We start from the raw sequence: 144,179 nt of genomic DNA on the forward strand, positions 1-144,179 counted from the left end.
ACCAAACTGGTAGCTTATCATAGTTTATTAGCAGTTTTGCACCATGCACTTTTATTGAATCTCCTCGGTGTGAGTAAAACTGTTCCACAAAAGAGTCATGCTTTTAGACAGTAATGAGACAGGAGTCGATGGTACAAATAAGATAACAAGTAAGCTATTAGGCTGATGATTTTGTTAGCAAACACAATAACACATTAGCACTTTGCACTTTAGTGTGAAAAGGAGAAGAAAATGTCAGGGAGAAGTAAACAAAGCAGTAGAGACAAAATAGACAGAAGCTCTGGAAACTACTGTGACTGAATAGTTCAGCATGGCAGCTAAAGCCAGCTAGCAAGTTAGTGTTTAGCTCGCCAGCTGCAGGAGTTCACCAACGATTCCTGGGATTAAACATTATAACACTATATCCATTCAATCTGGGATTAATTACTTTTAATGTTGGTATTTGGTTGATGTGAAATATCTAAATTTGTTTGTTTTTCAGAAATATCTGAGTGTCTAACTTGTAATTACGACTTGGATGTTGCATGACCACTAATTACAAATTAGAAACTCATAATTAAGATTACCCCAATATGATATGAGTTATATTTAAGCGTGTTTAATGGGTGAGGGCAGGGTTACAGAAGTTTAAAGGTCCTGTACATCCACACAGGTGTTGTTAGTACTTGCTGATGAGATGTTTTTTAGGCTGAGATAAACAGAGCTATACAGAGAAGACTACTCATAATGTCCTACAGACACATTTTAATTCTTAAATTATGTCCATAAAAACTTCACCTGGTTAAAATTCTCAAAAAGACTTCTACTCATTTTCCTTTGTTGAATAAAAAACCCAAACTATGAATATTTAAATATGTTTGGTTTCAAAGGTTTCAACTACTGTCTCCTGCTTCACTAAAAACTAAAAACTCTCAAGTTTCCACATCACACCAAACTAATGGCGCTTTTCCACTACACAGTTCCAGCCGAGCCGATACTAAATCTGACGTCAACAGACTGCCGGCCACTGATTGGTCAGAAGAGTTGTCGCTGGAAGAGTCATGAGCCGTCCCACATAAGAATCAAACCCAGCATTTTTAAATACCGGCAACAGCGTTACAACCATAGTTACAGCCATACGGCTCAATTTTCTTGCTTTGTGTGAGACAAAAAGCCACAAACAGCAGCAAGTACACCACTGCCTCCACGTCCTCCATTGTTTATGTGTTTTGTGTCGCGTATAAAACAAAGTCACAGCAGTTTCGCTGAGCCGTGCTATGACGACCCCGCCCACGTTGAGTAGGTACTTTTTTGTAATGGAAACGGTCTGTTCTGGAACCGTGCCGAACTGAGTAGTGGAAAAGCGCCATAATAGTGATGTCACAAGTCCTGCTCATAGGTACCAGTTTTTATTTCAAGTGAGCACAGAGAAACTTTGATCGTTCAGCAGATGAAGCTGAAAACAAACTCTGCACATTTATTATTATGAACATTGAGAACAACATCCAAGTGCAATGAATACGTCAAACACATTTGATAAAAATAAAAACTGTCCCGCACCGACATATGTAATAAAACGGATTGTCATTATGAGAGGTCTAATCAGGCTAAATACATGACATCTGTGCTTTATTATCATGGGTGTGTAGCAGCTTATAAATTTAGTATACATATATGTTTGGTTGCAACTTTTTTTAATGTATTCACCCTGGGAACCTCAACCGAACTTGTTTTTCAGCAACACCCTTTTTCACACTTACACTGTTCCATACAGCAACACTATCATCTGAGGTCAAGGCTGATACCCCGCCTAAATCTATTTGTTAAGTGTCTTCCTCAAAAACATGTCAAACCAAACTGCCACCAAGTTTAATGCTGTAATGATGCCAGCGATCCCTTTTCGAATTCATTAACAGTCAAATCTTTGCCACTCAGATGAATTCAAGCCTGCCACACAAAGGAAACTACAAACATTTAACAGCTACTAATACTTAAAAGATACATTTTTAGGGTCATGTATCGCTTTGTTTCATGCTCAAAGACATTTTAACTTTGTTTATTGGGAGAAAAAGGGAGGATTTCAGCTAGTCTTTAGATTTGAACTGACAGCCAGAGGACATGTTTTAACTCCTTTCTTTCCTATTTATTTCCCAGTTTAACAGGATATGAGGATAAACAGGATATAGCCTAGGGCAGTGTTATTTGAAGGCCAATCATGGCAGCTGGTCCATGTGACATTTCCCTCCATATTTTAAGTTTTCATTTCACAGTTAAGTGAAAATCTCGCTTTTAGTCGTGACATTCAGATGTGGCCGACTGTGTCATACAGTAAAGAAATGAAAGCTACACCTCAGACTTATAGTTACCTTAACTGTTATAGAAACTGGCTATTCAGAACGATGACACAGAGGTGTGTGTGTCTCAGTAATAGAGATTTCTCCCATTTCATTAAAATTGAAACTTTCTCACCTCCTACTCTTGATCTTTTTGTCTATTGTCTCCATCTCCATATTACACCTCCCATCTATAATATGAAGTGTCAGGTGAAACCACATAATAACCTCTAAACCCTCAGCGTTGAATTAGAGTGACTATTAAAATCCATAATATCGACTTTTTAAATAACTTTTAATTAAATTCACATTTTTCTCTTGTGTTTGATTGTTAACTGTGTAACAGTGGAGATAATGATTTTAATGGCTTGAAGGGAAGGTCTCTATCTGTCTCAATTCCTACCTTTCTCTGTCTCTCTCTCTCTACCTCGCGTTTATATTCTCATACTAACATACATTTACTGCCGGTCCATGAATTATGGTTGCCTAGCAACCGTGCCTGGCTCAGCCTAATCGGGGTGGGTGGGGGTCCAGAAAGACTCAAGTCGATGTGCATGTGTGTTTTATTCCTAGAGGAGCCGAGACTCCTCTGTTGCAGATAATATAGAGGTTTGTTCTTTTTAAATGTTTTGCTGCTGTCTGATTGGAAGTTGACTAGAATTATAAGGTTAAAGAACTTTAGTTGTTTCCTCCTGGTGATTTGGTTTGACTTGGTTTACACTCATTTATCATAGCATAATGTAACTGTCACAGATTATGGCAGCAACAGTGTTTTTTTCAAAACAAACTGATGAACTAGTAGATTGTGTGAGCAGTGAACAAAGAAAAGAGAAGCAGTCCACAGAAATACAAAATATATCAAGAGAAAATGCAAAGACAAATACATTACATTGGTAAACTAATATACTGCAAATAATAATTAAATGATATTACATTTACCAGACTTTTGTACTAATGTGATGAAGTACCTTGGCTTTAAGAGGTCTCAGATATTTGGTTTAAGTGTACTACATGATAATAGCAATTATGATCATGACCAGTATTGTGATGTAGAATTATATAATACCGTGATAAAAAATGTTCTCTGCTTTAGAGAGCATAACAGGAAACTTTAAATACAAATATGATATTACTTACTGCTAATGTCCTGATATTAAGTATTTTGAATGTGAATATATGTTTTACTTTTTCAAAATATATTTTCAGTGCTAATAAAATTCAATAATGCTTTTAATGTCAGACAAAATACATGAAGAGAAAAGCACATGACAAAACATATCAAGATATATTTAGTTTAGTTAAAGATAATTAAAAAAAGGAAATACATTCAAAATACAAAACATGTTTCAATGTAAATATTTCAGGTATATTTAAAATGTAGTTGTCACTATTGATTTGAATGACGAGGTGTAAGTATTCTGATTTACATATCACTGATTCTTACTACTCTTTTGACTGTTCTAACCAAATATTCAGTATGGAGTCATTTAACCTGTCTTTTGTAATTAATGGGCAAAGATTTGTCATTTAGGTTTGTCATTAAGTGCTGATTTTCCAGACTAAAGGCATAGACAGATTTGATGTGTGTTTTCATACTGAATTCCAATCATTAACCACACCTATGTGAAGATGTCTTAAGAACCTGCTGTGATGAGGTTCACATCATTACTCTTTTCCTTCTCGTGACATGAGTCAGTCATGAGTCAGCCTGCTTTCATCAGGGGTTCCCCCTCTGTTATTGTCTCAGGACATCATCAGACATTATTTTTCAGACCCTATTAAGGAAAATCTGAAATAAATGTCTTTCCATAGATAAAGTGTCTAGTTTGTTCTTGTAATATTGTTTCGTTAGAAGTTGTTTTTGTGACCTTGTGACCTCCTTTTCCTGTCAACAGACACGCACCCAAACCACTGAAATCTACAGCTTTCCTTTACTTAATTTAAAGTGCTTACTTCACATTTTCCTTTATAGTATTTGTGTATACGTGTTTGTGTTTTTTCATAAATTCATGTCATCATCATGGTCATGTCTAAGATGGCGGTTATATTCAGTAATATATAATAATGTATAATAATTATTATTATTCATCAAAGAAGAAAACGTTTTGATTTGCATATTTAAATCTATATATTTATGGCTGAGTAGCAGCTATTTGAAAACTCTGTCAGCTCATCATCTTCATCATCTCTAAGATGGCAGTTATACAATTTATAATTATGTACAATATATAATATCATATATATGTATAGTAAAACATTTTAATCATTAAGGAAGAAAAAGTTTTGATTTGCACATTTAAATATATATATATATTTTTAGTTGTGTGTTTTGTTTTTTAATACATTTTTGAAAGCTGTCATCTCATCATCATGGTCACATCTAAGATAGCAGTTATATACAGTAATGTATAATATAATGGTGTGTGTGTATATATATAATTTATATATATATATATATATATACATAAATAAACTATTTAACTTTAGCCCAGCTTGGCCCTCAGGTCTTTAAGCAGCTGTTTGTTCATGACCCATCAAACAAAGGTAACAAAGAATGAAGTAATGAAGTATTTCTAACAGTACGATATTTAGATGTTTACTGATATAAAATTGACTGAAGTCCCAACCCAACAAATGCTAAACCACAGCTATTATATTTCAGCATTTCTACCCGCACGCACGTCAGTCTGAAACTTCTTCCAAAGTTCGACAAATGTCACTCGACGTTCCATCTAAATACCACAGCTGCTACCGGTAATCGAGTTCAGGCTGCACCTTCCCAAGAGGGTGCCACCGCGCAACAGACCGCATCCGTTATTATTCAATGCTTACTAAGAGGAAACTCTAAATACTCACATACCAAGACCCGCATGGATTTTTTGTGACAATTGGTGTCAAAAGTTCCCATGCTGAAGGTGTGAGCACTGATAACTTTTGTTTTCCTGTGAAATGGACAGAACATCTCAAGCACTGATGATTGACTCACTACAAGACTGCTCACATTTGGCAAAGCTACCTAAAACTAGACTACGCAGTGGGCACAGAGCGGCTCGTGGAAAGGAGGGATGACACATTAGTTTCTTTGTGCTTCATGACACAGAAGGCTACAGTTTATATTAAAATGCCGATGAGATCGTATTTCTTTTTATATAAGATTTCTACAAGACTCCTGTCGACGTCTCCAGGGAGATACTGGTTTTTAAAGACAATACAACACATGTGTGTTAGGTGTGGCAGTAAACCTGTCTGGTCACTTTATACTGTGCAGTAAACAGCGCTGTGACACATTATTGAGGGAATGGGAATAAACCAGCGCCTGTATCCATTTGTGTGGAAATGGAGTTTAGAATCTCTATTGATGTTTTTTTTTTTTTTTTTTTTACGCACACGACTGGAGATTGATGTTTTAAATGACTTTTGATCCTATCTATTCTGACCTGTATTGCCTGTTGCCACGGTTACTATCAGATTTCATTATTAGTGAAGCCTGGAGACGGCCGCACACTGTACAAACCCCATCAAGCGAAAGGCACACTCTAGTTGTGTTACATCAACATGTTACGTAGCTCAGATACTGTTTCACCAACACTTTCATTTCAGTCCAGTGTGATGTCGCTGTGAGTGACACACTGAGATATGAACCTGATCTGAAAGCAAACTACAATGACAAGCATTCATTTATTCATTTTGGTCACTTGGGACCAGTGGAATAAGCGGTAAATACAACACTGACATGTTATCAACTTATATGGTTCTTGTGGTATATGAATGTGTCAGCAAACTTATTATTTTTCATTCAGAGTCAAGTTCCCAGCCTGAATATACATCAATATACACTCTTCTTTTAAGGCTGTTTTGTTTTTACCGACTCTCAAGGGAACAATCTGGTTCTTTAGCTGCTAAATGCTCCACTATATTTACATGCTGGTCGCTAAATGAGTCTGTCTGCTGTTTGCTGCTGGGAAAGTTAGTGTAACAGTGTGTTTATCTGAGCTCCTCTGCTTCAAACAGCTGGTTTAATGAGGTTGATGAGAGCGGTGAGACAGAACTATAACAGTCAAATTGCAAAGCTGGAAACCAAAATAACCAAAAAGGTCTCTGTAGAGTCAGGTGACAGTTTTTTTTATGGGTTCAACACTTAAAGCAACTCATTTCATTTGATTTATTGTTAATATAAAATGATGGATTAGTGCAGCTTTAGTAAGCAAAGTTTACTTTTAAGAACTACAGATTACTAGTTTATGTAGAATTGTAACCATTTAGTACTAGGGATGGAAATTGATACAAATGCCCTTATTGATTCTGCTTATTGGTCTGATTCTTTATCTATTCCTTTATTGATTCTTTAGTAATTTTCTGTGTGGAAAAAAGTAGGTCTCAACAGATTTTCAGCATCAGTGCAGCTGTTTTATTATCTGTGAGTCTAAACACAGTGTAGAAACAAAGCTTTACATGCCACAGCAGGCTGGAGCAAGTGATTCCACTCACTCAAGTTCCTCCAGTAGCAGTAACAGCTGATGATCTCCATTAGTTAGCTCCGTTAGCTCCGGCAGCACACCTGGTCACAGTACCGGGTCAACGACAGGTCTTCTTGGTTATTCTGGGTGAGTTTTATTTGCTGTGACTCCTTTTCCAGCACATAGACACATGAGTTTGACGTCTTTCTTTTGTTTTTGCAATGCAACTGTCAGACAAACATGCTGGAATCAGTAAAAGGAACTGATAAACCTGAAGGCAAATGATTCTGATAGATTGGATAATATGGAACCAGGTCTTGATTTCCATCCCTATTTACTACTGCCTGTGTACTGCTGATATTAATGGGTAGTAGTTTTTTCTCTAAAGGTATTAAAACCCAAAGTAGAATAATAGAAAATCATGCGACAAACTAGACTGTATGTGGCAATAATTTGTGAGTGGCATTATTTATAGAAAGGAAATGATCACACTGACATAAAGGAAACCTGATTGATTGAATGATTGTTATAGTGTGCTGAAAAAAGTCCTTCACCTTTAAAATGAAACCTGATATTTACCTGAACTGACTGTCATTGTCACCTGTCGTCCTGGCGCAGATGCAGCAGATGGTGAACTCTGATTCTCGGTTTACCAGTAGCCAACAGCCAATCGAAGCGGCCCTTGGACCCAGGAGCAAATCAGGCATGAACCAACAGAATCAGTTGTCCACGATCAACCAATCCCAGCTGGGGCTGAGCGGGACCTCTGTCACCCATAGTTCTCCATCACCTCCTGCAAGTAAATCTGCTACACCCTCTCCCTCCAGTTCAGCACACGAGGACGACAACGATGACGGACTCAGGGTATAACACACACACGCAAACACACAGACACACACACACACACACACACACACACACACACACACACACACACAACCACACACACACACACACACACACAGGACATACACACAGACAGAGTATCTCCTGTTTGTATGAGTCTCTGAGTCATATCTCGCAGGGGCTGTAGCATCCATTTGTGTGTGTACTGTGTGTGTATGTGTGTGTGTAGACAGTGGAGAGTTGTTATGTTAATGTTATGTGTCATAATAGACCCTTTCTCCCTGCATATCAACTAGATGGAAATCAGCTCCCTCACTGTTAGGTGTCTCGCACTGAAACAAGCACTCTGCATCAAACTGACTGTTCATATTCTGAGGAAATGAAACCATAACAGTGCCGCTGAATAATATTTACCAACTTCATCATTATCATCAGTTATATATAGAAGAATTAGTGGTAAACAGGTAATACTGCCTTCCAGGGAATGAAAAAAATAGAATTGCTTGTACTTTTTAAAAATACACTCCTACACATCTCAGAAATGGCTGCTTTTGTGAAGCTATGGCAAGTGAATCACACAATATGTCGTATTTACTGTACTCACTAATACAGTGCTGCTAGTCATCGGCCTTTAGAAATTATGAGCAAATGATACATTAGGCAAGGCTTTTTATTTATTTGATCGTGGGCAGTGAAGAGGCAGCCAGGAAACAAGAGGAGAGAGCAACAAATGTCCCTCACCTTTCAATTATAGGCAATTTAAAACATTTGACATACATTTCATCATACAATGAGGAAAATGACTGAATAGACATTTTCAGTGCGGTTACAGCTAAGTAATAAGTTGCCCTAAATGTAACAAAGTAAATAAAATTTCAAAAGAGAAATAAATGAATCAGCGAGCCAGGAGAACAGGGTGTTTTTTTTATTTAAAGGTCCTGCACTGACATTAGCAACAAAATATGGATCTCTTCAGAGAGCTGGATATGGTGCTGCCAGTATTATCTAGAGGACACTCACAGTATTCGACCACTATTATAAAAGAGATGTCTATAAAACTGTTGACAGGACAGGTTAATTATTACTTTTTGTTTTATGCATTTTTAATCTATGAAGGTTTTATATGTGTAAAACCTTCCTAGTGCCTAGAAAAGTGATTTTAAAATCCATTACATCATCCCAGTGTAAAGTCTATGGGCTGAACGAGAACATACAGCAGGAGAAACACTACTGCACATATTCAGTGCAAACCCAGAGGCTAGAAACGAGAAGAAACAAATGGCTTATGTGCCAGACAAACAGTTTGGATACAAGTGAATAGGCTTCGATCTTGAGTCCAGTATGCAGTGTTCTTATGATACATGCAACAACATCTGGGAGGACAGTTAACATTCACAGCCCAGTTAACCTCACTGGTTTTGATGAACTGTGATAACTAACACTGTGTCTTGACCTGGATATCATATTGTTAGAAATATATTGTATACAGCTTTTTAAAACTCTGATAGCAGACTGAGCTATGTCTCCACATGTTTTATATAGCTCTAAAACATGAGTGGGTGGTGGAAATAAACTAATCTGCCAGAGCTGCTGCACTGATACAGTATATTAGTAAGAATGATATATTATTATATATATATATATGAAACTAAAGGTGAAATAAGGAGTGCAGGTGTGTGTCAGTTATCAGTATATGGATATAGAAGCAGTGAGTCACCCTGTCTGCATTAGACGCATTTCAACTATAATTCATCTGACACAACACACACACTTTAAATTCAGTCAATGCAGCTGTTGGCAACACTTTATTTTATAGGTTTGTACAAAGTACACTGCTTAACATCTCCATCTGTTTCTCCATCTATGTATTATTGAATGGAGTATACTGCTTCCTTTACCCATGTCTAACTCAACTCCCCCCCCTTTCTCCCTCTCCTCCTCCTTAGCATAGCGGTGTAGCGGAGAAGCGGCCAGCAGCATTGGACATCGCCAAGAAACCCAAAACACCAAAGAAGAAGAAGCGAAAGGACCCCAATGAGCCGGTGAAGCCGGTGTCTGCCTACGCCTTGTTCTTCAGGGACACCCAAGCCAACATCAAGGCCCAGAACCCCAACGCCACGTTCGGGGAGGTGTCAAAGATCGTGGCCTCCATGTGGGATGGCCTGGGAGAGGAGGAGAAACAGGTAGATGTTCCAGCTGTCTGTGCTGGTCATGTATAAATATGGGATTCATGTCTTTGCTGCTGTAAATAAATTTCATTTTTAGATGATAAGTAGATATCAAGTGAAATCAACAAATAATGTCAGGGTAATTATAGTCAAATTGATTAGGACCATAACAGATGTGTTGTCAGTGTGAAGTTGAGTGATATATGTCAGGCTTTATGCAGATGATCTCGTCTGTTTGGAAAATATGCAAATCTTTCAACATTTATCTGGTAATGATTCATTAATATTAAAATGTGGCAGAAGTTTAGTTTATTGAGGACAATATTCATGTTAGGAGTTTTAGAAGTCTCCCATGAAACAAATCTCCACAGCTACATTTAATACAGACACTCATTATTGCTAGAACTGATATCCAGATATTGATTTTGAAGCATTTTCAGCAGCACAGATGTGTCTTTGTGTCAGTTCAAGCCTTCTTGGGAAAATTCACGCCAGTCCTCCCATTCACTGGCTCATGTTTAAAAAGAAAAGAGAAAAAGAGAGAGAGAGCAGTAGTGGTGGAGCGAGCTAGACAGTGAATGAAGACAGGAAGTGGTGGTGGCAAGTGAAAAGACGGTGAACCAGATCAATAAAACGTTATTTTCTGATTGTTTCACAGCAGTTAAAGTTGTACAGCACAAACAAACACATCCTCACACCTCTGCACAACCCCGCAGTGATGCACCACATTGCATGATTTGCTCTGAATACAGCCTAATTGTGTCTTTCCACTGACTTCATACGCAATCACACGACCTCTAAAATGTGCTGATTCACTCAATTTTCAGCAGTGGCAGTCAGTGAAAGAAAGAAAACGTAGCGGGAAGAAATAACATGTTTGTTCTCTTTAGCAGAGGTAGAGGAAACAAATGTATCCTGAGAGATATCAGGGAGGGAGGGAGAGTAGCTGTATCATCTTTATGACAGGAAACAACAGTTTTGTAGGGGAAAAATCAGCTGTAACAACGCCTCTGAGACGAGCCATCATTACTGCGACATTACCACCGAGCAGCATCTCATCTGAATTGAACCAAGTTCAGATTGAGAGAAGAGTGGAAGTGGGAGCTTTGGGAGCTGATTATTGGGGTTATGTGTCACAGCGCCTCTGTCAGCTGAGGGGGGGGATACTACGAGCCCCACGACAGTCATACTGTAAACATGTGAAGTCATTGTGATGATTAAATGAGTGTAATCTGTAGTGAGAGAGCACAGGTGTGAATTCACATCATCTCTTTGTGTCTTTTAGTCTTACAAGAAGAAGACGGAGACGGCCAAGAAGGAGTATCTGAAACAACTGGCTGCTTACAGGGCCAGTCTGGTCTCACAGGTAACACACACACACACACACACACACACACACACACACACATACCTTATCTTACTGGAGTCTTTAACCCTTACATACTGCTCATATTTCACAGTATTAACTCATAATTGGGCTCTTTACATAATTTTGGAAGAACAAATCATTTATGAGTAACGTCATCAGTCATTAATAAATTGGTGATTAATCCTCCTCCTATGAAGCTTTCAGAGAGCAGAGAGAGTGTATTCTTAAGTTTTTTTAAATGAATATGAATCAAAAACTCAACAAAAATGTGTATCTGCTGCACAAAAGCATTTTCGAAAGTTTTGAAGGTTTTTTTTTCTTCTCTAAAATGTAAAAAATGGGTCAAATTAGACCCTGAACAGTATGTAAGGGTTAAGATTTAAATGGGTCAGTGTGGAAATATGCAAACTGATTTTCTCTCCTCTTCTGTCTCACTCCACAGAGTTACAATGACCCGTGTGAGATGAAGCCCCCCCACTCTTCCTCCTCATCCTCCTCTACCTCAATGTATACACCCAAACCTTCAGTGTACACCGGTCACCCAGGCCAGCACCCTTCCCCCAGCTCCCTCGCCCACCCTCACTCTCTCCCTCCCCCCCAGCACCCAGGCATGTACATGTACCCCCACCCATCACACCCCTCCCACGCCTCAAGCCCGGGCCTCAACCCCCACCACCTGCCCCCTCCCCACACCCAGATGCACCCCCAGCTCCAGGCTCTGTCCTCCAGAGGGACCGTACCGCGGCCCAGCGTGCCCCACCAGGGAGGTCTATCTCTGGGCAGCGTGGCGGCGGCGTCCACCCCTCCTCTCCAGGTCAGCCCCCCCCTCCACAGCCAGGCACACCTGGGAGGGCTGCACAGTCCACACCATCAGCACCAGCAGCTCAGTGGACACTCGATGGGAATGACACACTCGCCTGGCATCACACAGGTCAGTCACACTCTCACACTCAGAACGCCACAGGATTGGTTGATTGAGATTAACCAATCGACCAATCATGTTTGTTTACTTGTTTATTCCCAGATAATATACAACCAACTATGTGTTATTCTCTCTCTAAAAACTTACCAAATATGTAGTTTAACAGCTGGGCACTGTAGTTGTTTTTTTGTTTTTTTATCAAACGTTACTCAAACAGGAGGAAACTGTATTTTCTGGGTACTATTTTCAGCAGCGGATTGATACACATTTGATGTTTTAGTGAGTTTTTCTGCCAGCAGGATGATGTGTGTTCACATCAGTGTTCAGCCAGGTTAACAGTCTGACTCACTCATGTGTTTTGAATGGTTTGTGAACAACAATGGATCTCTATGACACAGAGGAGTAACATATATCAGACTTTGAAATCACTGTGGATTTCTTGAGCTTTGTTAACAATATGAAACATTTAGAATATTCAACATCCTTTAAATACTGGTGTGAAGAATTAAAACCTGCCACCAGTTGCATCTACCACAGTAAATGTTGAAGTTGTTGTTGGAAATGAACTGCACGAGTCAAGCCATCTGTGCAAAATTATAGAAAAAAACTGTTTTTCAGGCAGAAAAGCAGAAAAACAACATGAAAGGCTTCTATTTAAAGAAAAGAGTTTGTTTGATGTAAAGTATAGCAGTAGAACACACATCAATAAGACTTACATTTTATTTTTCATACATTTTACGTATTGTATGATATATATATGAATATCACAAATACTATATATTCATAATAATATTATTCCTCATTTTGTAATGCTTAAAAATGTTTTATTGACTGCATCATAGGAGGAGAAGTTCACATTTTAACTGTGAACAGAATATAGTGATCTCTTTTTCAGCAGTTAAAATACAGACAAATCAACTTGCTTCTTGTTTTCTTAGATTTGTCATGTTTTTTGCAGCTGTAATTAGAGCCTCCATTTCTTCTCTGCATTGCATTATGGTACACTAGTGTCTATCAGCAGCTCACTCAAAAAAACAACAACTCTTTTTTTGTCTGTACGATACAAAAAAAGCCGTAACATTTTTTCATATATTTAATTTGTCACTTTCCCACTGTCAACACATTACTCGTAGTGCTATTCTGCTATTACTTTATAATACAGAGTGGAGTCGAGAAGCAGCTTTTTGTTTCATCTGTAGTCTTCAATTTGTGCTTTCCTCTGTGGGTCATCAAACCATCTATTACACACACACACACACACACACACACACTCTCTTCAGTCTTCCCATCTCCTCGAGGTAACAGCATCTCAGTGATTTAAAAGCTGCACAGAGGACAGAGGTGGATGGAGACAGATGAATTTATCAGCAGTGGAAACACACACACACACACACACAGTGGAAATGAGACAGGTGCCAGAGATGGAGGGAAAGCAGCAGCAGTTCTTTGTAGACGTCAACACACAACAGAACAGAACTATATTGAAGGAAACTGATCTGAATTCAAATAAATCCATGTTCTGTCCATCCCGATGACGTCCTCCTGCAATCTTGACTACCAACTGCAGCAGCTGCTTATGTTTGCTGTTGGATTAGTCGACCCCTGATATTTACTGTCAGCATATTAAAACACACACGTGGTCATATATAGAAAAGCTGAAGAAGTTTTTAATCGTAGAAGAGATTGTTGGGTAAATTTGATCCCTGTCTACTTATCACACACTCAATGCTGTCAATCAATCAGCCAGCCCCCCGCCTCTTCCTCTCTCTCTCTCTCTCTCTCTCTCTCTCTCTCTCTCTCTCTCTCTCTCTCTCTCTCTCCCCCCCCCCCCTCTCTCTCTGAGTAGCCCTGAAAAGATTATAAATATGCATTAATGTTAAGTCCAGTGTGAGATGATGATATGACGGGTAAAAAATAGATGGGAAAGGATTGCCACTGAGTCTCACTTTCCATTTCATCCCCCCATATTTTTTTATAGTGCACTTTTAAATCCCGGACTCCCATAATCCCTTTTCTCTCTCTCTCTCTCTCTCTCTGTCTCTCTCTCTCTCTCTCTCTCTCCTCCATTTTGCATATTTTAGCGATAAAAAAGATAGAAAGACCAAACAAAAAAAAGGAAAAAGTGAAGGAAAAAAAGGAGAGGACACAGTGACAGAGCTCCAAACTTTTTTTTCTCTCTCTCTCTCTCTTCTCTGAGTGAAGAGTGAGAAATGATGGGGGAAGGGAGAGAGGGAGAGAGAGAGAGAGAGAGAGAGAGAGAGAGAGAGACAAAAGAGGCAGATGGGGTCTTTGTGAAGGAGTGAAGGAGAAGAATTTGCTCAACAATGGATGAATAGGTGAGGTAGAGGAGGAGAGGGGGGAGGCGGAGGGGGAGAACCCAACCACCTGCTGTCCTCCTCTTTCTCCTCTTTCACTCACAACACTCAGATTAACTTCCCTTTCAGCCTCTCTCTCTCTGTCTCTGTCTCTCTCTTTCTCTCTCTCTCTCTCTCTCTCTCTCTCTCTCTCTCTCTCTCTCTCTCTCTCTCTCTCTCTCTCTCTCTCGCTCTCTCTCTCTCGCTCTCTCTCCTGCACCTTGTCACTGCATTCGCTCATTTGCCACTCTTTACATCTCTCCTCAAGTATCTTACAGTTGAAGCTCCTGCTCACCTACTTTTCCCTTTCCTCCTCCTCCTCCTCTTGCTCCTCTCTCACCTTTTCATCTTCACTTTCCTCCCCCCCCTCCTCCTCCTCCTCCTCTTCCTCCTGGCAGAAGATAAAATCAGCAACACACTCAAAACTCAAAACTCTGTAATTACCGCTGATGAACCTGCGACTGATCTCTGTCTGCATTTCACTTTAGTTGCTTTCATCACTTCCTTCACATCCCTGTAAATTAAAAACCATTTTCTAAAGAAGTGCTAAAGGTGAAAAAAGAAAAAAAAACCCATCATCTGTCTATAGACTGATGGAGGCTGAAGGAGGAAGTAAACAAGTCATCATCACTGCGGTGGCATCTCACTTTTAAACCCGTTGAATAATGTGATGAAATGTATGTAACCAAAAAGAAATGTGTTCAGGAGATCATGTAGAGCTGCTGCTCAAACGTTTTTCATCTTCAACTTTTAAAAATGATAAAAAGAAAGAAGTAAAATCCATCAACTTCTATTAAATTAATTTAATCTCACTGCAAGAAATGCCTATTTTATAGGGACACTATTGTGTATCCAGTGCTCATGTGTTGTAATATTACTGCTCTGAATGTTCAAATTAAACAGAGTATCATCTGCGTATATAGATTTCTCCCTCCAGCTACACTGTAATGAATTTATTACTGAGACTTTTTTATCATTATTATTTCAGGGTTACCCTCTCTCCCTCCAGTCTGATTACCAGCAAATTGGAGGAGGTATGATTAATAGCGGGCAAGTGGACTACCATCAGATGGGTCGACACACACCCAACCACCACCCCTCTCTTGACTGGAGCACTGATTACCATGGCAATGGGTAGGTGTCAGGGTTTGACTGTTACCGGTTTTTGATGGATTGTAGCTTTAAATATTTGTTATTTTTGAAATTCAAAATTGTTATACCAAAGTTTCACATTTATTATATAAGAACACATTTTTACATTCCTAACACGTAAATTAGATCAAATCAATGCTCTTTGTCACTATATATGTGTGTTTGTTTGTTTTACTAACTCTATGGTCTCCTCTCCATCCTCCTCCAGAGGTCTTCAGAGAGACAAGCCTCTGTTCCTGAGCTAATCTCAGGACAAACTGACACCAAACATCCACCAAGCCCTCGTACTGCCACACCGTGGAACCTCCAGCCTCACCTCCACATGAACCCACACCTGCCTGAGAGAGCTGACCATTCAAGTGGATTCACAGTGGGCTCAACCAACCAACAAGCCACCTAAACCTGAACCAAACCGCAGTTCAGCACTTCAAACAAAACTCCAACATAAATTTAGAACATTCAGTGCTGTGTGCATTTTATAAAGATGGCAGTAAATATCAGGAAAATAATGGGACATTTCTGTGTGTCTCACAGGACAGTGTTAAAAACAGGGAGATAGACTTTCCTCCAGCTCCTGCATGTAGATCAGTTGGATTTGTTTCTGTAATTGGCTGTTTTGTTTTTCTTCTACTGATCACTGCATAGTTCCTGCATAAGAAATACTACCATTTAAAATGTTGCAGTGAGGAGAGGTGGGCAGCTCCTGTGCTGTGTACCATGATGATAGGTGTATATACTACAGGTGCCCTCAGAAAGGGACATTCTGTCTAACTGCTAACTTCCTGTCTGCCCCCCAAAAATCTTTATACCAACTCAATGGTAAAATTTATGTAAAGATGGTGTTTACACCAGTTCCAAAAGGCTCTGAAGAGCAAATGTAAAATACTGTAACTGTTTGACATGTTGATTTAAAGCCAACTGATTCTTTTTTCTTTGACCTCAGAGTCGCTGTGTCCTTCTCTAGCCAAAGTCAAAAGAGCACAGCACACACAGAAGGTCGATAACCAAATACATCAAAGTTTTACAGTTGTGTTTCCCCCTCTGTTTCTTTCATTATATGAATATATGCCTTTGATTTAATGCCCCCTGTGCAGTTTGGACTAAAGTCACACTGTCTGCATTGTGATTCTGAACAGAGTGATAACTGAATTCACACTGTTTTATTTAGTTAAAGACAAATAAGTGAAAGAGGTGGAAAGGCACCTGAAGCTGTTTGTTGCCTTTTAAGCAGGCGATTAAAGAACTTTCATTGTTCTCTGGCAGTGAAGCTCAGATCTGCAGGGTACAAATCCAATGTATTTTAGTCCTTGAAATGATGACATGTCAAACAAGTCTTTGTTAAAAAACACAAAAAAAAGAAACAAAAAATACTCCTTTGTACGATGACAGCTCCTCCTCCTAGCATATGTCTGTTGATAATATTGATTTGGATCCAAACTGTGTGAGTGAGTGAGTGTGTGAAGTGTTAATGAGAAAGCGGAGTGGATGATTGGGTTGCATGGTCTCTTTTGTCATCTCTATTTCTCTGTGCACAGAGGCTATTTAAGAATCTATAACTGTTGCTGGGTTGGCTGTGTTTTAATGTTGTTTTTTAATCAAATCAAGTTTTGTTTTGGTGTTAATGATGATGATGAGAGACATATCTCTCTCGCTCTGTATCTCTTTGTATTCATGTGTTTTTTGGCAGATGAAAGGACTCTGGGCAACAACAACCATGAAGATTTTCTTATTTTTAGATTCTAATAATGTGTTTGAGAATAAAGTCAGTGCTGCGCTGATGTGCAGTCATTACTCCAAACACTGCCTCTTTCATGCTGTTTATTTCTGAAGCTTTTGTGACAGTTTCTTTAATTAACCGCACAGAGTAATGTACACCTTTCCACCACGGTGACACAGAAGGTTAAACCTTTCGTCTGTATCTTGGTCTTTGCATTTATTTGTAGCTGAGCTCTAATTGCAAAACAGAAGTCTTTCAAGTCTGGAAATGTGACTGTGTAAATGTATTTTTTAACCTGTGTTAACATGATCATCAATATGCTGGAAAAACACATTAATTACAGCGGTCCTCGACAAGCAGTGTGTTTCTACCAGAGATGGAAATGTCGGTTTGGTGCAGTACTGAATTACTGCTGGGTTGATGACATTTTGTATTGATATTGATGAACTACGGAGGAAGACTTTGGTTTGAAATCTGGTAGTAACATTAATATTCCTCAGTCAGGATGAACTGTTATCACATTTAGCACCATCCTCATATCAAAATTATGACCAAATACCTGACAGACTAATGATATTCCAATCAACTTCAGCTGTACTTTGTGTTTAGTGCCAATTAGCAATGTTAACACTAACCCTTTCATGCTAACATGCTGATCTGTCAGTAACCTTTAGCTTAGAGCAGGGCGACGCTTACATAGCTGCTAGCATGACTGTCAATACTAAAATGTGATGGCTAAATTTGGTTTAGACTCAATATACATTCAAGTCATTTTCAAACTTTGTTTCAATGAGAGAAAAATTGAAAAATCTAGAAGGTTGACTGTCGATTTTGACTGTCTATAAAGCAGAAGGTATAAATGATCACCCAATTCTGTCTTTTAGCCAACTTATTACCACAAGTTTTTCACATATTTTTGGAAATGATGCTCAATAAGCCTCATTTAAATGACATACCTCATTTTTTTGTAAAAAAAAAAAAAAAGAAGAAGCAGATATTATGAATTATTTTAACTAAATTCAAAAAATCTGAGCAAAATATGTTGATGGATTATCTCAAACTGGTATATGTCAAAGTTTAGTCAGGATACACTTTTGAAACCATTTAAAATATTTGTATGGCAGCACATAATCACACCTGTCTAAACCACTTTCTGCTGTAGTTAATAGTACAAATGATCACCCGATTCAATGAAAGTAGAGATGATTATACTTACAAAGAATGACCAGTGTTTCTGCTGATTTTGCATTAAACAAAGAATATATGAAAGTGTTAACGTGCATTAAAGCAAAATAATGTAAAAGTAACATTAAATCTAATAATAAGTCAAACAATAATAGATCAAATGACTACGTGTAATGTGAAAGATGTCGCTAACAGTGTGAATCTAAACAGAGCTAACACCCAACTGTAGTTCCTGTCAGCTACAGAGCACTTTACCATCTTATAGCTAATTGTTTTGGCTTTACGGTGCACAAATGAACCGTTTGGTTCAGTGCCAGCAGCAGACACACAAAGTCAGCAACTAACTGGTGAAAATAACAGAGAATTTAGCAGCTAAAGAGCCAGATGTGTCTCTCAGGAGATGGTGAAGACCAAAACAGAGCTAAAAGCAGAGTGAATATCTCTCTATTCTTGATAATGAAGCCAATAATAAGAGCCATTGTGATGCAACGATGCTGTGTTTATGGTTTAAACATTTCCTAATTCTTATCATGATTGTTATTGGACTGATTTACATTAGCAGGAATAATGATTAGGAATCGATTCAGCTACATCTGGGGCACTGATGTAGAGAACTGACTGTGCCAGAGGTGAGCAGACACTACCAGTTTTTGACAGTTTGTGTAAATCACAAGTCATTTATGTATATATCTACTTTTCACCAGAAACAGAGCTATAGTGAGTGCGGGGGCGAGTAACAGCCATAATGCACACAGAGCCCACCAGGCATTTCTTCTCTTGCATTCGGCATTTGCATTTCACACATACAGGCCTGGAGATACAGTCACGTTACCGCTAACAAAACAAAGGTGTTGGTGGTCCAGTTCAAGTGTCAGTGCAGGCTGGTATGTGGTAGGAAATATCAGTTTTACAAAAGAAGATATTTCCATTACCTTATTTACTTATTTCCATTCCCTACACCCTGCTCTACTTTTTCTGGGTTGATCCATTTCTAAAATGGTAATCTTGCGGTTGTTATCACCACTGTCAGTAGTTAACTATAATCCTGAACCGCTCAGGAAAACTTTAAATTCCACAAAATATTAAGGTTTTACATGTATCTAAAATGACAGCGGTACGTGACATTTTGGAAGCTGATAGCAAATGTCAAAAATTGGTTTGATTGTGTTTCGTCATCCTTTAAAAAAAAAAAATTAATTAGTCTTTATACAAAATAAACTGTTTAGAATGATGAATCCATTATCAAGAAGAGTGTGTATTTCTCCTCTTTAATTAAATTGTGGCTTTAAAAAAAACACCCTTCTTATCCCATCCCTGCCTTTAGTCCACAGTTTGCTTTTGCATTAAAGTGCCTCTCTGCATGTGTCAGCAGGTACACACTGCCCCCCAATGGCAAGAAGAGTCACTACACCTAGTTCCTACTCTGTCTTGACTGTAAAGGCTCACTCCTCAAACACAGTTGAGTTTAAGACAATATTAAACATTGATTTTGGGTTGATGTAAGTCACTCTAAATCTTTTTTTTCTATTTTTCTATTTGTAATCCAAACAATAATGACAACTGTCTACAGCTCAAGATTTCCAATTATAATTATTCAAGAACACAATAGATGTAATGACCAGAGCCCTGTACAGCAGGACTTAGACAAGCTTAACAATATTTTAATATTAACAATGGTAGAAGAAAACGATTAAATGTAATGTGAAAGATTAAGTGTAGAGTATTATAACCAGACTCTGCAGTTCCCCTTAACTCTACAGACTGTTTTAGCCTCATTTAGCTCATCATTTTGGTTTCAAGGTGCATAACTTCTCTAGTTTGATTCTTCATTTCCAGTAGCATTAGGCCTCTATTTTCAGCAAAAAAGTTCTGATAAAGCCACTGTACACTACCTATCTGAGCACAAAACAGCAGAAAGACAAAGCTAGCAGCTAGCTGATAAACATAGTGGAGCATTTAGCACCAAAATGTTGCCCTCAGAAGTTGGTGGAGACCAAAGCGGGGCCAAAGGGAGGGTGACTTAGATTCATTGGGTGACTAGAACATGATTCCAAATTAATTCTAATGTTTCCCTGTGTCAACACTGTTTGCTAACACGCTGTAATAATTTTATAAGGTACATGTCAGTGTGTAGAGTTTTACAGAATGTTCCACTGACTCCAAGTGGCCAAAAACTCTATTAATGCAGGTTTAAGGTGTTAATTATAACAATTTATCATCACCAAATCATTTTTTAGGGATGGTATAAAAATAATAGAGATCTTGGCAGGCTCTACGCTACTTTTTGTACTCGAGTCCAGTTCAGATGGCAAATTATGACGCAGAACTTACAGAATGTGCAGCTCATCAAGTACAAATGGAACAGGAGGCTATATATGTTTTTTTTTTGTTCACACTTTGAGAAACAACAATGCTGCTGGGAAATAATGTGTTTCCAAGTCTTAGAATTGTAAGCACTACTGATGGTGTGAGATATCTTCTCCCTGATCTCATTAAATTCTAAGAAACACTGTTGAGTTGATGAGAATATACTAATGTTTAAAATACTGGCTACATATAGCACCTTCAGACCGTAAAGGCTGCACATCAGAGGGTTGAGGAAACACAAACAACTAAGGTGAAGATGCTCAAATGGTAAAGGTTTGGTAAGTGTAAACCTAACCTGCTGTAGACAGCATTTAGAAGTAGGCAGTGTGAAACCCAACACACTGCAAACAGCCGTCCTGATGCCAACTCGAAACCCAATCCAGCAGCAACACACTGAAGCCTCAGCGAGCTGTTACAATCAGCACAAAGTTCAAAGTCACTGCTGCTTGAGTCTGTATAATGCTCAGGTTGATGTGTTAAAGCCATAGCCTGTACCTTTTTAAAAAAAAGCTGTTTAAGTTGTTGTTTGGTGTGAGGTACTCGTAGTTGTTTCTGCACCATGCTGTCATTCAGACAGTTACTGACAACTGACAAAACACCTCACATCATTGTCCATTTAGTTGCTGTTCTGTTGCTTATTTTCGAATTTTGCTTTCTCATCATGAATTTTAGAAATGTGAGTTAACTGAGTTATATACTGATTAAGATCACGTGTTATGCTCAAAAGCTCCAGAACGGCTGCTATAGAGGCCTTCAGGTGAGATGGTTTTATTAAACACTGTTTCCAAAGACAAGAATGAACTTACCTTTTAAGATAACATTGATCCTTTAAGTGCTTGGAAAATAATGGAAATTTAAACTACTGAACTATATCTGCTGATGAAGAAAAGAAGAAAAGATCATATGATAGGATTGACCTTAAAGTGAAACTGATTTGTCAACTGCTGATTCCAAGATCAAGAATAAACCGTCAAACTCAAAACTCAGAAACAGCAAATTTTTTTACTTAGTGTTGAAAATTATAAAAAATAAAGTCTCAAACATCTGTAAAACACCCAGAAATGACAAAATAAAATGTTGTTGCAGTTTGTGACATCACAGAAAACTAGTTTGAAGACATCAGTCTCAGATAAAGTATTTTCTGTATCTAATAATATACCTGATGTGAATGAAGTGCTTTCTCTGACATTAACACCACTGATCCAAAACATTCATTTAACTTTATATAAGGTTTAAAAAGCTAGCGTATTTTCCTCTCCAGTGCAGTGGGCGGTCGGCTGGACGTTTTCTCAGGAAGCACCAGCCTCAGCTTCCTCCTGGGAGACGAACCTCCGTCCTCTGACAGGTACTCCTGCTGCAGCAGTGCAACAGCTGCAACCGGGCTACCTGTGGAGGATCCGCCCTGTGTAGGAGCACCTGATACAGACACATCTGCTTCTGCTGCTGCTGCTGCTGCTGGCATGCTGCCTCCAGACACCCCCACTGCAGAACCGTCAGTTAGAACTACACCCCCAGCTGACATATTGACTGACGACCCTCCAGGGACACCACCATCCTCTGTCTGACTGTTATTGTTTGACAGATTCTCCACAGTGGTCACTGCTCCCATAACCTGAGGGGTCACAACAGAGGAACCATCTGTGCCTACAGGTGCCTGAGTTGGAAGAGTGAGAATCTCCTTCTTCTGAGATTGTGGGGGCAGCTGCTGAAGTCCTTCCCCAGTCTGGAGGCCTGGTGCCTGGGCTGGATCAAGCTTCAGTCTAGCTATCAGAGGAGAGCTGTCAGGAGGTATCTGGCTCTGAGAGAGGGGCTGTATGGGTGCAGGATTAATAGCTGGGTTTGCTGCTAAGTTTTGGGCAAGTCCTCCAGCTTGAGAGTTATAAAGAGGAGCTGTCTGTATTGCACTTGCTTGCAAAGGGTTAGCTTGTACAGTGCTAGCCAAGAGAGCAGCAGAGGTAGCAGGAGAAATGAGGCCTACCCCAGGCTGCCTGCTGAAGCCTTCTGGGGCACCACTCGGTAGCATATTGGGCCCACTGATTGCTAAGCCAGGAGCAATAGTATTAGCTGGACTGCTGGGGTAGATTGCATTAGCCACTGGGGCTGTGCTGTTGAGTAAAACATTCCCTCTTTGTAGAGAAAGATTGCTGCCAGTAAGCTGAGAACTTGCTGACCCCAACAGGGAAAGGTTTGTAGTACGATCCCTTTCAGAGGCAGAGAGTGAGAAAGGATGCTGGGAAGAAAGCTGAGCACTCCCTACAACCAACCCGGCTCCCTGATACTGAATACTTGTACCCTGCAAGCCTGGCCCCTGTTCAATACTAGCGGCTCCCTCTGCTCTGGCAGTATGTGATTGATCTGGAGCATTGGTAGTGTCGCTAGATGTGTTTTGGGAGTTCTCCGGTTGTGTTTTCTCACCTTCTGCACTTTCCTGGCCACCTTTCTCACTTTTGGATGTCATTTTCTTCTGCTTGGATGATGATTTGCTGTTCTGTTCCCTTTCTTCGACTTCCTTCTCCTCCACATCATCCTCAATCAACCCTTTGGTCTTGGTAGACTTCTTCCCTTTCTCGCTGCTTCCCTTCGGTTTCTTATCTTTCCCTTCCTTCTCTCCTCTTTCTTTTCCATGTTGCCTTTTGTCCTCACTCTTCTTGGAGCTGCTTTTGTCCAAGTGGCCATGCTCAGTTTTCCTTTTGGGATGGACTTTGCTTTTTCGGAGCGGGTTCAGGTTAAGTTTAACCTTCAGTGCCCGGCTTGATTGGACTTTAATTTTGTTTTTCTTAACTTTGTCTCTGGATGTCTTCGCCTCGTCTTCCATCCAACCCTTTTCTCGATTGCTTCCTTCCTCCTTCCGTGTTCTTGAACTCTCCAGATTGAACGTCACGTTTCTTCTTTCTCTTCTCAAGTCCATGTCCTTCATCATATCAAACTGATTGTACCTACCTCTGTCGCTAACTCTGTGTTGAGGAGGAAAGCCATCAAACAGAGCAGAGCCTCTCATGTTGGTGTGAGTTCTACCTTGTCTCATGTTGTGTTCTGATGGTCTGTACGCCCTGTGGCAGCTCTCGCACTGTGTTGTCTCCTGTCCTCTGCCCCTACCTTCCACACCAGTCCTGTAGCTCTCTCCTATCTCTCTGTGTGTCTTATAAGCAGTCAGGGTCTCTGGTCTCTGACTGAAAGTGTCTCTCCGTGGATGAGAGGAAGAGTTGGAGTTGCTATAAGAAAGAAGCTTGTTAGGAATGTCCCTGCTCAAGATTTCCTTATGAGTCCCAGGCTTCCTCCTCTCCTCCTCTATCATCATCATCCTCATTCTCCTTCTCTCTCTATCCTCCTCTAAGTCCATTCCTCCATTAATCCTGTTGTCTCTTCTCATTGGATTGAGCATTGGTCCTTCAGGGCTGCAGTCAGGGCACCTAAAATAGCTGCTGTTCTCATCAGCTCTGGACCTAAACTGTCCACCGTGGCCTTCTACCCTTGCGTCCAACATCATGGCTTCCTTGTCCCACGTCTGGCTGTTGTTGGCTTGCAAGAAGAGGTCCCTCCTCCTCTCATTAACATCATGGTGATTGACAAGTTGGTTGGCCACTGTGCTGCTTCCTTCCTCTTTCTCCCTCTGTCCTTTACTTTCTTTCAGTTTCTTCCTGCGAGACACTTGATAGTAGATCAGAACAACCAGCAGGGTCAGGCCAACGCCACCTGAAACAGAACAGGTAGGATTTGAAGCTATGACGTTTCTAATGGTTGTTCACAGTTTCATTCTAAGTAAAGGTGCTGATGTAACATTTCTAGCATTACAACTTAATTGAGTTCATATCTAGTCCAATCAATTCGACCAATCCAACACAATTAATACATCAAATTAATTTTAGTTTTCAGATATTTTTTTATGCCAGCAAAGTAAATCAGCAGATATTTTCTATTAGGGCAGGTGACCGTTATCCTCATTGACCCACCCCTAAAAATCAGATTTTCAGGGAGCACGGAGAAACTTTCCACTTTCAGCAGATGAATGTGAAAACAAACTTTGCACATTCATCATTCTGCACAGTGGAGCTCAAACATCTAACTGTATGAACAAAAAGAAAAACTAATTTATGAGCAGGGCGGAACTTTAAGATTTATTTGATGGGTGACAAGATGATTAAAGAGATTAAAACAGCCAAATATATCTTTAGAAAATGATGTTTATGATTTTCTGACTTCTGTCATTTCTTTCAGTACTGATTCAATAGCTACTTTGTCTTCTGAGACTGCAAAAAATCTTCCAAATAAAATAAATCATTCTTCAGTTGAAACTGACATTCATGTTGATAAATCTGGTTGTTTCTTTTAATCTATTGATTCATCTTTTGTCTGTAAAATGAACCGTGAAAAATACACATTATAATTCTCTTGTGTTCAAGGTGGTGTTTTCTTCGTTTATCTGACCAACAGTCCAAAAGCCCCAAATATTCGGTAACTATCTTATGACAATGAAAACCAGAAAATCATCACATTTGAGATGCTGAAATCAAACAATGTTTGGTACTACAACTTGATAAATTATCAAAACGCGTAATTTTGAATAACCCATTAATAAACCAATTTTTTTTGCTCTACTCATGTCAATACTCGTAGGTCATATCTTGTGATTTGGGGTCAAAAGTAAAGATTGCCTTAATTCAAGGGACACAAGACAAACAGGTTGGAAATAACAGTAATCAGTCATTAGAGCTTCAAACAGTATATTATATAAACTGATCTGCCAGTTAAAATTGTGACAAACCTGGTGCCTATAAGAGCATGTATTATATGATGGATGATCCACAATGGTACACAGCTGTGCAGTTATCACAACAATTCCTTTTAGAAAATGAAAATATATATTATTGGCTATTTATTTTAAAGGCAACATAGGGGAAATATAAACTATGCTGTATTGGTATAAATTGAGATATTTCTTGGCTTTCCGTCCTGACTCACCAATAAAGCAGATGACGGCAGTGATGGCCAGATCTCGAGCGTAGAGTTGAGGCGTCACGCTGCCTCTCGTCTGTATCTGCACTGTGATGTTCTGATTGGACGGGACACAGTTTGCTTCAGTCAGCTCCAGCACCGTGGTTACAGCTGGATTGTCGGCGCTCACACACACCATCCTACGGCCATTATGAAAGGTCTGAGGTTGGCAGGGAGGAAAGACATCAGGATCAAGTCACTTTGTCACTTCAAATAGTCTTTGTATTTTTCCTGTGTCATCAAATATGATTCAGTTACTCCATTGTTTTCTTCCACTGTGGAAGACAGTGCTGGTAATGCTGGAGTGATTATTTGCAGTCACCATATGAAAAATGTTTCTATTCTGTTATCATTGCGTGAAGTGAAGTTGAAGAGGTGTACAGGTTGAAGAAGAGCTCCTGCACCTGGTCTGGTTGTTGTATGAAGGCGGACAGGAAGGCAGCCAGTTCCAGCAGCTGACAGGAGCAATTCCATGAGTTGAGGTCCAGGTTGAGGTTGGTCAGCCAGCTGAGGTAAGAAAAAGCCTCTACAGGAGCTGAACTCAGATGGTTTCTGGACAGATCCAGAGTGCGCAAGCCCACCAGCCCACGAAAGCTAGGACCACAAGACAGGATTGTGCTGCAAGTTACATTTTCTGTGTTTTCTTTGAAAGAAAGAAGTATGAAAAAAGTTGCATGAAAGAAAAATGCACTAACCTGTTTTTGTCCAGATGAACGATCAGATTATCTGACACATCCAGACTTTCCAGATCTCTGAGGCCATTAAGAGGGAAGGAACCAGAGTCCAAACTGGTGAGCAGGTTTCCCTCCAGTTTCAGGCTCCGCAGAGCTTTGGTACCTTTAAGCCAGCCAGCTTGGATCTGCACATCAACATAAAGAGTAGTGGCAGAGAAAAAAGTACAGGCTTTATTCAGTCCCACAGAGTACTCACACCTATCATATAGACTTATATATTAAGTTATTTCTCAGTACTAGACAAAGACTGTGAAAGTTCTACTGTGTGGTTTTCACAAATTTTGGCTGGTAATAAACCAATCTCCCACTTTCTGGATCAACCGAAGCCAGTCAAAGTTCGGACACACTTTTTCATTCAAGGACACAGGAAGGTGTCCAAACTTTTGACAGGCACTGTATTTTCCCCTGAAGAGTTACCCACCATGCTGATGAGGTTGTGGCCCAGGTTGAGGACCTCTAGCTGTGTAAGATTGGTCAGCGCTCCCCCCTGTAACGCCTGACTGGTCAGGAGGTTGTGGTCCAGCAGTAATGTGTGGAGGAATGGCAGGTTTCTGAAGGACTCTTTACCAAGAACTGAGATACGGTTATTGCTTAGACCTGGAGGATGGACAGATATATTTGAAGGTTATACTTTCAACATTTTAAAGCAGCTACATGAAGAAGAATTAGTGGCAGCATATCATAAAGAGCAAGTACAGATATGATTGACCTATGACTGTAATGTTGCTCAGGTCAGACAGTGAGGCGGGTTGGACAGTGGAGATGGAGCCTTCTGTTAGCAGCAGGGCCTGGGTCGTGTCCGGAGCATCTGCCCACACACACACACACACACACACACACACACACACACAAACACACACGGTTAAAAAATACAGAACAACAGTGTAAAACCATGATGACTCATAGGTGGTGTATTGTAAGGTTTGCCATATTACTGCAGTATAGTTTAGGGGAAAATTCTACATAAATCTATCTTTTGGCTGAGATGTGGGGTGTATACACATACAGCATGTGTGTTACCTATAATGTGAGCCAGTCTGTGACAGATGACAGCATCCTCAGAACAAACCACGCATGAAGCAGGACACGATGGGACAGCGGACACACGCTGGGTTCTGATGACTGACAGCAGCAACATCAGCAAAATACCTGGATGTTTAGAGAGACTTGATTGTGGAAATTTGCAAAGCTATTCTTATTTTCTTTTTATATCTCTCTTATTTCAAAAGACTATAAACAGAAAGCAATTCATTTCAGTGATGGTCTCATTAGTTTATGATGACACTGACAATAGAAATCTACATTGTACAATACTCACTGCTCATGTTTTGTTATAGTAGAGGGAACATGGTGATGAGGTAGCATCTCCTCCATCAGGCTGCAACCTGATACAGCTTTATTATTGTCACTACCATCATCTGTTTGGCCTGTGAAAACATAGCATTACATCACTCTAAATATACTATAATCATCTGTCTCATCTCTCCAGCTCAGCTTGGGTGAATGTAGACTTCAGCCCCCTGTAATCTTGAATAGGAATGAAGTGGATATAGAAAATAGATGGATGGAACAGTTTGGAAAATACTGACGTGCACTGAGCTATGATTGCAGGCTGAGTTCATAGACTGAATGCTCTGGCTATTACGTTAATAATCAGACACAATCAATACTACTACTACTATCATCATCATTATCATCATCACCTACAGTGCAGTAAACCTAGTGCTTGTTGTGTGTGTGTTTTGTTCTGTCCTTCCAACCACAAAAGTGCACAAAACTAACACTAGGTATAAAATTACATATCATAACCTCTAATTTTATGACATACTTTATATAAAATGCAATTGATTCTGACTTTATTATATTTATTCGCCAAATAGTACATGTTTAGCAGAGAAAATCACTGAATCAAGTCGTTGGCCATTATAATAAATGGTCTTGAAGTGTTCTTGGCTCAGTGTTGGCATGGGTGAAGTAACACCGTCATTTGAAAATGTGTAGTTTGTAAAGATGAAAATATAGTGAATTGAAGCCTTCTTCAATTTGCTTGGGGCCTTCTGGAGCCCAATCAGAGACCTCAGCGTGTCCTTAGACATAAGTTTGGTCGTCATGTTTGTTCACTGTTTGTCCCGAGTTGCTAGGCAAACAAACAGTGATAAACATATTAGTAATGGACTGACATGAGAGTGGGTGTATGTGTGCGGTGTCATCAAGGGAGGTTCAGGTCGTCCCTAGAGGATGCTGACTGATGGATGACAGCCAGACATTGTAGCAGAATGAGGCCTATCATGTTTCTGCTAAAGCTCTTTTACTAATGGACTTTGCTCCACTGTGCTGTCCTCTCTGATGAACAAATATGAGTTTCTCCACAACAGTAATGCTTCCATAAAATCCATAAAACAGAGTGGATGAACAGAATATGAACACAACTAAGCAGAGAGCAGAGGAACTGAATATGCTGCTGTTATACTCTAACAGACTTTTAGCAATTTTACATCAAATGAAAAGAAATATATGGGTATTTTGTTTATTTATTGCTACAAAAGCACAGACATCTCCACTAAATAAAAGAGTAACATACAACCAGCACTTCAACATGTAATATTAAGCTACATTAACATAATAATGAATGAAATGTAAAGTGAAAGTAGCTGCTCGTAGTGCTGAATTAACTGAGAATCAGCACTTTACTGTATAGCACTCTACTGCACTGTAGCATATAGACTGTATAGCTGAGTGTAACTTATCTCATTTCCCTTTAGTATAAGGTTATAATGAGCAGATTCCAACAAAATAGCACTATTAAACCTGTGAACACTACCTGTCCTACTCCAAATCATTGGAAGTTAGCCACTAGCTATGAAGGTGAAACGTTTAGCTAAAGAGCCAGATGTTTTCCTCAGGAGTTGGTAGAGACCAAACCAGATATAAATGAAGAGAGCATGTTGGAATTACAATTATCAGGCAGATAAATGCTACGGTTGTTTACAGGAAATGTAAACTCATAGTATTTCAGGTGTTTTGACGTTTTCCTGCCCTCAAGTGGTCAAAAATGAATTAACGCGTCTTTAAGTTGAAAATTGATTCATGCAAATACATTTTCAATGTCAGTGGTTTGTTAGTGTGTGTATTTTGTGACACCAGGGCTGGATTAACTCATTGGGGGGGCAGGCCCAGCCTTGCTATATGTCATTTTGTCATAATTTAATTAAATACAAATTTGTTCAACAATATGTAAACATAATACCAAGGTAAATATTAAACAGTATTAGAAAATTATCAAGACTACAGGAAAAACTCAGAGGCCACCTTATCACTCAATTTTAATTATACTTTGTTTGTGTATAATACCAAACAAATTAATTTAATTACCATAAAGCAATTGCAACACAGACAGCCTGGATAAACTAGGGCCCCTGAGGGTCTACAGCAACAGAGCAGTTACCAGTTCTGCCTGCTGGGTAATCCAGTCTTGGTGTACATCTGTTGTGTCAGTTAATGAACTACTGCTAATGAACTACTAGCTCACCTACACCTAATTCATCAGTGTGGCTTTCACTGAAGCACTTCAGTGTCCCATTACTGTGAGGTCTACAGTGTGTTGTGTTTCATACATGTCACATTTCTCTATCAAGAATGAGATTTAAAAGGTAAAGAAGATTTTTCCAACAGTTTTTGTCCTCAGCTCAAACAAAAACTATCATTCCCTCACCCTGTGAATCAGGTTAATTGCAAACTGTTCGTTAACTGTGTGGGCCTTTTTTTTCTGCAATGTCATCATTTATGTTTCCTGATTTTCCTTAACTGCCTGGCTTTAGTTTCTAAAAATCCATACACATCTTTTCTAAACCAACAAATAATGTTTAGAGAGCCATTACAAACTGCTTACCTGTTGAACAGAGCACAGAGGTCCATCCCTCTTGATGACATGGTACACTCCACTCAGATTAAGTCATAAGAATGATCTGTAGTCCAATGGGACTGTCTACTGTTTGGGGATTTGGAGCTCCGTCATTTAGCGGTTGCTACAGTGCTGTACCATGTGCTGTGTATATGAGTGTGTCTAGCTTAGATTACCTGGCCCTCTCTGGAGCATGCTCAGTACCATGCTCGACTGACACCTGAGAGGCACGGATGTGTCTGACTCAGTATACTGGGTCACAAATGAGCCTTTAACTTCACTCTTTCACCTGCATCGCACACCCCACTTAACGCAAAAAGAACTATAGAAACATCTTTAAAATATTTGCCTTGTTTCATTCATTTTTATTTTCATTTAGAAACATTCAATGAAATTCAGGACATTTTCACATTTTTCAAAGGGAATTGTAAGAAGTATGCATAAAACCTATCTTCAGCTGTCTGTAAAACCAATGACAGAAAAGAAGATTGTGTGTGCAACATTGTCCACAGTCTGAAATAATTCAAGATTATTATCAGAGGACTGAGTTTAATTACAAGCTCAGGCTTTGAGATTTGAGTCCCTAGATTGTTTTAGTGAACAAATTAGGACAAAACTAATTACTTCCTTTAAGTAATAGTAGTATATATAATCTCATATACAATAATACGCGTTACAATGATTGTAACTTATATACTCTCACTACAATTTCATTCATTTTCAAGTCTAAGTGCTTCCATGTTGTAGCCATGTGTCAACACGTGGCAGCTTGAAAAATATTTTTGGCACCTTCATGATTAAAGAAGACCTCATTTACAATAGGAAAGCATGTGCAATGTATTGTTTGGTCATTACAACTTTAACATTCCCTTAAAGCTGAATTAATGAGTATTTTAAAATGAATGATGGATCAAATTACAATGTGTAACATTGTAAAGATGTTGCTTGAACAGTAGTATCAAACCAACACAGTATTATGATTTTGCAGTTCCATTCCAAATATTCAGAGCTTCTTAGCATTCTTCAGATTTTTGTTTTGGTCTCCAGCAAGCTGTCCTATCAAAGAGCAGCTGTTTTTAGTGAAAAAAGCTCTGATTCACCAACTGTAACACCTACTTCCATAATGCTAAATGCCAGATAAAGTGAGCAACACATTTGAGAGAATAGTGAGCCTTTAGTGGTCAAAGAGTGAGATATTTCTCTCAGGAGTTGGTGGAGACCAAAATCAAGCAAAAAGGAGAGTGAATATTTTGGATAATATAATGATGTTGTGTACAGGTTGTTTCTGCTGACACCTAGTGGCCAAAAATATGATAATGCAGCTTTTTATTATTCTTGTGAAAGTGCCAAACAGCAATCAAACAAATTACTTTTAAACTGAATTAAAGTTATTGTCACTTTAAGAACTCATCACTCCACACTACCTCCTTCTTAAAGACCAAACCCACAGCCTAACTGATGAATACTCTTGAGAGGCAGCTACCACAAACATACCATGGTCACATTAATGTCAAATATAGCCAAAAGAATGCATTGAGGCTACTTTTCTGTGGCTAGTCTTGTACTGTAAAAAGCAACATGATGGGATCAGACAGAGTTAGAGGAGAATAACAGTGAGTGTCGTTTAAGTTTTTTTTACATCGTTCCTTGTTAGTATCCCTCTATAGTCATGTTTAAGGACATATTGACATATTCAATAGTCATTGTCTGTCCACATATAAGCATGTTAACCATTTTGTGCTTGTAGCAGCTCCTCAAGAGTATCCAACCAAAACTCTACTTGGTGACCTTTGACCTGTGATCTGGTCACATCATCAAATGGTCAGGACCATCTTCCCAGCAGCCCCGGGAGACTCGATGATGTCATGGTGGGCTTGGGCAGCCTTGTCGAGCAGATACTGGGAACCGACGACTGGATGCAGCCAACCAGCTTCCATCCCTGCGAAGAGCAGTGCTGCACACTCCTTCCTCTCCTCCTGATAGAGGACGAGGGAGGGGAGAGAGGTACAAAAATTAACTGGAACATGCTATCAGGATTTGTTTATATTGGCTCCAAGTCAAAAGTGGTTTACTGGCTGAATATTTCTTGATGCTATCATGTGATGATTGTAACTCTTAATGTTCACAGGATCCAGCTGTGTTGTGTTTCAGCTGCACGATGACTGTTGCTGTTTCAAAGTCCACTAGAGGAGCGTCTGTCCTTAAAAAAACACCAGATAAAACCAATGTGTGCATGTGTAAAACATAGCTTGTATGATGTCACTGTCTCTTACCGGTGTAGCGAAGAACAGAGCCACTCCAGTGATGCTGCTCTCTTTAGCCATGGTGTCTCTTGGGTTGATCTCTATGGGGCCTCTGGAGCCAATGATCTAAAGAGGAAGAGACAAGCAGCAGCCAGACAGATGAAGGTGTATACATACACAGTGCAGGAGCCAGCTATACTGATGATGTTCTGTACTATATAACTGTGGACTGTAGTCCTACTGACTATGACTCGTCCTCCGTAGGCCAACATCTGGAGGTCTTTACTAAGGTTGACATTTGACAGCATCTCCACGATCACATCTATGCCTCGGCCCTCTGTGGCTTCCTGGAACATAAAAACACACATGTTCTATATATCGTTTTACACTTTTCTTCAAACACGATAGGTGGTGATCTCCAGTGTGTACCATGATTTTGTTTGTGTAGCCCTCCTCTCTGTGGTTAAAAGTACGATGAGCTCCATTGCTGAGAGCCAGCTTCATTCCCTCTGGTGTCCCTGCTGTCCCCAACACCCTGAGACCCAGAGAACGGGCTAACTGGCATGCTGCCACACCAACCTACACACACACACACACACACATACATACAATTAGCCATTTCGTTTTTTTAGGATGTAAGTAGAAAGAGAAAAGAATAAAAACTCTCACCCCTCCACTTGCTCCATGGATGAGGACAGTCTCTCCAGCCTTACTGTGAGCTCTGCAACACACAACACAGCAGATTAAAACATATTTAAGTCATATTCTCCTCCTGTTTTACTTAAAGGATAAAGCTGGTGTTATTCTATATTGTGCTTATTGCCAGCAAATCCCATGAAAAGATCAAAATCAACATTTTGCTAGTCGATCTATTCATATTTTCCAACTTCCCTACTCAGCCTGAATCTTTTGGTTATTAATAAAGAATGGAAATACTTAAAAATGGGTCACAAATATATAAAACTTACTAAAACAGTTGGGTGCTGTGGCTTTATACAAATATTACTCAAAAAGAAGAAAATGGTGCATTTGTTGGGGACTATTTTTAGCTCCGGATGAATACACATTCCCAAGGGAAAAGTGGTTTGTGGACATAATTACAGTGCACATTTTTTGGAAATAAATAATATAATTTGATTTATGTTAGAGTCTTTGAAGTACAAAGGTCATTTATAGGTCAAATAAAAGGTTTCACATGAAGTCTGGATTGGAAAGAATTCAAGTTGTGGGCCAGATTTAAACACGTGTCACCTAATCTACCAGCACAATGGTTGTTGAAGAGAAGTGCTGTGGTCTTACTTATGAACCAGAGCTCTATAGGCAGTGAAGTATGGGACTCCTATGGCTGCTCCCTGGGTGAAGTCTAAAGCATCGGGCAGTTTGTAGACAGAGTCGTCCGTCGCCACAGTGTACTCTGCATAACCTCCAGTCTCTGTGGCTGTGGTGAAAACTCGATCCCCAGCCTGGAAAACAAACACACAGAAACATCAACACTGTAAAAACAGCAAACTAATATTCTGAGACATAAACAAGCTGTTTTGCCTTAAAAACCTAAAGGATCTGTCTGCACTTATAATAAACTATTTCATTATGCCAACAAATCAAATGAATAAGTCCTGATCACTTCTGATCTTTATGAGAAGTTATAATCAAGTTATGACCACATGTTGGAGTCAGGATATGTGTGGCTTGGTGTGCTGCCACATGACTCTTCTCCTAAAATGTTGTTTTCCAGTAACTTTACAAGTGATGACTCTCCACCTGATGCTAAGATTTTTTCTGTCCAGTGAACAGTTCATACTTTTCATCATACCTGTGTTTCTTAACTCTGGGTGTGCCAACTTCCTCCTCTAGGCTTGCTTTAGTAAGTAGTTGGGCAATAATTCAAATGAGCTTCCTCCATCTTTAAATCTAATGTGCATGGTTTCAGACCTTTACTGCTGTGACTCCCTCTCCTACGGTTTCCACCACTCCAGCTACATCAGAGCCGGGCGTGTACGGCAGGGTGGGCTTGCGTGCGTATGTCCCGGCACGGATGTACGTCTCCACGGGGTTCACTCCACAGGCATGGACACGGATCAACACCTGCAACACAGAGAGGTTGATGAGACAGCGCATCATGTCAAAACTCAAAAATTGTCTTCTGATTTAACAAGAAAACATCTCAGGGATTTCATAATGATATTAGGTGTTGATATAATGTATATGATTCATATGTAAATAAGGTAAACGAGTCAGAATTGCAAAAAGTGTCCCACATTACCGTAATCTACCCTATACTGGATATATCGAAATCAGCCTTTCACCATCATCAAACAGTAACATAAATCTGACACTCATGAAATGATAGTTATCCAGTGCTATTTTTTGCAAGAATGAATGAATAAATAAACAAATAGATAAATAAATAAGACAATAAAGTCAGACGCATTCATACTGACAATTTAAATGATGTTTAAACTTATCTGGAGTTAATTTATGTGTTTATTTGATTTCATATTCTTTTTTACACATGCTGTGAATATAACAAAAGATGAATTACAGTGTGTTGAATCTGAATGTCAGACTCAGCAGTGAACCAGAAGCTGCTGGTATGTTTGGTTAGGTTTAGGTTAGGTTTAAGTTAGGTCAGTTTAGAGACACATTAACGTTATAAAGCTTCTATTACAGACTTCCAGCAGGTGTTCAGACTGTCAGCGGTCAGGCTCACCTGTCTGTGTCCGGGCTGAGGCACTTTCACATCGGAACACAGTTTGAGGACAGACGGAGCTCCAAACTCACCGACTCTGATAGCTCTCATCAACCTGGACATGTCTACACACACACACACACACACACGCACACACACACACACACACACACACACACACACACACACACACACACACACACACACACACACACACACACACACACACACACACACACACACACACACACACACACACACTTTAGATAAAGTAAGCTGACAGCAGACACAAATGTAAGAAGAAACGTCTCTCTCTATGATACATCTATAGAAACATTACCTTGTTCTTGTAGCGTTACTTCTTCTACTAGTTATTGTCTGTAGTTCAGTCAGAGTTACTAACAGAAGTAGGAGGACTCTGCTTCAACTGCTTTTCTATTCTTCTTTAGTGATTATTGGCGGTTGGCAGACCAGTTTAGAGGTGCTTTACCGCCACCAGCTGGACTGAAGTGTAGAACAAGAGTTTATGCAGGACATTAAAAAAATATTTAAAAAAATATACACAGTCTAGATCAGGGGTGTCAAACTCATTTATATTTTTTATTTATTTATCTAAATCAGTTTCTTTAAAAAAAGAAAAAAAGAAGAAGAAGACATTAATGTAATTGTTCCCTTTCTTTTTTTTCTTCTATATTTGAGCCTGGTCTTTGAGTGCACTTGAATTTCGTTGTATGTTTTGTACAGTAAAATAATATGATATATCCCAAACTCCATGAAAACGTGTTTCTTCTTCTTAATTAGCTCATTAGCGCCACCAGCTGGACAGATTGTACAGCAGCAGCAGCCTGAATTAAAAACATCGTATAAATGCGACCTGAAAACAAAACGGCGTTTAGCAGATTTATTCAGCTCTGAATGTTAAACTGGAGCACACAAAATGGTATAAACATAAGTAAATAGATACATTCACACATACAGAAATAGCCTAAATAAATTGTTTATGTACAGTTAGAAAAATGAATCCAAGACATTAATCTAAGTATGTATTTTTCATTATTTATTTATTTAAAGAAGAAGAAAAGAGCCTCCACCTGATCTTTATAATGTCTACATAATTCCACCTGCTCCACCCTCCATGCCAGTAGGGGGCGATGAACGCATGTAAGAGCCGCTCAGGACGACTGATATCGCGGAACCGATAGCAGAAGAAGTGTTATCCAACCCAGCCATACACAGCATGACCATGGATGTATGACCCGGTCCGCAGGGCAGGAACTGGCATGAATAACGATCAAACTCTCTCCTCCAGTCTGGATCTATATCAGAGGAGCAGCCTGACTGGGATACTCTGTGACTGTGACTGCTGTCAATCAGATCCGTGTTAAACTTCATAGAAAATGGCAACAAGAAGCAGGTTAGTGCTGCAGAGAGTCTTCAGAGGACTCAGAGCTCACAATGTTTGCTATCAGAGCTCAGCATCAATCTCAAGTCAAGGACGACTTCTGTTGAAACCTCAGCTGAGACACCTGAGCTGCTCCAACAGACTCTACACGACTGAAGCTCCCACCACAGGTACTGTCATTAATGTGACATGACACTGTACTGTTTGATGTGTGTATTGAAATGACAGTCAGGAGCCCAAGTGAACATAGGAACCTGTTTTTCTTGCTGTAATCATTCCTCCTGTTCATACTGACATTAGAAGATCCCTTCACAATGCTCTTACAATGGAAGTGATGGAGGACAAAATGTCCTCCTTCTGTGTAAAAATGTATTTAAAAGTTGATCTGAAGCTAATATGAACATCTTTTAATAGTCAGTATGAACAGGAGGAATGATTACAGAGAAGTAAACCTCTTTCACTGATAATATGGACTCCTGGTTTAAGATACATTTGAAAAATGGTGAATTTATCCTTTAAGTCATTGAGGTTTCTGAAAGTGTCATACTGTGTTTTATTATCAGGTCCCAGCAGTCTGTCGTTCAGGAGTCACACCTGTGGAGAACTGAGATCAGAGCATGTGGGAGAGGAGGTTACTCTGTGTGGATGGATCCAATACCTCAGGTAGTATTCTGATCCAGCTGTTTATACACTGGGATGGGACTATTACATATGAGACATCAAAATAAATCTTTAAAGTAACATTGAACAGTGATTTGGCTCCAGATGACAGTCAGATGTAACATTTAAAAAAACTGTACCAAACAAATCTGTGATACCAGTAAACCAAAGGGTGTCAAGCTCATTTTAGTTCAAGGCCCACACACAGCCCAAGATGATCTCAAGTGGGCCAGACCAGTAAAACCATTGCATAATAACCTTTAAATAATATATATATATATATATATATATATATATATATATATATATATATATATATATTATAACTTTACTAAAATAAACCATGTATTTACTTTAGAAAAATGTGTGCAATTTCAAAAATATTGTGTTTCAGTTTTCAATACAATGATGTGTGATGAGATGAGGAAGTTTTATTTAATTGTACCTGATTTAGTGGGGCAGAGCTCCAGCACTGCCAGGGTTGAGTATTGAGCTCCCTGTGTTACAAAGTTATATTTTAACATGTCATTTCTCCTTTTAACAGACAAGACCTGTTTGTCATACTGCGAGACTTCAGCGGCCTGACGCAGGTTCTAATTCCTCAGGAAGAAGTACGAATAAAACAATTCAAAGTCTACAAACATACATCTGCTATTATTTGAAATACCATGTAATAGACATTAATACACATAGTCATATTAATACACACATTGTACAGAAATATTGACTCTAGACTGTCTTTTACTCAGCCAAGTTTTTTCTATGTTTTCAGTCTGCGCATCATTTGAAAGCAGTGCTGACTGACCTCACCGTTGAGTCTGTCGTCAAAGTAACCGGAACAGTGAGACGCCGACCGGCAGGACAGGAGAACGAGGTGTGTGTATGTGTGTGTTCTCATGCTGTATTGTATAATGTCTGACAGTCAAAGTCCGGTAACTTTAAACACTGTTTGTTACGGTCCCAGCAGAATAAAGCAAAGCCTTGACTGATGGTCTAACGCTGTTTTTTTATTTCTCTGCACTTCATTAAACTAATGTGAGAGCTGAACAGTTGACTTAGTTTCACAATCTCATATACAGGCTGTAATTTCTTGGGTGGGGGTAGGGGGTAAACACTTCACTGGGGTCATTAGGTGTAAGGTCACACATAACAAAATAGATTCACAAATGGAACTTTACAAATGTACATACATCAGTAATGAACCACACTACAAAGGCTCATTTACATGAAGAGTAAGGCCAGATGTGCTTTCAGTCTTGTGCTGTCTGTATGAATTTGTAAATTAAGCATAATTTAAATCAGATTATCATATGGGAGTATGTGCTTATTTCTTTTTCAGTAATTAGTCAGACAAATGAGATAAATGTTAGTTCCCATACCGGGAGTCGAACCCGGGCCGCCTGGGTGAAAACCAGGAATCCTAACCGCTAGACCATATGGGAATACATAGATGGCATGCAGGGACCATGTTCACGTTACAGGGAAACATTCAGCCTCCATGAAGTAACTTGAATGTAGTCCAGTTGGTCTAATTAGACTGCTGAATATTCCAGTGGATTATTTTACAAGCAACTGTATGAATCAGATAACTGGGGATACATTTCTGTATGTGATTATTTTTACTTCCTCTGACTTCCTCCTAACTTGTGTGATTTGACTGAATATCTCCTCTATCTTCTGTTCCTGCTATGATGTCAGAGGATGCCAACAGGAGAAATAGAAGTCCTTGCTGGGAACGTGGAAGTGTTTAATACGTGTCGGACGCTGCCTTTTGAAATTAAAGACTTTGTCAAAGTAAGTGGTAATTCTGCTAATGATGTTGAGTAATATGCCTTAATATTGTAGATGATTGATTGTGTTTTTGTTTTTTGGTTGTACAGAAATCAGAGTCTTTGCGCATGCAGTATCGCTACCTGGACCTGAGATCCTCTCAGATGCAGAAGAACCTCAGACTGAGGTCTCAGCTGGTGATGAAGATGAGGGAACACCTGTGTAATGTACATGGTATGAAGAGCCAGCTTCATTTTCTCTGCTCACTCAGTCTTATCCAGGACAGAGGCTGACGGCTCCAGGCTGGAAAACACACTTATAGTTACACACATGTAGCCAGTGTTGAGCTTCACCTTAACCTGACCTGCCTGTCACTTCACAGAGAGAACAGATAGAGAACACACTAGTAAAATCCAGCTGTAACAAAACTTGTTTTTTCCTTATTCTCACAATGAGTTTTTTTTCCTGATTTACAGGTTTTGTCGATGTGGAAACTCCAACTTTGTTCAAAAGAACACCAGGGGTAAGGTCCCTTCATCTAATCATCAGAGTCAAAGAAAATCAGCATTACATTTACCACATTTTTGATGACACATAGAAATAATTGATTTAACTTGAACTGCTGTGTTTCAGGGAGCCAAAGAGTTTGTGGTTCCGTCCAGAGAGCCAGGTCGGTTTTACTCCCTGCCCCAGAGTCCACAGCAGTTCAAACAGCTGCTAATGGTGGCTGGTATAGACAGGTGGGTAAACATAGAATAATTAATAAGAGACAGATTTATTTATTATGTCACCCAAATCATTGAAGTTTCCTACGGCACTTTTTTGTGCGCGCGCAGGAATTAAACATTTGGAATCTCAAATTAATATTTTGTATTTTATCATATTTAATGTAGACTCTTACCCTGGTTGAACTGTGCTATAGAATCCTGTTGGGGGGAAAAAAGCCCTTATTTAGTTTAAAAGTGTCCTCATTCTGGCATATCCATCACCTCACATCTGAAATAGATTATAGATGGATACAGTGGTAATCCCAATAAAATGAGCGTGTCCTCTGTCTTCATTTTGTCAGGTATTTCCAGATGGCTCGTTGCTATAGAGACGAAGGCTCCAAACCAGACAGGCAGCCTGAGTTCACCCAGGTAGGACGGGAAATGGAACTTACACTCACAGTATATTAGTGATTCAGTGATTATATATTTTAATGGTATGATTATAGTCTGAGGAAAAATCTATGTTTTTACAATGATTATGCATTGATTTACTTCACAATGCGACACATGAGCATGTTTTGAAGGAGCACAAGACAAACATTTCACCAAGGACTCTGCAAAATCAGGCTGAACTGCAGCAGTAACAGAGGTGGTGTTAGGTAGAAAATGAATAAGAAAAATGAAAATAAATAATCCATGCCAAAATGGACTTCAACTGGACATTGCAATAATGACTTATTTGATTTCTAATATTTAAAATATAGCATTTTTTAATGATCAACTGTCATCCTTTTTTTAATAATATGTTTTAATAATGAATCTAAATGTACACATAGCCTGAGAAAATCTCCTATTATTTGTTAGTTTGTTTTTCAGTTTTAAGTAAAAATTAAAGGGGTAGAAATTGAGAAAATATCTTATTCAGGTGTTATTAATAACTGAAAAGCAATTGGTTACCCCATGTTATAATGCTGAAGCTCTACAGGATGCTAATATTTTGAACCTGTCATATTTAAAACCATACCACCGATACTTGGGTAAAGTTAGAAAGAGATTGGCAGATTCGAACTTCAGCGATCAATAGCTCACAAACGAAACATTGTTAAAAAATAAAAAATGTCTCTTTCCTATCGTGGTAAGGTAGACTATTGACTACAAACTCATTTTCGCCAAAACGAGTCGTCATCCAGGCTGCAGGAAATATATTGCTCTCTATGCGCTGCGGGCGGAGAGGCGAGCGCTTAGGGACCGTCTACAAAGTGCAGTACCAAAGCGAAAAATATTCAATATCTCCACTTTTATTCACTGTAGTCTCAACAAATTCACTCCACACACCAACGGTCACCTGATAATCACACTACAGCAGTTATTTCATAAAAAATCTTTTTGCATATTTTTGGGGAATTTTATTGTGAAAAATCGTCAATAGCGTTAATATTATACAGTGTAGGATGACCAAAATCATGATACACAACAAGTGTCACCTGATAATCATACTACGACAGTCATTTCAGAAAAAAAAATCTTTTTGCATATTTTTGTGGAAATTTTATTGTGAAAAATCGTCAATAGCGTTAATATTATACACTGTATACTCACCAAATTCATGCTACACAACAAGGGTCACCTGATAATCATACTACAACAGTCATTTGAGAAAAAAAATCTTTTTGCATATTTTTGGGGAATTTTATTGTGAAAAATCGTCAATAGCGTTAATATTATACAGTGTAGGATGACCAAAATCATGATACACAACAAGGGTCACCTGATAATCATACTACAACAGTCATTTCAGAAAAAAAAATCTTTTTGCATATTTTTTGGGAAATGTATTGTTAAAAATCGTCAATAGCGTTAATATTATACAGTGTAGGATGACCAAAATCATGATACACAACAAGGGTCACCTGATAATCACACTACAACAGTCATTTCAGAAAAAAAATCTTTTTGCATATTTTTGGGGAATTTTATTGTGAAAAATCGTCAATAGCGTTAATATTATACAGTGTAGGATGACCAAAATCATGATACACAACAAGTGTCACCTGATAATCATACTACAACAGTCATTTGAGAAAAAAAAATCTTTTTGCATATTTTTGTGGAAATTTTATTGTGAAAAATCGTCAATAGCGTTAATATTATACACTGTATACTCACCAAATTCATGCTACACAACAAGGGTCACCTGATAATCATACTACAACAGTCATTTCAGAAAAAAAATCTTTTTGCATATTTTTGGGGAATTTTATTGTGAAAAATCGTCAATAGCGTTAATATTATACAGTGTAGGATGACCAAAATCATGATACACAACAAGGGTCACCTGATAATCACACTACAACAGTCATTTCAGAAAAAAAATCTTTTTGCATATTTTTGGGGAATTTTATTGTGAAAAATCGTCAATAGCGTTAATATTATACAGTGTAGGATGACCAAAATCATGATACACAACAAGGGTCACCTGATAATCATACTACAACAGTCATTTGAGAAAAAAAATCTTTTTGCATATTTTTGGGGAATTTTATTGTGAAAAAAGGTCAATAGCGTTAATATTATACAGTGTAGGATGACCAAAATCATGATACACAACAAGGGTCACCTGATAATCATACTACAACAGTTATTTCAGTAAAAAAAAAGAATTGCATCTTTTTTGGGGAATTTTATTTTGAAATATCGTCAATAGCGTTAATATTATACACTGTATACTCACCAAAATCATGCTATACAACAAGGGTCACCTGATAATCATACTACAACAGTCATTTCAGGAAAACATTTTTCTGCATATTTTTGGGGAATTTTATTGTGAAAAATCGTCAATAGCGTTAATATTATACAGTGTAGGATGACCAAAATCATGATACACAACAAGGGTCACCTGATAATCATACTACAACAGTCATTTGAGAAAAAAAATCTTTTTGCATATTTTTGGGGAATTTTATTGTGAAAAAAGGTCAATAGCGTTAATATTATACAGTGTAGGATGACCAAAATCATGATACACAACAAGGGTCACCTGATAATCATACTACAACAGTTATTTCAGTAAAAAAAAAGAATTGCATCTTTTTTGGGGAATTTTATTTTGAAATATCGTCAATAGCGTTAATATTATACACTGTATACTCACCAAAATCATGCTATACAACAAGGGTCACCTGATAATCATACTACAACAGTCATTTCAGGAAAACATTTTTCTGCATATTTTTGGGGAATTTTATTGTGAAAACTCGTCAATAGCGTTAATATTATACAGTGTAGGATGACCAAAATCATGCTACACAACAAGGGTCACCTGATAATCATACTACAACAGTCATTTCAGAAAAAAAAATCTTTTTGCATATTTTTGGGGAATTTTATTGTGAAAAATCGTCAATAGCGTTAATATTATACACTGTATACTCACCAAATTCATGCTACACAACAAGGGTCACCTGATAATCATACAACAACAGTCATTTCAGGAAAACATTTTTCTGCATATTTTTGGGGAAATGTATTGTTAAATATCGTCAATAGCGTTAATATTATACACTGTATACTCACCAAAATCATGATACACAACAAGGGTCACCTGATAATCATACTACAACAGTCATTTCACAAAAAAAATCTTTTTGCATATTTTTGGGGAATTTTATTGTTAAAAATCGTCAATAGCGTTAATATTATACAGTGTAGGATGACCAAAATCATGATACACAACAAGGGTCACCTGATAATCATACTACAACAGTTATTTCAGTAAAAAAAAGAATTGCATTTTTTTGGGGAATTTTATTTTTCAAATATCGTCAATAGCGTTAATATTATACACTGTATACTCACCAAAATCATGCTATACAACAAGGGTCACCTGATAATCATACTACAACAGTCATTTCAGAAAAAAATCTTTTTGCATATTTTTGTGGGAATTTTATTGTGAAAAATCGTCAATAGCGTTAATATTATACACTGTATACTCACCAAAATCATGCTACACAACAAGGGTCACCTGATTATCATACTACAACAGTTATTTCAGAAAAAAAATCTTTTTGCATATTTTATGGGAATTTTATTGTGAAAAAAGGTCAATAGCGTTAATATTATACAGTGTAGGATGACCAAAATCATGATACACAACAAGGGTCACCTGATAATCATACTACAACAGTCATTTGAGAAAAAACATCTTTTTGCATATTTTTGGGGAATTCTATTGTGAAAAATCGTCAATAGCGTTAATATTATACACCGTATACTCACCAAAATCATGCTATACAACAAGGGTCACCTGATAATCATACTACAACAGTTATTTCAGGAAAAAAAACATCTTTTTGCATATTTTTGGGGAATTTTATTGTTAAAAATCGTCAATAGCGTTAATATTATACACTGTATACTCACCAAAATCAAGCTATACAACAAGGGTCACCTGATAATCATACAACAACAGTCATTTGAGAAAAAAATCTTTTTGCATATTTTTGGGGAAATGTATTGTTAAAAATCGCCAATAGCGTTAATATTATACACCGTATACTCACCAAAATCATGCTATACAACAAGGGTCACCTGATAATCATACTACAACAGTCATTTCACAAAAAAAATCTTTTTGCATATTTTTGGGGAATTTTATTGTTAAAAATCGTCAATAGCGTTAATATTATACAGTGTAGGATGACCAAAATCATGATACACAACAAGGGTCACCTGATAATCATACTACAACAGTTATTTCAGTAAAAAAAAAGAATTGCATCTTTTTTGGGGAATTTTATTTTGAAATATCGTCAATAGCGTTAATATTATACACTGTATACTCACCAAAATCAAGCTATACAACAAGGGTCACCTGATAATCATACTACAACAGTCATTTCAGAAAAAAAATCTTTTTGCATATTTTTGTGGGAATTTTATTGTGAAAAATCGTCAATAGCGTTAATATTATACACTGTATACTCACCAAAATCATGCTACACAACAAGGGTCACCTGATTATCATACTACAACAGTTATTTCAGAAAAATTAGTTTTTGCATATTTTTGGGGAATTTTATTGTTAAAAATCGTCAATAGCGTTAATATTATACAGTCTAGGATGACCAAAATCATGTTACACAACAAGGGTCACCTGATAATCATACTACAACAGTCATTTGAGAAAAAAAAACTTTTTGCATATTTTTGGGGAAATGTATTGTTAAAAATCGTCAATAGCGTTAATATTATACACCGTATACTCACCAAAATCATGCTATACAACAAGGGTCACCTGATAATCATACTACAACAGTCATTTCACAAAAAAAATATTTTTGCATATTTTTGGGGAATTTTATTGTTAAAAATCGTCAATAGCGTTAATATTATACAGTGTAGGATGACCAAAATCATGATACACAACAAGGGTCACCTGATAATCATACTACAACAGTCATTTGAGAAAAAACATCTTTTTGCATATTTTTGGGGAATTTTATTGTGAAAAATCGTCAATAGCGTTAATATTTTACACTGTATACTCACCAAAATCATGCTATACAACAAGGGTCACCTGATAATCATACTACAACAGTTATTTCAGGAAAAAAAACATCTTTTTGCATATTTTTGGGGAATTTTATTGTTAAAAATCGTCAATAGCTTTAATATTATACAGTGTAGGATGACCAAAATCATGATACACAACAAGGGTCACCTGATAATCATACTACAACAGTCATTTCACAAAAAAAATCTTTTTGCATATTTTTGGGGAATTTTATTGTTAAAAATCGTCAATAGCGTTAATATTATACAGTGTAGGATGACCAAAATCATGATACACAACAAGGGTCAACTGATTATCATACTACAAAAGTTATTTCAGGAAAAAAATCTTTTTGCATATTTTTGGGGAATTTTATTGTGAAAAATCGTCAATAGCGTTAATATTTTACGCTGTATACTCACCAAAATCATGCTATACAACAAGGGTCACCTGATAATCATACTACAACAGTTATTTCAGGGGGGAAAAAAATTGTATATTTTTGGGGAATTTTATTGCGAAAAATCGTCAATAGCGTTAATATTATACAGTGTAGGATGACCAAAATCAAGCTACACAACAAGGGTCACCTGATAATCATACTACAACAGTCATTTCAGAAAAAAAATCTTTTTGCATATTTTTGGGGAATTTTATTGTGAAAAATCGTCAATAGCGTTAATACTATACACTGTATACTCACCAAAATCATGCTATATAACAAGGGTCACCTGATAATCATACTACAACAGTTATTTCAGGGGGAGAAAAAATTGTATATTTTTGGGGAATTTTACTGCGAAAAATCATCAATAGCGTTAATATTATACAGTGTAGGATGACCAAAATCATGATACACAACAAGGGTCACCTGATAATCATACTACAACAGTCATTTCAGAAAAAAAATCTTTTTGCATATTTTTGGGGAAATTTTATTGTTAGAAATCGTCAATAGCGTTAATATTATACACTGTATACTCACCAAAATCATGCTACACAACAAGGGTCACCTGATAATCATACTACAACAGTTATTTCAGGAAAAAAAAAATTGCATATTTTTGGGGAATTTTATTTTCAAATATCGTCAATACCGTTAATATTATACACTGTATACTCACCAAAATCATGCTATACAACAAGGGTCACCTGATAATCATACTACAACAGTCATTTCACAAAAAAAATCTTTTTGCATATTTTTGGGGAATTTTATTGTGAAATATCGTCAATAGCGTTAATATTATACAGTGTATACTCACCAAAATCATGCTATACAACAAGGGTCACCTGATAATCATACTACAACAGTCATTTCAGAAAAAAAATCTTTTTGCATATTTTTGGGGAATTTTATTGTGAAAAATCATCAATAGCGTTAATATTATACAGTCTAGGATGACCAAAATCATGCTACACAACAAGGGTCATCTGATAATCATACTACCACAGTCATTTCAGAAAAATTTGTTTTTGCATATTTGTGGGGAATTTTATTGTGAAAAATCGTCAATAGCGTTAATATTATACACTGTATACTCACCAAAATCATGATATACAACAAGGGTCACCTGATAATCATACTACAACAGTCATTTAAGGAAAACATTTTTTTGCATATTTTTGGGGAATTTTATTGTGAAAAATTGTCAATAGCGTTAATATTATACACTTTATACTCACCAAAATCATGCTATACAACAAGGGTCACCTGATAATCATACTACAACAGTTATTTCAGGGGGGAACATTTTTTTTTATATGTTTGGGGAATTTTATTGTGAAAAATCGTCAATAGCGTTAATATTATACAGTCTAGGATGACCAAAATCATGCTACACAACAAGGGTCACCTGATAATCATACTACAACAGTCATTTCAGAAAAAATAGTTTTTGCATATTTTTGGGGAATTTTATTGTGAAAAATCGTCAATAGCGTTAATATTATACAGTGTAGGATGACCAAAATCATGATACACAACAAGGGTCACCTGATAATCATACTACAACAGTCATTTCAGAAAAAAATCTTTTTGCATATTTTTGTGGGAATTTTATTGTGAAAATTCGTCAATAGCGTTAATAGTATACACTGTATACTCACCAAAATCATGCTAAACAACAAGGGTCACCTGATAATCATACTACAACAGTTATTTCAGGAAAAAGAAAATTGCATATTTTTGGGGCTTTTTATGTTAATATCGTCAATAGTGTTAATATTATACAGTGTAGGATGACCAAAATCATGATACACAACAAGGGTCACCTGATAATCATACTACAACAGTTATTTCAGTAAAAAAAAAGAATTGCATCTTTTTTGGGGAATTTTATTTTGAAATATTGTCAATAGCGTTAATATTATACACTGTATACTCACCAAAATCAAGCTATACAACAAGGGTCACCTGATAATCATACTACAACAGTCATTTGAGAAAAAAAATCTTTTTGCATATTTTTTGGGGCCGGGACCAGCCCCACAGCCAAGACCACCTCAATTAGGTTCTGCTGCTTCCAGTGATCTACAGGTCCTTTTGGAGGCCAGCCAACGTGTGTGCTCGCTCGCAAGGGCAGTGCCGCAGAGATGTGGCTTGTCTCCAGCAGCACTTAGAATACCTAGGCCTGCACCTCAACAGGAAGAAGAGCAGGCTCCAGCCCTCAGTCCACAGAGTTCCTAGGCATGTGTTTGGATGCCAAGGCAGGGGCAGGCTTTACTTGACTCCTGTGAGATAGGCCGCACTCAGGGCTTTCTTGTCCCAGTTCCGGCTTGGGGCCAGGGTGACCTGGAGGCTATGTTTCCGCCTCTTGGGGTTAATGGCAGCCACAGTGCATGTCATACCCCTGGCTCTTCTGAACATGCGCCCAGTGCAGCGCTGCCTCCTGGGCCTTGGATTTTGCCCACAGAGGAATCTGCAGGCCAGCGTATAGGTGATGCGCAGACTGTGTGTGGCTCTCCGTTGGTGGCGGCGGCCGACCAACTTGGCACGTGGGACGGTACCGGGGCTTGTGTTGCGTCGCCAGGTGGTGTCATCAGATGCATCCCTGGTAGGCTTCAGGCTATCCATCCGGCTCTTCTGCACTTCCTGCTAGAGCTACAGGACCGCCATGTGCTGGTGAGAACAGACAGTACAGTAGCGGCGGCATATATCAACAGGCAAGGGGGCCTAGGTTCCCCTCGCCTGTGCAGATTGGCTCGGGCAATATGGGAGTTGGCTCATCCCCAGTTCAAGTCCCTGAGGGCCACATACGTGCCGGGTCGGGAGAACCTTGCTGTAGATCGGATCTCCAGGGGGGGACCTCTCCCCGGAGAGTGGCAGCTGCACCCAGAGGTTGTGAGCGGAATATGGGATCGCTACGGCACAGCCGTGGCAGATCTTTTTGCATCCAGGGAGAACACTCATTGTCCCCTCTTTTTCTCCATGGGGAGGGACAATCCTCCCTTAGGGACGGATGCGATGGCACATCAGTAGCCACTGGGCCTCCTGTATGCCTTCCCTCCCTTCCTCCTCCTGCACCAACTCCTACAGAGAGTCCAGCCTCATCCTGGTGGCCCCCAATTGGCCCCAGATGATTTGGTTTGCCGAGATTTCGCCCCTTCTTCAGGGACAACCGTGGGAGCTACCCATTCGCCGGGACCTCCTGTCCCAGGCCGAGGGAACTCTTTTTCATCCTTTTCCCCAGGGCCTCAGGCTTTGGGCCTGGCCCCTGAGAGGGCCGAATTTCTAGCCTTGGGATTCCCCCAGTCTGTAGTGGGTACTTTGCAGGGGGCCCGGGCTCCCTCGACCAGGGTTGCTTATTCCTTTCGTTGGGGGGTGTTTCAATCATGGTGTGCCTCACGACACGTGGATCCCCTCTCCTGTATGGCCCCTGGTATCCTTCAGTTCCTTCAGGAGCTGTTAGAGGCAGGCAAGTCTCCCTCAACGTTGAGGGGGACAGTGGCAGCCATAAAGGCGGCCCATGTTGGGCCTCGTAAACTGGCACAGGGTTGTTGTGACCTTATTGCTCAGTTCTTTAGGGGGGCTTGTAGGTTTGCTCCCTCTCCCAGGAGGCCGGGTGTCCCCCCCATGGGATTTGGAGATGGTTTTGTCAGCCTTGCAGCATGGGCCGTTCGAGCCTCTGGAAACGGTTGAGCTGAAATGGCTTTCGCTCAAGACTACATTCTTGTTGGCTATTGTGTCGACAAAAAGGGTGGGTGAGCTACATGCCCTGTCCGTGCATGAAGAGTGCTGCCGCTTCTTGCCTGGTAATGTTGTAGTGCTGCTGCGCCCTAATCCTGCATTCCATCCTAAGGTCTGGTCTGAGTCCCACGCCAACCAATCTCTTGAGCTGCGCCCTTTCCGCCCTCCTCAGGATGGGGTATACAGTGTATAATATTAACGCTATTGACGATTTTTCACAATAAAATTCCCCGAAAATATGCAAAAACAAATTTTTCTGAAATAACTGTTGTAGTACGATTATCAGGTGACCCTTGTTGTGTATCATGATTTTGGTCATCCTACATTGTATAATATTAACACTATTGACGATATTAAAATAAAATTCCCCAAAAATATGCAATTTTTTTCCCCCTGAAATAACTGTTGTAGTATGATTATCAGGTGACCCTTGTTGTGTAGCATGATTTTGGTGAGTATACAGTGTATAATATTAACGCTATTGATGATTTTTCACAATAAAATTCCCACAAAAATATGCAAAAAGATCTTTTTTCTGAAATGACTGTTGTAGTATGATTATCAGGTGACCCTTGTTGTGTGTCATGATTTTGGTCATCTTACACTGTATAATATTAACGCTATTGACGATTTTTCGCAATAAAATTCCCCAAAAATATACAATTTTTTCCCCCCCTGAAATAACTGTTGTAGTATGATTATCAGGTGACCCTTGTTGTATAGCATGATTTTTGGTGAGTATACAGTGTATAATATTAATGCTATTGACGATTTTTCACAATAAAATTCCCCAAAAATATGCAAAAAGATTTTTTTTTCTGAAATGACTGTTGTAGTATGATTATCAGGTGACCCTTGTTGAGTATCATGATTTTGGTCATCCTACACTGTATAATATTAACGCTATTGATGATTTTTCACAATAAAATTCCCCACAAATAAACAAAAACACCTTTTAGTGAAATCACTGTTGTAGTATGATTATCACGTGACCCTTGTTGTGTAGCATGATTTTGGTGAGTATACAGTGTATAATATTGAAGATTTTTGAATATAAAAAATCCCCAAAATTATATCAAAACTAATTTTCCCAAAATAAATGTTGTAGTATGATTATTAGGTGACCCTTGTTGTGTAGCATGATTTTGGTCATCTTACACTGTATAATATTAACGCTATTGACGATTTTTCTCAATAAAATTCCCCAAAAATATGCAAAAAGATTTTTTTTCTGAAATAACTGTTGTAGTATGATTATCAGGTTACCCTTGTTGTGTGGAGTGAATATAGTGAAGACTACTGTGTATAATATTGATGCTATTGAAGGGAAATCAATGGAACGGCAGCAACAGTGATGATATTGAAGTATTATACACAAGCACATTTTGTAACAATAACTGTTGTAGTGTGATTATCAGGTGACAGTTGGTATGTGGAGTGAATTTGGTGAGACTACAGTGAATAAAAGTGGAGATATTTAATATTTTTCGTTTTGGTATTGCACTTTGTAGACGGTCCCTAAGCGCTTTCCTCTCCGCCCGCAGCGTATAGAGAGCAATATATTTCCTGCAGCCTAGATTACGGCTCGTTTTGGCGAAAATGAGTTTGTAGTCAATAGTCTACCTTACCACGATAGGAAAGAGACATTTTTTATTATTTAACAATGTTTCGTTTGTGAGCTATTGATCGCTGAAGTTCGAATCTGCCAATCTCTTTCTAACTTTACCCAAGTACCACCGATGGGAGAATGTAATGATCACACTGAAGCATTTGATGAGACATTAACTTAGGTGCTTTAATGTATAAACAGTGTAATGCTCCTTTTCCTGCTTAGTTTACGTTGTATTCAAAGACAAAATCATAACTCCCCACTACTGTAAGTTACACTTTTATATTTATTTCCCTACCAACTTAATGTGTTATTAAGTAGCTTCCTCTGTCTTCACTTTAGCATGTATAGCTAAATGTTGATATTGAAGGGTTAGCATTAAGTTGGACTTGTTGGATCCTTTAGCAGCCCCTTTTCTTCACCACGTTTCACCAATTGGGAGACCCGTCTTCTTAAACACTTTGTCCGTTCTTTATGTGTCCAAATAGTCCCAAACTGACAGTTTAAAGCGCTTTGGTGGCTATAATACCACTTAAATGCTGACTTCCTCGGTCATTACCAAAACATCTCTATTAAGCCTCAAACATAAATAAGAGGAGTCCTTAGCTTGTTGCAGCGCGACGTTTTAAGCTAATGCGTTTATATAAGGACATTTTCTTTTAACACAGTTGTCTAGTTTTATTTTTTTTCCTCACTGTAAAACTGTTATTTACTGATAAATAACATAACGTACCATACTGTAACTTTGAGAACAGAAATAGTCGGTGTAGCTGAGCATTCACATATTTATAGCGCGGTATAGTCGGTTAAGCTCTGCGTCACTACAATATATATTTATGTCATCACTGGACGGAGAATTTCAGCTTTTTGATAGTTAGTTAGAGATTTCTGATATATTTCTGTCTGTGTTATTTGAGTCTATTTTTCTGACTTTGAAATTAAGTAAATGTTAGTTCCCATACCGGGAGTCGAACCCGGGCCGCCTGGGTGAAAACCAGGAATCCTAACCGCTAGACCATATGGGACTTTGTTAGTAAGTAGAAGTGTAAACTGTCCGTCTTCTAGACAACCACAATCATTCCCATATTTATTGATTTAATTCAAATGATAGAACGTTTAATCAGTTTCAAATGACTCAGAGGACAAAGTCAGCCTCAAGTCTGGTCTGACTCTTGAGACCATGTTTATGACATTGTGAGCTCATCTTCATCACTTTTACATACTGACTTCCTGCTTAGTTATTATATCAATGTATTTATTGATTTGATCAGTTTCATCTATATTTTCTCCAGCATTACAAAACACTGGGTGCTGGGGTGATTGCTACAGGAAGTCTAGTTTCAGATTTTTAGATTTTTAGATTTAATGTGTCTCATGGGTTCAGTCAGCCCATTTGGACGTGGTCCTGGTGTTGACTCAGATTTAACTAAGGAGCCCTGATCTGTATAAACAGAGTGTTTTTGTAAAAAACTGAACTTTGTCCTCATTGTCTCTCCCAGGTCGACATAGAAATGTCTTTTGTGGACCAGGCAGGGATCATGTCCCTGGTGGAGGGTTTGTTGCAGTACTCCTGGCCTGCAAAGAAAGGTCCCGTTACGGTTCCTTTCCAAACCATGACGTACGAGGAGGCCATGAGGGACTACGGTGTGGACAAACCTGATACCAGATTCGGTATGAAGGTGGGTGATTGTGAGGGCTTTTTGTGTCTTGATGTGTCCTAGATGACAATTTTTAGTGCTGCCTGATGATCAGAAGAACTGAGCGATGCCTGTGATTATTATTCATTTTTATTCAATATTATTTGCAATTTATAAAAGCCCAAGTTGCCATATTCAGATAATTTGTTTTATCCTTTAAACATTAGATAGCCAAAGATAATGTAAGACTTAAAAAAAAAGAAAGCTGGAACCTGTGAATTTTTCTTTTACAAAATATTTAACAATTAAGTGATCATCAAAATTGTTGACCCATTTTCTGTTGACGGTCTAGTCAATTAATCATCTAAAAAATTATAATTAAAAAATAAATTATTACTGTAATTACTATTCACTGTATCTTAAACATTGTGTTTCGGGCACTTGACATGAACCTTTTTCTTCACATTTGGATATTTATATATATTTTTTTAATTGTGTCAAACTGTTTTATTCTCACAAAACCAGCTTCAATCTTTTAACCTTAGTTTTTCAAGATGAGATGACTTAAGACTTAAGTTGGGAAAATATCCACTCAATTGTTTGAAACCTGCAGCCAACTGCTTTAATGCTTTGATAATGACAAGATTTTGCCACTAAATCCACAACAATAAACCAGCTGTTTTAGATATTACTATTATTTTTCATATTATAGCACTGCGACTGCCTGTTTCACACCCCAAGTATATTTACAAGCAGAGTTTAGTAGGTAATCTTGCAGAAATGTAACATTATTTCTAAAACAGCCACTGAATGAGATCCCAGTGAGTGGTTGTCTCAGCAAAGCAGAGCAGCTGTCAATCATATATTATACATTCTGTTTAAAATGACACCTGTCCTGAATGTGCCTGTTGATCCTCCTCCAGACCACCATGAATGTGGGCTGTGTGAACCCAAACAAACTGCTGTGTTTTGGCTGTTGACTAAAAACTCAACAATCCTTGCTGTTAACGGTCACAAATGCTTCTCTGGCTGATATGTCTGTTGAAAAAGATGTGAACATGTCTGTTTTTGGCTTTCTTCTGTCTCTCCATCTGGATCCGTCTTTCCTCTTTGTCTGTCTGTCTGTCTGTCCAGCTGATGGACCTCAGTGAGGTTTTCCTGTCCACTGAAATTGAATTCCTCAGATCAGCCATCAGCCAACCAGAAGGCTCCGTTCAGGCCATCTGTGTCCCCAGTGGAACGGTAAGAATGAAACCTGTGTCTTTTGGCAGAAAATGCTTTAGAACATATGTAAAGTACATGCTAAGAGACACTGAAAACAGAACAAGTGAACAGTGTTTGAAAACTAACATATTTGTTGAAATCTGTGTCTCAAATAACATTCTCTGCCTTGTGTTTGAATACAGAAACTTTTCAGTGGGAAAGATTTGGAAGAACTGAAACAAACAGCCAAGACTCAGTTTGGCCAGGTGGGTTTTTCTCAACTGTGCACTTAAGATCAGACTACATACATAACCACTCATTTAAAAGATGGTAGAATACTTGCTATCCTACGTTTGTACATTTTAAACAGAAAACACACATTTTATATTGTGATATTTAAATGTTTCTTTACTGGAAGTGCCAGCTGTGACCTCATTTACATTTTTGGAGGGAAATGAGGAGGTATCATAGAGGGTACTCCTCATTTTAATTAAATGAATCAGCTGTTTCTCATTCATGACAGGAGGAATACAGAAACAGGGCAACTAACAAAGGTTCAGATCAAAACGATGGCAGTTAGGGCTCTCCATTAGAAAACAAGTTAGGACACAATGTAACACAGCCTAAACAAAAATAGAACTTTCAAAGCTTCACAAAGGTTTACTGCATGAGTGAAATATCCAGGTGAAATATACATTTTCACTGCCAGTATTTTCTTATTTGTATCTTTTTTGTGTGTGTGTGTTTTTCCAAAGGAGGTCAGTGTGGTGCAGGTCAAAGCAGACGGGACGTTGAAGTCTCCCCTGAAAAAGCTGCTGTCTGTCTCAGCCACAGATGACCTGCTGAAGAAGACTGAAGCCAAACCAGGAGACCTGTTGCTGATAGCAGCCGGCTCCCTCCACACTGTGGTAAGACTCATGAAACTAGTTTGTTTCTGTTGAAATGTTGTACAATAAAGTGACTCTGACATGTATCTTTATACTCTGCTCCTCTCTTAGCGCCCCCTGCTGGGTCACCTTCGCTTGCAGTGCGCAGAGCTCTTGGAGTGTCGTGGCGTTTCGGTCCGCGACCCGTCAGCCTTCCACTTCCTGTGGGTTGTGGACTTCCCTCTCTTCTTGCCAAAAGAAGATGAGCCAGAGCAGCTGGAGTCAGCACATCATCCGTTTACTGCTCCTGTGCAAGAAGACACGCAGCTACTCTACACAGAGCCACACAAGGTACTATCATTTATTTAGTATTCATTTTTAGATATTTGGAGATAACACCTCATGTGGGATTTATCAAACCTTATGTGATGTATTCTGTCATTGTCAGGTTCGTGGTCAACACTATGACCTGGTGCTGAACGGCTGTGAGATTGGAGGAGGATCCATCCGCATCCACAAGGCCTCAGAGCAACTTCACATCCTGAAGAATATCCTCAAGGTCAGTGATGTGTTGATGAAGAATCTAGCTTCTCTCAATGTGGGTGACAGCATTTTATATTCATGATATATAAATATAATTATTTCATCCTCTTAGCTAAGAAGGAGTATGATAAATGTGTCGGTGGTTGTATGTTTTGTATATCTTTGTTTAGCCTCACTTTAGAATATAAGTCACTGGTTTTGACATTTTTCTGCTCCAGGAGGATCCCAGTCTTCTGTCTCACCTGCTGGAGGCTCTGGACTCAGGAGCGCCACCACATGGAGGCATTGCTCTGGGTAATCTGCATGCTCTACTTACTACTCAGCTAATTTAGCACAGTAAAAAAAACAACACAAAAGTAAACTTTTACACAACTCATTTGGTTATTGAATTAGATATTTGATTAGATGACAGTTATCATAAATACAAAGTCAATTTTAAACTTTATTATGATATTTAATTATCAATATATTGAAATAAAAACAAACCACAGGGAATAATTAGAACATACAGAAAATTATATATGAAATATTCAATACTACTACTAAAAATCATACATGTGTTATAAGAACTGAATACCGGGCTGAAAATGGTGCCTATTCAGTACTATAAGAATTTCTTGCCTGGTGCTTATGCCATAAAATGTTCTAGCTTCTGGGTTTAATTCTGTGTTATGCAGCCCACTGAATATGTGCAGTAGTGTTTCCCCCGTTGGCCCCGCCCATGAGTTCCTGCTTGGCCCACAGGCTTTACATGGGGATGATGTCATGGATTTTAACATACAAATATAAAACCTCCATGCATCAAAAACTCATACTAGAAAGAATCGTAATTGACCTTGTTTGCAGTTAGAGGTGTCCTGTCAACAGTTTAACAGACGTCTCTTTTACAATGGTGGTCTATGGGGAAAATGCTTTTTGGACCACAGGGCATTTTTCACTGCAATATCACAAGTGACCACTGGGAAACTTTTGCTGCAAGGCTGAGCAGTGGCGCTCTTATCAGCTCTTATAATCCATCAATACTAAGCGTGCACACACAAAGAGACTAAAAATATATATGAAAATTGTTATATATATTTATTAAGTTGTCCTGTGACGTTCTTTTCTAGGTTTGGACCGGCTTGTCTCCATCCTGGTCGGGGCTCCTAGCATCCGTGACGTCATAGCCTTCCCCAAGTCCTTCCGGGGTCACGATGTCATGAGCCGAGCCCCCGACTTTGTATCTGAGGAGGAGCTGAAGTCTTACCACATCTCCGTCAAATGGCCAACAGAAGAAGGAGGAGAAGGAGAGGGCAAGTGAAGAGAAGGAAGAGATGAAGAGACGTCAAAGGATGGGATTATCTTTGTAGCTCACGCCACAGACAGAGATGAGCAGACAGGTGGTGTAGAGGCTGAAGTGTATGAGGATCTCTGCCAGCTGGCCGGCAGAGATGAGGTGGAGGAGGAAGAGACAAAATGAGTAGGAGGTGATGTTGTGGCTGCTTCTCAGTACTGTTCATTTGAAACTGAGGAGAAAAGGGTGCATGGAAACAGCCACAGTATGGAAACCTGAGAAAACTGACTGTGTCACATGATGGTCCAAGTGTTGTTTCAGAGCTCGACAACAATAAAACTCTTGAGAAATACCGAAAACCAGATTTGTTATGTTTTTAAAGAGTGGTTCAACATATTTACTTATTTACCTCTAATAAGTCTAGCCATGCATTTACAGACTGATGACAAATTCACACAATAGTGAGGTGTGGTTTGTCCACCAGGAGATTCCAGTGCAGCTACATCATCATCAAACCATTCAGTGAATCATAGTGTGCTGCGTGGAAGCATCTGCATTTCTTATACTTCTCCACTCATTTCTTCAGGGGCCTCCACACCAACACAATGGCAGTAAATGCATTTTTTGGTTGAGTATGTGGGTAGAAATTGTTCCCATTAAAAGTGCTCATTTAACAAATGTATACACAGTTTATATTTTTACACAATGCTTTAAGATGTTTTAATGTCTGTAGAGTTAATCATACAAGTTTGCTGGGGGAAAAGTTGAATTAATATTAACTTAGATACGGTGAATTCAATATGTCGTTAAACTGACTCAGCATTTAAAATGTGTGTTGAATGTAACTGATTGAAAAGGCAATGTCCAAAAATACACAAACAACTATTTTCACCTGTGAAACCTCACTAGATACATCTGCCTCACAGCATTACATGGTTATGTGACCAGGATCAGTAGAGTTACTTATTGGACAATAAATACTATCATAATATTCCTTGTAGTAACAGGACTCCTTGTTAAACAATGAAGAGCTTTTAATATCATAATGCAAAATACTGTAATTAGAAGTAAATAGGCTGAATTGAGAGTTCTTATTGCAGCATGAAACAAGCTGACATGGTGCTACTGTTTTAGGTACAGTATATAATTAAAGGAAATGACCTCACCTTTAGATAGCAACAATATTTTATAGGACACATCACCTGTTAAATTACATTGATAATAGCGCTCCTCCTTGTTTTAATGCTCTACTTTGTCCTTTGTCCTTTTTATGTCCTCACAATGGCTAAAATGAGCTTATCCACATTAGAATCACAACCCCTCCTTGATCATACACAGTCAGTCCATGCAATCACAAGAAAGATATTAGTTTAATTAGTTCAATAAGACATTTTGTGGGCGATGTTTGTTTGATTGTAAATAACACTATGAGAGTCAGAAACATACAAATGAATTACTGTGGAATGGCTTTCAGTAGTTTAAGCCTTGATTAGTCATACTTTATTTTTACTACTAGTAGTGAGTTATCAACTCTGTACCCCAGCTATGATTATACTGTTATTTTATACTTATTGTATTACAGACATACAATAGAGGTATCATGCAACTTGTTTGTTTAGTTGAGCAATGAAGGGTGTTTCCTGAAGCTTAAGTTACCATTAGTGATATAAAAGTGATGTTTCTGCTGATGTAAATGAGCAGTCAGTATTCACTTTAGTACAAGTCAGTCTGGTTCATCAATATTTTTTGCAGTAAGGCAGCCAAAATAGAACAAAACACATGAATAATATAGTATTTTACATAAAAAAATGAGTAACCTATACACTAATTCGGGACGGAATGAAGGAAAAAAGGCCGTAAACACTGCAACAACTAACAGAAAAGATAAGATGAAGTGCCAGGTTGTGCAAGATTCATCATGTTCCCAAACTGCACAGAGAATTGAAATCACATCAGACAGTGATGTAATAAGTTTATTCATTTATCTTGTTTACTTTCCAGTAATTTCATAAAGAGGAGAATCTGCACTTGGAGGAATCCTGTGGGGAATTCATAATTTTAATGCATTCTCTTTCAATGGTAGATAATGTTGCTGCTTTGATGTGACCAGTATGGATATTCATGGCCTTTAAACAGTGGGAAGCACAAGAAAATGTTGATCCCAAACAGTATTTCACCACATGATGTATTTAGTAATTCACATTTCATCAAATAAAGTCTTTGTTAAGAAAGCTTTGCAACCAGCTTGTGATGATTTTGGGGCAGTTGTACAGTTGGAAAGACTTTATGGTAAGATTTTTAACATCTTTACTGGAAAAAAGCAATTGACCTGTGTTGAAATGAGCTGGATGGTGGACCAAATCTCAGCAATTATTTTCTTTCTCGTTTTTCTTTGATTCCTTATTATGTCATGTGGGAAAAGTGTTAATCTAAAGTCCTAAATGCAAAGCTCCCTTTTTAATGCATTTATGCTACATATACAGTACTTTTAAAGGCCCCCTCCACTCATACATTTTCTTTGTTATTTTTACCTCTCTTGGATGTTTGAGCTTCACTGTGCGCAGTTTGACACTAGAAATGCTGTTTTCACATTCATCTGTGTTGACCTTTAATCTCAGTTTAAGATGAGGATCTTTAAACATGATTTGTGACATCACAATTTATTTGAAAGCCAATCCTGGTCCAATTTCTACAAATGTGATGTGGAAACTTGAATCCTCCAGTGCACAAACACTCAAAAATGGACTTTACAGTAATATAGGAGACATCCTGTGTCCAGCAGACTCTCGATGCTTCAATGAAGGAAAAGGGGATAGGCTAGATGTAATATGAAGAACTTTTAATAAGGTAATTGAAAACATAAGACACAAGCTTTTTTATTTTTTTTCAAAACAGAGTATTTCTTGAACAATGTCTGGAGGGGATCTTTAAACTATATGGCAAGAACAGAAACATAACAACATAAAAAGCAACATTTAAAAAAAAAAAAAAAAAAAAAAAAAAAAAAAAATATATATATATATATGTGTGTGTGTATATGTATATGTGTATGTATAAAATGTTCCCTGTCTATTTCAAGGAATCTTTTATAGTGTCCTTGGTCTTATTTGAATTTTCAGGGAGGTTTTTCTCTATGAAAAGTAATGGATGAATTATTTTTTTTAATTTATTTTTTATTTTTTTATTATTGAAACAATGAAATACACTTTCAGGCAAACACAGCATCATGCATACAGTCTATACAGTTCAGAAATCATAAGATAAGATTAGATAAGATAAATTCCTTTATTAGTCCCACAATGGGGAAATCTGCATTATTACAGCAGCAAGTGGACAGTAAAATAGAATATAAGAGCAGCAATAAGACAAATAATAAAGAACAATAATAATAAGTACAAAAACTATAAGAACAATAATAGTAAAAATATATAACAAAAATAATCGTGACATTATTTACAAGAGTAATGGTATTGAGTAGTAATATACCAGAGGTGATATTCTTATTGTACAGATTAAAGTGAAATAAATATATATGTATATTATATGTATATTGCACACAATTGAAATGAGTAGTATGATATACTAATATTGCACAGTGTGGGACATTAAAAGTGTATTGTATTATTCTCTGAGTTACAGTAGCAGATGATATATGTGAGGTTAAAACAGTATGCAGTAGAAAGTTTAAAATGATTGGATGAAATGAAATTAATGAATTCTAACTGATGACGACAGCGTCTTGACCCGGAAGCGAAGCGTCGCTCGGTGACCTATGAGGACGTAGAGGAAAAATGACTGAACAGAGACGCGATTGTTCTGTTTTGCTTTTGACACCAGTTCACATTTGGTTCGCCTCGACGCCTTAAAGTGGATTAACAGCGACAGTAAACTCCAGTCAAACTACCAGAGAAACGGAATGTCGTCACACACAGAAAAGACGGTGTGTGAATCTCTTCGGAGAGACGTCGGACGGTGCTAAAGCGCTAGGCTACTTATTTTAACAGTCAGTCAGTATCTGTGTGATAAATGACAACATTTATCCCATAACTCAACACCGGGTGACAGCCACGTCACTTACCTTTTACTCTAAACCCCGTCGTTGCTTCCTTTTCCCCCCCTGTTCATTATCTAAGAAAGACCTCCAGTGTTTACCAGCGGCCATGGCTCCGATGGGTATCCGCCTGTCACCGCTCGGTGTAGGGGTGTTCTGCCTCCTCGGGGTCGGCGTTATCTACCACCTGTATGCCGGTGTCATCTCCAACCGCTTGTCTGCTTTCAGGTCAGACTCTTCTCTCATTACTCATTTCATTTCTCATTTATGTATTGCTTGTTTTTAGTTTTGTTGTTGTTTTTTGTACAACGTGGCATTTCCTCTCACTGAAGTTAAATGTATCAAGAGTTGACATGTATGTTACACACTTGTCTCAGGGGTGATCAGGCCAGTTGGGGTGATGATACTACTAGGATAGTAATAATATGTTAAATACCTTAAGATAAAGCTGAATAATCTATATTAACATGTATAGTGTTGCAGTGTAAGTGGGCAGTGTGTTACAGTAGTGATGTACATGCAGGTTAGTATCTGCCAGGCTTACAGGTTGAACTGGTAGTGAGGTTGTAGGTAGTGGTAAAGGTAGAGTCATATCAATATAAAGGATTTGCATGTACACCAGGCTGAATTTTTAGCCCTGCTGCTTTCATCATGAGCCAGCCACTGTTTTATCCTGTCATTATGAACGAGGCTCCTGCAAGACTGTAGCTTTACAACACACTGTTACATAATAGTCTTCTTGAGTGGAGAGGATTCAGAGTATTATTGAATATGTGGAGTGGGTCACCTGAGTCACCTTAGCTGCTGACTAGGGGGTATTTCTGTGTATTGAACCTTAATACCTTTTTAGTAGTCTTCAAATGTATTGAAGGCTGTGAGGTACCAAAAACTCACACTTCATTTCCAAAATATGAAATGCTGTTACTTAGCTTTTGATCAAATATAGATCAGAATTTAAATAACTATTCTGCCAGTGTTCATCATTTATTCAGGCACAATTGGAGACAACATTAAACAGTTGAGAACATTGACTTATTTTTTTAAATTAATTTAGGGTTTTCAGAAGAATCCAAACTCTACTCAGCCCTTACTACTGACTAATGAAGATGAAAGCACACGATATTCTCATGATTTTACTGTCTAACCAATGTTTTGACTACACTTACGTGTTGAATCTGCCTAGAAAAAGTCAACATATGGTTGAAACGTCGGGTTTCACGTCAATGGACTTTCCAATGGACAATTCTTTTCAATGTGTGTCATTGACCAGCACCTAATTTATGCTGACAGTCAAATATTATCATTATCTGGTTTCAGCGATCTGTGTGGAATCACTGAGCCTTTGTAAGTGTCGGACCTGACAATGGTTTGATTGTGAAAAAGTGAATACGAGCAGAAAATATCAGCTATCACGTGCGTCATTTCGAAAGCACCAGTGGCAGCGTCCAAAAGTTGCCTTCTCATTCATCCTCCAAACACTGATAAAGCCGATCTGGTTTCATCAGGTTTGATGTGCAAGAAAAGTGAAGTGCTCTTTTTTTTGTCTAACACATTCTTGTTCTGTCTCTTTATCTTTGCAGACAGCCTAGAAAAGTGGATCTGAGGGAGCTGCTGGCTGTCTCAGTGGAGGCGGCAGTACTAGGTGGTATAGAGGTAATTGTTTTTCCTCACAACTCAACAAACAAATGTTAAATACCTTGAATACAATATAGTGGAATGTCAGCTGTGTTTTTCCTCCCTAGGTAAAGAATGTGCGTGATGAAAACGCTCTGAAGGAGAAGTCAAAGGGAAAGACGAGGGAGGGAGTCAATGAGCTTCTGACCAATGGTGACCTGCAGTCTCACAGAAAGATGTTTAACCTTTTAAAGAATACCTTTCCTGATGTCACGGTGAGCACAAACACACATTTTTTGTTTTTAAATTAGAGTTTTCGAGATTGTCACTAGAATGAGAATAGCTGGTCCACCTTAAAGCAGTCCACCTTAAGTTGTCGCCAGCTTCGGGGATAACCCCCTTCACTTCAGCTGGCTGGCAAGCAAGACATGAGAACTTGGCTTAGGTCTTGAGGAGTTGTCGCATTTATTCACCGAAAAAATGGCCTGAACTGTACACACACTGTTCACAACTATACTGCTAACGTCTTACTCTGTTCTCCAGTCTCACTGTCACACACACTCACACTCTCTCTCGACTGCACACTCATTATGCACTGAGCTATTCCTTTAAGGTGCTACACTACATGTGTAACACATTTTAGTTTAGAAAACATCTTAAAATCTATATTTTTAAAAATTCCTCAGTACTTAGAGCTGTTTGGCTGCTTGGTTTGCAATACACTGGCAGAAACCCAAATTCATATATGAAAAAATATGGGAATGTTTTTCCATTTTTGAACAGGAGATACTTTCAAGCAGAAAATATTACTCTTCTTTCAATCATTACCTTTTTTACAGTGGAACTAAGTAATGTTAATGGATACCTTTTGGGTAGATGATGGATCTCCATGGTTACTAATTGCTTCAAGATAAGACAGTTTAAAGTAGAGACATACGTAAACTACAAACAAAGCTAGAAATTGCTTAACAAAGGCTTTAATGTTTGATGTTAGCGAGAGACCTCCAGGACAGCAGCAGAAGTTGCTTCATTTAATTTTTAGTCCGACTGGAAAGTTACAGAAAAAAAAAAGCCTTAAGGCACATGACACATATAATTCATTCTGCCTGTCTGTGTGTGTTTTCAGGTGAACAGTGAAGAACATGACAACACGGTGGATAAGGCAGCAGCCTGGAGCAAGGACATTCCAGCAGACATACTGGAAAAGATAAAGGCGGGCAACGAGGTCCCTCCAGAGAGTGTCACTGTGTGGATCGATCCTCTGGATGCTACACAAGAATATACAGGTGTGCACGCCACTGACGTTCACTTACCTTCATTTCCCTGATCATTTTAGAAGACTCACGAGGGACTAAATGTGTTAAACTGTCACTGATGTGTAGTTTACTCTGTACTGTAGACCTTATAATAAGCTTTTGTAGAATTAGAGAGCTGTGAATGGCTATAGTGAAAAATGTGGGTTTTGACAATCAAGTCCATTTTTTTCATGGTGGGTTAACCAGTGGGTGGTCAGAATGAATAACTGAATCACAACTGCTGAATAGATAATGGGTCAAAATATAACTTTCAGTATTCATAACAAGCAACAAGCTTTAACTGGGCATACTTGTAATTATTAAAATGATAACCACCCCTCAATTCTTTACAGAAACACATTAATTAAAAGAAAAAATCTTACAGGCTTACAGAGCCCTAAAAATGTAACTGCACTTAGTGCACTTAGTGCATATTGGCCATGAGCTGATTCCTTTCCCCTCTATGCAGCTAACAGCCAGCATATCACAGTGTTACACTCGAGGGGCCATTACAAATGCTGACATACTGGTTTGGCGATTACCGGCCCTTAATAGTTACTGCAGATTGATGCTTCGTCAGATGCGTCAGCATGGTCAGTGTGGAACCACGATAGCTCAACATTGTTCCAAATATTTCACACCTGACAAGATTTTCCTGTATTCTTAAAGTTCGCCCACGCCGGACCTTTTGTGTGGCAAGTCAAGCTAACTAGTAGGCTAACTTACTCACGAAAGTCGTCAAAGTAGCCGGGCTCTCCATCAGCTGTTAATGAACCCTTCATAATAGACTATATAGCTCAAATCTTTATTAAAGTTTTTTAATTAAAAAAAAAAAAAGACTACAGCTCAAAGGATGACGTTGGTCCCTGCAAACAGTTATTTGGTTGTAATGACCAATCCTTAGTTTTCATTTTTAAGAAAGCATACATGGATACAGGAGGTGTGGTGGCCTTATTTGTTTATCCTAGGTGTGATTGTGTGTTTGTTCAGCAACTATATTTGAAGAGTTTACTGAACTTACAATAGGGTCCAAAAGTCTGGGACCTCTTTTTGTACTGTAATCCTGCACACGGTTCTTTACAGCAACACCCTCTGGACATTTATCTAGTTAATCTCATTTACAGCTATGAACTGCCCATCAGAGCCACTGAGTCCATTCAGAACAGTTCTCATAAGTTTTTTGGGGACAATAAAGTTGAAAGTTGAAACACTTGGGTATATTAACAAATATTTAAGGGCATTTACCTCGCCCAGGTCCTCCAAAAGAAAAAAAACCCTCAAACTGTCTTTAGTCGGCTAAAGATGAGAAGCCTGTTAACTATATGGTTTCCATTACTCTTTGAAGGTTAGGTATTTAATAACAGATTTGTTGACATTTGAGCTTAACTGATACGGATATTCAGGATATAACAGGATCCAATGTTGAACTGTCTATCAGAACCCACCCCTAGCTAGATTGATTATCGTGTATGGATGACGTACTTTAGTTCAGATTCATCATCCTGGTTTAAAGTGAAAGGCAATTACAGCACAAATAGTCTATAAAGTTCTACAGTTACTGCTTTCACTGATTCTGTGGTATTAATATAATGTCCTTGCAGCCCTGTAGTAAGGGTTCAGTGGTCTAGTTCCTGGTCTGTGGTCCAATTGTTGGGAACCATTGTCTCAGAATAGTTGTTCAAGGGTGTGGGACAGTTTTCCACCTAATGTGTATTTATTTAATTAATCCACAGATGAAAAAAAAAATTCAGTGTGTTCTTTCAAACATTATATAGCATTTCATTTAAAGCTGAATCCTATTTAATCCAAATAATCTTAACGTAGCAAAGTTATGGTTGTACAAGACTCTAAGTGCAGTGTTATTTTAATGATTAAGGAGAAGGATTTCCACGTTTGAGACACTGTATCTTCTGTTCTTTGCCGGTCCCGCCCGTATCCTGTATACTCTTTTTCATCTCCTCCCTCTCTTTATTCTCTGTCTGTCTCTGCTATCTTTTTACATCTTCCTTCCCCACCCTTCCTATCTGCTCATCTTTCTCTCTCTCTCTCTGTCTCTCCACAGAGAACCTGGTCAAGTATGTGACCACAATGGTATGTGTGGCTGTAGATGGTAAACCAGTCATTGGAGTCATACATCAGCCATTCACAGGGTTCACTGGTAAGTGTGTGTGCACCTCCACTACTTTACAACTCTGCCTCCGCCTCATGTTACATTACCATTACACTATAAAAGAGTCTTTATAGAGCTGTAATAATAAAGATGTTGGCAGGCATAATATATTGATTGTATGTATTGAATGTTCCCCTCTCTCTAACCTCTCTTTTCTCCCCCTCCAGCCTGGGCAGTAGTAGGTCAGGGATCAAATATGCGCCCCCGGTCATCCTACAGTTTAAACCCTCCAAAGGTGATAGTATCACGTTCCCACTCCGGGGAAGTTAAAAACTTTGTTCATGACGCTTTTGGAAACAGCACAACAATCATAGAAGCAGGCGGAGCAGGTGAGTGGAAGGGTTATTTAACTTGAAAAAAAATTACATTTAAACATTTATACATGTGTAGATGGAGTTCAAAGGCTGCAACTATAGACTTAAGACAGAGGTATTTCAGTGTTGACTTTACACACTGGTAAAACTAAATATGTAAGATAAAAATGTAATTAATTGTTAGTTTTTTCTTGAATTTTTTGCTTTTTTATATGCCTGGATACATTTGTCTTCCTGATGACTGTACATACTTTTATTTTCTTTCTCTTTGTCTTCTCTCTCAGTCGTCTAAGACAAGTGGTTTAGAGTTGTTAGAGTGTGAGATCCGACCATACAGAGCTAAAATGGTAGACTTAAGTCTGAGTTTGAACTGTGATGTTGTGGAAATTGTCTGGAAACATTAAACACAAAATATGAAATAATACACCACACACTGCTGGGTTGAAGATTAAACATTTATTATTGTACAATAAGTAGACAGCATACACACAGAGTGACATCAGCTACTCTAAACAAGCAAAGAAGAAACCTGATCTGTTATAGTTTCTCAAGGAACAAAGAAATCACCTGTGATTGGTCAACTGTATCAGCCTATATCATTTTACCCAATAGAAAATGGCCATGAGAACATATATTTGCATACACATGCATGTTACACAAGTCATGCATCCCTGAAGTCTGGGCCTCAAGTTATAAATGATTTCTTGATGCCTTACTAAGGTCCCCACACCCAAGACTCAGCTTCTACCTTATTTGGATATAAGCCAAAGGCAGAGAAAGAGTAATGGGCCTCCCAATTATAAAAACACGTGTTCCACAGGATACACAGTTACAAGACAAAAGCAGTGATCTCCTTATACCCAATCTTGGATTAAAAAGATCAAACCAAACATTTAATCCTTCTTCATTTGTACTGAGAGCTGGCACACCCCTTTCTTTTTTAACCTTTTTTTCTTAGGTGTTTTGATGGTGTATTTCATCTCAAACTTAAATGTTGCACATAGTATCATGATAAATCAGTAGGTATCAGTGCGAGACAATGCATAATTGAAATGTGTTTGTTTTTAAAGGATGGAACAAGCCCACAGTATCACACTGCTTTTCTCACAGTGGATATTTTTACATGTCAGAACACAGGTGTTATTGTAACATTAATAAATGCTGCCTTCCATTATTTTCATATTGTTTGTATTGAGCATTCTGGCTCACTGGCATTGTTTACTGGAACACATAAACGGTATAATAATAAGTGGTAGAGTGTTATCTAGCCTGCGCTTTTCCTGTAGGGACGTTATCACAGCTTATAAAAGAGCTTTTTGGAACATTAAAAAAAACAAAAACAAAACAAATACAGCACCAAGAACACTGTTTGCGTCCACCAACTTTACAGCTGCATTTTGCACACTGCAGCAGCAAACAGTATGTGAGGTGACAGATATCAGTAAAGACAAAGACATCAGAGAGGGGCAGCAGGTAAAACAACCTCTTTGTAACTGGCAGCAATGAGAGGTTGAAGCAGACACCACTAATGTGATGAAGAATCAAACATTCATATCAACCTTGGTCTCTCTTTCTCTCTCTCAGGATACAAGGTCCTTGCACTCCTGGAGATGCCCTCAAGTGATACAGGCTCTATTGACCAGGCAGACACTTACGTCCACATCACCTTTATTAAGAAATGGGACATCTGCGCTGGTGCTGCACTACTGAGCGCACTAGGTAATGTTACAACTATCATTATCCTCCAATTCTGTTTAGATTTTTCTGTTGATCATAGTTTAATGGACTATAGATCAAGAAAAATGATCCACACATAAACAGATAGGCTAAAATGCAGCAGGATAACAGTGACACTTCAAAAGAGATGAAATACTAACTCACTTTAAAACAATATGTGGTTATCTCTATAATGGATGTTTAATATGTGTAGTGCACTGTACTAATGACATGTAATCACCATGATTATAGGAGGCCATATGACAACTCTCAAAGGAGAGGACATAGACTACAGCGGGACACCACTCAACAAAGGAGGACTGGTGGCCAGTGTTAATGTGGACCACAAGACCATTGTGGAAAGACTACCAAACTGGGACCCCGAGAAGCACTGAAAGACACAAACACAGAGCCATTGGTAGTCTGGTCAGGTTGTAGTAAGAGCAACACGTGGCAGTCCTTTTCTGTAACTTATGAACTGGCTGTAAAACATAACCAGTGAGATTGTGATCAACCAATCAGATGTATTGGAGTCACTGGCGGGGATCGCTGAGCAGGACTGTGGAACCAACACGACTGCAGTTGGAAACTGCGACGGCTGACACAATGGCTCTGAATGAATGCACACTCCCTTTCATGCATACATCTAAGAAATGGTACATCTTCCTCTCTACTTGCGCGTATACACACACACACACACACATACACACACATACACACACATACACACTCATACACACTCATACACACTTTACAGTGAACACTGGACAGCAGGTCGCCTGCCCCGAGTCCCCTCTCTTCAACTTCAGAAGACAGCAGGATGATGTGAAAAGCTGAACTATAAGGAGCACAACGCTGAACTTTACAACAAAACCTACAAAGTGACTGAAATCATTGTTTTTTTTATCGTTTTTAGGTCTAATCTCATCTCATGATGTTGTAGTGAAAAGGCAGCACCGTGAATCACACACATAAATGCCAACAACAGCTTAGCTCGGCTGGTGAAACAACTACCTAGGAATATTTGAGACCGGATAGAAACTGACAGGAAACGATGAGCTTCAGTTGTTCTAGTCTCTGTTCACCAGCGTCATTGCATCACAACAATTCACTTCAATTTAAAAGATGTTTTTAAAGCGGCCCCAACTCTCAGTGTACAGAGCAGGGAGTCAAACTCAAAGGTCAGACTTACATCGAAAGAGAAAAAGATCCTAAATATGTTTTAGAAAGTAACACCACCAATTTTATTTACAAGTTTAAGAAGCGTTTACAAAAAGTCGAACTGCTAAAATTGTGTAAATTAGTCATATGTTGCAGCCAAACAGGCAAAACAAGTTTTAATACATTTGAATTAAGTTTTATTAATTAAAGGTCAATTTATGGAGCTTTTTGGCTGATTAAACCTATTTTCAGATACAGGTATGGACATGTTGTGATTGGTGTTTCTCTCATAGCGAGCGCACCTAGAATGGAGGGCAGTGAGTGCAAGGACAGGCTTAAGGATGATAGTCAACAGTCTAATGAAGGTAATCCTGAGCAGAGGTCTAATCAGACACAATAACTTAAAACACATGCAGGTGTGTAAGGGCTTGAAGTTGTCATTTTTGTGTCTTTATCAAACTCCTGTAAAGACACAGCTGAACTCTGGATTGAAATCATAAAGCACCTCCACAGTGTGATACTCCACACACACCACCACCACCACCACCTCCTCTCCTGTTACAAACTGACTGTTGCATTTCTCAGTGGATTAAGAGCCGAGCATTCTGTTTAAAGACTGGATGACAGTGCGCTCTCCACTCTGCTGTTAAACCTCTGTACAAAACCAACTTCTATCCACTATGTACAGTCTCGTTCTTGATTTTAACAGTCTGCCAAATGGGCATTGCAGAAGAATGACTTTGTGTTTGAATGGTGTTATGTTGCCAAGAACTAAATATGAGTTTAAAAAAAGAAAGAATCCTGTGCATGGACCTGTGCATTCCTCCATGTTTACCAAACTGTTTCTTCAACTGAACAATGTACCGTGCACCCTCTAAATCTGCAAAACATTCAGCGATGCAAACATACAAAGCTGCAGTGATTAAGCAATTAGTTGATAGGCAGGGGGGGAAAAAAAATCTGCAGCTATTTTTAAAATCTCTTAAATCATTGAAGTCATTTCTCAAACAGGAATGCCAAATTTTCCCCATCTGCTGCTTGTCTTAGTCTTCTGCAGTTGTAAATTAAATATCTAATTCTGGTCTGTTGGATTGACAAAACGAAGTATTTGATGACAAGCTTTTGTCACCATTTTATAACATTTTATAGACCCCATAGTTAATCAGTTAATTGAGAAAACAATCAGCAGATAAACCAATAGTTTGCATCTCTACAAAAACGACACCCTGGTACATGTCAAGGTTTTATTAATGATCTAACTCTCTCCATTGCTGATTGAACAGTACAGTGTTTAAACTAATTAGACATTTGCTTGCATGGTTTTGTATTCTGTCAGACTAGCCTTTGTTCCTCTTGACACTGAAAACACCACTTTCTCAATCAGCCTGTTCCTGAGGTCTTTGTCATTATAGCTACTGCAGATCTTTTATTGTACTGTCTGCCATACATGTGTCAGTCTACAGCCAATCTCTGCATCGAATTCGACAACACTCACATGAAGTTTGAACTTTATTTTTGCTGTGAAACCATGTTGAATGGTAGAAGAAGACAAAAAAAGGCACCAGCAAAATATGAACTCATGTCAGTGTCTCGGAGAAGATCCACTTACAAGTGACCTGTCTTACATTAACGTTTTCTCAGCGCCCTTTGTGTTGTTGATAACCTTGTATAGCTGGAAGGAAAAATAAGTGTATAGAGTTTAAGAGATCAATGTTCATACGACGTGTTCTGCCCCAGACTGAAGGTAATGATAGATGATAATGGCTTTGCAGAAGCTGTTAGCGGGTTAAAAGGCCTGATCTGGATGGTGTGGTGAAACTGAGAAACAGAAAAACGAGTTTTCAGTCGCTATCGCAGCTATTCCAGGTTTGGCTTTCATGTGCTAAATGTCCATTTTATGATTTGAGTGCCTTTTGAAATGCACAAGACGACACTATCTTGGGATGAGCACTCAGCATGGTTTTATTATGTAAGTCGCTATGGTAACAGTGCTTAATATGCAAGGGTAATGCTGCAATAGCAAAGGGAGATGGTGTTACAGAGACATGGACATCATATTGTTTGGGGGGTGAAGATGATGGGCATAACCACAGATTATAGTCAGATAGTACAAGTGGGCACCATGTGTTCTGCTCTACACGCCTGAAAAACCAGATATCAGCAGCAAAACTGATGTTGTCACTCACTAAATTGAGTGAATTCTCCCTAATGTGACTTGAAATTAGAAATATTTGAAGATGATATTGTCTCTTTTATACCCATGTTTTTTTTCTGTGTTGTATGGTTCTTGCAACTTACAGAGAATGAGCCTTTTTAAAGCCCCCAGACCTCTTAATGCAGGAATAGGTTTGGTAGGTCTGTAAACGAATGAGAAGTGATAGAAGAAAATGAAGTGGAAGCAGGTTCTGTAGCTACTTCAGTCCAAGTTTTTAATTAAGTGTCAGTTGTCGTCTGTTGGTCTCTGTATGTGTGGAGAGTTGTGGTACTGAAAAACCACCAGTCTATCTGCCTCTAACCGCTGATACATGGCAGCACGATATTCTCTTCAATTAAACCTTAATCTAAACATTTGCATTTGGCCAAACAGCTAGTTTATTACACTACAATACCTGCAAGTGTTCTTACAGATATGTTAATACAGTGTGGTAGATGGTAATATAGGTGATACTGCCATGTATCAGTTTGTTAAAAGGCTGTTATGTGTGGGTTGTGTCTGCCAGTTGCTCTCATGAACAGGTTGTTGTACAGCTGCTCTGTGAGTCTCTGTCATCCTGCTTCTGCTGTGAATTTACAATAAAACATCAGTGTGCATGATGGTATGAACAGGCTGTGTCTTCTTTCATTATATTTGGATGGAGATAAGAGTGAGAAATCAGTGAGTGGAGGTAAAATGTTTTTAGAACATTCAGTAAAATATGTAATTATGTTGGTTCGTTCAAGCTCTTGAGGAACTGATCACAGCTCACATTGGGAAGGTTAAAATTGGTGTTTCAGTGTGTAGAATGTTAGTGGCATCTAGTGAAATGGCCTTAGTAGACATTGAGCATAATATTATATTATGTAAAGTAGCTTTTAATTGGTTTATAATCACCTGAAAATAAAACATTTATTTTTGTTACCTTTGAATAAGTCCTTTATATCTACAGTGGGAGCGGGTCCTCTTTTATGGAGCCTGCGATGCTATACCGCTATATTTCTACAGTAGCCCAGAATGGACAAACCAAACACTGACTCTAGAAAGGGCCAGACGTTTCGTGGCCACCATAGGATCTCCTGCTTTGACGGTGGGTTGTTGCATTCTACAACCTCACCACTAGCTGTCACTTAATCCCATACACTGGTCCTTTAATACAATTAGATAAAATACTTTTATTTCACATTCTTAATGAGAGAAGATTTATTAAGATTCATGATTATTTTTATTATCACTGTTTTAACTGCATTGATAAGTAAGTAAATGCTAATTTTCAAAAGAAGGATAAGTTTCTTCAATAGACCAAATAATAATAATTTTAAAAAAAAATACCACCAGCATGGTTCAGCATGTCAGTTACCCTGGATTGATGAGTAAAGCCAACATGATTTCTGTAAGGACAATTTTTGGGGTTTTTTTTCAACAGTGTGAGCAATAAAACTGAATGCAGTGACAGTGAATGTATCACGATGGTGTCAGCAGCAGCAGATTTTAAACCTTAAATAAATAAAACCAAAACTATCTGCTCGGCTATATACTGCTTTATTAGAGCTGGGGAGCAAAATGTTCTTTGAATTTGTGTGAACTGAACCTTTAAAATATTCTGATAAAGAAATATGATTCATTCAAACTCATCTATATTGTCTTTATGTCTTATAGTGTTTTTTTATTAAGAAAGGTGCAATGTAAATTAAGTTATAATAAGTACTTACAGTAGGCAACAGAGTGTAAGAAAGAAAAACTATGTACATAATGTATGACTGGACTGTTGCAATGATGCAGCATTTGAGACCTTTTAAAATAATTTACATATACATTTTGATTTCCAAATTATTATAATCAGAGAACAATTTTACACATAGATCTTTTTTTTGTCTTCTTAGAGCTTCCCTGCTGCGTTGACGGGCAGTTCAGCAGCTGCAAAGATGAATAAGACAATTCACAAGTCACACAAAAAAATTAAACCATGCAATTAAACACATTGAATCACCCACACTGAGATGTTCAGTAACACTATCATTACTTACACTGAGCTGATAGTTTGCTGAGAACAGGCTGCAGAGTTTCCTCCATGTCTTCCCTCTGAGCTATGAAGTCTGACACTGTTGGGTTTTTGACGCTTTGGATCCAGTCTGATGTGGTGGAGCATGCACGCGTACAGATGTTCTACATGTGCAAAAAAGAGAATAGAAGACACATCTGTATCCTTTAACTCTAAACCATTAGTGATTCTGACTTTGTAACTGACAAATACAACAGTAAATCAATAATATCACATGTAAATAAAAAATACATTTACATTGGATGCTAAGACTTTGAAGAAAGTTTACACACGGTGAAGGTGTCACCATTGAGAACTATGGATAATGAAAATTTGATGCATGTTTGGACATAGAAATGTATTTTAACAGAATGTTGAATCAGGGTATTTCTCTCCATGCAGCAATGACAAATTCAAGAGGGATATTATCTTCTTATTTTTCTCCTTAAACATCAAAACTTGCAGTAAACTTCCTAAACTGTTGTCAGTTTGACTCAAATCACTTCTTTTATGTTGGACTGAAACTTGAAGTAACACATTACAGAGTCAGTAAGACTCTGATGAGAATTGTAAAAAACCCTTGCTGGTTTCATTTCAGTATAGCTAGATTAGATAAGAAGTTATTTTAGAATCTAATGAACCCACTTCTAAAGAATGACAAAAAGAAATGAGACCAAGTAATAGTTTAAAAAGTGTCTCTTCAAAGACACTGAATGCATGTATGCCATGAGATGAGTGACATTTGAATCTAACCAATGGAGTGAATGTTCTTCCCTGCTGTGAATAGCCTATTACAGCAAAGTATACGATGTATAATCATGGCAATATTCATTTATGTAAAGGGATATATTATTAAATAATAGATTTGGACTGAAATATTGATAACTTGTTGAATCCTGATGTACAGTTGGTGTTACCTTTTCCTCCTTTGTGAGGCTCCTCTCTGGATCAGAACTCATGTCTTTAACACAGGCCACATATGACATCAAGTCTCTTTTAGCTTCTGCACAGGGATAAACACACATACAGGTTAAGAATAATATATATCATTGCTATCCTGCTGTTGCTAATGTAAAGTCATAACGGCAGGAAACACACCTGCCAGGATGAGACAGTCAGCACAGTCTGTGTTGGAGTACTTCCTGGCCAGGTCTACAGGTGTCTCCCCTCTGAAGGTCTTGGCCTGTGTGTCTGCTCCCAGGTCAAGCAGAGTCCTCACTGTCTCCAGGTGGCCCCAGCAAGCAGCAAGGTGAAGGGATGAATAACCTGGGAAACAAAGAAAATAAATACAAAGAATAAATACAGCTGTGATTCAAGCAGCTGAAGAAATATCCATCCTACTCTGAGAGTGTTTGCCAGCTCAGAAATGAAAATGAACAGCTGGGTATAGTTATTGTTACTGTCTTGCACAATGATGAGACAATGAAAATGACGTTTCACAGATGCTTCCCATCCAATCTGACAGAATTTGAGAGGGTCTGTGAGGAAGAAGAGGCTGAATTGCCAACATCCAGGTGTGCAAAGCTTGTAGACACATACCCATGAAGACTCCCAGCTGTAATTGGTGCCAAAGGAGCTTCCTCAAAGTACTGAATTAAGGGTGTGAATATTTAAATGAATGAGAGATACCAGTTTTTGATTTTGAATGAATTTACATTTGTAAAGACGCGTTTAACTATGCACAAAGTGAATCCACTGCATGTCGATCCACACATACATGTTCATGTATGTTCACCATGTGTGCGTTTATACACATATGTTCTTATTTTTTCTGTTGATTAAAGCTGTTTAAATTGAGCATTGAGGAATTTAATGAATTAAAAAGACCAATATGTATTAAAAATGAATAGTCTTTATTGGTCATCATCACTTGAGACCAAGTATTTTAGTACTGTATGGTATTTTTTAATATCCAGACCAGTTGTATGTATGTATAGATGTATATTGTGGTATGAAAGAAAAAGACATTTAAAGACAATTTGACTTTATTTTAAGCATAACTGATGGACTCAAAGTAGTGTTTTTCAGTTATTAAGTGTTTGTAAAGTCCAATGTATTTAGTAGCTAAAACACTTTTCTCTTTTGTTGCTACCCAACTTGATTTGAAATGAGCAGTATAAGTTAATACCTTTTCTAAAAGTGTCTAGGTACTCACCTCTGACAGTCTGTTCATTGACCTGAGCTCCGTTAGTGAGCAGTTCAGGGATGATGGAGCTCCTTCCCAGCATGCAGGCAGCTAGCATAGCATTTCTCCCAGCCTCGTCCTTCTTTCCGAACAAATCCAAGTCTTCCTGCGACTCTTCTGTCTCGGTCTCATGTCCTAAGCACTCCCTAACGGCCTCCAAGTCCCCAGACAACACACATCTAAAGATTTCCTCCTGTATCGTTGTCATTTTGCACACACTAGCTACAAACATAGCCCGCATAGACAGGAGTTTACTGTTACCATGGTTACAGAGTCACCTCGCTTAAAACTCAATGGATTATAGACGCTTATCTTTCACGCATTTTAAAAAAACATTTAATAACTGATAGAAGTAGTAGAACAGTGGTAGTGATAGTCATAGACATAATACATTTATAGTATGAGTTATGATCGTCTATTTTTTTTTTTTTTTTAACTTTCTGTCAATTAAAATCCTCCGAAGGTACCACTTAATTTCCACGTGACGTACACCATTGGGTAGGGGGTTTCATCGGTTCCATGGTGTAATGGTTAGCACTCTGGACTCTGAATCCAGCGATCCGAGTTCAAATCTCGGTGGGACCTAACTTTTCGGGGGGAGATCTAGTACATGTTTCAGGTTTGTTTAATAACCATCCAATACAAGACAAACCCCATACCAAAAAGCGATTCATTCATTAACATGTATCAAAAGTTTCAACCACAGTACCTGCTAGCGGGAAAAGTTACGGAAGAGAGGAGGTACGCGGCAGTCATTTACCTTAATCATACAGTCTATGATCTTAACTCGTCTTTTAATTAGGTCAAAAATATTTTAAAGACTTCTTTCTCGTTTTGAGAGGTTGTAGTGGCGGTCATCGTCAGTGATAATGATCATAAATGGCATCAACACTGATTTTTTTCTCAAATTATCTAATACTCCCTATACCTATATTTGCATGGTAATATTAAAGTATTGTTCAAGTTTTAAAAGAGGGTTCGAATAGATAGAAGGTCGTATCCGGATGGGAACCCTAGACTTGGGATATTCGATATTCTTGTCTCGCTGTGGTTAAGGGCTGCTTACTATTAGACCCATAAGCCACTTGGTTATTATAATAAGAGAAACTCGTTGTTTGGGTTAAATGATCACTTGAAACATGGTATGGTTTTAAATTGCTGCTTCCGTTCAAATCGCGCGAGAGTTTCGCAGAGCCAGGGTTACCATCTAGATAGAACTCAGGAAGAGGAACTGCAAGTAGACTAGTGTAGCGTGATCGTTTGGGGGAACTTTTAACGTTATAAAAGGACAGTTTGGTTCAGAGCCTCGCCTTCAAGATGTTCAACAGACAGACGAGCTTGTGGATGGGTGATGTATGTTGAAAGTCTCTCGCTTCTTTCAGTGTGGGATCGTCAGCTCAACTTGTTAGCAATGCGTGCTGCTATGCTAGCTCGGTTAGCGTTATGTTAGCAACGATGCGTGACCCTTGTTTTAAAAGGTTACACCGAACTCTACTTTAAAGCGAGTAGTTGCTAGAAATTGGCGTAACGTGCTAAAGTGAAACCTGAGGTAAACATTGACGGTTCAATTATACTCTAAACACGAACGCTTTCCTGCTAGCTCTTCGCCATGCTAGCATGAGCTAATGTTGGTGAAGTTCACAGTTAATGTGTATCATGTGAAGTCTCTGAAACCTAATATGGGCAGACGGTTGAGTTGAATGTGGAGGATATTTTCAGGGCTGTAACATTATAACTGAATGTAATAAACAGAAACAAACTTGACAGCTTGGAGTTGACGTTAGTGCGTTAGTTGTACGTAGTTATAGTAACGTTAACAGGTCTGAATCATGGCGTCATACATTTTTCGGACTAGCTTAGTGTGTAAACATTGCTTTCTAACATTGTGTCGATGTTATCAAGCTAACAAGTGGTTAGAATTAAGTAAGTACTATGCTAATGTTAACCACAGCTAAACCACTGCCAGTTATGGTCTTAACTTTTGGAAGATAAAAAGTGTGAATAAAGCTATAATAAGCAACTAGCATGTGGAGGCATAAACTGAAATCTTACAACTATAATATGAGAGAGAAAAAACGACGATGAAGTTAGCTTCTGATTCAGGGTTAAGGTTAAATAATGATGAAGTATCGGTTGAGTCTCCCTTTTCTCACCACTGAAACTTATTAAACAAGTGTTAAACATCGTAACAAAATCATTAACGCTGTTTAAACCCACTGTTAGATATATGAAACCTTTATTTTTCTTATGAAAAAAGGCAATTTCACAGTTTCCCCCCCACCCACCCAGACCACATAAGACATTTGTATTTTTCACAAATAGAATAAAGGTTTCATAAATCTGAAACTGTTGTGATGAGTCTCTGAAGTCTCCTTGGTATTCTAGTCCAGATTTGACAGCTCTAAATATAGTGTTTTTTCATATAGAATTGGTCTAGTGTAGTTTACATGAAACAAGCAGTGAAAACAACCTTTTTTCAGATTTCATAAGCAAAATAAAACTGTCACAAATATGAAAGCGTGTTTAAAAACGTTGAGGCTTTTTCATACAATGTTTAACACTCTTATACGTGTAAGTGAAGGAAAACATGGCAAATCAGCTTCTAAATATTATTATTTATGTTTCCCTTAACTTTTCTCTTAACCTCAAATTGGAGATTTTTTGTGATATAGTGTTTTAATGTACTGCACATTCTGCCTCTTTTGCATGTGTTTGCTGGGACATCTCAATGAATCCTCATTTACTGTTGTTTTATTCCATACACAGTCTTCTAAAGATGTCCCAAGTATGTAGTACATTACAAAGTCATGTACATACCGCTTGCACTATTATGAATGTTTGTTTATGGTTACTATTGAATGTGGTGCATGTAAAAATGATTTATTTTTTGTGTGTGTTTTTAATTTAATTTTTTTATATTTTAGTTGGACCCATACATGGATGAGAACTTCATTAAGCAGGCCTTCAGCGCTATGGGAGAATCACCGTTTGGAGTCAAGATCATTACTCACAGGATAACAGGGTAGGATATACACATCACCAACCTGTGTGTGACAGCTTTGAAGGAGACTGCTGTGATATTAGATCTGCTGTTGCTTTAGCAGGGCTGGAAAGCTGAGTATTGGCTCACATCCATTATAAACAACTACAGGAAACCTTGTAAGTCTTGTTTTAAAACCAGCCTCCTGCTCACCCTTAACCAGTGTGAGAACAGGATGTGTGGAAAAAGCACCTGTCTTATATTCTGTACAATAACTCCACTACATTTACTCACTGACAATGTTGTTTTTTTTTTTCTTCACAATATGTTTATTGTTATTTTCTCCCCACAAGAAAACATACAGTAACACAGTGATAATACAACATTTTGACCAAGGCTACATACATCATATTTAGTACACATGTATGTACTCACATAAACACACATACACACACATAACCTGCATCATCTTCAAATAAAACAAATATATATATATATATGTATATTATATGATACATATATCATGTGTCTTATTATATTTTCCCTTTACAATTCCTTTTTCATTTAAATCCAATATTACCATCTGTAATAATGTTCATGTATGGTTCCCAAAGCTGAATAAAGTCTTTCCGCTTGCCCATAGCGATATAAGTCAGTCTCTGGGCCGATACAGGTAGATAACTCCTTTATCCACATTCCCATTGATGGAGCATCCATACTCTTCCAGCACAGTGCAATAGCTCTACTTAAAATATTGGTTATCTTTTTTAAAGTGTTTTTTTTTTTTTTTTTTACTCGATGACTTGCTTTGAGTATGTTGAAAAGTGCTCTATAAATAAAATGTGCTTGTTATACATTCATGTGCGCTTTATTTAAAAAAAGCTATTTATAGACGGTAGCTTCTCCCTGTCTGTCTGTCTCTAACATGCTGTCGTCCTGTGCAGGGGTTCAGCAGGATACTGCTTCGTGGAGCTGGCAGATGAAGCGAGTGTTGACCGATGCGTCCAAAGACTCAACGGGAAACTGGTCCCTGGATCAAACCCGGTCAGTTCTATGTTGTAATTGCAAAATACCCCCTCATATGTCTTTTTAAAAAATGTAACACTTTCCATATTTTATATATATATATATCTATTTATAATTACTGTTTCTCCACAAATAAATTCTATTGACAATTTAATACTGCCTTCCTCTTTTTTCCAGTATTAGACTTTATGATATCAAGCAGTATTTAATTGTTGATCTGACTGTGGATAGTGGAGCTCTACTAGTCTTGGTCCTCCTTTTCTTTTGTTACGACAGAGACACAGTAGTATTTGATGCTTAGAAAGTCGATGTGATATGAGGTTTGCATTAAAAACACCAGAGTCTTGTTAACGCTTTGGTGAAAGTTGGCACATTTGTTCGATTTGCTGTTTGTGTTGCTTTCACATGCACTATTATGCTTTCCCACTCCATTTAAACAAAGAAGCACCTACAGATAATATCATTAAGTGTGTTCTGTGTTGGCCGCAGTGACAGCAAATCTGGTGATGTTAAAAAAAAAAAAGAACCTTTAAAAAGTCTTAAGTTGCGAATTTTAAGCTGCGTGTAAAGTTGTGACATGTAGCTGCTTGCTAGTGAATCTGAAAAAATGCTGTTGGCCCCTGTGAGCGGGCCAAGCTAGTGGGCTCCCCTGTCCACCGGCCTGTTACCTGCTGCTGAAGGTGGCTGAGAGGCTGCTTGTACATGAATGTACTTTGTTTGAAGCTGGGGAATAGAGTCTCTGGTAGGAACTAACTGAGGAATGGGCTAAAGGCTGGTCTGGGTGGTGGAGGTATGTAAAACCCAAATAACAACCATAATAACTCCCACTCTTTATTTTCAGCAATATCAGTGCTATACTACACGTCTTTGGTGTGCGAGGTTGTGCTCAGTGTGTGTGTTTTCTCTCCCCCCACCTGTGCAGCCCCGGAAGTTTAAACTAAACTATGCCACCTACGGGAAACGGCCAGAAGCAGGGTAAGATATGATTTTACATTTCACTTTTACATCTTGCTGTTGAGTCTAACTTTAAGAGATGCTACACACTTTTTTTGTTAGGTTTTGTATAAATCTGATATATCACAATTTGGTAAACGTGAGAAAACCCACATATAAAATAGTCTAAATGATATCCATTGCAGTGTATAATGTCCAAAAACTCTTTACACCTGGAATACAAGCAGTATAAAGCCCTGACACACCCATAGTCCATCCACACAGGTGTTTTCACTTATGTCGCCTGATTAGAGGGTGTTATACTGACGCCAGCTCAGCATGAAATAACACAGCACTCCCATTCATCTGAATTGGGGAATTGGGGTTGGCAGTGTGTTTACGCAGCAGGGGGGACAACCGCAGGCAGCTTGCTGGAGAAAAAAAGGGGGGGAAATCCAACGGTCACAGCAAAAGTATAACTCAATATTAATCTTTAACTCCACCTCCACTTCCTGCATTGTCTCACTGGTACCTCAAACCACAGCTTAAGACTGTGTGGACTGTGCTTTTTTTTTTTTTTTTTTTTTTTTTACAGCTCCCTCACTCTCCCATGTTAAGACCGCACAATCTACACTGTTATGATTATTATTGGCACATGCACTGTGATGACATCACATTATTCCCAGCGTACTGTAGCTCCACCCAAGTTCAACATACTTGTTATTAGTGAGACTGAGTGAAAACACCTGTGTGGATGAGCAGGACTTGGGTGTTGGAGGTTTCCTGTACATAAACAAAAGTTATGTTTACTATTTTATAGTTATTGAGTGTTACTGACTAACATATATTGTTTGTATCCTTCAGGTCTAATAAAAGTGCAAAATGCATTTCTGCCCTCATAAAAGATACACAAACCCAATTTTAAACACACAAACATTCCATTTTTCACAATAGTATAATACATGAACTTTACATTTTACACAGTAATATAAAACACAGTCACCGATGGATGTACTGACTTGGAGTACAAGATTTTCAGGGGGTGTTTAGACGCTCTATAATAACTTATTTAGTCACACTTTAATTACAAAAACAGAATCATGTTAAATGGTAAATCAGTGTGATAACATTGTCACAGTAGGATTCCATCATAAGCGGATTTACAGTCATGTATTGTCAATGTGTGTCTTATCACACAGGCCTGTTCCCCGTCTCACAATATGAACAATTGTATTGGCAAAACATCTACAGTAGAAATGATAACTGAACCTATTTCAGTCTAGTATTTTTAAAAGTTGACATTTGAGTTGCATTAAAAACAACAAGAAATGAAGTAGACAGCACAGATTTGAAGGACATGTTCGTGTGACTGAGATAATATTATGCATGTCTCAGTTATGTCCCTGCTTAAAAAAATAAAAGCCTGCCGTACCTTTTAATGCTTGACAGTATAAAACTTGAGAGATTTGACGTAAAGTGTTTTCTTGTCTCAGGCCGGAGTTCTCAGTGTTTGTGGGCGACTTGGCCTCTGAGGTGGACGACTTCCAGCTGCACCAGGTTTTTAAGAAGTACCCCTCCTGCAAGGGAGCCAAAGTAGTCACTGACCAGTATGGATACTCCAGGTACGTCAGCTCACAGGTGGACCGGACAACAACATGGCTTATTGATGTTAGATGTATTCTGCTTAACGTTGGATGATTTCTTTAACTATATATGATGTTTTATTTCTGTGATATGGTGAATTGTATTCTGGTTTGAATATTATTGTAAGAAGTGTACAATAATATTAATTGTTTTTGTGGTGTAATGAATATTTGCATAGCAGTGCAATGGACGTTGACCTCCAGTACATCTTCATCTATTTTCGGAAAAAAAAGGCTGAAGAAATGTTTTCTTGCCGTCTTATGCTAAAACTATTGTTTTCCCCATATAGGCTAAGCAAGAGCAACTCACAATTCAAGTGATGCTACCTCATGTTAAAAGTAAAACAACAAGTTTCAGTTCTACCATAATAATACCCATTATATTCTGTTTCTCATTATAAGGTGATTTTAAATGCCAAGTATGGAGTGTGTGGAGGCTTGGACAGGGGGTCTGACTGTTGTTTGACTTGCAGAGGCTACGGCTTTGTTAAGTTTGGAGAGGAGAGCGAGCAGAAGAAGGCCATCGAGGAGTGCCAGGGTACGATGCTTGGGGGGAAGCCGCTCAGACTCAGTATCGCTGTAGCAAAGAGGTGAGACAATGCACCCTCCGATGTTTAACAGGTGTCTTAAAAAGAAGTTCAATTCAATCAAAACTTTTGTGTGTTTTTTGTTTTGCAGCCAGAAGATGAGCAACTACCATGGGAGCCAGGGCCAAAATTACAATAGCAACTACAACCAGTCCCAGTCCAATTACTATGGCAGTAACAGCAGTGGGGGACAAGGGGGTTACTACCCTCAGTGGGGGGGCTATGACCAGTACAGCGGCTACAACAGCAGCGGCTACAACACCGGATATAATAGTGGATACGGCACTGGCTACAACTACAACTATGGGCCATACGGATACCCTCCACCAGGTCATGCGATGCCACCACCTCCCGCGGGAGTGCCACCTACTGACATGGCAGGAGCTGTAGAGGTCAGTGACACACTAAAACACTACGACTTAAAAGATAGTAATAACATATAATGCATGAAACATCAAATTCTTCAGCTACAAGCTAAAAATGATATGTGAGCAGCATAAAATATGAGATGTTAAAATCCATGTAGAGTAATTATAAATATGTGTTTTGAGTTTTTCAAACTACAGAAAAATGTGTAATTTACCACTCAGCTAAAAAAAATCACCAATTAGCTTTCAAAAATCATGGAAAAATAAGCAGTATTCTCTGCTCTGAAACAGTGGTGGTGTGTTCACTGAACGCCCTGAGAGCACGACCCAACTGAACAGTCAAGAGTGAACAATGTTTGTACCAAACCCCTGTATACAAATACACACTTTAAAATAGGCATTGTTTGTAGGTGTAAGACAGGAACATGGATGATATTTAAAAAAAAATGTATGTTATGAGCCATTGTTTACTTCAGCACATATTTTGTAGATGGGTTTCAGTAAAAATGTGACTTAAATGACTTGTTAACAAGCGATCCATCACCAGTCATCATTATGTTAAATTGTCATTTTTTACAATGGAGTTTGGTTCACTTAATACTCCTCACTTCTCTTCTGAGAAGTCCTTGGTGGCTTCATTATGGTTGTCACTCTCGGAGCAAAAGCCTCTCACACTGTGCTTTTTGGTTAAGTGCTGCTTAGCAAATGCTCTCACTCTGTTCGGGGAACTCCCAGCCACACAGCTGGTGTGACTCTACCCGTCATTCCAGCCGAACAGCTGGTGCTGAAGCCGCTGCTGGCAGCTCCACCCGTCAGTGGACACTTCAGCTGGATTTAAAATAACTTCTTGTGTGCTAATGTTGACTAAAAATGCCCCCATTCACCATTAACAGCAGATTATCCAAAGTGAATGCCAGTAGTCTTTGCTCAAAGTTTGTAAAAATAGTAACTATGAGTATGTGCACTCTCACTGACACAATCCAGCATGTATGACAAAAGACTTGTACAAATGCTCAGATCGTATTACAACTATCTTGAATGTAATTATGTGCTTTTAAGCTCTTGTGTCTCATCAGATTTCTTGTTTTTTTAAATTTTTTATAAGGAATATTTTTTTTAATGTTGAATGTCTTTCTCCAGCAGAGCCATGAAGAGACTGAGGAGGTCGATGAGGAAAATGCAGAAGGTAAGACCTGCACAGACACAATGTTATGTTGCCAAATAACTCAGGAATAAGGATGGGTATTAAGAACTGGCACTAAAATGTTACCAGTTCCCGACTGGTCAGTACTGAAATATTGATAAGCTGCTGGACAAACAGTGCTGCTGTCTGTATTTATGTAACTAAAATTCATTCTAAAATTAGCTGGCGTTTTCAAATTCCTAACTCTCCCCTAATGATGTCAAAACTGCAGGCATCAGGCAAAAATGTTTGACATTGCCTAACTGTGTGTTTACTTAACATTCTGTCCTCTCCAGTCTTGGCATACATGGCAAAACTTTCAAAATTGTGGGCTGCAATACAAGTAAAAAAAATGAGTTGTGTGTAAAGGGGGTAACACCAGCAACCTCATGAATCACGTGCAGGTACAACATTCTCCTGCCTCTGGCACTAATAATAATACAACTGTCTCCACCTCATCAAGTCAAGGTAACACTTGTTATAAAAATAAGTCTGTAGTTATTAAGTCAGGACACAGTTAGCATTGGTTCTCAGCACTTATAACGAGTGATCCTAAAGAATCTCATAGACAACATCAGTGAAGCAGCAGCTCACAGCTGTGTCATTGGACAGCAGAATGTATTACACTGTCAAGTTATTTTCTTTGTTATTCAGTTCTGTTAGCTTCTGTATCAATAAAATCCTAAGGATACCCATCCCTACTCAGAGCACCGTAAAACATTTACATATTAAGTGACATTGATAATGTTTAATAATGTCACAGCTGATTAAACTTTTTAAGGAATTGTAATAATAGTTTACAGATGGAATTTGTTAAACTCACAACTCCAGGATTGGTTTAAGGTTTTCTCTATTACTTTTTCATCACTATTGCTTTGACTTAGGCCCATACCATTTGTTAAGGTAAATATTGTACAGTGTGGATGTGTAGAAATCATTGCTTGGTGTTGTGTTACAGAGCCCATCCCCGAATGTGATGTGGACCAGTGGAACAAAGATTTTATGCAACGCAGTGAGGAACTCTACGATGCCATGATGAGCAGTCACTGGGAGCCCCTGGACTCTGTTAACTCCCCCATCCCCTCACTCTCTTGATAATTTAGTCTCTTCGGATCCCTCCCTAAATTTTAAATATTACTTTTTTTTTATGATTTCGTACCCCTGCCATCATCTAAAGCCACACTGAGACCTTAAAAAGCCCCACTTCAGTTCAGCATCTCAGTACTTCTCCCAGCCTGACGAAAGACTGTACATATAGATATACTGTTCATCTTCAAAGTACATACGCACATTCACTTGATTTTAATGTTTACCATGTTGGTAATATTCAGAAAGTTGGGCAATAAGCAGTGAAATTAGTATGTAGTCCATACTGTGTAGTATGAACTCGTCTGTACACCACAGATGGGGGAGAGCTATGAGTCGAGGGAAAGAGTGCAGAGGTTTGTGCCCTCTGTGCCGTTCACAGCAGCTGTAGCATTACACCGAACAAAGTCTTCTCAAAATGTCACATGTCATGAATGGTTTCAGTAATTCACCATTTGAAGATGTCACTGAGGAAGAAACTTCACTGTAGTTTTGGTCTTGTTGATCCATGTTGAAATGGACACACCAGCAAAAATTAACTTCATCCACTGAATATGGCCCTGATCGTTTAGGAGGAGATGAAAGAGACCGTCTTCAGAAGACAAAACTATGCCTTTTATTGTCATCCGCCATCTACGTCCTCTCAGTCCAGGATGATTATTAGATATTCTTTGTATATCATTGTCTTGTTCTTTTTTCTTTTTTTTTTAATGAAGGAAAATTTTTGAGTAAATACCTTTCTCTTCCTTTTATTTTTATTTTTTATGATAGATTTAATGAGGATTATCTGTGTGGGGAGTGTTCAGTATGAAAGATGATACTGAGCAAAGCTGACAGAAATCAACCAGAAGTGTAATTTATCAGATGAATGCTACGACCTCCCAACACTTGTGAGCGCTGTGAGACTCTACGTCATGATTTTGTGAGGTTGACTGCTGAGTTTTGTCGAATCAGAGGTTGAAGCAGCATTTATTCTTTGCTGTTTTGATGGCTGATATTTTGTATATATTTTCTTTCTGGAGATGTTTTATCAATAAAACTAATTTAGGAGGAAAATGGTCTGTCTTCTTCATTACGGTGAATGATATCATCAGCAATGATGATTTGTGTTTGCAGTAAGGACACTGCAAAATGTCAATGCTTCACTCATTGTGACATACAGCAGGTGACCGACCTTTACATATGACTGACTATATTGAGTTACATGTTTTATACCTCTGCATGTTCTCTTAATTTTAAATAAAAAGATGTATCTTTATGGCAAAACAAGCTCTGTGAGGCAGCACTTGAGCTAAATGTTAGTGTTAAGCACATCTAATGTTTAGCATGTCTACCAAATTTTGTGCCAATCCATCAAATATGTGGCACAAGTCAAACTAGTGAGACTGTATCCTCAAGGAACCTCAAATATCTGTCAATTTCATTGCAATCTAATTCAACAGTTGTTGATAGTTCACCCTGAACTACAACCTTATGGTGGTGCTAGATAAAGAGTCAGGATTCACCAAAGTCATTGGGATCCACACTCTGGGGACCATGAATGTCTGTACGAGGTTTTATGGCAACCCATCAAATAGTCGTTGAGATACTTCAGTCTGGACCAAAATGGTGAACAGGCTGACTTTACCATCCCCAGAGCCATGCTGCTAACATTGCTAAAAAGCTTGTTTTAAAACTGGAAAGTAAAAAGAACTAAGTTTAGAGCCTTTTAATCACTGTATTTGTAGTTTCAGAATACAACTGACAGCAATACATCTGAACAAAGAAGAAAAACTGACTGTGTAATAATATCTTTACACATTGTCTGTAGTCATCCAACTATCTCACCAATGTTAAATACCCCTACAGGGAAGCAAATGGACCTTTTGGTTTCATACTATTGGCTTGTTTCGTTCATTCATTACCCATGTTCTCCGTTTACTTGAAGTACTGGGTGGATTTGGTTGTTAACTGTCAGGTCATGTAATCATCAAATTCTGTAGTTGTTCATCTCTGTAGCCCAAAGAAATCTGAACTGGGTTCCGTAAAGTTACATTTTCTCAAACTTTTCCAACTTGAGTTCATATAACAAATGTTGTCACATACATTGGGCATGTATTAGCTGGTTGGCATGCAGTAGAAAGACCCATGCCTAGTAGTAGTGCTTTGATTAAAGCAAAAAACTGCTGTGATAAATCCTTAGAGATTTTTAGGATGTTAAATGTCTTAACTTGAGATGTGAGGACAACAAAAGAAACTGGACAGGTTTGTTTTTTCTTAATTGTGATTTTGGCTCAATTGTCCGTCCTCATTTGCTTCAGTCTTAGTGTTGAGTAGTCCCATTCCAGGTCTCCCGGGGCAGTACCAGCTTGGACCCAGACGGTACCAGCCCTGATATAGTAGCCTCCAACTCAAACAGCCAAGAGCGCCCCCTAACAACTGGGTGGGGAACTGAGGGAAGTAGGCCAGAAGACAGAGCAGCAAGAAGATCCAGAGCCAGAGCAGGAGAACACAGAACAGGAAGAGGATCCTCAGAGGAGCATCTGAAAACCCACCCAGGCTCAGGTAAGGACCAAAAACAGCAGTTTCCTCTGCCAGCAGCAGACAGCAAAGACAAAGAAGGAAGACATCTTCTGAAACTTCATACCCTCTCCACAACATCCCAGCTCTGAGGCATTCCGACTTGATCTCCCCTTCCCGTAACACCAGCAGAGGTTGCCCGTTGGTGATCTCTTGGCTGTTGGCTAAAGTTTCGTAGCAGCTTCCTGTGGCATTCTCCAGAAGGTCCAGAAGTTTGCAGAAACAGAGCCACAGTCCACCAGCAATCCCGAGCCGGGAGAGGTGACGGATGGAGAGAGACAGCGATCGACGGATGGAGAAGGAGAGGAGGAAAAGGAAAGAGCCAACAAAAATGCAGGTCCAGCCCCAACCAGAGCGTAAAAATATCCTGGAAGAAGAAGATTAGCAAAATGTTTAAATTCTTAAGTAAAGTCTACCTAACTCACTGAGAATGATCCTGTAGAAGAATGTTTATTCAAAAGGAAGCACCAAAGCGTTCCTAGGATGTGTGGTCTTACATTGGATTTACATAGATGTTGTCTTTACCATGTCTAACCATGTGTTAGGGTAAGGTTAATAATGTCTTATTAATTTGAACACTTTACCAGTTACAGTTGAGTTGAGTGTAGTATTGAGTTTATACTATCTTCTACAGCTCCACCAAATAGTGATTTTTTCCCTCTAAAATTCTCACATGGTTTAATTTCAATAAATGTTCAAATGATCCAATATCTCAACAAAAATCAAAGATTAGAGAAAAAGTCAAAAAAATGAAAATGAAAAAGATGAATCCTCATTATACTTATGTACCTTTACTGTATTACTTTAACTACATCAAGCTTATAATACTAATGTACTTTTACTGTGGTATAACTTTCCATGCAAGACATTTACTTATAATAAAGTATTTGTCCTCAAGGTACATATGTAAAGGATCTGAGTACTTTTTCCAACAGTGGTATTAATATATATATATAGTGTGGAATTGGGACACTGATAATTATGTCCGGAATCTTGGTCTGGAAGCCTGGCGTGGAATCGACATAAAAGACTAAAGACTGTGGTAAATACATCAGTAGGTTTAGTTTTATAATGACAAACTGAAATAATTCTGGTGTTATTCTCTGACATCAAATATTTCACATAGAGGAGGAAGATTGTGTTCATTATGAACTGCCTTCTGTCCAGGCTTCACTAAACCAACCAATCAAAACACTGTCTTCCAAGAGCCAGAAGCATTTTGTTTGGACAGTGATACACAGATATGATGCAGGGCCAAGCTGATCCCTTTGTAGGCCTGCGGTGTCAGATATAACACAATAAGACTTATGATACCAAAGTAGACAGGAAGTAGCCTCACCTGTAGAGGAAGTGGGTTTTCTTGGCAAAGACGCTGTGCTGGGAGACCCAGAGGCTCAGTCCAGGACCGAACATCAACACCGCGGACAGCAACAGGTGGAATTGCTGACGGAACAGTTTGCTACCCAGGATGTGAGCGGCCAGGTCCGTCAGGACCACCAGCACCGTGTTCAGGATCATCTGGACACAGAACCAAAACTGACTGGATCTCAATGTATATCTAAATCTGAAAGTGGACTGCTGGCTGTAGACGCAAGCAGTGTGTTTGTGTAGATTATCCAACTCAGACCTCTAACAGCATGCACTGTTTCATGTGATTAGGCTTGAATCCTGTGTAGACTAGTAACAGTGGATTACTTCAGCTGCACATGTGAACAATTTAAAGCATAAGACTCTGTTCATGTGTGCAATAACAAACTCAACAACAAAAGTAGTTGGAATTCAATCTATACACACACTAAATCATTTTTAGAAACTGATCCATTGATGCATCGATAGAAGATTGATCAAGATCCTGCAGAGATCCAAAGCTGCAGGCTCTGTAATAAAAAGAGAAATCCACTGCTGTGACTCTGTGTATCCATGCGTAGAGTGTTCTGCATAACATGAATGAAATAACAGCTGGCTCCTAGCATTCCACAGACTCCAGATATGTGCACACTGAAATCCAATCGTGAAGTTCTTCAACCATATTACGCATTACAGTACGCTGTATCTGCTGGTAGCGTCAGTGTAGTTTAGTTGCCACTTGTGATTATTGCCTCACTCTTGTCTGCAGTCGCTCTCCAAAACACATAACTTGCTTGGCTGTAGTGTGTTTTCTTGCAGCTGCAGCAAGGTGATTTGAGTTTCAAGTCTTCTCTGACCTTGTTTGGCTGGTTTCCACGTGTCTCCTTCCTGTGCTCTGTTGTGGAATTGTCATTGGCCGCCTCTGTATGGCTTTTCTGCAGAAATGCAACGACCGCCACCAAATTCCACACAGCGGTGGCCACCGGTCCGAGAGTTGTAGCTTCAGAATACCTCCCGTCTCCAAACTGTAGCTTCTCTGCTCCCCTCTCTGTCATTGACACCCGTCCTCTCCAACACACACACACACACACACACACACACACACATAAAGACACAGAGTATGTTCTCGCCCTGTCATATGTCGACCGGGCCTTGAAAAGTGTCACATTACTCCTACTGAGACAGTTGAAGGGACAGAAAGGTTGAGCCAATAACACTGATTCGGCTGTATTATTATGGATATCATAGGGGTTTGACTAATCTTGTATTAAACCCTAGCAGAGTTAAAGGTTGAGAGTAAGCAGGGCAGCTCTGATAACTAGTGTTACAGAAAGTCATGAATTAAAATTGTCAACAAATGAGATGTAATGTGTCGCATCGTGTGTGTTCGTGTGTATTAATAGCAGTAACCTTTGTACTGTATCTGGGCCGAGACTCAGCTGCCACAGCAGTCCATGTCAATCAATGCATGGCAACAAACTCATAGTTCACATTGACTCTCCTCTTTCTCTTTTCTCTCTATGATATCAGTCAGTTTCACCCAGTTTCTATAAGTGACCCCGACCATGGCGACTCTATCGACTAACCACGTTGTCACCTAAGATACACAATGCTCCTTCTGCACCTTTCAACTCATACATCCTACTGTATGTAAGTCATTGTGGGTCATGCTACAATGGGCTTTTATTAAAAACCAAAGCTGGAGAAGGTAGCTGATAGAGTCATGCTGCAGCCTAGTGTCCACCAACCAAATGGACTGGAAGTAATACTATCTGTAACAAGAAGACAAACCCCAAACTATTTAAATTGGGTCAACTGGTCCACCATCAACCACAGTCCTACAAGGAAAACAGAAACTGATTTAAAATCCTTCTCTTAAAACAATAACTAAGAACAGTGAACAATCTAAAACAGCATTATTAAAGTTGGCCCGAGGATAACATGATTTGAATGGATTCTAATAATATAAAAAGTTCTTACTCTGAGCAGGAGGCATTAAACCATTAAGAACACATAAGTACATAAGGGTACATTTGCAACCCTACAACATTAAGGTCCCATTTACACCTTGTATTAACATGTAATCTGTATCTGGATAATGACATCCAATCCATGGGTCTTTGCATTTACACCTCCAAATGTAGTCCTGTCGATCCGATCTCATTGAGATCACACTGTGTTCTGAGTCTATTTACACCTTGCATTAATATGTGTTTTTCCTTATCGAGATGTGTATCCTGATGCAGATCCCATTTTAATGCCAGGTGTAAAGGGGGTACAGATGATGATAAAATGATTTAAAAAAACATAATATAGGAAGTTACCTGGAAAGGAGCAGGCAGTCAAATGGCAGTATTCTGATACCTGTGCTCACTGACCCAATTATCATCTGCTCCCTCTGCTAGGCCCGGCTCCCCCTAAGGGACCTGTGTCCCCTGCTATGTCTCACACAATGTCTAAAACTATCTATATTAAAATATTTCCAAGGACAACCATGCTCACCAGACAGATGTAGGTTAGATAAATGTCTAATATAGGTGTATTTTAAATGTGTGACGACTAAAATGTAATTAAACATTAGGCAGGATCTTCTCATTTGGTGCACTGTCCCTTTCTGTTTTTCATATAACTGCTATCTGTCTTCTATCCTTGCCTGTGCTTTGTATTTCTGACATGTCTGACTCAGCTGAACTCCATCTGTTACTTTGTGTTTTAAACCTGCTGTTCTCTGTTCAGAAGTAAAGGTTGACCTCTTTTCAAAGCGTTAAATCTCTCTTCTCTCATTCACACTGCAGGCCAAGAAGTTGAGCAGTTACAGACAGCTTTTGATCAACTGATCATTTATTACGTCACTTCAAAGTTAAAAGTTATAAATGCCTGCATATATAACAGGTGTAAAAAACGTAAAACACAGTTAAAAACATTTGAAAAATTGCAACAATGTTTCTACACAAAAGTTAGTTTTGTGATCAGTCTGTGATTGACTTTCAGTACTTTCACACTGAACTCACTGAACATGAGTCTGTGGTCATGCTAGCAGCTGACTGAATTCTTTATTATTATTCTTTATCTTTAGGAGAGCTATGACAGTTTGCAAGGTAGTGTGACCTAACCCTAACCCTTGTTCCACACTTAGATAACAGTTATGCTTGGTATTTCTATTCCAACAATTCCCCCTTTTGCTAGTCTATGACCACATAGTATATGAAAATGTACTGACTACGTCATTGAATACAATCCTTTGTGGTTTAAGTAGACGTTATATTAATTGACAAATGAAAAAAAACTAAACAAAACCTATCATTAGCTGTTTGTACGAGGCATCCTGAGGTGATGAGCAAGCTGTGGGGAATTACAACATATTATTTACAATCTACTACTGTCTTCGTCTGTATTGATGTACTCATTATAAGGCAGAACACAGTGAGGAAGTGGGAACAGGTTGGTCAGTCCTGGGAGGTTGTTGCATGACGAGGGAAACCATTGGATGTGACACAGAGTTATCAGTAGCTCTCACAGCTGAACCTCTGACACGGGGAAGGATATAACATCCACATAAGACTAGAAGCACAGCCACAATTTTAACAACTATTAATGGAATCAGCACAGTCTTCCATTTATCAATCCAGTCCCTAAACGATATAGAAGTTCCAGAATTGGCTCCCATTGTGTCTCGAATGGCTTTCATTCTTCTGATTACTTCACTGATTGAGTCACCAGGAGTGTTGTCCGTACAACATGAGTCACCAAACATCACGATTGCGAACATTGTCAGGAAACACAATGAACCTCTTAGGCTGCACCAGCCTGGGCTTCTGAAGAGGTGCCATCTGCGTTCCATCGTTGATCCCTCGTTGGTGACACAGAGTTTCAATCTGCACGTGCAGGGCGCTGTTTCACCTCTTACTGTCCTGAGCCTTTGTTCTGGGTTCTTCCTTCAGTAACTGGTGTGAATCCAGGTGGCTTTCTCATCTACCTTAACTGCCGTCTTTGTGATGAGCAGCACTTGGAACGGACCACTGTATCACCCGTTTCCACTGGCGTCTTCTGAACTCTTTGATGAGTGACCAGTCTCCTGGTTTCAGGTTATGGAGTACTGCAGTAGCTGATGGCAGTGTGTCCTTTATCTGTGAATGCAATGCTGACAGGGAAGCAGAGGGGTTCTGGTCATCACATGTGGCAGTTATCAGGGGTATAACAGGCTTAACTGGCCCTATTCCTGTCTGAGGAAGTCTTCCATACACTATCTCAAAAGCTGTTAACCCATGCTTATTTCTAATTAGCAGGAGCATGTGAAAAAGCACAAAGAGAGACCGGTTTCTGCAGTCTGCAGAGATCACACATAAAACTGCCAACCCCCAGACCCAATAATGAACTCTGTGCAATAATGACTGTCAATACTGTCATGTCTCATTGCCTCTTATTATTTATTTATTTATCTATCTACATTTTAAACCATATTTCACATTTTATGGGTATGAATGTGTATGTGGTCGTGGGTGTGGGTGAGATGTGATTGCCTTGTGCGCCTGTGTATTAGTGTTATGTGCATATATCTTATTTATCATTTTATTTTATATTTTTATTCTGCATTGGACTGCTCAAACAGCGTTTCGTTGTACACTTGCAATGACAATAAAGATCTATTCTCTTCTATTCATCACATTTTGCCAGTTATGCTTTGATTGTGTTGTGTTCTCTGAAAATATACAGAGACACATAGCAACACATTGTGGGCCACATACTTCTGTACTGCATGACAATGTACTGTTAAATTATTCCTAATTAGTTTAAGACACACTCATGAATTATACTTACCAACACAAAACTGTAGCACAAATAATACAATTCCATTAAAATAAGAAATATTGTAGCTCCTGTACACATTGTTATACTGTTTACAGGTGTATGCATGGTACAAAAAAGCAAATACAACGTACAATGTCATACTGGAGTATTAGTTTCTTTTTCATTTAATTTTAAACTTTTTAATACTGAGCAGATAAGACCACAGCAAATAGGCAGAAATAGCAATAAGACTGAAAAGCCGTTTACCATGAATGAGGACAATACGGACAATATGCTAGTTAAAATTTGTTCAATTGTTCAGTTCATTAATTAGCTTGAAAATGACTGAATAGCGCCATCTACATGCGTTATGTGACTTTTAAGGTGGACCGGGAAATTCCAATCGGAAGCTGTGATTCAGAAGCCAACTTCAGTAGTGTTAAATGTTAGCTTAGCTGCTAGCGTGATGTGGCTAACAACCGCAACTGAACTTTTACACAAACAGACCACAACGGTGTCTCCTGAGAGAGCGAACAAACCATTAACTCCCTCGTGTGGTGAAATTTAGTTATTACTTCCAACAATGTATAATGTAATCTAAGGAGCCACAAGAACCACTTGATGATAGCTAGCGTGATATGGCTAACAACCACAACTGAATTTTTACACACACACACACACACACACACACAACAAAGGGGTGAACGGCCAACTTTCCCTTATCCACTCACTCATTAATTAACTCATAGATAGGTACATTTGTGATTTACTGCTTGCTTACCTGAACATATACACATAGCAGCACACCATGGGCCACACGTTGCTGTCGTCGTTAACTCAATACTGCATGTACCGCTGTCTCCAGACAAAGCGAACAAACCATTAACTCCCTCTTGTGGTGAAATTGAGTTATTACTTCAACAATGTATAATGTAATCTGAGGAGCCACAATAACCACTTGATGGATGGATTATTAGATTGTATATTGAATCATTTTCATATTATGTTACTTTGTGATTTTGTGATCCAGTGAAAATCCTTTTTTTTCTCTAAAGAGGACAATAAGTGTTTCCCCCTCATTTTTGTTTGGATAATTTCACTTGTAAACTAATATTACACAATATTGGACATTAAAAATTGGACACACTTTAATGTCCAATACAGTGCAATATTAGTATATCATATATACTACTGATTGTGTGTGCTATATATATTTATTTCACTTTAATCTGTGCAATAAGAATATCACTCTGGTATATTACCACTCAATACCATTACTCTTGTAAATAATGTCACGATTATTTTTATTATATATCTTTACTATTATTGTTCTTATTGTTTTTGTACTTATTATTATTATTGTTCTTTATTCTTTTTCTTGTAGCTGCTCTCCTATTCTATTTTACTGTCCACTTGCTGCTGTAATAATGCAAATTTCCCCATTGTGGGACTAAAAAAGGAATATCTTATCTTATCTTAAAATGAAGCATCCTGTGCTGTTAACCGTGTCCTGATGTTATAAAATAGCTGCACTACTGCCTAATGTTTGAATACGTAACATTTAGTGAATGTGGAGCTTCACAGTGTAACAGAGGTCTGGTGAGGACATCAGCCATAACTCATAAACATAAGTCTGTAGTTTGTTCCTTATATGTATGTAAATTGGAGTAGACAACATTGGAAACACCTTTCAGTGTGATCCATTCTAATGAATAATAAATAGGAGCGGTAAGATGATCATAAAAGGTGAAGGTAGTATGATTGCAGTGTTGACATATTGGACTGTACTGTACATTACACAAGAACATATATTCCTCTGAGTGTATGGAGAGTTTCATTTAAAGTAGTTATGACTGGATGGTGTTATATGCTGAAGGAAAATGAATAAGAACTGTGCATAGGTTCAGGTGTAAAGGGTCTACATATGTTAACTGCAGGTTTGATTCATTACAAAGCTTGTAAGGAAACAGGTTGACTTGAGAAAAGATGTCATCTGTGGAGATGTAGTTCAAGCAGAGGTCTGCAATGAATGTCATCAAGTTGATTTCCATATGTGAGGCATAAACAAAAACATAACATGGAGTGGTTTGAATACTGATCAGTGTAGTACAACAGCACCACCAAGAGCTAGATTATTGTCTTACACAACATACTGTGGCACCATCTGCACAACTGACATTTCTGCAGTGTTGCTGACATCTGCAGGCATTAGAGATATCACGAACATGGGCTAGGAAGCACACTAATGCTTACACACACACACACACACACACACACACACACACACACGAACACACACACCACAACACTTTTTTTACACTCCGATTAACTAAACATCTAAAATCTTGATGCCATCTACCAAAAGAGTGACCCATTTCCAAAAACTATGAACACTTTTCTCCTGTTTTCACTCATGTGCTCATTTAGAAAGGGCTGGCATTCAGTATAATTAACTCATCACAGCTGGAACCCAATTAACACAGATCTAAGGCAGAATAAATGTGATTTCTTTCCTTCTACAAACAGTTTTTTTCATTGGTATTTATTGGTAAATATATGGAAATGATTTTACTGTATTCTACATTCCCTATGAGCTGCATAAAAACAGTACATTTACTTTTCACTCAATTTCTATTTTACTACAGTACATTGAGGAATTAAAACATTTTTTAAAAATGCATACATGTATTTTTATGTTGTGTTCATCATGTAAAAATAGGTTCTGGGGGAAAACCACAAGTGCAGTTATTCATTACACTGTCAGGTTTTCATGGTGGTGTTTTTTGAATGGATCTCAGTGGCTGTTTTGCAGTGTGTGTGTGTGTAATTCATGGCTTTTGTGTGAAATCAGAATGCAAAGTTTTGTTAGATTGAAGACTCCATGTTCTTGACTGGGGTGTTTGGGTCTGACATGGAAGTTTGAAATTTGTTAAGATGATTTTAGAGTTTTGGGAAATGGAGCATAATTTAAAGTTTCTAAGTTAAACACATCATGTTGGAGTTAACTCTGTCCAATATCATCTGTAGTATAATTGTGAGTCTTTATATGTTTCAGGTATCTAATGACATAACTCATCACACCACTAACTATGTGCCCAAGTGATACTTACTTTAGATCACAGCCCCTCTCAGTTTAATCTCTATGGCATGTGAGACTATATTTTGCTCCTGAATCATATTATATATTCATGAAGAAAATACTGCCACTGTGTGGATCAACTGTGACATTACACAGAACGGGTTTCTGTTGGTTTACAGTCTCATGTAGTTTTCAGGCGGGGAGCTTCGGTCCTCTGAAATGATGCCAACGCGGAAGCAACTTAAAACTGCATTCTATCAAAAGGCCACCAGGGGGCGACCGTTTTGGTGTCAAAAGGACTTCCGTCTCTATACAAGTCAATGGAGAATTCACCAACTTCTCACTTGATTTATAACCTCAGTAAACATTTTCAAAATGTGTTTATGGTCTCAATCGCTAGTTTAAAGCATTCTTCAATGCAGTATAATGTTCATTTGTGAAATTTTGGCCTCCCTGATTTTATATTTGACGATAAAGCAGGGTATGCATTAGGGCGTGGCTACGTCGTAATTGACAGGTTGCTTGGTTCACAGGTTCAGGAGGGCGCCTCTTGCTCCTCTTTGTAAAAGTCGAATTTATGGCAGAGCTGTTGTGTTGGATTGATTGAACAGGTGCTCCTAATAAAATGCTTAGTGAGTGTCAATACTTATATGTACTTTGCTAATGTTTGGTTAATACAAAGTACAAGCACTTTGTTTTTACTGGTACCTAATTATGCAATGACAATCTAAATTACATTTTTTAAGAAACATTTAAAACTAACAAAGGCAACATTTTCATACAATTAAATAATGACATTACAAAGACAAATGATTGTGTATATACTTTATTTGAGTGTACAGTTTCTTTTTTCTTCTTTTCAACACTTTTTCATGCAAATGAAATGATGCTTAATGAATACTCTCCACGTCTTGTTTCTATTTTGACATGCTTCATTTGATCTGTGGCATTAACATCTACTCAAAAATGTGTTTTGTTTATTGCTCCTTCATTTGAATGTTTCTTTCATGGTGCAGAATGACATATGTATGAGTTAGTTTTCACATTCATCTGCTCAAAGTGGAAAGTTTATCTGAGCTCATTGAGAATTTTAAGGGACGAGTGTACAAGCATGACTTGTGACATCACAATCAATTCTAGTCCCAGTATGCAACTTACACAAGTGTGATGTGGAAACTTGAAACCTCCAGTGCACCAACACTGAGAAAGGAAACATCTTGTGTCCAGCAGTCAAAACTTTACATGTGTATAGATTGTTGAATTTGTAATGAGTGAACAGATGCCATTTTAAACATTTTAACATGGTAATTATAAAATGAGAGTATTTTTTAAAGTCTTATTACATGTCTGTAGGGGCGGGCAGACTGGCTGTGGTACCACATACTCACTCCTACCATGTGCAGATCAAATCCATCAAAGGCCCTGGTGTCTGTGTGCCATCCAGGCAACTTGAAAAACTGTCAGCTGGAGGATCTCACCTCTAATCCTCCACAAAACACTGACTGACAACACAAACAGCTGCGTGGCTGATCGGCTCTGCCCTTTCCTTCTGCTGAAAATGTTCCAAAGCAGAGAGCCAAACAGGATGGGAATGCATGCTAGAAGTTTCATGTCCATTTCTGCTGGAAGACAAAAATATGTCTATGTGTTAAGCTTGTGAAGCAGAACTGAAATCAACAACTGCAACATGTATTCAAACGTTTCATGTTGGGTTGACCGCTATCCAATCAATCAAAGCTCATCAACCCTAGCAATATAAAAGCACACACCACTGTTTCATGAGGACAATTCTGAAGCTAAAAGCTGCAATTTTCATCACACGTTGATTCACAATATTCAGTCTCACAAGACCATTATAAAACCTTATGTGGCTTAAATATGGGCACCAGTGAAATGACAACTGAGAGAATGAACAGCAATAAAAACTTTATCAGTACAAGTTCTTTGTTTAGCCATGGTGGTTATTTTTTCCTCATGACTGTGTCTGTGTATGATTCAGTTCTAGTAAAAGTGAGCCCTTATCTCCCTGGCTGCTCTCAGGCTGGACATGCCATTGATAGCATGACCAGTAAACAGGCTCAGTTTGTGTGGCCTATCTCTGCAGCGGGCTCAGGCAACGTATCAAACAAAGGGTTTATTAATATCCATCACACCCAAAGTATAAGCACACATGCTTAATACCAAAATGATGAGAGGACAGCTGCGTTTTCTATGGATAGAGTGCTTGCCTTCCAGCTGGACTTGGAGAAAGTTGGTTTAATATGAAACACCTGTCCACAGTATTTCTTTTCATAATAGGATGTTTGAGCGAGTAAGTTAGCGGGTAGATGAATTGATGTTCATTGATGTACATTGTCCCTGTTGAGAAATAAATAAATAAATAAATAATTAAATTATTAGTGGAACTTGAAAGCAACAATCACATAAAAGGAAGCTGCTATAATTACATATCCTCTGCTTGGGGATCTGCAACTGTAATTTCCAGCAGATTCATCTTATTTGTATATTGTAAACTATTGGGTCAAAATCAGAGAATTTGTGGCTTCAAATCTCATTTGGTGTAAATGGGACGTACTTTGTAGGAGTATTACATTTGCAACCTTATGCAATCCTATTTATTTAGTGTTGTGACTTCAGCCTTTGGACTTGATTGACTTTAAAATTTTAAATGCTGCTATTAAAAAGTATGCTGTAAGTCAGTTCTTCATTTTCCTTATAACTGGCCTGCTTTCAACCAATCAGCCAGCAGCCAAAAAGTTACATCTGTTAATGGAGAGCAGAGGAAAGACTATGCTGTGGTCACCAAATAAAGATGATAAAAAGCAACAGGTTGAAAATGACAGTAGACTGTAACACTGAAGCCTCAGCTGTGTTCAACATTTGAGGTTGTACTTGGAAATTTGAAGGAGACAATAAGGCTAGCTGAGCTGAGACATTTTGCTAACATGAAATTAAGGTTGCCACTTTTCATTATCATTTATTCTATTGAAGTTTTTCTCGATCACTCAGTTAGTTGTTTGGTTCTTTAAAAAGTCATAAAATGTTGAAAAATGTCAAGTGCTTCTCTCTTGACTAACCAACAGTCCACAACCAAAAATATTCAGTTTACTTTAGAGGACTAAAGAAACCATAAAAGACTCATATTTAAAAAGCTGGAACCAGATAATTTTGGCATTCCTTCTAATCAAAAATAATTGATTAATTTTCTGCCGATCAATTAATTGATTCATTGACTAATAATTGCAGCTCTATATGTAATCAATGGCCAACAAAGACAATCAGTGTGGTGATTGATGAACTCGTTACCTAAATGTTGTGTTGTAAAAACGAATAAATCATATGCAATATGTTACCAGGGTTACCAGATGCCTGTATTTCAGAAATAGCACTGATTAATATGATAGTGGTAGTTTAATATATCTTTTAGCCTCATACATGGTCACATAATGTTACACAACAGTGTCTGCACTGTAATGTGTTTCAAGGATAAAACATAACACGCTACTTTTGCTGAAAAGACGATTGGGAAAGAAGCTGATTAGCTGTTAACCCGATGTCTTCTCCATAAAAAGCTGAATATCAAGTTATTACCGACCAGTCTGATGTGTGTAGAGGTGTGTGTGGTTATATTGTAGCAGCCTGGTGAAATAAGGATTTAATGAAGGTCAACACAGTGAACAGCCGTGTGTAACAGCACTGTGCTCTGGCATGGCACTTCTCAGAGGCTGCAGATTTATCAACTTATCAGCCCTGCTGCTTTCAGATGTTGCAGAGAGTGTTTCATACAGAGAACAGCAGATACTGCAAGAATCACCAACATTCACATTTTGAGATCAATGCTGTTTTACTGACTTTCCTGATTTAACCACATTGAATTTAGTTATTTTCTGTGCTGATTTTGGTTAGAGAATGTTTAACTGAGATCAATTATTTGTATTTTAAACATTAGTCCATTGTTGAGCATGTCTGCTGCAAGTATTTTGTTTGTTCCTGTGGATAAAATCAAGAAGATTGACGATGTGCCACAAATAGACAAATGGTTCTGAGAAGTCTGTTTTTAGCATGATATCTACAACCATATTTAAACAACTATCTTTGCCCGGTTCCGTGCCAAAGCCCATGACTTGCAAGTACACAGTGATTTTAGTGATTTACAACTGCACAATACATATATGTTGGCAAATCCTATAACACACATGCATGTTTCAAGTAGAACAACACATGGCAGGTACAATAGAGTTTACAGTATACTCAGTTATGTCTGTACACTAATTTGACCTCAAATTTGTGATCACTTCAGAGGTACTGAAGCTAACATGAGTTTAGCTGTCTGAAGCCAGACATTGCCCTCAAGTGTTAATGTTTAAAACAACTGCTCCTTAACAGCTGAAAGGTATGTGATAGAATCTTGCAACAGACAAATTTAAAATTTCATCGCTCAGTATTCATTTCTTTGAAGTGTGTCCATCTGTGTTAGCTATATTTCATTGGGAGGTCATGACAGAGCTGTCACTGAAGTGTCAGTAGTAGTTGCTGACAAGATGCCAACCACATTGTATAAAATAGACATAAAGCCTGGCTGTGCCAAGCATGCACTTACGAGACAAGTGTTGATTTACATCGCCAAACCACTTAACCCTCGAGTCATTCAGGGAGGAGTGATCTCAAAGTTAATTAGCACCTGGTGACAGAACGCAACACCTTTCTAGCTAATTCATGCCAAAATCACAGTAGAAGCAGAGTAGTCTGTGAAATTTTAACAACTTCTGGTCAAGCACTTAAACCAATACATATAAATATTTATCTGGTGGTCTGGTTTTTACTGCTGGAGCTTCTTTCTCCAACAGTTATACATAAAAATAGCATGGAATACACAGAAATATAAATGATTTATAACTTGGGGACATTGCAAATAAAACCCCAGTGGCCATTAACTCTGAAATGAAGATCCTCCACAGTGCTTAGAAGCAGAGCATGACTAAAGGCTTTTGCAGTAACAGCATTCACAGAGTGAATGCAACCATCAAGGCCTTTAAATACACTAACCAATTAAGTCCAATGAGATGTGGTGGGCGTGGCAGGCTATTGGCTACCAAGAATAGCAACTTCCAGCATGCTGCCTGAACTTGATATTTTTGTAAGGAATTAACTGTAGATTATTTTTGTAATGAACCATTTAACCATGATTGATTTGACTATACTGTACTATAGCATAACATCATGGCTTACACAGTGCATTAATTGCATGCAGAGAGCATTTTCAGTAACCCTGAACACAACACAAAGCCTAGCCATACATCAAGTCACAAAGAACGGCCCTCTGACTCTGCCAGAATTTGGATTAACAGTGGTACTCATGAGCAGACTCATTCAATATGTGAACTTATTTTGGACATAACACATCCCTCAGATTCTTAGATGCCTCCCACTAGCAAGGAATCACAGTTTGTGCTGCCTTCAGCATGGGCATGTTGAAGTTGAAAATCAGGTCAGACAACATAGTGATGCACTGTCAACTCACAGCGAGGATTCTTTATTTGTTTGACAGGCTCTAGCACAGGCCTTTCTGTGTTTTCCACAAGGCTGTGTGGGCTTCCTCCAGGCTACTATGGTTTCCTTCTACAGTCCAAAGATATGTACACTCTACATTGCCCATGGGGGTGAATGTAAGTGTGAATGCCTGTTTGTCTATATGTCCCTACTGGGTAGAGCAACTGAACCCCAACCTGAAGGGAATTCATCATTTTCTGGCAGTGTATCCTGGTAAGGCATGTGGCAGGTCACAGTCTAATAATCCTAACAGCATTATATTGTTGGCCGTGCCAATAGATTACGTCCATTAAAATCAAACACAGAAATGGTGACAAGGTACAACTATGGTGGAGCCCAATGATGTGCCACAGGGTATCCTGGAAGGACAAAGTCATGAACCTCCAAGTCCACAAAACAAATGAGCAATTACTTCGGCAAACTCTGTGACCCCTGGATCACTGTCTCATGACCAGAACTGGTCCCTGCATTGCTTATCCTGAACCAGAGGCTCAATAATCAGATGGAGCCATGGGGAGGTTGAGCAGTGTGATACTTCCACAATGCACACCACAATGGGAACCATAATCCTATGTACCAATCCCCAACAGTCACACAACACTGAAGATTTGTGTCTAGGAAGACAGCCCAAAAATCTCCATAGCCGTAAGGGTCTCAGAATGAATCCCATCCACCAGTAGTAACTTGCTCCTGCAGAGTTTTTGGATTATCTCAGTGATTTACATCAGAGACATAGGAAAGGCTACCAGAAAAAATAAAACCCTTAATCTGCTGTATGCCTATGTCAAAGAAGCTTACAGAGCCACTGCCTTACCACCACTTGGCAGGTCAGATCACAACTTAGTTCTTCTGGAGACTTGTTACAAACCCTGTGTGTGGAGGCAGCCTGCATCAAAACTCAAAGTCAGGAAATGGACACCAGAGGCTACTGAGGCTCTAAAGGACTTCTTTGAATGTGCAGACTGGAATGTGTTGCTGGAAACAGAGGAGAACAGTATGGACATTGACAGGCAGGTTGACTACTTTACTGATTACATCAACTTCTGTACTAGAAACACAGTCATACCTACAAAGACTGTACGCTGTTTCCACAATAACAAACCATGAATTACTAGTGATATGAAAGCAATCCTCAACGAGAAGAAGGCAGCTTTTAGAGATGGTGACAAAGCACGGCTCAAACAAGTACAATATGAATTGAAGAAGAGACTAAAGATGGCAAAGGTGTAATACAAAAAGAAATTGGAGAGGAATCTACAGCACAGCAACATCCTTGAAATGTGGAGAGGAATCAACACCATCTCTGGTTACAACAACAAGAAAAGACAGCCAGTGGTGGGTGATGTAGAAAGAGCTGATGAACTCAACCAGTTGAGGATTTTCAGTCTGGATTCAGAGCTCATCATAGCACAGAAACTGCACTTGTTAAAGTTACAAATTACCTTTTAACTTCATCAGACAATGGACTTCTCTCTGTCCTCGTCCTGTTAGATCTTAGTGCTGCCTTCGACACTATTGATAATCAAATCCTGTTACAGAGACTTGAAAATTTAATTGGCATTAAAGGAACAGAATTAAACTGGTTTAAATCATATTTATCTGATAGGTTTCAGTTTGTAAATGTTAATGATAAATCCTCCATGCAAACAAAAGTTAGACACGGTGTTCCTCAGGGTTCAGTGCTTGGACCAATACTATTCTCCTTATATATGCTTCCTTTAGGAAAAGTAGAATGGGAGGCAGAGCCTTCAGTTATCAGGCTCCTCTCCTGTGGAACCATGTCCCATATTCGGTCCGGAGGGCAGACACCCTCTCTACGTTTAAGAGTAGGCTTAAAACTTTCCTTTTTGATAAAGCTTATAGTTAGGGCCGGCCAGGCTTGTCCTGGACCAGCTCCTAGTATATGCTGCTATAGGCTTAGACTGCCGGGGGACTCCAACTCCCATGATGCACTGAGCTCCTCTCTCCTCCTCTCTCTCTCTATCCATCCATCTATATCCATTAACATTCATGTACTATTAATGCATTCAATAACCTAAACTTCTTCCCCGGAGTTGTCTGTGCTTTCTCTTCTCACAGGTAATCTAGGCCTGTAGACGTCCGGATGACAGATTCCAGTCCCGGACCTACTAGCTTCAATGTTGATTTTCAATGTGCTTCTCTCTCTCTCCTATTCTTCCTCTCTCTCCTCTCTACCCCAACCGGTCGAGGCAGATGGCCGCCCACTTTGAGCCTGGTTCTGCCTGAGGTTTCTTCCTGTTAAAAGGGAGTTTTTTCTTGCCATTATCGCTAAGTGCTTGCTCATGTGGGAATGTTGGGTCTCTTTAAAATAAAACCTGAAGAGTACGGTTTAGAACCTGCTGTAAGTGTAAAGTGCCTTGAGATAACTTTGTTGTGATTTGGCGCTATACAAATAAAGATTGATTGATTGATTGACCAGTTCTTCAACAGATTCAATACAGCGGCCTCACCCAATTCCAATGCTGCTTCTCCTCCTCCTCAACACGTGTACATCTCCAATGCAGCATCCACCCCCCCTCTTACACCTGAGCCTCCACCCTTGTCTGAGATGGTGTGTGTCCAAGGCTGCTCAAAGACTGTGCTGTCCAACTGTGTCAACCTCTCCACAAGATCTTCAACCTCAGTCTACAGTTGGGGCAAGTGCCGGCACAGTGGAAAATTTCCTGTGTTGTGCCAGTACCAAAAATAAAATGTCCAACTGAACTTAATGACTACAGACCAGTAGCCCTCACTTCTCACATCATGAAGACCTTGGAGCGGCTGATTCTATGCCTATTGAGAGTTGAGGTCAAAGACAAACTCGACCCCCTGCAGTTTGCATACAAACAACACATTGGAGTGAACGATTCTGTCCTGTACATGCTTCACCGTGCCCTTACTCATCTGGATGAAACTGGCACTTATGTGAGAATCATGTTCTTTGATTTTTCAAGCGCATTCAACACCATCCAATCCAACATACTCAAAAACAAGCTCACAGAGATGGGAGTGGATCCTTCCTTTATCTCCTGGATCACAGATTACCTGACAGGAAGGCCACAGTATTTCAGGTTGGGGAACTGTGTTTCTGGGACATCAATGAGCAGTATGGGGGCTCCACAAGGGACTGTTCTGGCTCCATTCCTGTTCACACTGTATACAGCCGACTTTAAATACAACTCTGAATCCTGCTACATAAAGGAAAAACTTGGACGGCACTGCTATTGTAGCGTGTATCAGGAAAGGATAGGAATATGAATATAGGGATCTGATAAAAACCCTTCAGTGACTGGAGTCACAAGAAATATCTCCTACTGAACACCTCAAAGACTAAGGAAATGATCATAGATTTCCACAGGTTCAAGCCCCCTCTTCAGCCAGTGAATACTTGTGGGGTGGACATCGAGGTGGTGCCAAGTTATAAGTATCTAGGTGTATACCTGGATAATAAGTTGGACTGGTCCCTAAACACAGACGCTCTCTACAAAAAGGGGCAGAAGTGCCTCTTTTTCTTAAGGAAGCTCAGATCTTTTGACATCTGTAGTAAGATGCTGCAGATGTTTTATCAGTCTGTGGTGGCAAGTATGTTGTTTTATGCTGCTGTCTGCTGGGGAGGCAGCATCAGACACAAAGATGCAAGGCGGTTGGACAAACTAGTCAAAAGAGCTGGCTCTGTGATTGGAGCCAGGTTGGACACACTGGAGGAGGTGGTGGAGAGATGCAATGTCAATATGTTCGAGGCCATCTTGAATTACCCGGATCATCCGTTACACAACACCTTTATGGACCAAAAAAACAGCAGTGGACGGCTCCTCTCTCTCCGTTGCAGGACGGAGAGATTTAAAAGATCCTTCGCTCCTACAGCCATCTGGTTGTGTAATTCTTCAATAATTTACAGAAGAGCTAACAGACTAATTGAATTTCCCCTCGGGGATAAATAAAGTAATTTTGAATTTGAGTCTTCTGATTATGCCTCCTCTGTAAAGTCTGGCTTACTGTCCAGGTTAAGGAGATCACCAGACTGGGTGTGCTGTCAGGTGAATTACCTGACAGCACACCCAGTCACAAGTTCCTCTCCACTGCTAAGAAGGCAAGAAAAATCTCTGGCTTTCCTTCCTGAATATTCTGATATCAGGGCAACTCCCATGGCCTATCTAAACTCATACCATATGTGAGATTTTGTTTTCATGACCAGAGAAACTGCAGTACCTCCTTTTTCCATTGCTGCTGTCCACCATTGGATTTTAGGATAGTCGTCTGAAATCAGCAGCACAAATATGTTGATAAATATGCACCCTTCAATTTGAGAAGTGCTGCACAGGCTGTTCACAGTTAAACTTAATGAAATCACCTGAAAATGACGCCAGGCTGCAACAATAAGAGATAAGAGAGCCCCACTCAGGTTTATAGATAGTAAGGTGTTCTCCCCAATCACCTCCTCCAGGTTTATCTGTCATGACCACATGCAAGTTAGCTGGTCCAAATGAGGTGTTCAAGTATTTTGTTGATCACAAGTGAGGGTAAAAGCAATTCTGACCTTGCTTGGATACTGAGATAGACTGTCAGCTGAGATAAGCGGCTGTTGGTGCCCGAGACAGAAAAGAGATCTTTATTAGCCTGCTAGTATACAAGTCGACCTCGATGAGGCAGGGTCACTGTCCTGGAAGGCTGAGGATCCGTGTGTGTAATCACTGCTGTCCTACATTAATGTCTTCAGTGCACAGCTAAGGAGTTGTACTGTTCCAGGCACAACTGGCTTTAAAGTGGCTCAGGAAACGTTCAATGGGCAGATCTCCCGGAGAGTTGAAATATTAAAAAAGGGGTTCTGAAACAACCTCTGTTTGATGCATACTTTATTTGAATTTTATTATTATATTATTTTAGCTCAAATCTATTGTGAAGATAAATCCCTTGAAATTAAGGCACCTTGTTTTAAAGTCTTATTGACATTCTACAATATTCCTTAAATAAAAAATGACAGCAATTTCTCCTACTGTTCCTATTAACTAAGATTTTCCAATTATTATTATTTTTTTCTGACCCAGATCCTTTCGGTTAAAAATCATACTGTACAGAATGCATACATAAAATATGTGGACAGGTATTTTTTACTTTTGACCAAGGTGAAAATTCATACCTTTCTTGCTACATCTGCCCTTCTTTTCTTCGCCTCATAAGGAATAAATGGAATCTGGTTTCCGTCCATGAACGGTCCTCACTTGGAAAACGCGAGAGATGACAAAAAAGTGTGGGCGTGTGGTTATGGTTTGGGTGAGTCATGGATGAGTTATGCAGGAGAAAGTTCCTGGCATTGCTCCCAAAAAATCACATTATTTGGACATGTTAAGTAGAGACAAATAAACAGAGAGGGCAGCCAGACATCATGAGGGCTATAGAGAGCCCTGTCATTAGTGATAAAAGTGATGGTGATTACCACAGTGTGTGTGTGTGAGTAGAGTGGAATGTGTGGAACTAGTGTACCTGTTGATGTGTGTGCGTGTGTGTGTACGGGTGGGTGGGTGTGTGTGTGTATTGGTTAGCAGGTCAGGGTGGTACCCTTGGCCTTGTAAGGCAGGTTGATCTGGGGTTATATATTTGATCCCTGCTTGCCAAGTCTAAGAGCTGCTTCTTCTTCACCTGGCCTTTGTAAGTCTGCACAGCTGGCTGTATTATGCATTCATCAGTGTTTTTTTAATACTGTATGTCCCATCTCATTTGTCAGATACATTGTGACATTTGTACTTAACTAATGCCACAATGTATCTGACAAGAACAAGTTATCATGAATACTGGTAAGTAGAAGAAACATGTTATTTCAGACATTTTACTTTGATCTTAATATCTTGAAGTCCTCTCTTTACACTGCAGGTGGATCACTGATACTCTGAAGTCTCATCTCACCATCCTCATCATCTGAGTTGAACCCACTTGGTAATTCCTCTTTCCTTTTAATGGCTTCTATAGCTCATCAATACCTTAAGCCCCTAAGGATCCTTAAGGGAAGGTTTAAGACAATGACTGATTTGTAAATAGTCAAATGCAAATGCTAAGGAATAAGTACAAATTTTCCTTGGTGACTCATGATATTATTAATTAAATAATAATTATTATTACAGTATAGTATCAGATGTAGATGGAATTATCGTTACTAACTATACATATATTTTTTATAAATATACATTAGTGTAGCCATGGGGGATGCACAGATGTCTGCGTTTGGGCTGGCTGCCCCATTCCTGAGGAAGTCGGATAAAGAACGTATGGAGGCCTCCACACGTCCCTTTGACATAAAGAAAGAGTGTTATGTCCCCGATGCGGTGGAAGAGTTTGTGAAGGCAACCATCACCAGCCGAGACGGGGACAAGGTCACTGTGGATACGCAACGCGGGAAGGTCAGTGGTTACAATTTACCATTCAGGATTTGGTTCATATTACTGACAGCACATTCTTATCATAGTTAAGATGATACAATTATTATAAACCTAAAGCCTCAACTTAACATGCAAATACATCCAAAATGAAGTGTAAGCACAATGCTAAAATACACCAAATCTAATAATCTTAGGATAACCAGAACTACAAGGCAGGCTGTGCAAAGCTTGTAACTAAAAGTGAACAATTTAGTTGATGCTAAATACCTGCTGTGACTTACCAAGCATGCCAGACAGATGTTCCACTTGTTCTTCAGTGAACTTGAATCCCAGAAAAGGGATTTAATCCATTTAGTCACTCCAGTCACCAGGGTCGACTAAAAAAGCAAAGAAAACACATTAGAAGTGAATGTGAGTCAATGTGTGAGTCCTTGACAGGAAGCAGGTGTTAATGTGGCTGTAAACCTATGTGTGATTTAAAGCATTTATCCTTAAGTGAGTGTGAAAGGGAGCTTGAGTATGGCTGCAATTGCAGTGTCTCCAGTCTCTGCAGTGAGCAGCTGAGTGATGAAGCGAGACATTGCTGCCATCTGTCAATAACAATGTGTGGCATGCTTTGATATGTTGCACAAGCAGTATTGTTGCTAACAAGATAGCACATTCAGGTAACAAAAACCACAACAGACTGTCTGATTGTTTGGATTACTCACTCATGTGGCTATTACAGTTTAAACTGAAAACGTAATTCTTTTTCCTTAGACGGTCACTGTCAAAGACACCGATATCATGCAACAGAACCCTCCAAAGTTCGACAAGATCGAGGACATGGCCATGTTGACTTTCCTCCATGAGCCAGCTGTGCTTTTTAACCTCAAAGAGCGTTACGCAGCATGGATGATCTATGTGAGTATAGCCTTCAAGTCGATTAACAAAGTTTGCCAACAAACGCTACTGTCTAAGTCTTGTGCTGAAAGCTCATCTAGATGAGATAAAGCAGTACTTTTACACCTAGAAGAAATATGTTGAGGTTTAATAATACTTTTAAACACTGTAATATAGTGAATTGTTTTTTAAAGACACAAACACAGTGACGGACTGAAAGTTAGTACAAAAAACCTGTATGAGGAATTAGAGATACAGTGCCAGTCAAAGGTTTGGATACATTTTCTCATCAAGTGAATGGGAAGGAAGGAAAGAAGGAATAGGAAGATGTTTGACTGGTACTGTAAGTGTGTCAAAAACCTGAAATCAATCAAATAAAACCAGATTTTTCTGTGTTTCTCAGACCTACTCTGGGCTCTTCTGTGTGACTGTTAACCCCTACAAGTGGCTGCCAGTCTACAACCAAGAGGTGGTTGTTGCCTACAGAGGAAAGAAGAGGAGTGAAGCTCCTCCTCACATCTTCTCCATCTCTGACAATGCCTACCAATACATGCTTGCTGGTATTTGACCTGCAGTTATCATATACTCACATACAATTCAAATGCTGAGGAAGCCTGCAATCTTAAGTGATGAGTTAGATACTGTTTTGGGTAACTTTTCTCAGATATATGTAATTGTGCTAAATTAACAAAACTGTATTCTCTTTAAATTTATTTTGCAGACCGTGAAAATCAGTCAATTCTGATCACGTATGTATAATACTTTATACGTAAAAGCATCATTGACCCTAGATGCTCTGAAATCTTTTTTATATTATGCCGTTGTAAGTACTGACCATTGACTTTTCAATTATAGTGGAGAATCTGGTGCAGGAAAGACTGTCAACACAAAGAGAGTCATCCAGTACTTTGCAAGTATTGCAGCTGGAGGCCCTAAGAAAGATGTTGCCAAAGACAAGGTAAATAATGAGCTCATTCAAATATGTGAGTTGTTGGAGGGTTTTTGAGGACTACAGATAATATAAGTATACCAAAAAAAGTGTTTCACCACTAACTTTTACTCCCTTTTTAAATGAAACAGATTTCCCTTTCAAGAAACCTTCTCTGTGCTCTGGTGACCAATTGAATTTAAAAATTACGAATTCACAAACCATGGCGAAATTCCTTTCCTGATTGACTAATAACTGTGTTACATCCTTTATAAGTTACAAAGATGAAACAAAAACCTTAGTGCTGCACCAGAGTAAGCTGTAGTCTCTTTATATCCTTAAACATAATTTACAGATTAAGTATGCACAATGTTCCTCTGTGACAGGGCACCCTGGAGGATCAAATCATCCAGGCTAACCCTGCTCTGGAAGCTTTTGGTAATGCCAAGACCATCAGGAATGACAACTCCTCCAGATTTGTAAGTACCTAATCTTTATGTGAATAAATTATGTATTTTATGTATTTAGTTCACATGAAAGCATAATCAGTAATGTTGTCATATATCAATGTACAACTTTTATTCTTCAGGGTAAATTTATCCGAATTCATTTTGATACGAGGGGAAAGTTAGCCTCTGCTGATATTGAAACATGTAAGAGCACACACCCTCATCACACTTAAACTAATAATGGAAATATCATTTATGTTTTGTCACATCAGCAGAGTGGATTTAACGCTCTTCTCTCTTGTACTTTGAACTCCAGATCTTCTGGAGAAGTCTCGTGTGACTTTCCAGCTCAAGGCTGAGAGAGATTACCACATTTTCTACCAGATTCTGTCTCAGAAGAAGCCTGAACTCCTTGGTCAGTACAGGGCTGTTGTTATGTTTTGTGTGCTCACTGCTGGTTTGCCTCTGAACAAGAAAAAGGCTGTTGTTTTTGTTTCAGTATGTTGTTCATCTGTCTGACCTTGTCTCATCCTCTTTCTCTGTCCACCAGAGATGCTGCTGATCACAAATAATCCCTATGATTACGCCTTCATCTCTCAGGGGGAAACCCAAGTGGCCTCCATTGATGATGCAGACGAACTGATGGCAACAGACGTCAGTCTCTTTCTTAGTCCACTATTCACAATTCCTCTTTAAACTTTGATCTAGTAATAATGACTATAACTAAGTCACTGTATTAAGGAAATTGACATAAAGATTCTCAGCTTAGTATTATTTTGAGGAGAATTATAATTCATTGTTCCTGATCTAGTGTTACTTACTGCTCCTCCACAGAGTGCCTATGATGTACTGGGCTTTACCCAAGAGGAAAAGAACTCTGTGTACAAGTTGACTGGTGCCATCATGCACCATGGCAATATGAAATTCAAGCAGAAACAGCGAGAGGAGCAGGCAGAGGCTGATGGCACTGAAGGTGAGAGAGGTTCAGTGTGCCATGTTAGCTCAATACCAACCAAGAGGTTCTGGCCTAAGCAGACATGTTAATTATATAGTATTTGCTTTCCTTCCTCAGATGCTGACAAAGTAGCTTATCTGATGTGCCTGAACTCTGCTGACCTCATCAAAGCTCTCTGTCATCCAAGAGTCAAAGTAGGAAATGAGTGGGTCACCAAGGGACAAAGTGTTAATCAGGTAAGAAATATGGGAAATTGACTTAAAGGGAAATGCTTTATTTTCTAATAAAGGAATACATAACATTGTCTATATAGTTACTTCTGTAGAGGTTAAATAGTCACATTAAAGATGTACAAAAATGAGAATTTAATTTGTTTGCATATATGGGATTAAATATATTGTCTATTTTGCAGGTGACATATGCTATTGGAGCTCTATCCAAGTCTGTTTATGAAAAGATGTTCCTGTGGATGGTGGTGAGAATCAACCACTCACTGGAGACCAAGCAGCCTCGCCAGTACTTCATTGGTGTATTGGACATAGCTGGATTTGAGATCTTTGATGTAAGTGATTTTTATTAGAACACAATAAATATCTCCCTTTCAATATAAAATAGACAGAAAAAAAACTTACAAGAAAAATCATATTTGCAGTTCAACACCTTTGAGCAGATGTGCATCAACTTCACCAATGAAAAACTGCAACAGTTTTTCAACCATCACATGTTTGTGCTGGAGCAGGAAGAGTACAAGAAAGAGGGCATTGAATGGACTTTCATTGATTTTGGTATGGACTTGCAGGCCTGTATTGATCTGATTGAAAAGGTGAGTTATGAAAAATATTGTATCAAAAAATTATCCGTCTTTCAAATAAGTTACTTCATTGTTTATTCCACTTGTAAGACAGCACTTTTGTTTTTATTCTGTAATTTTTTTTTTCAGCCCATGGGTATTATGTCCATCCTTGAAGAGGAGTGCATGTTTCCCAAAGCCAGTGATACCACCTTTAAAGCTAAACTCTATGACAACCACCTGGGAAAATCCAACAACTTCCAGAAGCCTAGAATTGTGAAAGGGAAACCAGAGGCTCATTTTGCCCTGGTCCACTACGCTGGAACTGTTGACTATAATATCTGCAACTGGCTGGTGAAGAACAAGGATCCTCTGAATGAGACTGTTGTCGGACTGTACCAGAAATCTAGTCTTAAGCTTCTTGCATTACTCTTTGCAAATTATGCTGGAGCTGACTTAGGTAATTTTGAGTAAATATTGAATTTGCACACATCACAATTAATATGTTGTTTAGTTCTAAGATGACATGATTTCTTTCTTAACAGTGACTGAAGGCACTGAAGGCCAAAAAGGGAAGAAGAGGAAGGGATCATCTTTTCAAACTGTGTCTGCTCTTCATAGGGTATTAAATGATTATTTGTATCCTTGGATATGGTATTTTTTACATAAGTACAGTAGCAAATACTTACTTTAAATGAAAAATTATTCACATTAAAGGAGAACCTGAACAAGCTGATGACCAACTTGAGGTCTACTCACCCCCACTTTGTACGCTGCATCATCCCCAATGAGTCCAAGACTCCTGGGGCCATGGAGAACCCTCTGGTCATGCACCAGCTGCGCTGTAATGGTGTGCTGGAAGGCATCAGGATTTGCAGAAAGGGCTTCCCCAACAGGATCCTCTATGGAGATTTCAAACAGAGGTATCACGTCATAATAAGTGTTAAATCATATAATTTCAAAAGAATATACAAATATTATTCTCAAAGACATTTGTCTTTTATTTTCCAGATATCGCATCTTGAATCCTGCTGCCATCCCTGAGGGTCAGTTCATTGACAGCAAGAAGGGAGCAGAGAAACTCCTTGGGTCTCTGGATATTGATCACAATCAATACAAGTTTGGACATACCAAGGTATCACTTGAAGTTGTACTAATATTGATTAAAATAAAACATGATTACAGTGGAAGATGTGGAAGGTAAATGCCCATTGCTATTGTTGCCAGGTGTTCTTCAAAGCTGGATTGCTGGGTCTGCTTGAGGAGATGAGAGATGAGCGTCTCTCTAAAATCATCACTGGTATTCAAGCCAGATCCCGTGGTCTCCTGTCTCGTATTGAGTTTCAGAAGATTGTGGAACGCAGGTATCTTTTGTGTCCTGCTGGAACTGGTCAAAGATTGTTGATCTGTAATTTGTATATTAAACTAATGCCTTCTGTTTACTGTAAAAAAAAAAAAAAAAAAAATCTAGAGATGCATTATTAGTGATCCAGTGGAATGTCCGTTCATTCATGGGAGTCAAGAATTGGCCCTGGATGAAGTTGTTCTTCAAGATCAAACCCCTGCTGAGATCTGCTGAATCAGAAAAGGAAATGGCCAACATGAAGGAAGAATTCCTGAAGTTGAAAGAAGCTTATGCAAAGTCTGAAGCTCGTAGGAAGGAACTGGAGGAGAAAATGGTCTCTATTCTCCAAGAGAAAAATGACCTGCAGCTTCAAGTTCAAACGGTGAGAATGACACTATAGCAACATTTTCCTAACCAGTCATTAATGTATGTGCTAATGAGATTAAACATTGCAGGAGCAAGACAATCTCTGTGATGCAGAGGAAAGATGTGAGGGGCTGATCAAAAACAAAATCCAACTGGAGGCAAAAATCAAAGAGACAACAGAAAGAATGGAGGATGAGGAGGAGATGAATGCTGAACTGACTGCTAAGAAGAGGAAGCTGGAAGATGAATGCTCTGAGTTAAAGAAAGACATTGATGACTTAGAGTTAACTCTGGCTAAAGTGGAGAAGGAGAAGCATGCCACTGAGAACAAGGTATGACAATTGACTTAACCATTTATTTTAACAGATCAGCAACTTGATGGGGCATAGTAAAATGCATCTTTTCATGCTCCCTAGGTAAAAAACCTGACTGAGGAGATGTCTGCTCTGGAGGAAATCATTGCCAAGTTGACCAAGGAAAAGAAAGCCTTACAGGAAGCTCATCAGCAAACGCTGGATGACCTGCAGAGTGAAGAAGACAAAGTCAACACTCTGACCAAGGCCAAGACTAAGCTGGAGCAACAAGTTGATGATGTAAGAATCCATATTAAAATCATTCTACTACTGAAAGTATTAATAATTAAACAATTCACAAATGTTGTGATTCTATGTATTTGCATTAAGCTTGAAGGATCTCTTGAGCAAGAGAAGAAAATTCGAATGGACCTTGAAAGAGCCAAGAGAAAGCTAGAGGGAGACCTCAAGTTGTCCCAGGAGACTATAATGGATCTAGAAAATGACAAACAACAGACGGAGGAGCGCCTGAAAAAGTACAAATGCAATATAACATTGTTTAACCGGTAACAGGTATTTGATCTTGTTGCAATATGGAGTTTTAATTAACTAACACTGAAACCTTACACTGCTACAGGAAGGACTTTGAGGTCAGCCAGCTGAACAGCAAAATTGAAGATGACCAAGCCATAATACTTCAACTTCAGAAGAAGCTGAAAGAGCTACAGGTAAAAATGCAGTATTGGGTCTTATTATTACATGTTAAGATTTTCCTGAGGTACAATGCATTTAAACATGTTTTGACACTAGGCTCGTGTAGAGGAGCTGGAAGAAGAGCTTGAGGCAGAGCGAGCTGCCCGAGCCAAGGTGGAAAAGCAGAGAGCTGACTTGTCCAGAGAGCTGGAGGAGATCAGCGAGAGGCTGGAGGAGGCTGGTGGAGCAACCGTTGCTCAGATTGAGATGAACAAGAAGAGGGAGGCTGAGTTCCTGAAACTCCGCAGAGACCTTGAAGAGGCCACTCTGCAGCATGAAGCTACTGCTGCTACCCTGAGGAAGAAACAAGCTGACAGTGTTGCTGACCTCGGGGAGCAGATTGACAACCTGCAGAGAGTCAAGCAGAAACTGGAGAAGGAGAAGAGTGAGCTCAGACTGGAACTGGATGATGTGGTCTCTAATATGGAACATATTGTGAAATCTAAGGTATGTGTGCTTAAAGATTCTCAATGCAAATTTCCACACTGGTGGAGCCACCTGACCACCCACTAGTTGTTTGAATGACAGCGGTTTGATTCTTAGAGGTGATGCAAAATCAGTAATCTGTATAAACTTAATCCTCTATGGAATTGTTTTACCCTCAGGCAACAAATTTTATAATGGCTAAAATAAAAATGCCATAGAAGGTTAAATGTATTGTAGGGATAAAACTTAACGGGGGAAAGAAATTAAAGAAGTGAAGAAATTTAGCTCTATAGTATTCATTATATATTATTGTGATACATTTATTTTGAAGACTAACTTGGAGAAGAACTGCAGAACTATGGAGGACCAAATGAATGAATACAGGACTAAATATGACGAATCTCAAAGATCCCTTAATGACTTCACCACCCAGAAAGCCAAGCTTCAAGCTGAGAATGGTGAGTATTACACTTTTAAACTTGTATAATGTAGAATAATGATAATCTAAAACTGAACTTGCTTTTCCAGATGAGCTTATAAGACAGCTCGAGGAGAAAGAATCTCTTGTTTCACAGCTGACTAGAGGAAAGAATACCTACAATCAACAACTTGAAGATCTGAAAAGACAACTAGAGGAGGAAGTAAAGGTATGGAAATAATGCTAAATGTGTTAATTTCTCTGAATGTCTCAAAAAAAGAGAAACATCTATATTGTCTTTATGCGACCAGGCGAAGAATGCATTAGCTCATGCAGTGCAGTCCTCTCGTCATGACTGTGACCTGCTCAGGGAGCAATATGAGGAGGAGCAGGAGGCCAAGGCTGAACTGCAGCGTGGCATGTCCAAGGCCAACTCTGAGGTGGCTCAGTGGAGAACTAAGTACGAAACTGATGCCATCCAGAGGACCGAAGAACTTGAGGATGCCAAGTAAGTAAAAATAATTTTCACACAAACAATGCTTAAAAGTTAAAAAGCAATAAAACCTGATTAAATTCTGTCATAATCTAGAAAGAAGCTGGCTCAGCGTCTGCAGGACGCAGAGGAGGCGGTTGAAGCAGTGAATGCTAAATGTTCTTCTCTGGAGAAGACCAAACACAGACTGCAGAATGAGATTGAAGATCTCATGGTGGATGTAGAGAGGTCTAATGCTGCTGCTGCTGCTCTGGACAAGAAGCAAAGACACTTTGACAAGGTGTATCATTATTCATTATCATCAACATTAATTATACATTTCTACACTCTAAGAACCAGGACTTCAATGGAATATTAGCATATTCTTCTAGTTGGAATATTAGTTTAAATTTCTAAATAACATCAATAATAGCTACCTACAGTACGTATAAGCTTGTGGCTACACAACTTCATAATATCACTATAGTTTGATTGCTACTTATGTTTATATGAAAACAAAAATAGATTGTAAAAGCACTTCAACCTAAGTCTAAAGTATAGACTTAGACATGAAAAGGGGTCTTACAACTTGCATCTTTATATCTAGGTCCTGTCTGAGTGGAAGCAGAAATATGAGGAGTCTCAAACAGAACTGGAGAGCTCTCAAAAGGAGTCCAGGTCTCTGAGCACTGAGCTTTTTAAACTGAAGAACTCCTATGAAGAGTCTCTGGATAATCTGGAGACCACGAAGAGAGAGAACAAGAATTTACAGGGTAATGTTTCACATAGTACACTTAGCATGTGATTGAGATGCCAAACAACCAACTAACTTCAAATTACTTCCACCAACAGAGGAGATTTCTGACCTCACTGAACAAATTAGTGAAAGAGGAAAAATCTTTTATGAGTTGGAGAAGGTTCGTAAGCAGCTGGAACAGGAGAAGACTGAGATCCAGTCTGCTCTTGAGGAAGCAGAGGTACAGACCTTCTTTGATGAATAACACATTTTAGAGTAACAGTGCGTGTTAATTTGTATAACTGTGTACCATCCTGTCCATCAGGCCTCCCTGGAGCATGAAGAGGGTAAGATTCTGAGAGCCCAGCTTGAGTTCAATCAAGTTAAAGCTGATATTGAACGCAAACTAGCTGAGAAAGATGAGGAGATGGAGCAGTGCAAGAGGAACCAGCAGAGGACAATCGACACCCTGCAGAGCTCTCTTGAAGCTGAGTGTCGCAGCAGAAATGAGGCACTGCGTCTCAAGAAGAAGATGGAGGGAGACCTCAATGAGATGGAGATCCAGCTGAGCCAGGCCAATAGGCAGGCATCTGAGGCCCAGAAACAACTTAAATCAATTCATGCACATTTGAAGGTAAACTAAAGAGACAGAAATGTTCACTCTCTTAAGATGTTTCTAATTCAGACTGAATATGAATATGAATGTTATTATCATCCCATTTAGGATTGCCAAATTCAGCTGGATGAGTCTGTTCGGGCCAATGATGACCTTAAAGAGAACATTGCTATTGTTGAGAGACGCAATAATTTACTTCAGACTGAACTGGAGGAATTGAGGGGTGCTCTCGAGCAAACTGAGAGAAGCCGCAAACTTGCTGAACAAGAGCTGCTGGATGTTAGTGAGAGGGTGCAGCTACTGCACTCACAGGTGAGACCTGATGACTTACTGCAACACAACCACAGACTTACTTGTTTTCTTGGATATTAAGAAAACTAAAACAATTTACTATTTCTGAAGTTCACTGACACACCTTTTTCATATTCTCAAATATCACATCTTAAAATATGTAGAACACTAGTCTGTTAAACCAGAAGAAGAAGCTGGAGGGTGATACATCCCAGCTTCAGACAGAAGTGGAAGATGCACTGCAGGAGTGCAGAAATGCTGAAGAGAAGGCCAAGAAGGCCATTACTGATGCTGCCATGATGGCAGAGGAGCTGAAGAAGGAACAAGACACCAGTGCTCACCTTGAGCGTATGAAGAAGAACATGGAGCAAACCATCAAAGACCTGCAGCACCGTCTGGATGAAGCTGAACAGATTGCCATGAAGGGAGGCAAGAAGCAAGTGCAGAAGCTTGAGACAAGAGTGAGTATTTCTGTTACATGTCTAATCTTTGTCATGTTTTAAACACCAATGATGTTGAATACAAGTTATTTGCAAAATCTTGACCAGGTGAAGGAGCTGGAAAATGAGGTGGAAATGGAGCAGAAGAAAAGCAGTGAAACTGTGAAGGGCATCCGGAAATATGAGCGCCGCATCAAAGAACTCACCTATCAGGTTGTACCTTGTTGCAAACATTAACAATAACCTACATATGAAGTTACAGTTCTTTTTACGGGAACATGTGTGGAATATTGTCTTTTTTTTTCACAGACTGAGGAGGACCGCAAAAATATTGCTAGACTCCAGGACCTGGTTGACAAGCTGCAGCTGAAAGTTAAATCCTACAAGAGATCTGCTGAGGAGGCTGTAAGTGTGGAATTTATTGAAGTGAATTCTCCATGTGGTTTCTTCCCCTGGTCTGAGTAATAATATTTCTTTAATTTATCTTTAACAGGAAGAACAGGCCAATTCTCACTTGGGGAAATTCCGCAAGCTGCAGCATGAGCTGGATGAGGCTGAAGAGAGAGCTGATATTGCTGAGTCTCAGGTCAACAAGATGCGTGTCAAGAGCCGTGATGCTGGCTCCAAGGTATGACGCATGCACCCTGCAGAAGGCGCACAGCATCCTACCCTGACACATGCTGTCCTCTGATTGCTGCATTTTACTCATATGCTGCTCTGCTTTTCAATTATTCGCACAAATATGTGATATGTCAATTTCAATGTTTATGATACTAAAGCAATATTAATCTGAAGAACTAACAGCTGTCTCTCTTTCTTTCTCTCCAACTTTCCCGGCTGCAACAGAAAGGGTTTGATGCAGAGTGAAGCTTTGGAGCCTTCAGAAAACCTGCTGACTGCTGTGTAAAGTAGATCCGCTCATCTATCACTATTCACTGCCTGTAGTGCTTAATAAAATGTCATCAAGCTTATGCTCAACTTTGAATTCTTTTTTCTCTTCTTTTTGAGAATGAATGGGTTAATAAAACATTGTGGATTTATCATATCTTAATCAAATTATGAATATGAAGATATTTAGCACAGGACAGGTTAAAGGGGAAATCCACCGATTCGACACATCACAAATATGTTTACTTTTTGACCTGATCTAAAAAGAAGGATGAACAAAATAAGGATTAAAAAGGAAATATCAAATTTAAAAACAATATAATATACTTCCACAGTCTTCCGATTGAAATAATTGATAAACATTTCAGTGAATGGGATAAATTCATATTGTGGTATATTTGGCAAGGTAAAAAAAAAACCTCAATAAGGTTTCAAACTCTCCAACTTGCAAAGAAAGAAAAGGGTAAGACGTGCACTGCCTAAAGGACTACATCTGACCAAGTGAAGAACTGGTTTTGTTGGTGCAATACTGATTATCAAGCAAGACGGAAAGAAAATGAAGAGAACATATCCAGGACAGTTTCAATTCAGGCATGGTTAGGGGATAAAAGACTAAATAAAAACCTAATGGAAACAGGTAATGAGTGGATTGACTTTATCTCTGAAAATATGGTTAAATATTACAAGTGGCTTCCTTAAAGACTTTGAGATGATGCTCTCATGACCTTGACTTTACCCTAAGTAGATTGAATGCAAGCTACAAGGTTTGGGCTAACCAGGGCCTTTCCTCACCTTCTTTAATCAGGGGACACTGAGCAATTTCAGACACTAAAAACACTACACAGGTTACATACATGTTAGTTTTTTAGATTTCTTCATGCTGTCACAAAAACACTTCTATGTTGAAGGGTCAAAAAGTATTTGAAAATAACCTATTGTAAGTTTTTATTAGTGCCTATAGGGCAGATTCTGGGCTTACGATAATTTCAAGACTATATAGAGGATTCAAGGAAATTAAAATAGCAAGTACCATGTACATAAAACAAAAATGGGAAAAGGACACTAAGAGCTGCATTCCAGTCTATGAATGTCAGTGGAGGATATCAAGCTCAGTCCCACTGAGAGCGTTTGGCTGGAAGAATCCTAGTATATACTTCATCACACCAGTTCAGAGGCCTCTCTTCCAGCTGCTGTGAAATGTGGTTCCCAGGAAGCCAATCATTATCACATGTTTAAAAGTAAATAGTTTAGGCATAAAATCCTAACCCTAACCCGGAATTAGTGACTAGACCATAGACTGTATATATAATGGACGTAATATCCATGACGTCACCCATTGGTTTGTGGACTGCTGCTCGGAAGCCAATAGTTTCGGATCTGGGCAGCGCCATTTTGAAAATTTCCGGTGCATTCCGGGAAAAATAAAAACACGGATTCTACTTATATGGGCATCAGAAGGGGCATGAGGCGCCCTCCTGAACCTGTGAACCAATCAACCTGTCAATCTCGCCCTAATGCATACCCTGCTTTATCGTCAAATATAAAATCAGGGAGGCCAACATTTCACAAATGAACATCATACTGCATTGAAGAAGGCTTTAAACTAGCGATTGAGACCATAAACACATTTTGAAAACGTTTACTGAGTTTAGAAATCAAGTGAGAAGTTGGTGAATTCTCCATTGACTTGTATAGAGACAGAAGTCCTTTTGACACCAAAACGGTCGCCCCCTGGTGGCCTTTTTATATAATGCAGTTTCAAGTTACTTCCGCGTTGGCATCATTTCAGAGGACCAGAACTCCCCGCTTGGACTAGACTGACAAAAATGACTTATTTTTGGGATTCTACTTTCAGTATCTTTAAATATTAAAACAAAATACCTATCTGAAAAACAGTGTAGCTCCAAGAAAAGGAATTTCAGAAAAGGCTTAAGCTAAACACCCTTGGTGTTTAGTACATAATAGTTAATTAATCTTTCTCTTTGAAAAGATTCACCTTCTCCATTGGGCATCAGGAAAAAAGACCCCATGTTCTATTTTTTGTGTTCTATTATTACACTGGAAAATACTGAAAAGGTTAATCTTTCTATCAATATCCAACTAATAATGATGATGTAAACTGTAGGTTAATTATTTGTGATACCAAATAAAGAAAAAAAAGTGTATTTACAGGTGTTAGGGAGTACTACTGGGTATGTGAAAAAAGTAGTATAAAGCCTTTTGTGGCTCCAGAGGGAGCTGTGTGAAATCTGATAAATTGAAATGGATGTCACTTGAGTCAGCTTTGACTGGTGCTTAAGACTACAAGTTTGAAAAAATATGTGAAGTTAGAAAGAAGTGGGGTTACCAGACCTCTGTAGCTCCTCATCTCTATTTGAGGCTAGCATCTCCAGGCTACATTTACCACTACTTGTATAATGCTCTTGAATCCCCTGACCGAACTGTATTGTGGGTAATCAAGGAACCGGGTTCTGACAAGGAAGAGCAAGGTGTTGAATAAAAAGATATATCTGGTTCTGCTACATACATTTGGAACCTTTTTGATCCATTTTGAGTCGAACAGTGTTAGCGTCGGTTTCAAATGCTAAATCAGTGGCGCACTTGCTTTAAGACACATCTTACTGTTGTAGTGTCTGACTAATTACAGTGTTTTAAATTACAATACCTGTCAGATATTAATTCAGGGGGGAGGAAGGATGGGAGAGAGGAGTTAGGCCTGAACAGGAGAACTCAGGGGATCAGTGACGTGTGGTGGCAGAAGGCCTGAAAATTGAAGAGTTGAGGTGAGGTGATGGCTAAAACAGAGAGACACAAAACAAATCTCTTGTTCTTAAAATAGAGTTAAAGAAAGCCCAAGAGCCCAGGCCTTAAGGTCAACATTAAATCCATGCTCTCTCCCAGGCCTTCCATATTCCAGTGTATAATCACTTGCAGCTGGTCAGTGAATCCCTGCTCAGGTCTGCCTGTTTCTCCAAAATGGCAAGAGAGGTCACTACAATCAATCCACACAACAAAAACAAATTCAACTCAAATGACTTTCCCATTTCATGGTACATTTACATTAAATTAAGCATTGGAACCTGAATTGAATTAAGTCTAAGTCAATCTATACATTTTATAATATGTTGATGATATGAGATTAGTTCTAAGATTATCAGTAGAGTATAGCAGAGTGGTTTTCTCAATTTAGTAGTTTCACTCCTAGTAGTATGCAGTGGTATAGAATCAGTGTTCTTTTATGTCCACACATAAAAGTGCTATCCTTACCTGTCTAGGGCTTTTCCTTGGTGCTGGTGTCAATTCTGAGTCATTGTTGCTGCTGCTGGAGACTAAATAATGATTTGAGGCAGGAGCAGGGAGGAGAGGGAGGCCCCAGACTCCCTTTATGTTAAATTCAGGGAGTCCTGTGTCTTCTCTTATTACATGTCATGTTCTTAACTCCCTGAGTGCACAAGAAAGTATCTATGTGCAAAACAATATCACACCTCTCCATTAAGCGGTACACCACATACAGAACAGTATGTGTTAGGGATTATCAGCATGATTAACAGGATATCTGAGCTTATGCTCAAGTGAATAAGATGAATGACCAAAGATGGAGTAGTAGGCCGCCACTATAATTAGACCAGCTTTAATATGATATACTGTGTGATGCACATGGTTACATCTCAGGAGTTAAAAGTAATCCTCTTTTACACTGTCATATAAAAAATGTTACTGACCTAACACAATAGATATTTGGTTTAATGCCAGTTTATAAACGCTTTTAAACCTGCTGCTCTCTGAAGTAAAAAAAATCCTCTGCTGCACAAAATGTTTTAAATATCCAGCAGTAGCAACAGTGGTAACATGGAAAAAAGTCAAGTTTTGCCTTTAACAATGAGCAGCATTGAGCAACAGAATGGTTGAACAAACTAAGAAAAGAGCAACACCTACAGAGACTCATTAACAGAAAATCCAGAGAGGATGACATCACCCCTCCAAGTCATATTTGGTCCGGCAATAAGCAGCTTTAAGTCTTTAAATGGGACAAAATGTCACAAAAAGAAAATTTCACAGCTTAGAAACTGTAATTGGATCAACCAGACATACCTATACATTTTGTCCGTCTCTAAGTTGCTGACACTTTGTGTTGACCAATAATTGAAGTGAGGGCACAAATGCATGTTGCTAAATGCTGCATTGAATAACTTGGCACAGTTTATAGTTCACTTCATGGATGAGGTGACGATATACATCTGTCGTGACATAGAGCATTTAAATCATGTTTCCTTCATTGCGTATAAGGTCAGTATTATCTTCACTTGGTCTTTAGCAGGGACATGGAATCTCTCACTTCCATTTGGCACCCTGACGCCGGCTGTCAGTAACAGGGCCTGGGAAGTTATCAGAATGGAAATAATCTCGGCACTTGTCAGCAGCTGTTGACCCTCTTTTTATCTCTTAACCTTTGAAGGGGCTGTGATTGTTAGTGCTAGTGATTGACTGTGCATCACAGTTTTCCATACATTATTACAATGTATGTCGTATACGTTGTTAGTTCAGTTTTATAAGTTAGAAATCATTACATGTAATTAAATAGTGGGCCTAGACAATGAAACTGAAATAAACAAAATGTACACACAGCACAAATCGGTAAGCTTGATGAAAAGCACCCAGGGGTGAGTGTGTGGTAGGTTTCTGCTTGTTATTGGAGCAACACGTTGATAACTGTTGATGAGGTAGATTTCAAAGATATCAGAATTATGACTTGAAGTAAATCATGCAATAAAGCTGAAGCAGCTCAGCTTGGACTCAGACTGAACTTATGAGAGGCATTCTAAATGGAACATAAAAACGTTATGGGCGGTGGGATATACCTGTCATTCTCAGTAAATTTATGAGAAGCAGAACCCAGTGTGATGCCATCATCTGCCGCAGTTGATCCTTGATGCAAACAAAGGGAAGATCCTCAAAGCCCCTGTAGCTGTTCTCCTCAATCAGTGCGGGGTTCTCAACAGGAATTTCACACAGTTATCTTTGTCCTCAAAGACACAATGCCATGTCAACAGGACTATAACTGAGGGGCCAGCTTTCACTAGCTGCTGCTTGATAATGGGAGAAGGCTTCCACAGTGACCTTGGCATCACATTGGAGCATGTTATGTAGGCACAGCCCTCTATTGTTTGTCATCATTACTGCCTTTCTGTGAATCTCAAGCATGTCACCTGTGGCAGACCTCTGTCTATGCTGCCTCACACTTGTCGCCTGGATAATCACACAGACTAATGTTCTTTATTTAGACCGACCCACTCGGTATCTGATGGCTGTTTATGTTACTGCAAACTCCTTTCTATGATAACTAAACACAATATGTTACCCATGCCTCATGGTGACTCCACTTAAGCCCTCTGCGTAATTGGGACCCATTCATTGCAAACTTCTCTAAAATATCTCCCCAGAAATGTTCTGCATTTTCTTTTGGGACTAGTAGTTTACATTTATTGAAATATGTATCTGTACCTGTATAATTGTAAAACACGCAGAGAATGTCAATTATCCTTTTGGGATGTTTTTTCTGCTGCCATGCCAAGAAGCTTTGATAATACTATCTTTCTCAATCTTATTTTCTTATCCTATAAATGATTTTTTAAATGCAAAAATATATTTAACTGGAATGTAATGATTTTGAAATTAGTTAGTACATTTACAAAACAAAACAGACACATAAATTGCAATTGTCCCTCTGGATTTTAGTCATATATATTTTTGTATGCCTCTACTTGCTGTAATTGTTTTTTAATTTTACTATTTAATATATATATATTTATTCAGTTCTTTCATTTTTATTATATTGGTAACATTAGCATTTGGTTCACTGATAACAGAAAATAACATGTGCGTCCACATTTCTACTATTACATCACTGACTGTGATTCATATTTGATTGTCTAATTAAAAAAAGAAAGAAAGAAGGTTTTTACCAATAAATACCAATAAAATTGGAAATTGGACATCCTAAAGTTCAGCATATGACCACATTCATAACATCTTTGTGAAATCATACAATGCATTTGGACAGTGTCAGTATCAGTCTTGCATGTCCTAAGCGAGGATGCTTCTGTGTAATACAATGTGCATTGTTCCTGTAACAGAAGCACACTTAAGGGATGCTGGAAAGGAATTCCTCCCCGCGTCTATTTAAAGATTGAGTCGTGTTCCCCTGGCTGCTTGAGGATACCTATGATTAATCACTGCCCTGCATGGAGCTCCTAATATGGCCTTGTCAGGAGACTCCATCACTGATAAGACTATGACCCGCTGATTTCTATATTGCTCAGTGCCACTCATTAACCCCCTCCCTTCATGTACCCCCAACTCAACTCAGACACAATAACATTCCTGGGTCCTGAAAGCCTCCTCCATATTTGGCAGAGGGGATTCACTTATAAAGAGAGCTCATGGTGACACACCCAATAGGTCACCATTCTATCTCAAGGTAAGGTCCATGGACAATGGTTTGTAAATCAACAGCAACGCTTTGCCACTGAACATTACCTGTGCTGGTGTGGACTGAAGAATTAGCTCATCAGTTTCCATTTCTTCTTTCCATAGGACCATTACACCTCAGTCTCCTCAGTAGGGATTGTTAAGGTAAGAGAATCTGAAAAATTTAAATGTGTTTGATTTCAATACAGTGAATTTTATGATGTAGAGAAAGAAAAAAAAACATTATATGATAAATTACATTTTATCTTCAGCTAAATAAATACATAATATGGTTGAACTGTAATTGATTGCTCTCTTTTATTTCGCTAGACAAAGTGAAAAATGGGTGATGCTGCCATGAGAGAGTTTGGGGCAGCTGCCCCGTTCCTGAGAAAGTCAGACAAGGAGCGTCTGGAGGCACAGACTCGTATATTTGACATGAAGAAGGAGTGCTTTGTTCCTGACACTGAAGAGGAGTACGTGAAGGCTTCCATCGTCAGCCGTGAGGGGGACAAAGTCACCGCTGACACTGCAAAAGGAAAGGTCAGTGATCTGGCAGGAACAGCTGCCCTGGATGCAGCTGGCTTTCCTAATTGAGATGCAGAAGTGATGAAAGAAAAGATTCAGGCCTATTTGTTCTTTGGTGATACACAATAGAGCAACAACAGACAAACAAAACTCCTGAGCAAGAAGGCATTATGTCCCTGTACTCCGAACTACACTGCATGACATACTAACTGCATACACACAACATGCACTAAATCTTGTTTCATTTTCAAAAGATAATTGTAGCAAAGTAATAAAAAATAATTTTACAAAGTCAGTTCTATATTATTATTATTGTTGTTGTTATTATTATTAATATTATTAAATGTTATTATTATCATTATTGTTGTTTAACGGTAGCTGTAATTTTTCAAAATTACCAACATTATAGTTTCTGCTTTCAGTCTGTCACAGTGAAGGACGTCGATGTACACCCTCAGAACCCGCCAAAGTTTGATAAAATTGAAGACATGGCGATGTTCACCTTCCTCCATGAGCCAGCTGTGCTGTTTAACCTCAAAGAGCGTTACGCAGCATGGATGATCTATGTGAGTTGAAAGCTTTTAAAACAATGTGAAGCAAAGACTCTCAAATGCACCCAAACCGTGGTGTACATGTTCCCTTTCTTTTGTCCTACATTCATATTTCAAATTAAATCAAAGTGCATTATGTCGGATATAATTGCTTCACCTGTTTGCCTGCTTTGTGTTTCTCAGACCTACTCTGGGCTCTTCTGTGTGACTGTTAACCCCTACAAGTGGCTGCCAGTCTACAACCAAGAGGTGGTTAATGCCTACAGAGGAAAGAAGAGGAGTGAAGCTCCTCCTCACATCTTCTCCATCTCTGACAATGCCTACCAATACATGCTTGCTGGTATTTGACCTGCAGTTATCATATACTCACATAAAATTCAAATGCTGAGGAAGCCTGCGATCTTAAGTGATCCTTTCTTTTCTTTTTTTAGACAGAGAAAATCAGTCAATTCTCATCACGTGAGTTTGGTTTTTATGACTTTGTGTAATAGCATTTCAGTGATTTAGTGTGGCAATAGTCAGTGGCATCACACAGCTCCCTGTAAAATACTGTTTGCTGTTTTTTTGTTGTTATTGTTTTTTTGTTGATCTATGCCAGTTAAACCTAAGTAATTTATCTTATCATTTGATGTGGAATATTTACAGGAGTTAATACTCAGGCATGTAAACACTATATTAGAATAGACAACGAGCATGAAAATGAATGTATGAACATATACGCTGCCTAGTTGCCGTTTTATTGAAAAAAGTTTTTTGTGTCTTCAGTGGAGAATCTGGTGCTGGGAAAACTGTCAACACCAAGAGAGTCATCCAGTACTTTGCCAGCATTGCAGCCGGAAGCGGCGGAAAGAAGGATGCAAGCCAGGAAAAAAAGGTCTCTACACTGAATTTACACAAAATGGTACCTTTGCAGGCACATTGGGTTTTTAAATGTTTATCCATTTGAATAAATGTACTGTTATACTCTTTCAGGGCACCCTGGAGGATCAAATCATCCAGGCTAACCCAGCTTTAGAAGCCTTTGGTAATGCCAAGACCATCAGGAATGACAACTCGTCCAGATTTGTAGGTTTCTGTCTGTTATATCATTTGAGCTTTTGTGCTTATTGTGCTTATTGTATTGTACAGTATTTTATTATTTTATTTTTTTCAGGGCAAATTCATTCGAATTCACTTTGCTGCCAGTGGAAAACTGGCATCGGCTGATATTGAGACATGTAAGTAAACATTATATACTTTCATCTGGTTTGGTATCTTCATCACAATGTTCACCTTCCTACCCATATTCATAATACAAATGTCTTTGCAGATCTGCTGGAAAAGTCCCGTGTCACCTTTCAGCTTAAGGCTGAGAGAGATTACCACATCTTCTATCAGATTCTGTCTCAGAAGAAACCTGAGTTGCTTGGTAAATGAAAAAAAAAGAAGTTAGACTTAGAGTTTGAAATGCTGCTTCATCGCTATCATAAAAATGTTAAGTTTATTGTTTTGAATTTCAGAGATGATGCTCATTACCAACAATCCCTACGACTACGCCTTCATCTCCCAAGGAGAGACGACTGTAGCCTCCATAAATGATGCTGAAGAGCTGATGGCCACTGATGTGAGTAAAAGATGAAACCTTCTCTCTGTTCACAAAACACTTGTTCACACAAGTAATTTGAACATCTGGTATCTGTTGAATTTGTACATTTTACTATTCTAGATTTAGACCTGAATGGGTTTACTGAAGAGTAATAGTTTATTAATAGGGCTTTTTGGAAAAACCAGACAAAGTACATTGCTCTGGCCTTCAACATGGTGTTTTACATCTACCTGTTGGCCTAGGATCCTGAAATATTGATGTGTCTTGTCAGAGGCCAACTTTGGTTTAATGTGTGATCATGGAGGCTTAAACGAGAAATGCAATTTTATACCACTCTGCTGTCACTCTACACTGTAAACCTTGATACAGCATAACAATACAATGACATATCCAATATAAAACCTCTATTCTCTATTTAGGAAGCCTTTGATGTACTGGGCTTCACTCAAGAAGAGAAGAATGGCATTTACAAGCTGACTGGTGCCATCATGCACTATGGTAACATGAAGTTTAAGCAGAAGCAGCGAGAGGAGCAGGCAGAGGCTGATGGCACTGAAGGTGAGAGGGGCCCTCTAAACTCTGAAATGTGATAAACATGATTTAAAACATGTCACGGTTCAGGCATTTGATACTTGCTGAGAGATTTTATATTCATTTGTATTTTCTCAGTTGCTGACAAAGTAGCTTATCTGATGGGCCTGAACTCTGCTGACCTCATCAAAGCTCTCTGTCATCCAAGAGTCAAAGTAGGAAACGAGTGGGTCACCAAGGGACAAAATGTTAATCAGGTAAGAGGGAAATTGGAGGACTGAATTTCTGTCCTGGTTGATTTGGTAACACCTGTGGTCACTGGTAGTAACTCTTTGAGCAGTTATTTTTCAGTTATTATTCAATTAAACAGAAGAGAATTTGGTCTATCTGTTGTCAGTCAAACACAAATTGGAGGTAGGCATTTGTAGGCAATTTTAAACTGAAGAGTACTATATAAAGTGGTAATCAAAAATGTAAATAATTGACATAAACATGTCACATATTGACATAACTTAAAGGAAACAACATTGAGAGTTCATGAAAGATTATTTTCTGGATTTCTTCTTTAGGTCTACTATGGCATTGGTGCACTGTCTAAGTCAGTGTATGAGAAGATGTTTCTGTGGATGGTAGTCCGTATCAACCAATCCCTGGACACCAGGCAGTCTCGCCAGTACTTCATTGGTGTACTGGACATTGCTGGATTTGAGATCTTTGATGTGAGCTCTGTCTATTATTTGTAGGCAAATAATGAATTAAAATACTCTTTTTCACTTTTCTGTACATTATAAAACAGTGGGTGTGAAAATGACTATATTGTTATGCACTTTACGTTACAGTTCAACACCTTTGAGCAGATGTGCATCAACTTCACCAATGAAAAACTGCAACAGTTTTTCAACCATCACATGTTTGTGCTGGAGCAGGAAGAGTACAAGAAAGAGGGCATTGAATGGACTTTCATTGATTTTGGTATGGACTTGCAAGCCTGTATTGACCTGATTGAAAAGGTGAGAGACTCTGATCTAATGCTCAATCACAAATAAGATGAATTAAAAAATGTTTTTTTAATCACTCATATTTTGGTCTACTCAGCCCATGGGTATTATGTCCATCCTTGAAGAGGAGTGCATGTTTCCCAAAGCCAGTGATACCACCTTTAAAGCTAAACTCTATGACAACCACCTGGGAAAATCCAACAACTTCCAGAAGCCTAGAATTGTGAAAGGGAGACCAGAAGCTCATTTTGCCCTGGTCCACTACGCTGGAACTGTTGACTATAATATCAACAACTGGCTGGTGAAGAACAAGGATCCTCTGAATGAGACTGTTGTTGGACTGTACCAGAAATCTACTCTTAAGCTGCTTGGCGTCCTCTTTGCAAATTATGCTGGATCTGAATCAGGTAAGAATAAACCGCCCATCCTCCCAAGAAAAACAAATGTAAATGGTCTGTACTTATGTAGTGCTTCTCTAGTCATTATGACCACTAAAAGCACTTTTACACTGCATGTCTTATTCACCCATTCACACACGTTCATACTCTGATGGCAGGCTACCATGCAGTGAGCCAGTCTGTTAATCAGGAGGAGACTAACCATTCATACAAATTCACACACTATTGACTTTTGGGGTTAACTATCTTGCCCAAGGACATATTGGCATGTGGACTGGAGAAGCCAGGAATTGAACCGCCAATCTTCCAATTGGTGGACGACCACTCTACCTCGTGATCCACAGTCATCCCAACAACAAAACAAAAAACAAAAAACAACAGTATAGGTTGTACAAATGAACTATGGTTATGTTTGAGTGACAGACACCATTTAGCCATAGTAATTATGACCCAGACAAGTAATGCAGACCAGATTATGTCTATAGGAGGTTATAGAATGGGTGAATAGCTAGATAGATATAAGGCAAAAAGTGGACTTAATTACAGGAGACCATTGTTCGCTTCCCATTTCTAACTGGGAGCTAGGTCAGTCTTTTTAAAAAACGTAACTACAATTGTCATGATTCACTATTCCCATAATGGACAAGGTGCCTAACTTTAAGAATGCAGTAACTTTAACCCATACCATGTTTCAAGTGATCACTTGAACCCAAACTATGATCTTTCCCTAACCCTAATAGAGTGTTTTTGTGCCTACATCTTACAAGACCTTAACCACAGCGTTGTCACACCATAAAACATAATATTTAAACTGTGATTTACAACAGTTTTGGAAAGCACAGACAAATGACGTTGTCCTGCTGATTACTGCCAAAAGAGGCAGCATATTAGAAAACACTCCTATTGTTTGTTCTGTAGTGCATGTTACAATAGACTTATGTCATTGTTTATTTATGAAGACATGTGGGAATAAACTGAATGTACTGCATTAAATTGGGAAGATCCATAATTTATAAGTTTACTCACAGATGTCCACTAACAGTGGCAAGATTGAATAAATTCTGTCTATGTCTATTAATGCAGTCTAATTAGTTGCACTTTTGTTTACATTAGGGGGTGATGGAAAAAGTGGTAAAGGAACCAAGAAGAAGGGCTCATCGTTCCAGACAGTATCTGCTTTGCATAGGGTTGGTATAAACACATACATATCTCTGAATGGCTGCTTCACATGGAAATCAGTAACTGAGATTTAATTTTCAAGGGATAAGATTAGTCACATAATCACCTAAATAGGTTGCTAAACAGACTGCTTATTTACCTTCAAAGGAGAACCTAAACAAGCTGATGACCAACTTGAGGTCTACTCACCCCCACTTTGTACGCTGCATCATCCCCAATGAGACCAAGACTCCTGGGGCCATGGAGAACCCTCTGGTCATGCACCAGCTGCGCTGTAACGGTGTGCTGGAAGGCATCAGAATTTGCAGAAAGGGCTTCCCCAACAGGATCCTCTATGGAGATTTCAAACAGAGGTATAACATTATAAGTGTTAAATCATACAGTTCCAAAAAAAATTCTAATATTATTCCTATAGACATTTTGTCTTTTATTTTCCAGATATCGCATCCTGAATCCTGCTGCCATCCCTGACGGTCAGTTCATTGACAGCAAGAAGGGAGCAGAGAAACTCCTTGGGTCTTTGGATATTGATCACAATCAATACAAGTTTGGACACACTAAGGTAATTAATGAAGGGCCAAATTAAAAGCAATGCACATTTCATATCTACACACAACAGTCAGCTTTGGAACCACATATCTACAGTAAAAACTACCAATCCAATTCAAAGCTACAAAGTCCCAAGAGTGTGATCCCTCATTTGTTGAATATATGCATAACAGCTGGTGGATATTTATATGATGTTCATATATCCTGAAGGTGTTCTTTAAAGCTGGTCTTCTTGGGCAACTGGAGGAAATGAGAGATGACCGTTTATCACTCATCATCACTGGAATCCAAGCTAGAGCAAGAGGTCTACTGGCGAGAATGGAATTCCAGAAGATTGTTGAAAGGAGGTTAGATAAATCAGAATTGTAATGTTTTTGTGTTGTTGTTGTTACTCATACAGTACATGAAACTTTGGTTAATTTTTGACAGGGATGCACTATTGGTAATCCAGTGGAATATCCGTGCCTTCATGGGAGTCAAGAATTGGCCCTGGATGAAGTTGTTCTTCAAGATCAAACCCCTGCTGAGATCTGCTGAATCAGAAAAGGAAATGGCCAACATGAAGGAAGAATTCCTGAAGTTGAAAGAAGCTTATGCAAAGTCTGAAGCTCGTAGGAAGGAACTGGAGGAGAAAATGGTCTCTATTCTCCAAGAAAAGAATGACCTCCAGCTTCAAGTTCAGGCCGTATGTTTGATGACCACATTCCTAATGGCTTTTAATTATAATCATTATATGCAAAATAACACATTTACAATATATAATAAGACTTATCATGTGATTAACTCAGTTTTCATTACAAATTAGGAGCAAGATAACCTTGCTGATGCAGAGGAAAGATGTGAAGGGCTGATCAAACATAAAATTCAGATGGAGGCAAAAGGGAAAGAGTTATCTGAGAGACTGGAGGACGAGGAGGAGATGAATGCTGAACTGACTGCTAAGAAGAGGAAGCTGGAAGATGAATGCTCTGAGTTAAAGAAAGACATTGATGACTTAGAGTTAACTCTGGCTAAAGTGGAGAAGGAGAAGCATGCCACTGAGAACAAGGTATGACAATTGACTATTTGACAACAGATCAGCAACTTGATGGGGCATAGTAAAATGCATCTTTTCATGCTCCCTAGGTAAAAAACATGACTGAAGAGATGTCTGCTCTGGATGAAATCATTGCCAAGTTGACCAAGGAAAAGAAAGCCTTACAGGAAGCTCATCAGCAAACGCTGGATGACCTGCAGAGTGAAGAAGACAAAGTCAACACTCTGACCAAGGCCAAGGCTAAGCTGGAGCAGCAAGTGGATGATGTATGTATTTCAATGAATGTGTTTGAAAAAAGGTCAGTCACTGTTAGTTGCTTGTTGGGGAAAATGGTTTGACTTTCTGTAATGATCTTGTCCAGCTTGAAGGTTCTCTGGAACAAGAGAAGAAGATCCGGATGGATCTTGAGAGAGCAAAGAGAAAGCTGGAGGGAGACTTAAAGTTGACCCACGAGAGCCTAATGGATCTGGAAAATGACAAGCAACAGCTCGAAGAGCATTTGAAAAAGTAAGCACTATGAACTCTATGTCTATATTTCATAACGTAGAGAAAGGCTCTACAGATACAGACAATATAAATATATGCATTTGATCTAACTCTTACTAATTTCACGACAGGAAAGACTTTGAACTCAACCAACTCAGTAATAAAATAGAGGATGAGCAGGCCATTTCCATACAGCTTCAAAAGAAACTGAAAGAGCTTCAGGTAATGAATAACTCATTTGCAAACTTGGTAAAACAGTCAACAGCAAGTAGGGGCTAAATAATTCTTCCTTAACAGGCCCGCATTGAAGAGCTGGAGGAAGAGCTTGAGGCAGAGCGAGCTGCCCGAGCCAAGGTGGAAAAGCAGAGAGCTGACTTGTCCAGAGAGCTGGAGGAGATCAGTGAGAGGCTGGAGGAGGCTGGTGGAGCAACCTCTGCTCAGATTGAGATGAACAAGAAGAGGGAGGCTGAGTTCCAGAGACTCCGCAGAGACCTTGAAGAGTCCACTCTGCAGCATGAAGCCACTGCTGCTACCCTGAGGAAGAAACAAGCTGACAGTGTTGCTGACCTCGGGGAGCAGATTGACAACCTGCAGAGAGTCAAGCAGAAACTGGAGAAGGAGAAGAGTGAGCTCAGACTGGAACTGGATGATGTGGTCTCTAATATGGAACATATTGTGAAGACAAAGGTTGGCTAAATTGACAAGAAATTTCTTGCTAATGTGGATACCACACAGATTGTGAATATTTGGGACGTATTGGGTATATTGAGAAATGTCTTCTTTTATGTGATTTATTTCAATTCAGACAAATCTGGAGAAGACCTGCAGGAGTCTGGAAGATCAGATGAATGAATACAAGACCAAGTTTGAGGAAGCTCAACGTTGCATCAATGACTTCAACATGCAAAAAGCAAAGCTTCAAACTGAAAATGGTATATTTTTTTTTATCTTAAAACAAGAACAGACATAATGTTATTGTTTTATCTTTATCTTGTCTGCTTAATTGACAGGACCATGTACTGAATGTGTTTAAAATAAAAAAAAATAAAGTTCCCTTCTTGGTGATGCAGGTTTAGACACTGACAATAATATGTTTCTTTTGACCAAAACACTAGGTGAACTCTCAAGGCAGATGGAGGAAAAGGAATCCTTGGTGTCTCAACTGACAAGGGGAAAAATGTCTTACACTCAACAGATTGAAGACCTAAAAAGACAATTGGAAGAGGAGACCAAGGTGAAGTTTCAGCACATAGTGAGAGTAGTGCATGTCATTTCTAACATATGTATATTATAGTGTTGCTTATTCATATACAACTTTTTAAAACAGGCAAAAAGTGCCCTAGCCCATGCAGTGCAGTCCTCTCGTCATGACTGTGACCTGCTCAGGGAGCAGTATGAGGAGGAACAGGAAGCCAAGGCTGAACTGCAGCGCGGCATGTCCAAGGCCAACTCTGAGGTGGCTCAGTGGAGAACTAAGTACGAAACTGATGCCATCCAGAGGACTGAAGAACTGGAGGAGGCCAAGTAAGACAGTTTGAGATCTAATTAATAATTTAAGCTATAACTCCTAAAAAGACATTTTACTTCGTCTAGCAGATCAGCTTTTTGTTTGTGTTATGTTCCTACTAAAATGTAAGACGAACAAAAAGTTTGTCTGTTAGATGATTGAGCAGCTAGTCTTAGTGGTTGAAGTAATTTGAATTAGGAACAAACAAACAAACAAAATATGCAGGATCATTAAATTATATGAATGATTGGTTCCTAAAGGAAAAAGCTGGCTCAGCGCCTGCAGGATGCTGAGGAGGCAGTTGAAGCAGTGAATGCTAAATGTTCTTCTCTGGAGAAGACCAAACACAGACTGCAGAATGAGATTGAAGATCTCATGGTAGATGTGGAGAGGTCTAATGCTGCTGCTGCTGCTCTAGACAAGAAGCAAAGAAACTTTGACAAGGTGAAGTATTTGATGATGTCTTTTATAGCTTTTAACCTGCTATTTTCCAGTAGTACCCTTCTTCACATTTTTGGAGCTGCCCAGTAGAACTACAGAATTCTAGGTCCCTAATCTGAAGCAGCTAGGTGTTAAATTCCCAATGGTGATTGTTAAACTCAGAATATGCAGGATTTTAGTATTTTGTCCTTTGGTGCCCCTTGGTCATCATATTAAAAAAAAGACACCATAGCAGATACTGATGAATGGACTGATGTCATTGGCTACATAAACCAGCATTCTCATTTTTGTACAGAAAAAAACACATTACATTCTCCATCTTAAAGTTACTCAATAATATAACTAATTTCAGACAAAATGATGATATCACCCAGTCTGTAGTCTTCTTTCCATTCGCCTCCCACATGTACACTTATTGCTGGCCATTCTATTCATTGTAGGTCCTTTCTGAGTGGAAACAGAAGTATGAAGAGTCTCAAACAGAGCTGGAGAGCTCTCAGAAAGAGGCCAGGTCTCTGAGTACTGAGCTCTTCAAACTGAAGAACTCCTATGAAGAGTGCCTGGATCATCTGGAGACCATGAAAAGAGAGAACAAGAACTTACAGGGTAAGATATGATGCTACAGTTTGTTTCAAGGTTTCTGTAGACACAATTATAATTAATTGTGAAGCTTTCTTAATACCCCCGCTTGACATTCCACAGAGGAGATTTCTGACCTCACTGAGCAACTGGGTGAGGGTGGAAAGAGTATCCATGAACTGGAGAAATTACGGAAACAACTGGAACAGGAGAAGACTGAGATCCAGTCTGCTCTTGAGGAAGCAGAGGTAGAGACCTTCTTTGATGAATAACACATTTTAGAGTAACAGTGCGTGTTAATTTGTATAACTGTGTACCATCCTGTCCATCAGGCCTCCCTGGAGCATGAAGAGGGTAAGATTCTGAGAGCCCAGCTTGAGTTCAATCAAGTTAAAGCTGATATTGAACGCAAACTAGCTGAGAAAGATGAGGAGATGGAGCAGTGCAAGAGGAACCAGCAGAGGACGATCGACACCCTGCAGAGCTCTCTTGAAGCTGAGTGTCGCAGCAGAAATGAGGCGCTGCGTCTCAAGAAAAAGATGGAGGGAGACCTCAATGAGATGGAGATCCAGCTGAGCCAGGCCAATAGGCAGGCATCTGAGGCCCAGAAACAACTTAAATCAATTCATGCACATTTGAAGGTAACCTAGAGAGACAGAAATGTTAACTCTCTTAAGATGTTTCTAATTCAGACTGATTATGAATATGAATGTTATTATCATCCCATTTAGGATTGCCAAATTCAGCTGGATGAGTCTGTTCGAGCCAATGATGACCTTAAAGAGAACATTGCTATGGTTGAGAGACGCAACAATTTACTTCAGGCTGAACTGATGGAATTGAGGGGTGCTCTCGAGCAAACTGAGAGAAGCCGCAAACTTGCTGAACAAGAGCTGCTGGATGTTAGTGAGAGGGTGCAGCTACTGCACTCACAGGTGAGACCTGATGACTTACGGCAACACAACCACAGACTGATTAGTTTTCTTGGATATTATGAAGAACTAAAAGGCTTTATTTCTGAAATTCTAACAGTTTTTTTCACATTCTCAATTGCCAAAAAATGTAGAACACAGGCTTGATAAACCAGAAGAAGAAGCTGGAGATTGATGCTTCCCAGCTTCAAACTGAAGTGGAGGAAGCGCTGCAGGAATGCAGAAATGCTGAAGACAAGGCCAAGAAGGCCATTACTGATGCTGCCATGATGGCAGAGGAACTGAAGAAGGAGCAGGACACCAGTGCTCACCTGGAGCGTATGAAGAAGAACATGGAGCAAACCATCAAAGACCTGCAGCACCGTCTGGATGAAGCTGAACAGATTGCCATGAAGGGAGGCAAGAAGCAAGTGCAGAAGCTTGAGGCCAGGGTAAGAGTTGCCAGTATAGAAATATCACAAATTGTTTGGACAGGCATCTGTACGACTAACATCAATTTATAAAGCTGCATTATCTAATGTTGGCCACAGGGGGAAAGCGGTCCAAAACAAGGTGACACACACAGAAGTGACATGTTATTGCATTTTAAATTTGTCATTGGTAAAGTCCGCACACTTATCCATCCAGCAGACATGTTATCATCCCATTGCCACGTTTCTGCCCATTTAACAAATACATATGTTCTCAATTCATTGACCTTTTAGATCTGATTTAGTCTTTACCATCCCCTTGGAACCCCTGGAAACATCAGGGCCTTTCGTTTAATATGATATTCTACTTTCCTCAAGAGGAAGTAATTACCTATGCCTTAATTAGCAGCAGGTCAGTTTATTAGGGCTTTGACATAGGCTGAGACTGAACCATGCCATAACACCAAAACAGTTGGCTAAAAAAGCTCTGTAATGTTACAGAGCGGATGATTATTCTGTGTGTGTGTGTCAATTTTATTATTGAAATTACCCTTAGTTATTTCAATAATAATCATGTTAAAATATACTGATTAAAGCAGCTTTAAGCTAATGTACTTGTGAACCAGTGAATAATAAATGCTTTTCTGATTGTTTTCAGGTGAGGGAGCTTGAGAATGAGGTGGAGTCGGAGCAAAAGAAGAGCAGTGAAGCAGTGAAGGGAATGCGTAAATATGAGAGACGCATCAAGGAGCTGACATACCAGGTGATTTTTTAAACAACCCACAACCTATACAAATAGCCACAACTGTGTCTTCATACAATGTATAATATTTATAGGCATCTTTATGCTCTGCTGACAAATGTCTCTTTATGCACGGATGTTTTGTTCAGCTATGTCACACATACTATTGCACAGCTAATTTCTTGGTCAAAATTAGGATGCTATTTAAAGAGAATAGTCCTTATTGAACTTGTGAATCCCTTCCCTATCCCATTGATTTATACAGACTGAGGAGGATCGCAAGAATGTTACACGTCTCCAGGATCTGGTTGACAAACTGCAGCTGAAAGTCAAAGCCTATAAGAGATCAGCTGAGGAGGCTGTAAGTGGGACTGTGTCTCATTTGTACTGTGTACTCTATACAAATGTACTTTTCTTTGCAAAAGTAAATCAAAATTACAATGTATGTAAAATTGCATACAATGTATGTGAAATTACAATGCATTTAATGTCATAATTTTTATCACATTACATTAAATTATATTTTTAAATACTACTACAGCAGTAACTGTTTTGACAAACATCTCAACTTCTACTGTGTTGTTGAGACAAAGTTGTTAACAACAAACCAGTGTTGTTGAATTTTTTATTCTTTTTTCAGTTTTTTAAAACCATATATTTCTAATTGACAGGTTATAGATGTATTTACCCTTTAAACTGAATACCACAAGCCTTAGATAAACTCCCCTAGGCCCCTTTTGTACTCATATAATGTTGATGTCTGTGTTTTTGTTCAATCCCGTAGGAGGAGCAGGCTAATTCTCATCTGAGCAAGTTTCGTAAACTGCAGCATGAGCTGGATGAGGCTGAGGAGAGAGCTGACATTGCTGAGTCTCAGGTTAACAAGCTGCGTGCCAAGAGCCGTGATGTAGGCTCAAAGGTAAGAGGCTCTGCTAGATTTCAACAAAACACATCTAGTCTCCTACCATCATACCATCATAATCATAATCATTATACCATAATTATAATGTTACCTGATCCAAACGTTGATTTTTAAAAGTGCAAAATCCATAATTATAGTGTCAATCATTCACAATGGAACCAAATAAATCAGACCAGTCTTTGTGCAGATTGATTTTTATTTTGATTAAGTTAGTTGTAAGTAAAATTAGTGCACTTTGATATAGGTTAGTGGAAAATGCATTTTTGCCCCACTGAAGGTATCACTAATTTTCATATTTGATCAAATCACAATAATTGAGTGTTTTGGTAGAATGTAGAGACAGACCTTGAGATGTAATTCCATTACATTAATGATAGTTACATAATATGTACAACTCCATGTAAAGATGCCATACAATTTTGTTAGATGAAACACTCACCTTTTGTTAAAATATTGTATCTTCATATTTGCTGGAACATACTAACATTATGGCTGTTATGGCATACTTACCCGCATCTTTGTTCTTTGTAGCCATCGAGTAGAAGATAAATGTTTTCATGTATCATCAATTAGGCTTGAATTGCAATTTTTGCAAATTATACATTTTGTAAGGTCAATGAGTGATTTATTATCCTATAAGTTAGACTTTGTCATTTTGGGAGGGGTAACAAATGATAAAAACACAGTGGCTTGAAAATACAAGATTAATCTAGGAACGAGCCCATTTTGACATAGTTGTAGGCATCCCAGTGTTCCTTATAATATTTACATTGCTACATTACATCCAACATTCATTATACTGTAAGGAAATGCAGTAGGTGAAATAAACCTTATTCAAGTTAAAATATTATAACAATTGCTGTTTTAAATTGAGAAACAAACATTTCAGGCCAGAATCTTGTGTAACACGTGTTGAGTCGTGTTGGTCTTCTGTCACTTATGTGTCTAATCTTTGTCTACTCTCTTATCATTATTCATCGCAGAAAGGGCTAGATGAGGAGTGAAACTCACAGACGGCCACCTAAGACCTTTGGGATCTCCTGTGCTTTAGTCCAATCTGTCTCCAAAGTATCTGTAGAATAAAGAAAAAGTGCATTCAAATTACAGTGTAGTGTCCTCATTTTTTGCAAGCAGGTAAAAGTTCTACACATTAAGTTTCATCTTAGAGGCAGAGGGTTGATGTGTCAGATAATGTAGAAGTCAACATGTTAAATTCACTATCATTCACTTTACCACCACTGAAAAATATCACCTAAGTTGCTGGATGTATTTCAGTAGCTTAAGAAATCAGAAGGGTTAGCACTTGAAAGCATAACATGGTCTAAAAGAACACATACATTTCCATGAGAACAATAACTTTCACTGTATCTGCAACCAATTCATCACTAACACAAAACTATTTTGTTCACTTTGCCCAGGAGGGTCACAAAAGGAGGAGGGTACACTCTGTTGTTCTGTTGTTGTTTGCATAGTGTGTTTTGACAATTTGACAAATTTGTTTCCTGTCAAGAAACCCAGTGTTTTTGTGTGAATAGGGAATCTAGTGTTAGATTGATACATCACATTGGTAATATTAAAAGATTGAAAAAAGTTAAGCTTAAAAGAGCAGCTCTTGGAGCGCTTGGATGCCACATAATGGCAGCGTCCCTGGTCAGCAAGGGACCTTTACTGCAGGTCATTCCCCAGTCTCTCTCTTTTCCCTGTTGACCTCTATACCATCCACTATCAAATAAAGGCAAAAATGCCCAGAAATAAATCTTAAGGAAAAAAAGAAAATAAAAAAAGAGCAGCTCTCCCTCAAAGACAGCCTTCCAATGGAAAGTGGAAATGGTGGTTGATGGTCTAAATATAGCGTCAGAGGTTTCTCTTCCTTGTGTGACATGGATGCCTTGTAAAGTTATAGCAATAAAAGGTCATACTCCTATAACTCTGTAGAACGGACTCCCACTGAACAAAAAAAACATCTTTACACTTTACACTTTAATACTAAAGCTTCTACTTGTACTTTAGTATACTTTTTACTTCTTTCTGCCACAAAGTACTAATACTTAGTAAATCTAAGGTCAAGTCATTGACTCGTGCTTACATTTCATTTAGCAGAATAAAAATGTTTTTCACTACACACATTAGCTTTGAGGTATTACCCCTGTTATAAACTTATATGTTGATGATCATATAGTATATAACTAGTACAATGGCAGTATATAGAAGAGTGTACTTGTGCTATACTTTAAGTATACTTCAATACACTAAAATGTGGACTAGAAGTATATACCTAGTACACGAGTAGTATATAGATGAGTGTACTTGTTGTATACTTGAAAGTGTACTTTTGTAAACTTAAAATGACCTTATAAAGTATACTTAAAGTATACTTTTATGAACTTAAAAATGTTCCAATTTAGTCCGAAGAGGTATTAAATTAGTATACTTTCTAGTACACTACAAGTACATGGTCCGTAGTATACTTGCTATACTTATACTTACACTCAAGCATACTTAATAAAATGAACTTCAAATATGCTACTTTTTGCTAAGGGTATGCCTAATCCTTTGGCGGTGTGATATCAGTTTGTATAACATGAACAGGCAAGTACAAAAATTGAAGCAGTGAAAATAATCTACTTATGATTTATAATTGTTGTATTTGTTTACAATACAAATCAAAAAATGTTCAAAACATTTCCTGAATAAAGTATTCTCTTGGGCACCCTTTTGCTTTATTCTATCTCATGTCAAAGTACTGGTAGTCCTTTCTAAAAACAATAAAAAAAATCAACTAAAGTAATAATAATTGAAAGAAAATAAAAAGAAACTTTGAATGACACTGCCTTACTTTCTCTTGAAAATATACTTTTAAAAGAGTGATGTTTGTTGTGGTGTGGCAGGGCTTTTGTGATCAGGACATGAGATTTTAAAAACAATACAATTAAATATTAATATGAATCCCATGGCCACTGGTTTAGAGGTTGACTGTTGAAACGTAGTAGATACATTCAAAAGTGAAATACCTACTAAGATAGTAGGTTCCAAATGAAAAAAAAATCAAAAATAACAAAGAATGAATGATCTGTAAGAAAAAGTACAATCTCTGTTGCAGTGGTTAGAAAAATTGCATTAAGTAGTAGCACGATCAGTACAGGCTAATTAAAATGTAATGAGAAATCACAGGAACCTAATGGTTTATACATTTATTATGGTGGGTTGGAAGTCCAAAGCAGTAGCAGAAACATTAGAAATGTGTAAAAATGACACTCCAAATCACATGAGAACAGTTGTGGCATCTCAATACAGAAATATGAAAATATGGTAACAGACACTATATGTGTGGGTAAATTAAGCTTTTTTTTTGCCTCTAGGCTTCCATTAGTATTTTAGATGTTCAAAGGCTTCAAACCAGTCTTCAATTTTTAAAAAATATAATTGCATGTAACACAGTAGATTATATTGCTTGGAAACAGTATTGAATGTCTGTTGTCCAAACTCATAATTCAGAGCAGTATTTCAAAAATAAACAAAAATAATTATTATTCAAGTTTTGGTTTTGCTTTGAAAACCAGTTTGATGATTTAAATGTAATTTTTCTAACATTTCTCCCATCATGATTGTAAAAAGTATACGATTTGAAATCACAACAATGATTTAAACCATATACACAGCTGTCTTGTGCAACATTCAGTAAAACAATATAACACTGTGTGGACTGTTGCTCGGGCTAGCATGCAAGTATTAAAAGTATTCTTTACATAATGAAACAGAACTGGTTGAATCTAAATAAGACAAAATACAATAAAAACAAATAAAAAGCTAATTACAATAAATCTAATCAGCATGCTTACTATACCTCATTCATCTGTAGCAGCACAAAGGAGAGAATGATGTAGCAAGTTCTTGCACTGACAGAAGAAACCAAGCCATGGATATGAGCTTGACACTTGGCTCTGCATGCTGACCTTGATCTCACATGGCGCAGTCCTTCAAAGGTCTTTCACATGTACAGAGAGATTAGAAAATAATAAGTAAATTGACGGGTGTTATTCTTTGTCATCCATATTCCAAAACTGTGTAAACCATGTCTGTGTTTGTCTTCCCACTGCTACTTAACAAACCCTACTATTGCTGTTTCATATCTAAGGCATCTCTGTGTGTCAACTGTTTGTAACCTGTATGACTGGGATGTTTAGAAATGCTTAAGGATTAACTGACAGATAAAACCAACAA

At 38.7% G+C, this 144,179-nt stretch overlaps 9 protein-coding genes and 3 non-coding genes across 15 annotated transcripts in view; 7 read left to right on the forward strand and 5 right to left on the reverse strand.

Moving 5' to 3' along the window:
* Positions 1–16,406, forward strand: part of tox (thymocyte selection-associated high mobility group box) — a 45,727-nt gene extending 29,321 nt beyond the window's left edge. The window contains exons 6-11 of the mRNA XM_062429149.1: positions 7,388–7,633; positions 9,562–9,798; positions 11,069–11,149; positions 11,595–12,083; positions 15,417–15,562; positions 15,789–16,406. Coding sequence (XP_062285133.1) covers positions 7,388–7,633; positions 9,562–9,798; positions 11,069–11,149; positions 11,595–12,083; positions 15,417–15,562; positions 15,789–15,825 — 1,236 coding nt within the window. The 3' untranslated portion in view covers positions 15,826–16,406. The remainder of the gene's footprint in view (positions 1–7,387; positions 7,634–9,561; positions 9,799–11,068; positions 11,150–11,594; positions 12,084–15,416; positions 15,563–15,788) is intronic.
* Positions 16,407–30,824: 14,418 nt separating this feature from the next.
* cryz (crystallin, zeta (quinone reductase)) lies at positions 30,825–35,855 on the reverse strand. The gene is made up of 9 exons (XM_062429430.1): positions 35,749–35,855; positions 35,430–35,533; positions 34,652–34,804; positions 34,019–34,182; positions 33,389–33,440; positions 33,149–33,298; positions 32,965–33,066; positions 32,750–32,845; positions 30,825–32,452 (listed from the first exon to the last, which is right to left on the reverse strand). The coding sequence occupies exons 2-9, from the start codon at positions 35,529–35,531 to the stop codon at positions 32,291–32,293; spliced, it is 981 nt and encodes a 326-aa protein (XP_062285414.1). The 5' UTR covers positions 35,532–35,533; positions 35,749–35,855; the 3' UTR covers positions 30,825–32,290.
* A 790-nt stretch (positions 35,856–36,645) lies between these two features.
* Positions 36,646–57,059, forward strand: dars2 (aspartyl-tRNA synthetase 2, mitochondrial). Its single transcript, XM_062428985.1, has 17 exons — positions 36,646–36,980; positions 37,374–37,473; positions 38,015–38,081; positions 38,243–38,344; positions 39,169–39,264; positions 39,351–39,474; positions 39,717–39,763; positions 39,874–39,980; positions 40,310–40,379; positions 52,805–52,984; positions 54,077–54,184; positions 54,349–54,411; positions 54,901–55,053; positions 55,144–55,362; positions 55,460–55,570; positions 55,773–55,848; positions 56,664–57,059. The coding sequence occupies exons 1-17, from the start codon at positions 36,806–36,808 to the stop codon at positions 56,852–56,854; spliced, it is 1,989 nt and encodes a 662-aa protein (XP_062284969.1). The 5' UTR covers positions 36,646–36,805; the 3' UTR covers positions 56,855–57,059.
* trnae-uuc (transfer RNA glutamic acid (anticodon UUC)) lies at positions 38,841–38,912 on the reverse strand. Its single transcript has one exon. It is a non-coding gene; the product is annotated as a tRNA-Glu (tRNA).
* Positions 52,259–52,330, reverse strand: trnae-uuc (transfer RNA glutamic acid (anticodon UUC)). The gene has a single exon. It is a non-coding gene; the product is annotated as a tRNA-Glu (tRNA).
* A 3,547-nt stretch (positions 57,060–60,606) lies between the features above and the next one.
* Positions 60,607–68,714, forward strand: bpnt2 (3'(2'), 5'-bisphosphate nucleotidase 2). Its single transcript, XM_062429483.1, has 9 exons — positions 60,607–60,767; positions 60,961–61,106; positions 62,459–62,531; positions 62,621–62,767; positions 63,619–63,778; positions 65,850–65,945; positions 66,125–66,286; positions 67,856–67,990; positions 68,240–68,714. Exons 1-9 carry the CDS (start codon positions 60,744–60,746, stop codon positions 68,380–68,382), a joined length of 1,086 nt encoding a protein of 361 aa, XP_062285467.1. The 5' UTR covers positions 60,607–60,743; the 3' UTR covers positions 68,383–68,714.
* Positions 68,715–73,221: 4,507 nt separating this feature from the next.
* ankrd45 (ankyrin repeat domain 45) lies at positions 73,222–75,776 on the reverse strand. Its single transcript, XM_062429135.1, has 5 exons — positions 75,539–75,776; positions 74,482–74,649; positions 74,301–74,386; positions 73,370–73,508; positions 73,222–73,259 (listed from the first exon to the last, which is right to left on the reverse strand). The coding sequence occupies exons 1-5, from the start codon at positions 75,774–75,776 to the stop codon at positions 73,222–73,224; spliced, it is 669 nt and encodes a 222-aa protein (XP_062285119.1).
* A 305-nt stretch (positions 75,777–76,081) lies between these two features.
* trnaq-cug (transfer RNA glutamine (anticodon CUG)) lies at positions 76,082–76,153 on the forward strand. Its single transcript has one exon. It is a non-coding gene; the product is annotated as a tRNA-Gln (tRNA).
* Positions 76,154–76,764: 611 nt separating this feature from the next.
* Positions 76,765–86,424, forward strand: trnau1apb (tRNA selenocysteine 1 associated protein 1b). Of its 2 annotated transcripts, none has more exons than XM_062428781.1 (9): positions 76,765–76,921; positions 78,493–78,590; positions 79,493–79,592; positions 80,497–80,549; positions 82,001–82,129; positions 82,624–82,740; positions 82,829–83,129; positions 84,246–84,291; positions 85,247–86,424. In XM_062428781.1, exons 1-9 carry the CDS (start codon positions 76,886–76,888, stop codon positions 85,381–85,383), a joined length of 1,017 nt encoding a protein of 338 aa, XP_062284765.1. In that variant the 5' UTR covers positions 76,765–76,885; the 3' UTR covers positions 85,384–86,424. The 2 variants fall into 2 exon arrangements, with proteins under 2 accessions (XP_062284765.1, XP_062284766.1); XM_062428782.1 differs by having other exon boundaries at positions 84,249–84,291.
* A 643-nt stretch (positions 86,425–87,067) lies between these two features.
* On the reverse strand, positions 87,068–90,384 carry fitm1l (fat storage inducing transmembrane protein 1, like). 2 transcript variants are annotated; one of them, XM_062428998.1, is made up of 3 exons: positions 90,138–90,384; positions 89,273–89,451; positions 87,068–88,300 (listed from the first exon to the last, which is right to left on the reverse strand). In XM_062428998.1, the coding sequence occupies exons 1-3, from the start codon at positions 90,333–90,335 to the stop codon at positions 87,631–87,633; spliced, it is 1,047 nt and encodes a 348-aa protein (XP_062284982.1). In that variant the 5' UTR covers positions 90,336–90,384; the 3' UTR covers positions 87,068–87,630. The 2 variants fall into 2 exon arrangements, with proteins under 2 accessions (XP_062284982.1, XP_062284983.1); XM_062428999.1 differs by lacking the exon at positions 90,138–90,384 and adding an exon at positions 89,629–89,662.
* Positions 90,385–108,888: 18,504 nt separating this feature from the next.
* Positions 108,889–119,862, forward strand: LOC133990281 (myosin-7-like). 2 transcript variants are annotated; one of them, XM_062428546.1, is made up of 36 exons: positions 108,889–109,089; positions 109,828–109,971; positions 110,354–110,510; positions 110,672–110,699; positions 110,806–110,908; positions 111,265–111,357; positions 111,468–111,531; positions 111,644–111,742; positions 111,878–111,981; positions 112,162–112,300; positions 112,400–112,518; positions 112,695–112,844; positions 112,935–113,105; positions 113,223–113,532; positions 113,618–113,694; positions 113,790–113,995; positions 114,084–114,207; positions 114,300–114,436; positions 114,544–114,799; positions 114,873–115,115; positions 115,200–115,376; positions 115,467–115,612; positions 115,714–115,804; positions 115,887–116,276; positions 116,587–116,713; positions 116,784–116,902; positions 116,985–117,181; positions 117,263–117,446; positions 117,753–117,918; positions 117,998–118,122; positions 118,207–118,515; positions 118,606–118,809; positions 118,953–119,249; positions 119,337–119,441; positions 119,538–119,633; positions 119,722–119,862. In XM_062428546.1, exons 1-36 carry the CDS (start codon positions 108,889–108,891, stop codon positions 119,860–119,862), a joined length of 5,799 nt encoding a protein of 1,932 aa, XP_062284530.1. The 2 variants fall into 2 exon arrangements, with proteins under 2 accessions (XP_062284530.1, XP_062284531.1); XM_062428547.1 differs by having other exon boundaries at positions 113,627–113,694.
* A 7,064-nt stretch (positions 119,863–126,926) lies between these two features.
* On the forward strand, positions 126,927–140,962 carry LOC133990283 (myosin-7). Its single transcript, XM_062428548.1, has 37 exons — positions 126,927–127,127; positions 127,535–127,678; positions 127,847–128,003; positions 128,095–128,122; positions 128,429–128,537; positions 128,636–128,728; positions 128,817–128,880; positions 128,973–129,071; positions 129,163–129,266; positions 129,668–129,806; positions 129,918–130,036; positions 130,349–130,498; positions 130,619–130,789; positions 130,875–131,184; positions 132,289–132,362; positions 132,502–132,707; positions 132,793–132,916; positions 133,114–133,250; positions 133,333–133,588; positions 133,709–133,951; positions 134,029–134,205; positions 134,301–134,446; positions 134,557–134,647; positions 134,723–135,112; positions 135,231–135,357; positions 135,541–135,659; positions 135,753–135,949; positions 136,193–136,376; positions 136,814–136,979; positions 137,076–137,200; positions 137,285–137,593; positions 137,684–137,887; positions 138,019–138,315; positions 138,953–139,057; positions 139,302–139,397; positions 139,821–139,955; positions 140,942–140,962. Exons 1-37 carry the CDS (start codon positions 126,927–126,929, stop codon positions 140,960–140,962), a joined length of 5,817 nt encoding a protein of 1,938 aa, XP_062284532.1.
* The last annotated feature ends 3,217 nt before the right edge of the window (positions 140,963–144,179 follow it).

Source organism: Scomber scombrus, chromosome 11 (genome assembly GCF_963691925.1).
Source record: "Scomber scombrus chromosome 11, fScoSco1.1, whole genome shotgun sequence".
Taxonomy (NCBI): domain Eukaryota; kingdom Metazoa; phylum Chordata; class Actinopteri; order Scombriformes; family Scombridae; genus Scomber; species Scomber scombrus.

Coding starts and splice junctions, on each gene's coding strand:
- dars2 (XM_062428985.1), top strand. CDS start 36,806: ATGGCAACAAGAAGCAGGTTAGTGCTGCAGAGAGTCTTCAGAGGACTC. Junction 38,345..39,168: donor CGGCAGGACAGGAGAACGAG/GTGTGTGTATGT, acceptor CTATGATGTCAG/AGGATGCCAACAGGAGAAAT. Junction 55,849..56,663: donor ACATGGAGGCATTGCTCTGG/GTAATCTGCATG, acceptor GTTCTTTTCTAG/GTTTGGACCGGCTTGTCTCC.
- trnau1apb (XM_062428781.1), top strand. CDS start 76,886: ATGTTCAACAGACAGACGAGCTTGTGGATGGGTGAT. Junction 78,591..79,492: donor ATTACTCACAGGATAACAGG/GTAGGATATACA, acceptor CGTCCTGTGCAG/GGGTTCAGCAGGATACTGCT. Junction 80,550..82,000: donor GGGAAACGGCCAGAAGCAGG/GTAAGATATGAT, acceptor TTCTTGTCTCAG/GCCGGAGTTCTCAGTGTTTG.
- fitm1l (XM_062428998.1), bottom strand. CDS start 90,335: ATGACAGAGAGGGGAGCAGAGAAGCTACAGTTTGGAGACGGGAGGTAT. Junction 89,452..90,137: donor GTGGAAACCAGCCAAACAAG/GTCAGAGAAGAC, acceptor TTCTGTGTCCAG/ATGATCCTGAACACGGTGCT. Junction 88,301..89,272: donor AAAACCCACTTCCTCTACAG/GTGAGGCTACTT, acceptor TTCTTCTTCCAG/GATATTTTTACGCTCTGGTT.
- cryz (XM_062429430.1), bottom strand. CDS start 35,531: ATGTCCAGGTTGATGAGAGCTATCAGAGTCGGTGAGTTTGGAGCTCCG. Junction 33,299..33,388: donor TCCATGGAGCAAGTGGAGGG/GTGAGAGTTTTT, acceptor GTGTGTGTGTAG/GTTGGTGTGGCAGCATGCCA. Junction 33,067..33,148: donor GCTACACAAACAAAATCATG/GTACACACTGGA, acceptor TTTATGTTCCAG/GAAGCCACAGAGGGCCGAGG.
- ankrd45 (XM_062429135.1), bottom strand. CDS start 75,776: ATGACAACGATACAGGAGGAAATCTTTAGATGTGTGTTGTCTGGGGAC. Junction 73,509..74,300: donor GCCTCACAAAGGAGGAAAAG/GTAACACCAACT, acceptor TTGCACATGTAG/AACATCTGTACGCGTGCATG. Junction 73,260..73,369: donor CAGCAAACTATCAGCTCAGT/GTAAGTAATGAT, acceptor TCATCTTTGCAG/CTGCTGAACTGCCCGTCAAC.
- LOC133990283 (XM_062428548.1), top strand. CDS start 126,927: ATGGGTGATGCTGCCATGAGAGAGTTTGGGGCAGCTGCCCCGTTCCTG. Junction 132,363..132,501: donor CAGTATCTGCTTTGCATAGG/GTTGGTATAAAC, acceptor TTACCTTCAAAG/GAGAACCTAAACAAGCTGAT. Junction 134,648..134,722: donor AGAAACTGAAAGAGCTTCAG/GTAATGAATAAC, acceptor CTTCCTTAACAG/GCCCGCATTGAAGAGCTGGA.
- LOC133990281 (XM_062428546.1), top strand. CDS start 108,889: ATGGGGGATGCACAGATGTCTGCGTTTGGGCTGGCTGCCCCATTCCTG. Junction 112,519..112,694: donor AGGGACAAAGTGTTAATCAG/GTAAGAAATATG, acceptor TCTATTTTGCAG/GTGACATATGCTATTGGAGC. Junction 116,714..116,783: donor CAAGCTTCAAGCTGAGAATG/GTGAGTATTACA, acceptor TTGCTTTTCCAG/ATGAGCTTATAAGACAGCTC.
- bpnt2 (XM_062429483.1), top strand. CDS start 60,744: ATGTCGTCACACACAGAAAAGACG. Junction 62,532..62,620: donor CAGTACTAGGTGGTATAGAG/GTAATTGTTTTT, acceptor TTTCCTCCCTAG/GTAAAGAATGTGCGTGATGA. Junction 65,946..66,124: donor GCCATTCACAGGGTTCACTG/GTAAGTGTGTGT, acceptor CTCCCCCTCCAG/CCTGGGCAGTAGTAGGTCAG.